The sequence below is a fragment of the Diuraphis noxia genome, unplaced genomic scaffold, assembly GCF_037042655.1.
Source record: "Diuraphis noxia isolate RWA-SAM2 unplaced genomic scaffold, SU_Dnox_SAM2 contig0001, whole genome shotgun sequence".
In the NCBI taxonomy this organism is placed as follows: domain Eukaryota; kingdom Metazoa; phylum Arthropoda; class Insecta; order Hemiptera; family Aphididae; genus Diuraphis; species Diuraphis noxia.
Window position 1 is genome coordinate 101,692,267 of NW_028301711.1, and position 142,751 is coordinate 101,835,017.

Sequence of the window (142,751 nt, forward strand, 5' to 3'; positions counted from 1 at the left end):
TTTCATTATTTAATTATATTACCATGATATTTTGTCAATATAATATCCACATAATAGGTTTATTTTTTTCAAAACATGGAAAATTCCCAGATAAATGAAAATTGAACGTGAGTTGAAAATATTTTAAATTGATTACAAGTGTAGTTCAAATTTGAAAAACATATTACATCCCTTGAAGTTAGATATAAAAATGTATTTTACTTACAGCTGGTATCATCTATCTGCAAATTATATATACAGTAATCCTTCGTTATCCGCGGAGGTTAGGTTCGAGGAAAGTTGCGCGGATATCGAAACCGCGGATAACGAGACCATAAAGCAATGTAAAACGGGCAGTTAGGTTTTATTTACATACAATTTTTAATTTTTATTAGACATTTTTATTTATTTTTTTAATATAATTTATTAATTATTTATACATACATTAGGAAGGATGAAAAAAATTTGTAATTGATGTTTGTTTCCTTTTGTTTTCTATGTCTTTGCGAACTTCTTCGTAAGGCACCAGCAATTCTTGGATTCCTCTTTTGAACTTTAATGCTCTTTCAGTGAGTGGATCCGTTAGTTGTTTTGCTAATGAAAAAATCTCTTTGATTTATTTAGTGGAGAAATCCGGCTTCACAGGTTCTTCTTCCTCTTCATCATCCTCGGATTGTTTTGGTTCGTTTGGGGTTCGGTAATTTCTTCTAGATCCTCCAATGTAAGTTCCTGATCATAGTTAAACATCATTTTACACAGCTTTATTATTTGCTCTCCAAAACACTGGCAAGTGATTCATGTCTTTAGATTTGAAGGCTCGTGGTTTAAGTGATTTATAAACGACCATTGACTTCATCATGAAACCACAAGCATTAGCACAAAGCAAAAAGGTGAGTCTGTCTTTAGCTGCTTTGAATCCCGGTGCTGTTTTTTCATTTTTTGGTAAAAAAGTTCTTGATGGCATTCTTTTCCAAAAAAGGCCTGTTTCGTCTGCATTGAATACCTGTTCGGGGGTGTAACCACCCTGTTCAATGACATTTTTTAACTCTATAGGAAAATTTTTAGCTGCTAAATGGTCTGCCGAGGCAGACTCGCCAACTAGTTTGACGTTGTGAAGGTTACACCGATTTTTGAATTTTTCAAACCAGCCTTTGCTTGCGAGGAACGACGAATTTTCGCTATCCCCCTTTGATGAACTTGTAAAATGTTGATGAAGTTGTTTAGCCTTTTCTCGTATAATTATAGAACTGAGAGGAACTTTTTTTTGGGTCTGGTCTTCAATCCAAATATTTAAGGCTTTTTCGGTCTTCTCTACCATAACATCACGCGTGATAAAACACGTTTTACTGGAATTGTACTATACGCAATCATATCTTCAATATTGTTCAATTATTAAGATTAATTTTAATCCTTTTAACTATTTATTTATACCGTAAACGTATTCATACACACTGTTCTATTGTAAGGTGGTATTGGTTTAAATCTAAAAGTTCATAATAATAATATAGGGAGGGACGTATTTATACTAGGGCTAACCAAGGCTATAACCCTGGGCGGCAAATTTTGAACGGTGGAAAATTTTGAAGGACGCCAAAATGTGTTATTTAGTGATATTAAAAAAATGAATTTGATTTGATTTATATTTTTTTATATACCATATAATATATAATACACATTAGGTACACATAGATCGCTTTTATTTTTATATGAAATTATTTTTGTACTTAATATGTATACAAAATAAATGTAAAATAAAATTATAGCTGTATAAAAACAATTTATAATAAAGCTATAGGTAGTACAGAGGCAAAAATAGATATAGAGGAAGAAATGTTTTTGATTCGTGACTCTTGTTTATCTATTTTTAACAAAACATTGATATTTTTTCTTCGAGTTCAGTTTAGCGACAATCATCGACCATTGATTATTATGATAATCATTTATTATTAAAAAATTATACACGTCTCGTTTAAAATAAAATTATTATTATTAGTGTTGTAAACAAAATGTGTCATCGTTCATAGACCATTTTTTGTTGTGTCTTGTACTGTTGTGTAGTTTTGTACTAACGTTCATCGATTACGAGTTACTTAACGCGTGTTTATGTTTTTTGGTGCGTTATTTTTATATTAAATTTATTTAAATAAGTAAATTAAAATGAGTGACGGCAGAAAACGTTTAAGTGGTTCTGCTAATAAAAAAGCGTCTAAATTAAAATTAGAAAAAGAAAAAAAATAATTTCTCAAACCGCAAAATTAACAACTTTTTTTGGTAATTCACTTCCATCAACTTCCAATTTACAAAGCGAAACATTCAAGACTGAACTGTTTTCAAGTGAACCGAGTAATAAAAAGTAATCAAAGCAACAATCTTATATACCTATAGGTACGTAAATAAATTCAGTTTTTGATGTATTAACAACTTTTTATACTGCTGTAGCGTCCCAGCATACAGGAGGACAAACGACTGGTGTTGAGGTAGATGGATTGGGTGTAATAAGTATAACAACTTAATTTGTGATTAATTTATTAGATATTTATTTGATTACTATGTAAATAAAACACTTTTACTGCACAAAATGATTTGGTTGTAAAATATTCTAAGTCCGAATAATTAAATTGGACTGGTGTCTGGCGTGAAGGTGCTTGTTCTGACTCTGGTGGCTCACGTCTGAATTGGGTCTAATCGGGGCTCTCCTATATAGTCCAGATAGTCCTACTCTCTGCATTTCCTCTCCTATCGATAAGATACGTGTGTGTCCATGGCCGAGTCGTGCAAAAGCGTGTACGCGTGTATTATTTTAATATCGCAGCTTCCCACGCCCATGCGACCGGTCGGTCCACATCCTGGTTATTCGCGATACGTAATCTCCATAACCCGACGACATTAATCATATCTCTAGATACGCCTGTCAAGACTATGATTTCACATTTAATATTTCGTATATCTAATTACTATAGTAATATTTTGGAAAGGCTAGAAGGTTGGTCTTCGATATAACTATTGAGGTCCTATACAATAGAATTGGTTGGCGAATTCATACGCCCCAGGGTCACTTATACATATCTACGTGTATATGCGTGTTTAGATGTCTCAGCGGGACGTCAGTACATAGCACCTCCCCCCTAAAAAAAGGTTTCTGTCCTCAAGACAGAAATCTTTAAATAGTATCTGTAACAGTTACTTTACATTTTTACATTTACAAGCTTTAGCTTGTGTACAAATTCAAATGTTATATGTTTTACAAGTTCTTACAATTTCATAGTTTTACATGCAATGATTAGAATGTATAAATATATCTATATGCTTATCGCATTTACAATAATTAGATTACAATAACATTAATGTTTTATATAATATGATATATTTTTGGTTAATAGTTATATTAATAATATATTTATTTTTTTCGTACTTATATAATAATAAAGATTGTGTTAGTAGTACATTTATATTCCATTAATTGTTTATTTATTTGATTAACATAATTGTCCTATAATACTAATAATAATATTTTCCCATAACCATAGTTTACATTATATTTTTTTTTTTTTATAACAATATTAATAAAGTTCCTCTAACTAACTTATCCCTTTAATTTAATTCCCTTAACCATACATTCTATACGTTCTAAGTGTATATATATATATTCTAGTTTATAGGTACTATCCGGTTTTTCCGGTGTTTTTTATCTATTCCAACCTATGGACATATCCGTTACGACTCTTTTGCATAGGTCTCCAGTCGTCGCGGTCCATCCATAGTTTTCTATTCTCTACCTATAGTTATCTAAAATGTTTAATTAAATTATCATACCCCATTTTTCTTATTACGTGGTCAAATATACATTTTGTAAATTGTACATCCGTCCGAGGATCGTGGGCATGTGTTATATTATGTGTCTTTTTACAAACTGCATCATGCGTTTCTTGGAGGTTCAGCAATCTCCCTATTTTATCGAACTTTCCGATATCGGTTTCGAATATTATCTCTTTATTTGCTAGTTTTTCTAACCTTATGCTGAAATTTTGGTCGAACCTCGTGTCGTAACAAGTAATGTTAAGAACCGGAACCTGGTCTATTTTTAATTTATGTAATACTCTTACATCCGAATGTCCGTTCCATAGTACGATTATATTAATTTTATCTCCATGTGCTAAATATTCCTCTATATATTCCTTATCTAAATTATTTAATTCTGTGTTTAAACTTAACTCTAACTGTCCTAAACAAGTATCTCTCAACACTTCTTTACATCTAAAAATACGTTTAATTTCTTTTCTTACTACCACAACCTCTCGGTCCAATATAGGTCTGACCTCCGTGTTGGTTGGTAGTACTAACGGTCTTCCCTCCAATTTCCTTATTTTGTATCTGTCCAAACTATTGGATATGGCCCCGGATATCAGAACCATATCAGTCTTATTTATCATCGAAAATTCAAAATCCATGATGACAAACTTGTGTGTTTCTTTTCTGTTGATTAATTTAATAGGTCATTATTTTTAATATGTATAGTTTTAAATCTATTTTTACCCCCTATTTTATACTATACTTTATTATATTATACTTATATCTTATTTACGAATTATACTTAATTATTATTTTTTATATTTTTTTTATAATTTTATTACTTTCTAATATTAATTATTTTACATTTCCCTTACAGTAATTTAATCTTTTATTCTTGGTGGAGATAAGGACAATCTGTCCGGTGTATCCCCCAGTAGTGGACTTTTAGGTTTTTCTTCCGCAATTATCGGTGTATCAACATAAAATGTACTTCGACTTGTTGGTATAGGGTGTGGAGTTATATTATATCGTGGTTTAATCGGTTCCCAAGTGTTTAATCTACACTTATACGTTATATATATAAATAACAATAGTATTGTCGCAAAGGTCATCAATCCTATTATTATATATATCAAGTAATTATTATTTTCATTATCGGTCACATGTCCCGATTGCCTAAATATTTCGTCATCAATCATACTTTGTACGTCGTCTAAAGAATGTGTTAAATCGTTTACGTTATCTAATTTATGTGAATCATGTCTGGTCTTTATATTAGGTAGATTCAAGTTTTTAATTTGCCTAGGAAGCGTTGCTACCAACTTCCCTTCCCCTACTCGTGGTATAAAGTTAACGTAGTATTTAGATTTAATGTCTATAGTTGGATTCAATATGATATCTTCGGCATATGCCCTACAGTCTTGATTTAGTTTGATTAACCCCTGATGTTTTAGCTTTACTATATATGGTTCTCTATTTCCTTGGCATGTTATTGTTAAGGTTTCCCCACTAGTTGTATAAATCCATGCATTTGCATATTTTAATTTATGAAATATATTTTTAGATAATATGATAATACCTGCCTCGCATGAGCTTGGTAGAGTGTACGGATTTTTAAATAACGTTATTTCACATGGTTGGTTTTCCGACTCATGTTGGATAGGTTGAAATTCTGGACAAATTGTAAAAACTTCGGTTTCCTTACATTGAAGTAATTGCGTTTCCGTAAACGTGGTGTATTGCCTACGATTTCTAGTAATACCGATGTATTGGAATTCTGGTTTTAGAATGATACTGTGTTTATAATCTATATTTCCGTTTAATTGTGTTTCTATCGGGTGTGGTATAGGTAAAATCCTATATAATGTTAATTCTATTTCCGTGATCAAAGGTATTCTAATTAGAAAAACTATTTGATTACCGCTATAAAAAACTGCCATTTTAGTAATTTTACTTAGTTCATATATCTCGCTCGGTTTTGTACCCATTGGTAAATTAAAATTGAGTGGTAACATTAACTTAATTTCAGTTAGATGTTTTGCAAGCTCCCGTGGCGTTATAAGCGACGGATGAAGTACCCCCGTTCTAGCTGCGTTTATAATCGCACTGATCGTGGTGGTTTCGTATGCGTATTGTGTTAGTAATGCCGTGAAAATACTATGTATTCTATTCGTGAGAATCAGAGTTTCTAGCGTGTGTGTATTGTTTGCTAACTCGTTAATCTTTTTATATAACATCCCTTGTTTTTCTTCCAACTCCCCATATAATTTATTTATTTCGACGGCAGCCGTACTTACACCTATTATGGCTGATTTTACTACTGTCGTTTGATTTTTAAGTATATGGATCATATTCTCATTACTATGTTCTATCTGATCTATGTGTTCGGTTGTTTCCTTCGTACAGTCGTCATCGCATACTCCGAATAACATTTTCATAGCCGATCCTATAAAGTTTACTAAACCTCGCTTAGTCCTATGACCTTTCGTAGTCGACTCCCTCTTGCTATCGGACACGTATCTGCCTATAGATTCATACATTTGTTCTCGTTGTATAGAAATTTCTTTGAACATCGTTTTCAATACGTTATCAAACCGTGAACAGATATCATATTCCATCAGCTTATCCTTGCAATAGCTGGTCATTGACATAATTTCATTATATAGTTTATCATGCCTATCATCGTAATTTTTTAATGGTACATATGTTACAAACTCCCACATAGCCCCTTCGATTCTAACTACCCTTCGATTTTTGCAAAACATTGTCGTTTGGTTTTTAAATTCTTCGATGGTATACGGAAGTTGTCCTTGACTCATTGTCACTAGTGTTAACCTACGTAATAATAAACTTATTAGTACATGTTAGTATACATATACCTTATATTTAGTAACTTAATTAATTCCTATATTCCCGCCATTATTATTATTATTTTTTTTTTTCTACTTAATCAATTACTTTCTACAGCGTACCTATTGTACTTCTCTATCAATATTTACTAATTCTACTTCCAATATTAATTTATTTATCTACGTGATTAATTTATAGTTTATTTCTTATATTATATTATCTTTCGTGTTACTTTCATATTTTATTCAGCATTCTGTTTGTCTCATTTCCTGACCTTCACTTAGCGTTTGTACCATATATCTGCACCTACTTTTATGTACACATCTATAATTACATTTAATAAAAAGTGCTAATAATATAGTTGTCGTTAACAATGATCCTGTTAAAACATAGACCATGTAGTTTAAAAGATTTATGTTCCCATTAGTTTTTGCCTTTTTATCGCCCTTTTCTTTCTCTGTATACACAGTTTCGAATATACTATTCGTGTTATTGATACCGTTGTCGTCCGTATTCAATTTATTAATTATTTCATCATCAGATGCGTCGTAAAATTTGGTATGTTTGTGACTGTTCTGTCCAGCGTCCGTGGTTCTTTGTGGTACCTTGATCATAAAACTTGGCATATATTGCGTAGTCCCCCTCTTTACTCTAGTTGTGGGTGGATTATCGGTCGTAAGTTTAGTGGCATTATCCGTTCGTGTCGTCATAGTGATGGTTGTCGCGTTGTCTTGCTTAACCATACTTGTTCCATTAACTGATTTCGTCGCCTCAGCTATTGATAATGTCGAATTGATGATTGATTCCGTCCTTGTTGTTTCAATCATGTTATTCTTAACGGTGGTAGAGTTCAAACTATCAGGTAGGGATCTTTTCATCACTTCAGTTCCCCCTTGTGCAACTACTGTTGCTTCTGTAGTCTGTATTTCCATTACCGGTTCCAAATCCAATATGTGGTGCATTAAGTAAAGGTTATTAGCAATAACGGTTGTATCCTCTTTACCATCTAAACGCATTATAACCAATACATTTTTCCTTTCTAGCACCATCATTATTGGGTTATCTCTTACTCCTACTTCCATGTCGTCGCCACTTGACGTAGTACACTTAATTCGCTACTTGTTTAAGTTACACCTCCGTCCATACATATAAGGTATTAATATATCATTATGTTGAGTTTCCGTCACATTTTTGATAACTACGTTACCCGCCGTGTATTTATAATATATTTTAGTTTGCACACTTGACTCGTCCGGAATGTCTGAGTCCCCGTGGGCTGCCATTACGATCATTAATCTATAATAGTACATTTTCTTATTACTATTTTGGGTTTATACCTATTTATTTATGCAAATATCTTCTTCTTATGATTATTCCATTTCTTCACTTATTTACTACTTATATCTATATCTAATTTCGCTAATTGCGTACTACTCTATTATTACTTACGTCTATTACTTTTTCTTTATACAATATTTAATTATCTATTATTTTTTTTTTATTTACTTTATACCATGGTCTCATAATATTTCTTTACATCGTTCTTATGCACGGTGACCCGCTGTCTACCTCGCGCTATTACCACGTTTTCACTATCTAGGACTTCTAGAATTTCATATGGTCCTTTCCATAACGCGCTTAGTTTATTCTTTTGGGTTTTATCTTTAAGTAATATTAAATCTTTTATCCTTAAGTCCTCACTGTGAACCTTTTTATCATAATGATTTTTAGATTTTATTTTCTTTTGTATTAACCTTTCTCTCGCGATTTTATGCGACTCTTGCATTTTCTGTTTTAGATCGAATACATAATCGTCATAATTATACCTAGGTTCTGGATTACATTTTAATTTTACTGGTATATCTAAATCTCTTCCATATAACAACGCATACGGTTGGTAATTAGTTGCGGTGTGTTCTGTCGAGTTATATACGAATAGTGCGTAAGGTATTAACTGATCCCAATTATTTAAATCTTTATCTACGTAATGTCTTAGATATTCGGCTAAAGTTCTATGTGACCTTTCTAAACTACCGTTGGTTTGTGGATGATAAGGACTTGTATTTATTTTGTTAATCTTTAGTAATTTACATACTTCGGAAAAGATTTTGCTAAGAAAATCAGTGCCCTGATCTGTTAAAATCGTTTGAGGTATTCCATGCACGCATACGAACTTAGTAACAAATTCTTTCGCTACCGTATTCGCCGTGTGGTCATGTAACGGGACTCCCAACGAATATTTTGTCAAATCGTCTTGAAAAGTAAGTATGTACTTGAAACCTGACTCAGTTTCTAGCAATGGTCCTACAATGTCCATAAATAATTTTTCGAATGGTTTAGAACTTGTCGTAGTGATTACCATGGGACTTCTATGATGTTTGTTAGTAGTTTTATTCGCCTGACATGAAGCACAACCTTTTATGTAATCTTTTACCTCCTGTTTTAAATTTGGCCAGTTAAATTGCCGTTTAATTTTTTTATATGTTCTATGTATTCCTGCGTGACCTCCTAGTAAAGAATCGTGAAATTGTTTAAAAATAACTAATTTTTCCTCCTTACTGTATTCTAATTTAGTACAGATTATTATCTCGATGTTTGTGTTACGAAATACATATCGTATCATAGATCGAACTTTTACCCAATCTAAACCGTCTTTCCGCCCTAACTGGTTCAGAGCTAACTTGGTTAATGAATGTTTTTCGCAGAAATATTTTAAATTCAATAATGCCAGATACATATTTTCATACGTCGCTAATTGCTTTTGTTTACTTTTCGTTATCAAAAATATTATATATCTATCGTCCGTTTTAAATTTTACAACGCCCCCGATATCCTTATTCGATTTTAGTGTTTTATCCCTTCCGAATCTTTGTTTTAGTTCGTAATTTATTCCTGACCTAAAATTATAATACCTTTCTATTTCTGACACTATATTGTATTCATTTGGTGACTCTATTAGTTCACCGTGTACCTCTTTCACGTTTCTATTGGTTATTATCATAGTTTCCGATTTTTCAAGAAAGTTTGCGTAACTTTCATCTTTTATTTCCTTAATATTATACATCCGACTTAACGCGTCTACATTCGCGTTTTGTACACCTGGTTTATACCTAATTTCATATGTATATTGTTCCAATTCGATTCTCCACCTTGCTAATTTAGATAAAGGATCTTTTAAGTTAAACAACCAAGATAATGGTCGATGATCTGTAAGAATCGTGAACTTTCTACCGTAGAGATATGGTCTGAAATGTTTAACCCCAAATATAATTGCTAAACATTCTAATTCCGTTGTTGAATAATTCGCTTCCGACTGACTCAACGTCCTAGACGCGTATGATATAGGTAGATCGCTACCTATCTTTCCTTGTGATAATATTGCCCCTAGCGCTTTCCCACTCGCGTCGGTCGTAAGTATAAATTCTTTCGTAAAATCTGGGTATTGCAAAATTGGTTCTGAACAAAGTAATGTTTTTAATTTATCAAACGCTTGTTGACAATCATCGTCCCAATCGAACTTTACATCTTTCTTTAACAACCTAGTCATCGGTCTAGCTATTGAACTATAATTTTCTATAAACTTCCGGTAATATCCACTAAGTCCTAGAAAACTTTTTATTTGTTTTACACTCTTTGGTATTGGAAAATCTAGAACTGCAGTAACTTTCTTTGGGTCTGGTTTAATTCCATGTTCCGAAATTATATGCCCTAGGAACAGGCATTCTCGTTTTAGAAATTCACATTTGTCTGGTTCTATTTTTAGATTATGTATACGTAATCTTTCGAATACGCTAATTAATTTATTGTTATGGTCACTTAAGTTTTTCGCGTATATTATTATGTCATCTAAATAAACTAAACACTTTACTCCAATTAGTCCCGATAAAACGTTTGCCATCATACGTGCGAACGTACTGGGTGCTGACGCCAATCCCATCACTAATCGCTTAAAATGGTAATGACCTTGACCTGTTGAAAAGGCCGTAAGCTCTCTAGAATCTTTTGCTAAAGGTACCTGATGGTATCCCGCTCGAAGGTCGAGTAGAGTGAAAAGCTGACATTGACCTAGTTGGTCTAGAATCTCTGTGATATTCGGTAAAGGGTGGAATTCGTTTAAGGTAACATTATTTAATGCCCTGAAATCTATAACTACTCGAAACTTTTCCTTCCCTGACGCGTCTGCCTTCTTTTTCACTAATAAGAGTGGTGCGTTAAACGGACTCATACTCCGTTCTATGATATCGTTTTCTTCCATTTTCGCAAGTTCTGCCTCAATTATAGGTAACTGCGCATGCGGTAGCCTATATGGTTTTCGATGAACTGGGGCTTGGTCAACAGGTAATTTAATTACGTGTTCTGCCGCTGTTGTCATAGTTAAATAATCGTTCTCTAAATAAAATATGTCGGCATATTGCTCACAAATTTTTATTATCGTTTCGCGTTCTTCTGTATTTAAATGGTCACTCCTAATAAGACTTTTTATTTTATCTACGCGTGCATTATCATGAACTATATTTTTTATTTCGTGATTATCTGTATCCACGTCATATTCATATGATATTTTATTAATCTGCGCTAATTTCACTTCCTGTGCTACTTCTGATATGTTTAATACACTAACTGTAATCTTGCCATTTTTAACCGTATTATATATATTTGCGCAATACACATCCTCTGATAATTGTTGTTTATTTATTAAAATATTTTTATTTTCCATATCGGGATCTGCAATCGGTATGCAAACCACCGTTTCCGTTCGCGGTTTTAATGTGAAACATATTTTATTTTCGTTAAAGTCATTTTTATCTTTTATTGTTAATGTACTATTTGCGATATCGATTATAGCGTTATTTTCTATCAGAAATTTCTGTCCTAGTATTCCGTCCTTATCGACCGGAAACTGTTTATCTACTACAAAAAAGTCAGTTTTAAATTCGTTTTTATCTATTATTAATGTAATTATTGTACGTCCAATTGTAGGAACTATTTTTTCGTTTATGCCTTTTAGATAAATTTTTCATTTTCATTTATTATCGTGTTATTAGCTAATTTATTTATTTTTATTAAATTTAAATCACTACCCGTGTCTAATAGTAATTGAACGTTTTCTGTATTAAAACTAGGTGATTGTAACATTATATGATTTTGAATTATAGCTGTTGAAATGCGTAAGCATCGCTCTGTGAGGGTTCTGAATCGATTATTTGATGTACCAATCTCACCCCACTCGAGGTTGGCATCTAAGCGTTTCCCGACGAATTTGCGTTATTCCTATCATTTCGCTGTTTTGTGTAACAACTCGAAATTTCGTGTCCTCTTTTATTGCAATAGGTGCAACTCAGTGGTTCCACTACGTTATTATTACTATTGTTGTTTCTACGTGGATTGAAATTTGGAATTTGTTGTCTATTCATATTAATGTTTTGTCTCAAATTTTGACCTGCCTGCCTACAGTCTCGTGCGAAATGATTTGTGCCGCCACAGATATAACATCCTGCGTTATTTGGCGATATCCTGTTTTGATTATTATTACGCTGATTAAAATTGCTCTGGTTTTGTCTTCCGTTATTATATCCGTTCCGATTAAAATTTTTATCGAATGTATTATTATATACGTTATTATTAGTTCGCCTATTAGAATCGTTATACCCGTTGTTATAATTATTATATCTATTATTTCCGCGATTAAAATTTTGTTTGTTACTATTATTATCATTTCCTTGTTTCCTAAACTTATTTTCAAGTACATTTCCCCCGTTTAAATCTTGTCTTTCCAAGTTTTTCCGTAATTTTTCTACATCTAAATTAGCGTTATATTCGGTTTCTTCGTCTTTCGCTACCTGCATAGCATCCTCTAAAGTTTTTGGATCCCTAGCTTTTAGTGCAAGATTTAAATGTTTCGGTAACCCGTTAACAAAAATTATTAATGCCTGATTTTTAAGTTGACTTTTATAGATTTTGGCTTCGGCTTCATTTAATTTCTCTGTTGCAATTGTACATAATTTATAATAGATTTCTTCGATTCGACTCGCGTACTCCGCGACGCACTCGTTTTCTTTCATACGCGCAAAGTGTAACCCTAAAGTCAGTGTCCTCTCAGATGACTTATGTTCAAAAGCTCCCTTTAAAATTGACTTTATACTATTCCATGTACTAGTCTCGCGGTATTTACATGCTTCTAAAGCATTTCCGGCTAACTTCGAATTTATTACTTTAACTAACAAGTCTAATTTATCCTTATCTACTGCTTTTACAACAATATCACACGTATTAATAAATTCCGCGACATTATTCGCGCCCGTACATATCGGTATAAGGGACGTAGCTTTATCGAATTCCATTTCTAGTGTAGCGTTACTAACTTTTCTGGTTCGTTTTTCTGCGACTAATTCCGTGTGTACTACCCCCGGATCAGATCGAGTTCCTCCTCTTCTAGGTAAACTACTCGGTGTTTCAATTAAATCTACCCAAGCTATTCCCTTAGCTGTTATTAAATACCTATCTTGGTCAGAATATTGTGGACTCGGGTATTCAATTGTTTTATTCAAATCGATTAACTCTTCGATTTTTACTATATTTGTTTCGGCAGCTACTACGCTAGCACCGCTTGCCTCTCCTACCTGTACGCCTATGTCCGCAGTACTATCGTTATTTATTTCCGTTAAATTCCCTGTCGGATTCTCTGACGTATCTCCCAAATTTTTATTCATCAATGTATATTTTATTCATTTAGTAAAATTATTTAAATAAAATTATTTATTTATTGTATGTACCTAAAATTTAAATACCTAAATTGTATTCTAATGTCGCTAACTATTCTATCACTATTTATTTAATATCCACTATTTATTATTAATTCTATAACTGTTCAAAATATTTATTTTGAAATTCTTAATTTAATTACCTACTAAAAGTAACTATAATATTTATTACCCAATACTCCAATATTCACTACGATTTATTTCTCACTAATTTATTTAATATAATGCTTATTCTAGGGCCCCTAAGCTACTCTATTATATATCTTTTCTCAATTACACTTTATTCAATTTTACTCTTTAGTGTTTCTCTTTTAATTCAACTTATATATGTGTATGTGCGCACATTTATTTCAAATATTTATTCACTTATTTATTTCTTCTTTTTAAAACTCAATTATCCATTTATATCAATATTTCTCAAAATCACAAAAATTATGGTTTAACTACCATTTAATAAACTCTCAATTATTTTTTTAACTCAATATCTCTTTATTTCAATTCAATCTATTATATGACATTGCATTATATGACATTACGCGCGTAATTCCAATTATATACATATATACTCTTTATTATTTTCTCAATTATATTATATTCACTTTTATATCTCAAAATTATTCTCATTTATTTTCACTTATATTCATTTCATATTAATTTATACCACAAAATTATTCTCATATAACATTTATTTAAATTCACTTTATACTCATTTATTCTCTTTATAACACTTTTATCGGTACATATACCCTTTATATACTCAAAATTATCCTACACTTTTATACATTACCCACCATATTATTTCTTTAAGTAGATAACATATATATATTTCTCAAAATTTTCCTACACTTTTATACATTACCTACCATATTATTTCTTTAAGTAGATAATATATATATATACACCTTCACAATAAATTTTATACGATGGTCCTAACAGATCCAAAGGAGACGTGACAGAGCCTTATAATTAAAATTCCTACATAAATAAGTACCCCAAAACTTAAATTACAACTCACAATACTGTCACTGCTTGAGTTGCTTCCATTGTTGCTCTTGTTGTTGTCCTGACTGCTCTAGCTGCTTGCTACGTAGATTCTCTTTTTCCCGGAGTTGCTGGAAGGTGATCAGTCCTCCAAACGTGACTCTTGGGTGAGTTGCCTCCGTGAAGTTGAAAACAAAAAATTTTCAGCTTCCCGTTGATGGAAAATCCTACCGACTGCGCCAAATTTGTAGCGTCCCAGCATACAGGAGGACAAACGACTGGTGTTGAGGTAGATGGATTGGGTGTAATAAGTATAACAACTTAATTTGTGATTAATTTATTAGATATTTATTTGATTACTATGTAAATAAAACACTTTTACTGCACAAAATGATTTGGTTGTAAAATATTCTAAGTCCGAATAATTAAATTGGACTGGTGTCTGGCGTGAAGGTGCTTGTTCTGACTCTGGTGGCTCACGTCTGAATTGGGTCTAATCGGGGCTCTCCTATATAGTCCAGATAGTCCTACTCTCTGCATTTCCTCTCCTATCGATAAGATACGTGTGTGTCCATGGCCGAGTCGTGCAAAAGCGTGTACGCGTGTATTATTTTAATATCGCAGCTTCCCACGCCCATGCGACCGGTCGGTCCACATCCTGGTTATTCGCGATACGTAATCTCCATAACCCGACGACATTAATCATATCTCTAGATACGCCTGTCAAGACTACGATTTCACATTTAATATTTCGTATATCTAATTACTATAGTAATATTTTGGAAAGGCTAGAAGGTTGGCCTTCGATATAACTATTGAGGTCCTATACAATAGAATTGGTTGGCGAATTCATACGCCCCAGGGTCACTTATACATATCTACGTGTATATGCGTGTTTAGATGTCTCAGCGGGACGTCAGTACATAGCACTGCTTAGTGAACAAGATCCTCTTAAAATCTCTGTGGTCGAGAATAGATTAGTTGATAATGCGGTAAGACAATTACATACTTTCTTTTTCCAATATACCAAGGTAAGACGTATTAACAAAATAGATTACTTACAGTTTTAAATTATATATATATATATATATATATATATATATATATATATATATATATTAACCTATAAAAAAAGTATAGCTAGTATAGAATAATATTATAGTTTGATGATAATATTCATCTACATAAGTCGGATTTTACAATTATTTATTTGTTATTACCTAATTTTAATTTTTTGGGGGGACTTACGGCATTTTTTCTTAGCACGTATAGTCCAAAATATGTAGGTATTTTACATATTATTAAAATACATGAATATTACTTATATTGTCTGTGATGAATATTAATTTAATAATATTATTAATATATATTATATTTTAACAACAAAAACGTCAAAAACCTTTCGTAAACTACGTGTAAAAATGGCAAAGTAAAAAAAAAAAAATATTAGATCTTTAAACACTATAAACTATAAAGATATTGATAATAACATGAATAAATACTAAGTATATTGAATTGAAGTAAACTTATTTTGTTTCAATCATTTATTTATTTGGCGAGGAATTATTTAGAATAGTATATAAATATTAATAAGTACTATTTTAATAGTTCTTCGTCATTTAATTATTTTGTTCATCACACTTTGTTTCTTTTGAGAAATAATTCTTATCCAACTCCAAGTAAATAAATTATTGAAAAAAAAAGTTTACTTATATTCAATATACTTAGCATTTATTCGATATCATATCTTTATAGTGCATAATAGTGTATATAATATGTATGTATTATATTTATTTATTTATTTATTTATAATATATAAACGCCAAACGGCAATTTTTAATTAACAGATTAAGTTTAAATTAATAGATATAACAAAAATATAATAATACAAATACACACAAAATTAGAACATATGGAAAAAAAAAACACAACATAATATAAACTAAATGGTAATACCTTAATTTAGTAATATAAAACTATAATACAACATATTTATAACAATTATATTATTTAATTACTTATTAAAATCAAAATTAAGATTGTTCAGAGTACGAAGCATTCTGTGCAAGGGGTGATTATGTCCATATAATGTATTGTGAGTTGGAATTTGGAAGAGTGCGTGATTTCTGGAGAAGAAGGAAGGGATACGAAGACATATTTTAGAGAGGAGATCGGGTGCATCTAAGGTGCCACCTAGGAGCGAGGTTATAAAGTGCTCATCAGCATCTTGTCGACGAGTTGACAGCATTGGTATTCCCAATGAACTACGAATTAAGGAATAGTCATGCGTAGGGTGAGGTATCTTCATTATGTAGGAAAGAAATCTATTTTGTACACGCTCGAGTCTTAGCTCGTCTTTAGCTAGGTAGGGATGCCACACCACCACACCGTATTCTAATATAGAACGTACTAATGTGAAGTACAATGTGCAGAGACAACGAGCCGAAGAAAACTGATTAGTATTGCGTTTAATAAAACCCAGTACTTTTAAAGCTTTACCTACAGTGACATTTATATGGTGCTCAAAATTTAATGCTGGTGAGTAATGAATACCAAGATCTTTATAGAGGAAGACACGGTTAAGAGAAGTGCCATTTAGAGAATAGTTGTGGTGGATAGGAGATCGCTGCCTAGAAAACGACATAACATGACATTTGCTTATATTAAGGCTGAGACCTATGGAGTACGCCCAACTTGCAAAAATATCTAGTTCTGACTGTAGGATATGACATTGATTAAGATTGTCTATTTTAAGGAATATTTTTATGTCATCAGCAAAAAGAAGGAGTTTAGCCTTAGTGATCCATTTGGTTATCGAGTTTACAAACAGAATAAATAAAAGAGGACTAAGGTGGCCTCCTTGAGGGACTCCAGATGGTATCACAGCTAACTTCGAAACAGCATTTTTGATTTTTATGAATTGTTTTCTATCTGTGATGTAAGAGTGCAACCAAGATAGAAGGGGATTCCCAATGCCTAAAGACTTAAGCACCATTATTAGGCAATCGTGGTCCACTGTGTCAAATGCTTTATTAAAGTCTGTAAAGATTACTTCTACCTGACCTCTGTGTTCGATAACTTCTGATAAATAGGAAGAGAAGGCAACACCACTTGTTACGGTTGATTTATGCGATCTAAAACCATGCTGCTCACTTAAAATAAGATGATTGAGACTACGCTTTATTCTGGAGTATACAATTGATTCAAATAATTTACCAATATGTGGTATAATAGAAATAGTTTTGGATATCAGAAGCGTCACCAGATTTCAGAACAGGTGCTATAGAAGATATTTTCCAAACCTTAGGAAAAATACCTAAATCTAATGAACACCTGAATAGTAAATAAATTGGATAAGCAATAGAAAAACGACAATTGTACAAGCATTGAGCGGATATGTCATCTGGACCATTAGAGTAAGTATTTTTTAACGATTTAAGAGCGGAAAAAACATCGTCGACAGTAAATTATTATAATATTATTTATAGAATATTATGGTAATAGACTATAGTAATTACATTTTAAAAATGTTATTAAATCAATCTTAAATTTAAAATTAATAATTTCTTATGAACTGCTAACAAAAAAAAATATTTCAGATTCTGAATGAAACAAGGAATGCATTCGTTTTACAATGATGTGTGTTTTATTATTTGTTTATAAATGTACACCCGATCTATATATCAAATATATGTTATTACTTTTATAATGATATAATAAATCGCACCCGACCAAGAAGTCTCACTTATTTTTAAAATTAAAATATGTATAATTCTAGCAGAGATCCTGCACTATGGGAAATAAATGAAACTACTCGGGACTATTTAGCGATTAACGGCGCATGCCAAAATTTGGAGGACTCAACATTTTTACGCTCAAAAAGAAATTATTCTGATCAAAGTAGACGATTATCTATTAACTTATTTCAACATAAGCTTTTGAATGGAGAAAAAAGTATGAGAAATTATTTAATTTATTCAGAAAGCACAGGTTCTGTGTATTGTGGCCCATGTCGTTTGTTTTCCTACAAAAGTACAGGTGCATTAATTACGGAAGGCTTTTCTGATTGGAAGCACCCGGAGTATGTTGGTGTACATGAAAACTCAAAATCGCATATAAGTTCTGTTTTAGCAATGAATGAAAGAGGTTGTAATTTGGGCCGAATCGATAAGAAATTAACTGATATGGTTGAGACTGAAATTAAATACTGGAGAAATGTGTTAATACGTGTTGTAGCTACAGTTAAAACATTATCTTCGCGTGGCCTTCCATTTCGCGGTTCATCAGATAAGTTTGGTTCCCCTCATAATGATAATTACATGATGGCGTTTGACCCATTTTTGTCAAGCCACATCGAAAAATTTGGAAATGTTGGGAAAGGGTATACATCATATCTCTCATTCCAAACGTGTCAAGAATTTATAACTATGATGGCTCACAAAGTTCAAAACCAAATTATTGATGAAGTAAAAAATGCGAAATATTATGCTATTATTATTGATTCTACGCCGGACATTTCCCATAATGATCAGCTTTCTATTATTCTTAGATATACATTAGATAGTGGAAAACCAGTAGAGCGTTTTATTGAATTTATCCCTAATACTGGCCACAAAGCACAAGATATGATTGATGCACTTATAAAAACATTTGATAAGCATGATATAGACATTAACAATTACAGGGGTCAGTCATATGATAATGCTTCAAATATGTCCGGTGTTTACAATGGATTACAAGCAAAGATAAAACAACTAAATTCACTTGCATATATGTTCCCTGTTCAGCACATTCTCTAAATTTAGTTGGGGAATGTGCTGCAGTTTGCTGTAAAGAGGGAAGTAATTTTTTTTATTTCTTCAAAAACTGTATACATTTTTCTCTGCCTCAACGATACGTTGGAAATTACTCCAGGATGTATTTTTTCAATCAGATAATGTAAGTGTTAAACGACTATCTGACACTAGATGGTCTGCTCGCGCGGAAGCTTGTTCCAGCCTAATTAAAAATTGGAATGAAATTAAATTGGCTTTATCAAACATTCTAAAAAATGATATAGAAAAAGAAGTCACAAAGAGCGAAGCTAGAGGACTTCTTAATCAAATGGATAGAATAGAAACTGCTTTTATGGTCGTGTTTTGGAACAAAGTCTTGGAACGTTTTAACGCTACAAATAAAGAACTTCAAACAGTGGAAATTGATATTGAATCTGTAGTTTGTTTGTATAATTCATTACACCAATATGTTAAAGAGATGAGAAATATGATTGATATATATGAAAAATTAGGTATAGAGAAGTCGGGCTTAACTTATTTGACTAATATACGAAGAAAAAAAAGGAAATTACAATATGACGAAAGTCCTGGAGAAGAAGTACATTTTGATAGTCGCGAATCATTAAAAGTGAACACTTACTTCGTAATTTTGGATAAACTTGATGCCGAATTGGAAAAAAGGAAAACCTCTGAATTGGATTTGAGTGCAAACGAACTTTGTAAAATATATAATAATGATTTAGGTGAACGTTTTTCTAATGAATGTCAACATTTCCATAACTATCTTTTAAGTATAGAACAAATTCCACGTATAGTATTGGAAATAAGTATGTTATTAAAGGAAAAGAATATAAGTGATCTATTTCCTTACATAGACATAGTTTAAAGAATTTTTTTATGCCTTCCAGCCTCAAACTGTTCTGCTGAAAGGTCCTTCTCGACACTAAAAAGAATTAAAAATTACTTGCGATCGAGACTAACAGAGGATCATTTAAACAGTTTTGCTATTCTCAACATCGAAAATGAAATCTGCAGAAAAATTGATTATGAAGATATAATTAATGAATTTGCTTGTGAAAAATCCCACCGTAAAATTTTTTAAGTACCTACATACTTCATTTTGTTGTACACATTTTGTAAATTTATCAATCAAATATTTCGGATATTTTTATTTTGAGTAATTGTTTTTTTATCTAATAAAGGATATTGTTGATGTCAAATGTATTATGTAACTGTATTTTTTGTTATAAATTGTACCTATACCTATATTTTAATAATTAATGCTGCAATATACTGATATTGCAGATGGGGGGTGGCAAAAATTATTAGCCCTGGGCTGGAAAAACTTGAAATACATCTCTGAATATAGGTACTTTTCGGTTATCGTACCCCCAACGGTCGACCGGCCAACTGTGGCGGCCGGTCGGGATATATACAGATTCCACCATCGTACCCCATTATATTTATCTCAATGCTTCCATCATAAAAATATTTTTTGTATATTTATTTAATAATTTATCATTTTATCAATAGTTTTTCGTCGATGTCTAAAATAACGTTGAATTAAAAATTATTTTAAATTTTGATCATTATATCAATATGTTTTTTTTTATTTTTTATTCTTCTAGAAAATAATGGGCCCTACTAAAATTAAACATAAAAACTAAAATAATATAACTTAATATAAATAAATAATGTAATAATTGTATAAATTTGTTATGAGATAGTCGATATTGTGTTCATGTAGTAGCCAATGTGTAATTTTTTTTTTTAAATCTTTATAGAATTGCTTTGTTTAATTTCTAAGGGTCATAAATTGCAAATTTTTAGACGAATTAATAAGTATAATATGGATTGTGTTAATTTTTTGTGCAGCATCAAGTTGGTACTTTGATATTCGATATTTTTCTAGTACTATATCAATGTTCAGTTTTAAAAGTAAGGTTATTTTTAATTATATTAAGTACCGATGCTTTGTACAATATTTTTTTACTGGTAGTACATTAATGTCATTGTATAAGTATTTTGTGTGGCTTGTTGACATTTTCCTAGAAACATGTCTTGAGTTGCTTATTAGATTAATTGTCGGGTTATTAGAGTATAGTTATAGTTATTTTTCCCTTTTTTATGTTATTTCTTTAAGCATATATTAGTTTCGGTTTATAATTCTTTACTTTTTTTTTAGATTGTTTTCAGACAAACATTGTGTTGTGGTCAGTTGAAATAGTTTGTCTTTAACCTAGCAACATCACATTTGTGCTTAGTAATTAACAAGTAATTAACTTTATTTACTTGTATGCTGTAGCAAAACCTGACCGAAAACTGTTTATATTATACTCTCATCTAGTTAAACTAAAAAAAGGATGTGTACAGTGCTTGAATTAGAAACAATAAAAAGGGGATGCAGAAATATTGAAAAATGTGTTTACTTGAATATCACAGTTGCTTAAATATTAGGATATAATTAGGAAATGGATTGGTATGCTAAAATACTTTTGAGAATGAGTTCTCTGTCCACCTTCCCACAATTCAAGCACTGCATGTTTAAGAAAAATACCAAATGATTTAAATTTTTTTTTTAAAACAGCCGTGCCACCGCCACCGCCACTACGGTTGTCACCACCACCACCTCTGCGCCACAGCTCGCGTTGATACCGACCAGGACGTGGTTTTCTTCGCCGAATTAATTGCATGTCTTCGATGAGCTGTAACAATTTTATTGAAGAAAAGAATTACTGGCCAAGCCAGGGTTAAGTTTTGAGAAAAAAAAAGACCCGTGATGATCTCTTGTTAATATAACAATAAATAAATAAATACCTTAAATCTTACCAAGACCATATTTGGGTTTTGCCCATCAAAAGCATGGCCCCGGCCACGTCCACGTCCTAGACGATTGCTGCGGCTTCCACCTCGGCCACCACCGCAGCCACCCCTTGGTGGCTCTGAATCAGACCATCTACTGCTGATGGTGGAGGCAGTTTCAGACCACCCGTCAATTGGGGTCTGAGACCGCTGCCTGTGGCTGTGGGACCGACTTTCCTGAGGCGGCGACCGTGACCGACTAGGCGGCTCTTGTGTCATCGTTGGTGTCTCTGGCATTGTTTTGCTCATGATTATTTAATTTTAAAAAGTGCATATTATATTATATCCAAATCAATAGAGTAGGGCTATTATTTAGATAGGTATTTTGAATAATTATAGGTATACATTAGTCTTTAAGTATAGTTTTAGCATTTTATATTTATGTTCTTTGCTGATTTTTAAAATGTTTATGTTAAATAAGTATATTTAAATATTTAAGTCTGGTTACACTACTGAGTGCTTTTCCAATCTGCCAGTCTTACTATGTATATTGTAAATTGAAATATTACCTATTTTATATTCTTAATTTTATTCTATTTCTTATTCTCAAACACAAGACTTTGGCTCGGAAATAAGCTCACTGACACTTGGAAAAGGATGATGTTTGGAAGGTGACTCTTGAGTTAATTACACAACGTAGAATTCTTCTTAATTAGATTAATTGTTTATTTATTGTGGTAAAACATATATTTATTTATAACATGAAAGCTGAATGTAAGTTAAGTATTCTGAATGATTAGAATAAATTTGGTTTGACTCGAATATTTTCTAAGTTCAAAATATTGTTTATAAGAAATTTTCTAAGTCCAGTGAATTAAATTAAACAACAGACTGGCGTGAAGGTGTTCTGGCTAGTCTGGTCAAGTCGCGTCTGAATACAGGTCGTTTCGGGGTCACTTATATAGTGCTACCCTCTACTCCTCATAGTCTACTTGCTCTTGTCGCTGTTCTCACGGATGTGGTATAATCATCTAAACTGACGGAAATGCCACCCGCCCACATATGAGATCAGTACACATCCCGTGCAGTTGCATGCTTGATAATACTGTATCTATTATTATGACAGTATATTCCTAATTTGGGTATCGTTTCTTGGAATTCTTATCCCATAGTCGTGTCTAACGTCCTGAGGACATGGAACGCCTATCGATCTGTTTCCCTAAATGTTCAGTTAATCCCCCATTGTTATATAATGTTATTTGGTGTCCACGCCCAACTTTTACCTTTAGTAGTCTTTTATTATTTTAATAATCCATGGCCACTCCCTTGGAATTGTTACCCTCTCAGGTGGTGTCTACATAATTATTACCTAGTTGACCGTGAACTAAGCAATGCGGGACGCTAGTCCATAGCAATAAGTTAATCGTCGAAGTTGTCTCAAATCCATTTCTTGATGGTCATAAAGTAAATCGTATACCAAATATTTGGTACCGCCTCCACCGAATCATCATCTTGGAAATGAACTACTATATACATGCTTTCTGAAAATAAATTATTCTAAGTATAAATAACAACTAAATAAAGAAATATTAATTGATGAGAAATATTGACAATATTATTTACTTATTAATAGCATATATATTAAATAGGTACGATTACTATTACTTTATATTTTATGCTGCTATCATAATATAAAATTAAGAAAGTGAAACATACACAATCATATTTATTATAATATTCAATATAGTTACCTATTATCTTAAACTATAATATAAACTATAATTCATTTGAATGAATTACAGGCATTGCAATGTTATTGTTCTTGTGTTTAAATAAAATCATTTTTTTCTTGACATCTTTAAGATACCAAAATTTATAAATATCATCCAATTCACTTACAATATATATATGGAACATTGTTGAATCAATAGGTTGTTCAAAAAATGGTTGTTTAACTTTAAACATTTTTCCTATCAGTACCGTGTCATTAGTATTTCGTTCAGTTGCAATGTTGTTTACTTGTACAACATTATCTTCTTTTGTCAATATATAAGAATCTGATGCTCTTTTTGTTTTTATTACAAATCTTTTTAGATAAATTGTCCGGTATTGTGGATCAGTAAGGTCATTTAACAATGGCCCATTTGAATGCTGATGTTTTACATTTATTTCAATATATATTTTTTTAATTTGTTTATTAACTGCTTCTTCGTGGTATCGCTTAACAACCTGTTGTAATGGCTTTTCATGTTTCCTTACTTTTTTTTTTAAATATTTCATAAAGTTTTCAAATGGAAAACAACTTATGTTATCTTATGGGCCAAAATTTTTGTAATCGTCTACTAAATGTAAAAGCCCGTGTACATTGTACGATATTAAGTATGGTTCATAAATGGTTCCAAAGTATTGCACAAAATGATTCAAAAGTTGTTCTGCATACTCAATAAAATCCCCTTTGTCTGGACTCAGTAGTATTAGCATTGCAATATTAAAAGACATGAAATGCTTATAGCAATCTTCATTTAAAATTGTTTTCAGAACTATTGGCCCTGTATACAATAAAAATTGTCTGAGTTCTGTAGCCTTCCATCTATGAATTTCATTTATGCCTCTTGGTTTTCGAGAAAATTCAGATGTCAAACATGGCGCAAGTAATAAAAGGGAAGTTGATAATATTTTAGTTTTTGAACTAGGAATTCTAACTTTTAATGGTCCATTGTCAATCCATAACAGTATCATTTTCCTAAATCACTTGTGTGATGTTCATCATGTTTTCTTGTTAGGTAATCATTATGGGTACGAGTAATAGATCCATTTGGAACATAGGGAAAACATGATCGGTTATTTAAATATTCACCTTCATGTAAACAACGGCTACATGAATGATATCCCGTATGGCCTTTAGTCTTTAACACAAACGACCTAGCTGGTGCATCTAGACAAAAAGCATTGATTGTAATTGACTTATGTATATTATTAATTGTTATACCACTTTCTATAAGTTCTTTTGCTTCTATAACAAACTTTTCCAAATATAAATTACTATCTTGTGGCTTTTTATTGCCCCAATATAAGCCAATAAGAAATACAAAATTATTATAAGGTCGAATGTATCCAAGTATTGGCCAAAATTGACTGTTACTGCTTTTGGTTAAAGGCAAGCCATCTATGCCAATAACAATTTCAATAGTGTCTGTTTCATTATTTGATGAACAATTTTTAAAATGTAATTGAATACCTGTGCCTAAACCAAAATGGTAATATTCACCAGGTTCAACACTATAAACTTGTAGTGCAGTTTGGATAGTTAATGTACTCATAACAGTTCGGCTATCTTTTGGCAAATTTATCAGGTTAAAAGGATCACTCCGTAAAACCTTAAGTAAACCATTTAAAGTAGTTTGATTAACATTAAAATCAGCAGACCATTCTGAAATTTTCTGTTGCATTAATATAGTTGTATTACAAAGAGTATTATCATTATCATCTTCACTAATTGAATTTGGTATGGAAATATTGGCAGAAGCTGATTTATTAGTCGAAATTAATGGTTTTGGAAATTGAGGAATTGTAATATCATCAGATGTACATGTATTATGATCAGTGTTTACAGAATTTGGACATGTGTCACAGTTACCTAGATCTTCGACAAGATTGGTAAATTCTGCAGTTGTTGACTGAACATTATTTGAACTATTAATTTCACTACAATTATTACTAAGATGTTCGACATTATTGATAAATTCCGAAGTTGTTAAACGAACATTATTTGAATTATTAATATCATTATACATAAAACTGTCATTAAATTGTAATTCTTCGTTTAGCTTTCTACGTTTGGAACGACTACTTTTAATCATTTTACAACCTACTGAAACAAAATAACCAGTTAAGTTTGAAGTTACATAAAAACACATTTTAATAACATACAAATTCACGAGTCAACAAATAATGTATCGTCTTGGGTTGTGGGCAGCTAAAAAGCTACATATTATAGTTCATATACTACACTTGTATCGTAACAGCAATGTAATAAAAATAATAATTACCTGGGGTTTGGAACGTAGAACTTGATGAAATGTATGAATCAGCTTCTATATGACACAGCTAGCAATATAGTACACAAATTACAAAAGTACAAAACACACTGCATAAACGACAAACGACAAACGTGTTCACTCGCCGCCAAATGCCAATAAGTTATATTATAACAGAGACTATATTATTGACTATAATAATATGTCTATATAATAACAACTGTAAACCTATAAGTGACAATTCACAATGCCACAGCTGCAGTACAAAAACAAAGGTTGCGTCGCGATAAGCCGTCGTCGACGGTTCGTGGTATTAACTGGAAACACAGTTTATTTATATAAATAAATAAGAATAGCATGGCCATTGGCCGTGATAGACTTGACCGGGTAACGATCTTGTAGTGCAGAGGGGGTGTGAGCTGGCCGGTCGCTAATGGACAATGGTAATGCTTGTGCGCGGAGGGGGGATATTGTGAGTATATCAGGTAGGTTTTCTTCGTATATTATGTATATTCGTATATTTCGTATATTATGTACAATGATATTATTATCATTTATCATATAGAATTAAAATTTAATACCAAATTACCAACAATATTAGACACACTTGTAACTATTATTATTGTTCTGTGCTATTATACAGCAGAGTGACATCGTCCACTTGCCCACCTTTTTAGTAGATACCCACACAGCACATTAATATTTTCTATATGTCTTAAAAATATTTTGCTTTAAATAACATACATCTTATAAATGTTTTGAGATCATCAAATTATATTTCACCAATATCATAAAAATATTTTTTGGCCACCTTTTAAGTCCTACAAAATATTTACAAGTTATTTTTAAAATATCTTGGTATATCTTATAAATATCTTTTTTAAATATCTGAAATATATCTACTAAAATATATTTTTATGATATTTTGATAATTTCAAAAATATATTTTATATATATATTTAATATATCTTACAAATATTATGATATATTATAATGACGTGATTTAGAGGAATATTATATATATATATATATATATATATATAGCGGTTGAAAATATTCTATATTCTATATAATATACCAAATTACCAACATTAATACAGTAAATATATTGGCATAAAGTATTGTCTAAACTATTAGTAAGCCCTATAGATATAATAAAATAATAACACCTGATATTTATTATATATTTTATTTAATAGCAATATTCTTTTATGATCATCACTGTATATTTTAATAAAAAATTGCATACATTCATATATATAACACCAATGTGACTACTGTATATATTATATAATATAATCTTTTGACATTATAAATGCACAAAGAGGAGGGATAATAATATAATAATTAATAGAATGATGTAATAATATTTACATAATATAACACTTTAAAAACTTAATAGTTAAATAGCAAAGTTAAACATTTAAAAAAACCCTTAATATATAGGTAGCATTATTAATCTTTTCTTTTTTGTTTTCCACGGGCAGTAGCATTAGCCAAGTAAGGCTTTAATGGCTTTATTATGTCAATGTCAGTACAATTTTTATAATTTTTAACACTTCTAACAGCAGCTAAATAAACATAAAATAATACATAATATTTAATATAATCTTGTAACTCAATATATTTTAATGCTTACCAAATAATATGGAACATGTGTTCAATACTGAAAATACTTTTTTTCCTTTTTGACCAACATAAGAAAATTGTGCCAATAATTCGTTGTGAAATAATTTTGCTAAAATCTCCCTAGTCATCGCTCCAACTGTTGGTTTCTCCAATCTTCTCAAATAACTGATCTAAATTAATTTTGAACACTTGTATTTAAAAATTTATTTATGCTTACAATAAAGTGAGACATCATCAAATGTCAATTTACACACACACACACAGTCATATATATATATTCAATATTGACATAACATCATATTTCAATAAATTCTTTAATAATAAATAAATATCTTTTATTTTTACCAATTTAAGTTTATAGCCATCATCCAACAACTTTTGCTCAAAGTCATTCAACTCATCAAAAGAAGTAAGAGGGAAATTCCAAGTTTCTTCAATACTATTAGAATGTAAAATATTACCACTACTATTAGATTGATAATCATTACTGCAGAGCATCATATTAGTTTGTCTTTCCTCAATCCTATCAATTTTTGCTGTCATATCTTTTAGTTCATACTTGATATTGGTAACAGTACGTATAAGAGATTTCAGCATTTCTAAAAATGAACAAAACAGTTAATTATGAATACAAATATATACATATTACATATATGTATATACAATCAAAAATGTATCCACCCTATTTTAGTTCCACCCATTATTACTACTCATTAATTATAAACAAATAAATTAATAATAAAGCCAAATATTTTTGATTACCATTAGTGGAACTATCACTGGTAACATTATTATCTTTAAAATTTGAGTTGGTTAACTTCTCTTTTTTTTGTAGACTGGATTCTTCAAAGTAATCTGTAACAATAAATATTAAAAATAACAAAAACAATTTCTAACGTTAGTATAAGACATCTATTATATTTAAATAATATTATAGTGTTGTTATTAATTATAATTACATTCAGGTGTTTCATTGTCACTGCTTATACTACATTTGAATAAGTCATCATGTCTTTTCCTGCCTGCAGGAGTAGATGTTTTATCAATATTTTGATGTGCTGCATTGGAATTCTTTTTGTAGTTAAAATCTGGATCATTATCAACTGGGCCTACAATTTAAAAATTTTGTTCAATTGAATTTTAATCAAAATAAGATTATATGTGGGTATTCACTTAAATATATCTAATTTGCTTAAGTAATTTCTGATATAAAGAATAAATGTTAATTATACCTACATTACAAAAATGAATGTTATACATTTAGGTATAATTATTTATATTATTTATATAATTATTAAACTAGACTATAACATTAAGACAAACTAAATATAAAAAGTTTATATAATTATACATACTCAACAATAAATCTGGAGAATGTTTTCTTAAAAACGGCTCATAAGTTATATCAGCATCTGAATCATCATTATTGTCATCACTACTGCTACTATTGATTTCTACAATATAAATTGTCCAACATTATTAAATTTATAAAATTAATATTCAACTAGGTATCAAAATTAATTATCTTTATCAATCTTTTCACCATCATGTTTATTTTCAGTTTGTTCAATACTTTCGATATGATTAACAATAATTTCTGGAATATAAAATAAACCATAACAGATATAATTTATCAAACAGCAATGTTAAATATTAAATCACGTGCCTTTCTTAAATACATTATACATATTATGTTAAAATGTACAATCTAAAATATACATTTCAATATATTATTTACCTTTGCTATTACATTCTTTAATTTGTGTAGTGTTGTTTTTGTTTGATTCTGAAAAGATGTTCTTTGCGCTTAGGTTACCATTATCATTGTTAATATCATTATTTCCTATCAAAAATTTCAATAATTTGTAGTATTATAATAAATTAATAAAATAATTTTAAATAAACAGATATTACTTTTTTTTTTATAATCATCATATTTAGGCGGAGAATTAATAAGGGTTGACTGGTCATTATTATATTTTCCAAATACAGATTTACAATTTTCGACTCGCTTTTTAATAAGTTTTTTATTACAACTTTGATTTTCAGATTTCAATCTTTTTATACGTTTTTTTTTTACTAGAACTTTCTACATTTGACAGCTCAGAAGTGTCTTCTGCCCGTTTCAATTTCTTATATGCTTCATTTAAATTAGCTAAAACATATTTTAAAATAAAAAATAAATAATTTAAATTGTAATGAATTCATAACGATACTCACTTATATCTCTTGCTAATAGTCGTGCTTCATAATAATCAAACTCAATGGAGTTAGGTGCTAAACGGCGCTCTACAGCTAATCGAGATTTAATTTTACAATGTTTATTTGGCCATGCACATAATGAATTTTTAAACCAAAAGTTTGGTATGCATTCAATAGTATTTTCATTTGTGAAACAAACTATTGACCACATGATTGAAATATCTAAATCAAATAAACAAATTTAATTTCAACAGATTATTTAAATATACTTTAGTATATATACATAAAACACAAATATAATATTCAAATTATTAATTAAGTGTTTAATATCAGTCCAAATAATGTACCCATCCAAACACAATTATGTCATAAACAATTTTACAAATAATAACACCCTATGAATATTACATAAGATAGGTAAGAATGAGTTGAGTTATCTATAACCCATGTATTATTATTATAGCACTATTAGATAAAACATTTAACTAAACTGGTAGGTATTCTTTAATAATTTTTATATTAGTTTATACCTGCATTTGTTGTTTGGATTATAAAGATGATGTGTTTTAATATTTTGCAATGTGCATTATAGGAATAGCTACTATTTGTTTGTCCAATGTTTCAAGCAGCATCATTTTGTTTTTAATATCTTTTATAAAAACAGTATATAAAGTATTAGATAAATGTTCAACTTTGTATATATTTAATATTGTCGAACAAATAGGCTGTTCATAGTAAGGGCTTTTTGTTAAAAATTTTTTCCCCACTAAAACTGTTGTGTTTGTATTTTTGGTATGTGCAATATTTACAACTTCTATAATGTCGTTGCTATTAGTTAACACAAAACAATCTGCAAAATTGGTTATTTTAATAGTTATATTTAATTTTCTTAAATAAATAGTACTATATTGAGGTCCAATTAAATCATCTAGTAGTGGTCCATTCAAGTGCACTTTTTTTAAATGTATTTCTTCAGGAGAATTAATTATTTTATTAACTTCACTAAGATTAAATTCTTCATGGAATCTTTTAATTAATTGTTGAAGTGGCATTTCGTGTTTTCTAAGTTTTTTTTTCAAAGTTTTCATACAATTTTCAAATGGGAATGCACTAATGTTATCTAAAGGACCGAACCGTTCATAATCATCTGCAATGTGAATAAGCCCATGAACATTATGAGAAACAAGATGTTTTCCATAAATTATTTCGAATTGTTTGACAAAATAAATCATAAGTTCACGAGCATAGTCTATGTAATCATTCATATTCATACTCAATAAAATAACCATCGCTATATTGAAGATCATAAAATGGTTGAAACAGTGCTTTTTCAAAAATGGTTTAAATACAATTTGGCCTGTGTAAACCATTATTTGGCGAAGCTCAGTCGCCTTAAATCTAGGCAATTCGCTTAAGGCTCGTGGCTTACGAGCGAATTCACATGGTATATGAGGACGTAATGACAATAATAATGATGATATTTGTTTTGTTGCCAAACTTGGTAAGCGAACATTAACAGATCCTTTCTCAATCCCTAATTGCATTAACTTTTTCATTACACCTAAACAGGTTAAATGCATATAATCTAGTCCAATAGAATATACAAGGTCTAATTGAGGTATTTCTGATAAGATAGAAATAGCATTCCCAACATGATGTTCTTCATGTTTTTTCTTTATATAATCGTCATGGGATCTTTTCACTGATGAGTTGGATGTTAAAGGAAAACAGGTCCGATTTTTTAAGTATTCACCTTCTTCGAGGCATCTAGTACATGAATCAAAACCAGCATGACCTTTTACTTTCAAAATAAAAGACTTAGCAGGGGAATCCATAGAAAATCCATCTATTTCGACTTTTACTGTAATTCCTTTGGTATCAGTTATACCATTAATTATTAAATGTTTTGCTTCTAAAACAAACTGTTCAAGGTATTTATTTGAGTCACAAGGTTTTTCATGGCCCCAATATATTCCAATTGGAAAAACAGAATCATAATATGGACGAATGTAACCTAAAATTGGCCACAATTGGCTGGAGCTACTTTTCGAAATAGGCAATGCATCAATTCCAACAACTATCTTTAGTACATCAACATTACAAATAGAATATTTCAAAAAATGTTTCTGAATGGCTGAAGTCAATCCAAAATGAAAATATAAACCAGGATCTATAGTGACCAAGTTATTAGTTTCTTTAAATTTTCTAGTATTCAGTATTTTTCTGGAATCTTTTGGAAGTGTTTCTAAACCAGGTACTTGTCTTAAAATAGGTAGCAAGCCATTTAATGCACTATGTGGAATATTGAATGTTATAGCCCAATTAGCAAGATTAGTTTTTACATTATCACATAAAAAAATGTTGTTTATATCATCTTGTGTTTCATCGACTATGTTCTCAGTTTGTGAAGACTAAAAAGTATATGTAAAGTATTTATATAAGTTTACCTTAATGTTAAATCAATTATTTATTTTTTAATTTTGCTCACTTCTAAAGAATTTTTGGAAGTTCCATTGTTAAAATGGTCATTACAAAATAAATCTGAATATGGAATAGAATCATTTAAATTGGGACTTAAATCAGTATTGGAACCTTCTTTTTCAATAGGAATATTGGTATCATTTGAATTACAGTCAAGTAAAAAATCAATTTCTTCTTTTACCCTTCGGCGCTTTGTTCTTTTGCTTATCATAGCTATACATTTATAAATACATACAATATTATGAAGTACCTATGTAACTATAATTACTAGATATTATAATAAGAGTCTAGGTATGTAAATAATAAGTATTTTACTTATTTAATATAATTGAAAATTAGAGTAAAACTAGTGATATGATAGAGGTACTAATGCCAAATTACCTAAATGCCTAATACTATTCATAGCACATTTATTATATAGCTAATATGGAATTATATAATAACCATACCTACCTACTTATAATTTAAAATTGTTATATCTTATCAATAATTCAAAATTTTTATACCTAATCAATAATTCAAAATTTATTTTTATATTGTTAATAATTTACCTCTTCTCATAATAATATAATAATGATATAGGAACTCAACAAATATTATATTGCAGCATTATAGGTAAGTACTTAAAAGATAGTATTAAGACTTAACACCTAATTAATAACATAGATAGGTCACATCACATGTGTATTAGTACAAACTACTAAAACTTTTAGTTGTAAATAATAATAGCAGGAAGGTACCACCATCTACACCATCTTTTTAAGCTAACAAATTATACATATTTGATGCTAAAGAAAGATATTTAAACATTTAAAACATAGAATAATATTATTGTAACTTATTGTAAGCAAGTAAGTGCTATTAAATTACTATAATTATATTATATTAATGTTAATAAGTGAACAATACTATAGTTATATATGAAAAATATAAAATATGTATGTAGGTATGATAATTAATTATAACTATTGTAATATAAATTATAATATTACCTACCTTTTCGTGGTTGATGATGCGAATAAAATATAATATATTATTCAAGTATGCGACTATTATGTCTGAATGTCAAGTCACTCAGTCGTCTGGCGACAGGGCACAGGAATGAACTGAATGAAGTCTGCAGAGTATATCAAAAAATACAGTGAAAACAAAATCTTCGTGCTTACTTGACTACTATATTGAGCACATGGAAAATTTAAAATGCTTGACGCTAAGTCGCAAATCACGTAAATCGTTCATTGACGAAAGTCAAAACAAATATGAAATAATAAGTAATGATTAAGGTTATGTGAATAAATAATATTATATTATATCGGTAAAAATGCGCGCAATAGTATAACCATGATAGAAATAACTATATTTATATTATTTCTATCATGAGTATAACAATAGCGAATAGCAAATAGCGATTATAGCTATGATAAAAACAACAACAATAACATGCTGGCGCGTGGTCGATACCGCTCAACGCGTCACGTGTGGGAATTTTCGTATTGCCGTTAACGAATCATTATTATTTATTTCATAGTATCAGTTAATATAATGTATATATATAGTATTATATTATTATTGTGTACCAACTGTACCATACTCGCCATTGATATTAAACTAATGGATGCGGCACAACACAAAAATCTGTAAGCTAACATAATAATAATATCTTATCAATTATCTGTACAAATTATGTTTTTTCCTCTTATGAGAGTTTTACTTTTCTTGTCACACAGAAGATGTGTGCAAGTGAGAACCATCGTTTTTCTCTCCGTTATGTTGGCCTAAACAGTGTATGTAGAATGTATAAAGGAATGCCGTATCCATATGTTTAATATCAATGCATACTCGCATTGTAGTAACTATATACGTATACCTATAATAAATACCATCCTGTATCTAAATACCTACATTTTATTAAAGAGTCATAATATTATATTATATTTATTATACCATAATATATAGTTGGGATGGAATCATCAAAATAAAAATCAAGAATTGCAGCAGTTTATATACGCCTAAACTCCATCTAATATAATAATAACTGTATAGTTTCGAATTTTCTTATGTGATTATTGCGGTACAAAATATGTCCTGATTCAATATAATAATAACGGCCAGTAACCAAAAAATATAATATATAGTGACGGCAAACATTTTATATATTTATTATAATATAGATTAATTAAGTACTTACCTATATAAAATATATTTGTTAAGATAATAACTAAACGATTTAAATATATTTCACAAACTATATATTTGTTAAGATGATAACTAAACGTTTTAAATATGTTTCACAAAATATATATTTGTTAAGATGATAACTAAACGTTTCAAAAATATTTCACAAAATATATATTTTTCAAGATGATAACTAAACGTTTCAAAAATATTTCAAATAATATATATTTTTAAAGATACTTAGAGAATATACTAAAGACATTTACTTCAAAATATTTTTGATAATACAATCATAAAATGTTTTTAAAATATAATCATCTTACAAATGCTGTGTGGGTAATTAGTTGTTGTTTGATGTATTAGATTCTGAGCGGAGCTAGGAAGCTAGTGGTTTTAAAATGATGTTTATTTTTTGTTATTAATTTTTTATCCTGTAAACAAAATTTCTACATGAAGGAGTTCTTTGATTGCAATATGTAGTATCTTATATTTTAGTAAATAGGATATAGATGGTATACTCTAGACAGGTCTCAATAGTTATTTAACACCACGGGAAAAACCACCGACAAATTTATGAAAAACCGCTAAAAACGGAATTTTAATTTCTAACACTTTATTTATCGCAGTAGAAACGAATAAAATTTAAAAATTACATAATTCCAACTAGATATAAGATAATACACAATTAATAATGGTTAATTATTAACACATATTTATGATTCATAGTTTTTTTTTGGCCGCTCAGAATCATTTTTTATTGAATGCAATCATTGCAAAAATTCACTATCCTCTCCGAGGACCGATTGACAAACTTCCACCACCGCACTACTCCACCCCACTTTTTTAAAATTTTATTTTTACGTAGGTAGGTATATTAGTACCTAACATCTTAATTCTTAATAAACGACACTACACCCGCTACCCGCATGTATTGTGTACAACCATCAAAATATGTACAACATTAACATTGCAAAAAGTAAAAACTGTTTTTCGCGGAACAATTCTATATATACTTATAGTCGAATTACCAAAATTCTATATTATTTTAGTAGTTTTATTTCAACCTTAATTTTTTACAGAACTAAATTACAATTTATTTTTTTTAAGTGGATAACACACTAGGCAATTCGAACGCGCTTCGAAACCTCGCCTATATACAAGTATATTATGTTTAATTTTGGGCGATTAATCGCGACGTTCAAAACGCGCGAAGACGCGCGTTCGAATCGCCTAGTGTGTTATTCACTTAGAGCCTAGAGGTTATATATATATATATATAAAGGTATTCAAGGCCGTAACTGGGGGAGGATCCAGGGGTCCAGACCCCCCCTCCCCGAAATTTTTAAAAGTAGAAAAAGTTTAGCGGTGAATATAGTTTAATAACTATAATTATTTTTAAAAAATAATTGTATATTTTCGTTAAAGCAGTATTTTAAAATAAGATAAAATTTATCATACATTTGATAATAATAGTCAAATTTTATATTTTTAACGTAAAAATGGCAAGTGTTTAGTATCTATAATTAAAAAATGTTAGACCCCCCTAAATTGTTTTCCAGTTACGGCCTTGAAGGTATTATAAAATATTTTTGAAAAATATCTATTCGAGGTTCTAATACTATTGTCCAAAAAAATTTTGTTTGCGACTATTACAGAACATTAAAAAAATATATTTTAATATAATAGATAAAATATTTACCAAATAATAATTATAAAAAGTTGTATTATAATTATCCTGAAAATATTTTGTTCTCAACCATTGGAATATATTTAAAAAATATATTTTGACATAATTGATAAAATATTTACGAATTAATAATTATAAAAAGTTGTATTATGATTGTTTCAACAATATTTTCTTGGAAACTTTTCTTAAATATCAAAAAAATATTTTTATAAAAATATTCATGATTCAACCATTTTAAGATATTTACAAAATATTATCATTACCCAAATGCTGTGTGGGATTGTAACATTTTCCAATTATTTGACTCTTAGTGCCCTTTTCCACGAGCATTTTTAAACGCGCGAATGCGCGTGAGTTTAGACGTGCGTTTATGAAATGTATTAGAAGAAATACAAGCATACCCATTTAAACCCGCATCTTACGCGCGTGAACGCGAGGTCTTGCCTCTACACGCGTTTTTCTTTAAACGCGCGTTAGATAGCAATTAATCCCAGAAGATTAGGACGTTTCCACGGGGAGAAAAACGCGCGTCTCGGTTTACCAATTATACTATAATTTATGCGAAAAGTGTGAAAAGTGCAGGGGTTGGTATAATTGGAAAAAGATCGAGGAAATCATGACTGTCAAATTTCCATTAATGCGAATTGTTTTATCACGAAAATTGTTTATAGAAAACCGTTTTTTCGTTTTATAATTTTTTTAATTTTCTACTTACTATGGACTCGAGAAACGAATGTATTGATACTGAACTATTTATAAGTGCAATTGAAAATGAAAATGCGATATGGAACACTCAAACTGCTGAATATAGTTTGAGAAATGCCAAATGAAAGGCCTGGGAAAATATATGTAAAATATTTTACGATACGTTTGACGATAAACCAGCAGCAGAAAAAAATAACATCGGTAAGTACACTGTACATAAACTATACCGATTACTCATATTTTTTTATATAATACCATAATTTTTATAATTTTATCTATGTAGTTTGAAACTGACGCTTACAATTTCAAAATCAAATTTAATTACCATTATAACCAGTTAGGTACCTATGTCTCATGAATTAAAATTATACCTATCTAACAAATGTTTTAATAAACCATGTAAATAACTATCGTAAAAAGATTATAATTTTAATTTGTATTTTTTATATATTATATATTATATTATATTAATAAATAAGACTAAATTAATCGAAAGTTAATAGTGAAATCACTCTCACAAAAAAAAGTATAATATATATTATAGATATATAGGTAAATTTACTATATATGTATAATACACATGATAAAAATAATTACTAAATATAAATTTATAATAATATGTAATATAGTTCATTAAATTTTCGAATCTTGCCATGGTACAGCTCCGATATCACTTTCGAAATACGTAGAAAAAGTAGTGTTTGCTACTACGCCACCTTGCACATTTTCCTGCTGTTGTAAACTATTTAATTCGTCAGTAAAGGTATGTTCAAAGTTGTAGCCGTCTCGTTCTCTTACAAAATTATGTAATATACAACAAGCTTTTATTATATCTTCGGCAAAATCCGTGTTTACATTAATTGGTCTATGAAAAATTCTCCATTTGTTTGCAAGTATCCCAAAAGCACATTCAATATAACGTCTCGCTCGAGATAGTCGGTAATTAAAAATACGTTTTTTCTTCGTCAGATTTTTTCCTTTATAAGGTCTTAAAACATGACGAGACAACCCAAATGCTTCATCTCCAACAATCATATGAGGGCATTTAAGTGTCTCTGTGCCCGGTAAAAACTTTTGTTTATTGTTCGTTTATTACGGAAATAAATTCCAATTACATTTTAAATAAATATGTAAGAGTTAAAATATATAAGTTACATTAGTAGCTACTTTGAGGAAAAAGAAGCGAGAAAAAAAAAATACATAAATAATAAATAATAATAATTTTGTGCTGGAATATTCAAAGTTTGATTTTCAAGTCGTTTCCATAAATCAGAATTTTTAAAAACTGACGAATCTGAACTTTTACCGTATGCGCCAATATCAACGAATATAAATCGATAATTTGATTACAGGTAAACTTGCAGGTAAACTTATAGAAAAAAAATGTTTATAATTATAATATAATGAACCGCTATCTACAGGTTTTATTATTCTAATATGTTTTCCGTCAATAGCACCTATACAATTGGGAAAATTAGCATTTTTTTCAAACCCATGTGCTATTTCCACCTACTGATCTTTTGTTGGCAAGGGCATACATACATATTTCCTTTAAGTTCCAAATAGCTCGACACACTCTTCTAATCAATCTGGACAATGTTGTTATTCCACATCTAAATGCCATATGTAAATCAGTCAATGAAGATCCCGCACCTAAATATCTGAAATTAATATATTTATTAAGCATATTATATACTTTTAACATATTATTGTATTAATTTCTTTTTACTTAATTTCTTTATTACTAGGGAAACAGTTGCAAAGTAAATGGAAAAGCTTAAGGGATTGTTTTGTAAGGCACGCAAATGCTAAAAAGTATACTAAGTCAGGATCTGGTGCTACAAGAACAAAAGAATACATTTATTTTAACCAATTAAGTTTTTTAAGGGACGTCACAAACAATAAAACTAATACAACAAATAATTTTTCTGACGAGAATTCACTTCAGCATCAAAACTCATTTTTTTATATAATTTTACTGCATTTTAATTGACAAATAAACATAAATTCCAAAATATTTTCCTCAAAAAATAAAAACAATATATTTATATATTATATTAAAAATTAATTACTCATCTTCTTATAACTTATAATATTTTTTCATAATCATTAATTTATAATATAAATAATAATAAGTTTAAAATTGTGTTTTTGAGATATTAAAATATATTAAATCTTTTTTATTTGAATTTGTTTATAAGTTTAAAAAAATATTTAATAAAAAAAAATTGTACTTAAGTTTGTTTTATTAATTTAAAATAAAAATATATAATGTATGAACTTACCGTAATGTAACAGCTAGTCTCTCAATGGCTGGAATACATCGTCGCATATTTGTATCCTCACCACTTATATCATTTGTAATTAGATTCAATAATTCATTAAAAGATTGTCGAGACATACGAAAATAACTAAAACATTTGTTTTCATCCTGCATCAAGTCATTGTATAGTGTATAAAACTGACCAGTCTGAAGCCTTGGTTGAAGTAGTGGATATACCCAAAATCGATGTTTTCTTTTTTGTTTATTTCTTTTTCTTTTTATTAAAACAAGAGCCAAGAGCAACGGCATCTTCTTCCTCGGAGTTCATGATGTCGTTTGGAAAATAAATATAAAATGGTGAATGGAATGATAACGTGCGTTTGACGCGCGAGTGTTAAATTTAAAAACGTTCGTGAAAAAGGACCCTTATTGAGTTAGGTATTTATAACGATGAAAAATTTTCGTTTTTTTTAAAAATTAATGTCGATTTTTTCAATTAGTAAAAAATTTCAAAAATTTCTATTTGATACTTGAAAAAATCAAAATAGCCATTTTGTATATATGATTTTTAAAATAAGTTCGAAAAAAAAAATGCAAAATGTTCAGCCGATTATTTTCTACGATTTTTTGAAGTTTGCACAATTTCATACTATTCCGATTTTTTGGTTCCAACTTAGGTATCAACCATAGACATATTAACTATGGACCGCGCATAGAGAGAGAAGCTTAAGTGAACATCAAACAAAAGAGATAGAAATATAAGTTGGAAGTACATGGAAAAAGAAACGAAACAATTTTATTTTTCCAAATGTTATTTAATACCTATGATTACTAGTCTTATCACTTTTTATTAACATTTTACATTTATTTTATTTATTATATTTATTAGTTATTACATTAATAAATTAATTATGATTTACAAAATTACAAAATACAAATTACAAATTACAGAAATATGTTGAAAGTTCCTTATTGATTTTTGAAAGTTATGATTTTTGTTAATTTTGATCGAATCCTCATTTTTGATCCAACCAATTCTTTGTTATAGTGATGCAATCTTATAGTATTATAATATTTTAATATTAATTTAATTATTTGTAATAAATGGTTATTAATTGGCGATTGGGAATAAATGTGTTTGTTTAAATTTACAAAGTATAGTTTAATATTTATACTAGACATACATTTTATGATTAAATATTGAATAACATTATTATTTTTTTGATTTTTAATAGCCTGCATTATCCATAAAATAAAATTTTTTCTGCTATTTCACATAAAGTAACAACGTCAATTGATGGCTTAGTTACGCCACCACGATTTTTGATATCAATTAATTTGTTTCTGCTATTTGTATCTATTAATTCTGCTGCATATACATTATTAAAATATTTTAATACACATAATATTTTTTTCACTATAAAACTGGATATATGCTCAATAGCAAAGGTTTTATATTGAGGTATTTCTTGTAAATTTTCATCACCTATTAAGTTTGGCATTTCTTCTACACATAAAATATCTAAAAAAATTTCGTTTGGTTTTTTTTTTGTACTAGTGACACTTAAAATATTAGTTGCGTCCTGTGGTGAACAATTTGCTCCATTTGAGACAGTCAAATTTGTGTGTATAAGTAACCTTTTGTATACGGCTTCAAACTGCGCAGCTGAAGGATTATTATTAAACCCTCTGGACCTTATTGCAGAGAAGAGCATTTCAATATGATCCTGAGATAATTTGTAAGTTAAAATGAAATCTAACTGTTCAGACTTAACTACATCTAAAAATAATTGTTTTACACTAATTAAACATGTAATTAATCCAATAAAGCCGGTTTTTCTTTGAGATTCTAAAATTGGTATATTATTTTGCCCTTTTAAGCTTTCTAAATACAAAATTGAATCTTTAACAAATTTATGTATTTGGCCTTCAAGATTTGCATAAAATGGTCGTTTACATTGTAACTGCTCCAAAAAATTACGTGTATTCAGAAAATCAAAAATAGCATTAATTTTCTTACAAAATTCAATTGTCGAATCACTATTTTGAAAACCTCCAAAACTTTCATTTTTACACAAAGTTAAAGCATCTGCTACACTGGCATTGAATGTTTGTGCTGCTAAACTAACCTTCATTTTTTCTTTAAAGTACCAAATATGTCGTCGTCTAAGTTTAGTTGCCAAATGTAATCCACCCTTTTCTTGCAAATCTACTAATTTTTAGAAATAATCCCATTCGATTGATTTCCCATTTTGGTCGTATAGTGTTCCCCAATCACCAAGGCTGTTCCTAACCAATTTTAACATATGAGCAGCATCTAAATATATGTGTCCGTCTTCTTGGGTATTTGGATGTTTAAATGAAGGTTTGGTTGGTAAATTGTAACCTAATATTTTTACCATAGATATATTTGAAGCAGCCCCATCAAATGTTAACGATTTTGTTTTTCTTGATTAATTGGTATACCTTTGTATGTTTTATTATATCTAAAAGGTACAATTGTTTGATATATATCATTTTTTTGATGACGAATAGATTTCAAATGAGCAGCCCAATTTTTGCTATCAACTGTTAAGTTACATTTATCACAATTTTTGATATTCATTTTATTATTGTTATCAATTTCTTTAACTATGGGTTCAGTAATATTTAATCCATCCATACTTTATTATATTCCATATTATTTTTTTTTTTTTACAATCAATTTTTTAATAGAATAATTTCTACTAAAAATATTATTTAAAATTTTGTTTTTTGCATTTCTTCGTTATAAAAACTCCCTTACACCTCTTCATTATTTAAATCTATAATTTTATAGGTTATAGGATTTGTGTTTAAAATTTCATTAACTATAAATATTTCTCTTGTCCAATTATTACTATATTTATTACCAAATGTTTTTTTAAAAGCTTTTATTCTTACTCTATCACCTACACTAAATTTAATTTTTGATTTAGTTTTGTTTTTTGTAGAAAATAATTTGTGTAGAACATTGTTTTCGTTAGATTTATTTACTTCACAAGGTTTCATACCAATAGCTCTATGTATATCATTGAAATTATATTCATCTAATAATGTTTGTAAAATTTTAATCCATTTTTTAGAATTTTGAACTTCAAAATATATTCTCATTTTTCCGTTTAATGTTCTATTAAAACGCTCAATAATTGCAGATTTGTCTTCGTTTTGTGTATGATACATATGAATATTATATTTTTCCAAAGTTTGTTTAAAATGTTTATTCACAAACTCCAAGCCTTTATCAACATGTAGTAATTTTGGTGGTTGATGTTTTTGTGATTTAGCTTGTTTTATTATTTTTTCAAATGCTTTTGAAACACTAATACCATCTTTATTTTTGAGTGGAAATACCCATGCAAATTTTGAAAAAGTATCTATAACAGTAATTATATAACAATAACCTTCATTTTCATTTGAATAATTTCTCATTATAACTAAATCAGCCCATAGATCATCAATACCTTTAGTGATAATCCTTCTTTTAGGAAATCTTAATCTGGCTGGTTTATGAAGTTCTTTAGCTAATAAAAATTTGTCTGTATTATTTGAAATATTTTGATTTATAGATTTATTGGTGACGGGTTGTTCAATTTCAGATGATGTTGTAAATTTACTTTTATTTGTTTTACAATCCAAACATTTTGTTGAAATTCTCCATCGACCATTAACTGTTTGAATTTTAATAGGATTAAAATTGTTTGTTCTTTTTTTACATTTAAGGCAATGTATAGTTTGTAATAATTCATCGCTCATTTTATATTATAGAAATTTTTTCAATAATCTTTGGAAATGGTTTTAGACTATCAGACTTTGAGGGGGACTTAAAGAGAATTAAAATTAAAAATGTTTAATCAAAACATGAACATTCTAACATAAATAGCATCGGTGTTATATTTAAATCAAAAACATGAAGTGGAGGGTAAACTTTTAATATGTAGTGTAGATAAGTATATAAAACATGTATGTTAATGAACTTGATAATATCAAATATTAAATGAATTATCAGACTTTAAAATATTTAATGATAATAATAAGTATAATAATAATAACAAATATTTTCAATTGAAAAAAAATCTGAAAAAAAAAATGCAAAAAATCGGTAAAATCATTCCCAGCTTTACAGATACCCGTTATGAAAAAAGGAGGCCGGAACTCTTTTACAGATATCTGTAAAGCTATCGTGGGAGGGAGAAATTATCCAAGTGTTGTTGATCGTCAACTACAGTTTTTCAGTAGAACTAGATAGGTGCGCGCCTACACCTATCCAAATTACTGTGAACGTCTTCAAAGCATGATTATATTAGCAGGAGAATATGCGGCGCCACACATTCCCCACTAATTACGATGTTACTAAGAACACATTTAAAACAAACGCATTAACTGACCAGGCTACAACACTTGGATATGTATAAATGATATTTAAGCACTATTTAAATAATTCGATAAATAAAAACCTCATAATATATTAATAATATATATATGTAATGTATATATGATAAGATATTCAATACCGAATGTTAAAAAACTAATCAGTCTAGCTACACAAACGTTGATATATTATATATTATTATTATACGTAATTATTCAGCTTATACTTATACAGTTATACGTAATTATTCAACGTAGTTATATTGTTATGCTTTGATATATGTTTTAACGTTTCGATGTTTAAAAATTTTTATTTTTATTATAATAAATAATAGAAATGGGAAATGAAAAAGTTAAAAGTTATAGTGATAGTTCTACTAATTTGATCATCGAATGTAAACATGAAAATCAACAATGTCTACGTGAAAATGGTAAATATGATACCTAGTGATAGTGATAGTAATAGTGATTATAATGAATATAATGTATTTGACCTGATATTATCTCAAATCGAACTATGTAAAAAACAGTGTGAAGAATATGAACAAGAAATCAAGAAACTTAAGAATATGCTTATAAATTTCCGCAATGTGACAAAAAAGATAATATAACAACGTGAATGTGAACGTGAAAATCAACAACGACAACGTAAAAACACTAAACGTCGACGTGAACATAATTAATTATATAAAAAGTCGACGTGCAGATCTGCACGGCAACTTTTTATATGAAAATCAACAATGCCTACGTGAACGTGAAAATCAACAACGACAACGTAAAAACACTAAACGTCGACGTGAACATAATTAATTGATTTACGTAGTTATGTTGTTATGCTTAAATGTATGTTTTAATGTTTCGATGTTTAAAAATGTTTATTTTTATTATAATAAATAATAGAAATGGAAAATTTTAAAGCATCTTTAAATAAATGCGGCAACACTCAATATGATTTTGTAAAATTAGATACATTAGAACAAGGAAAATAAATATGAGGTGACTTTTTTCGAATATTTTGATACAGAGCATGGTAAAACAATAACTGTTGTATTAGGATAATAAAATTAGAGTATTTTTACCAAATAGATATTTAGATAATGATGAAATGACAGATGAAAATATATCGTTATATAAAAATTCGAAAACAAAATTTAATCTTATTTATAAAGGAATGAAAAAATTAAACAAAGGAAAATCAATGCATTTGATTGATTTTGAATAAATTAGAAAAAAAAAAATTTAAACTTTTATAAATGGTATTTATAAAAGTAAAAAAAAATGGTTATACTCATTTACCACAACCAGAATTCAATGATAATAATAAATTTAAAATAGGTCTCGAATCAATGTATTTAAAAAGTTTAAATTTGATTAATATTGAATCAGATTGTAAAATAGAAATTGAACATGGAGAAATATATATAAAAAAAGGTATATATAGCATTTCATATTTAAATAAATTTATTGAACCGGTATTTTTATCTTATAATAATAAAAAAATTCAAATTGAATCTCCTTGTTATTATAAATTAGATGAAAAATTTAAAAAAAATTTAGGATTTGAAAATACAGAATTTGATTTTTCATTAGTTGGTAATACTTTAATGTATTGTCCTACTTCTGAAGAAAAATATATAAATATAGATCAAGAATGTATAATTAGATTAGGTAGAAATGGTGAAATACCGAAGATTGAAATTCCAATAGGAATATACACAATAAATGAAATTGAAAATTTAATGAATTGTTATGATTTTCCTAAAATAAGTCTTGAACTCTTGAATTAATTGATGATTTTTTAAATATTACAGCCTCAATCGGTCTAAGTTTTGATGAATATTTATCAAATTGTTTAGGTTTTGATTATATGGGATATTTAATCCCTATAAATAGGGTATGGCCTGATTCATGGAAACTAGGTCCTGATATTGAATATAAAATAACAGGATCAAACAAACCAATTTTTTATACACAATGTTTTTAAAAAAATATAAACGGTGTTATATTTAGCCAAACAAAAAATCTGATAAAATATATAAAACTGAAATTGAAGGTAACTATTCAATTGATCAATTGAATAGTTTATTACCAGGGCTCATAAGTTATAGCTCTAAAAAAGGTTGTTATTAGCGCAATAATATGCTATAAAAAATATTCATATAAGCGCTTAAATATGCACTAAAAATACTAAAATATGCAAAAAAAACATTTATATAAAAAATTATATTTTATTAAAAAAAAAATAATAATAATATTAAAAATACTAAAATGTGCAAAAAAAATTATTTGTATGAAAACATTTTTAAGGTTTCATTAATTATTTAAAAAAAAAAATATGAATTAATATAACTGAATTATTGTTTATTGTATCATGGACGACTTGTGGTATTCATTTATTCTGCTATTGTTCTGTTAAAAAAAAATTATTTTAATATTTAATATAAATTAATAAAAAAACATATATTTACCTTGAAAGTTACATTGAATAATGAGATGTTTGTACAAGTTTTCAAAGTGAAATGATCTTCGATTGTTACTGAGTAGAGTCTTGTACATTGAAAAAGATCGTTCGATGTCTACTGACGTAGTTGGTGCAAACTTAAAGTATACGAGATCATCTGTTGAGAAGTCTTCGGGAAGTCCAGGTTCAAATTCTGTGTTCATATTAATACCAGATAATACATTTGAAATATTTTTTAAAATTTTAAGACCGACATTTTTGAGGGTGACGTTATTGAGTTTATTAAAAACAGCTTTTCCAATTGGTCCTTGGAGAGTTTCAGATAAATTATTACCTTCAGATATCAAATTACTAAATGATAATAATTTTATTAAATTAACTTCAAAAAATACTTGTTTGATAGACGAAAATTTAAAATTAAGTTTAGGGATTGATAATAATTTTTTATATAAACATGTAGGAGATTCTGAAAAATTAGATAATAATATAAATAAACAATTATTAGAAGTACATTGCAACATAATTGAAAAGTCTGTTTCATCTATTGATGAAAAAGTTATCGAAGAGGAACTTTTGTTTGTTTTTTATTATGATTCAAATAATCTTTTTATAAGATGTAATCCAATAATGTACAGACAAGTAAATGTAAGAACAATTCAAAAGATAAATATATATATTTTTGATCAAAATGGTGATATTGTTAATTTTGGTGATGATTTTATTGTTTATCTTGATCTAATTGAAGAAAAACAAAATAAATATTAAAATTATTTTTCAATAGAAATATTGCTATTGAAAACATGAAAATAAAAACATTATTTAATTAGTAAATTGTTCATTAATTGTACCTCTTTCAATATCAAATAAAAATTCATCTTGTGCGATGAAAAAAATATAACAAATTGTATTACTAGGTAAATTTTCACTAAAATCAACATGTAAAATAATATTTTTTCTAGTTGCAGAAATATTTGGTGGTTGTCTACTCATGTTAACAAGAAATATTGATCTAAAAAGTTTAAAATCAACTGGATTATTATACATCAATGGTTGTTCTCTATGATTTTTTTGAAATAATCTCTTATACTCCATCAAATTGTCATAAGCTTCACAGTAATTATTATTCTTAAAATCTAAATCTTGAAGTTCTTCAGGATAACGTTTTCCGTTTATTTCAAACCAATAATTTTTAACATTACAATGATCAAATTCAGTAGGATCATGATCTTGAGTATTTAATTTTTTTGTTTGTAATCCAAAACCTGCAAAAGTTGGTGTATTAGAACTTCTTTTTAGATTTGTTAAATCAATATGTAAAGTCTTTCCTGTTATATTTCTTTCTTCAATACATTGAAACGAATTAAATTTAATAGTATACTGTTTTTCTTGAGAAAATTTAGTTAACTCATTTAATAATAAAAATTTTGATTCATTGTATTTTACAATTGGAATTCTAATTGTAAATTCATCAATAATAATTTTTCCATCTTGTACTCCTGTAACAACTTTTCCATCTCCTTTAATAACTTTCCCATTTATTGATCTTGTAATAATTCTTTTTAACAAAGCATCATCATCTGTATTTCTCGTAAAACTTATTTCCATATTAACATTGAAAACAGGATATGGATGGTCTTTAAAGATTCCTAAAGCTAGTTGTGATAAGTAACCATAAGCCTCAAAATAACCACCACCATGAAAATTGGTTACAAATCCTGAGTTTATAGTTGGTCCGTTTTCATCAACAGAATAACTTATAACACCTTTAATTGTACTAATTCTTCCCATATTTTCAATTTCATCTATTCTGACACTCTTTATTTTAACTTCACCTCCCGTAAAAAGATTTGCAACAAAATTATCATTTAGTTGTATATTTGAATTTTCGGGATATTCTTTTCCATCTTTTTGCAAATATCTACCACGAATATGAAACTTTGAATTACTAAATTACTAAATTACTTAACTTTGAATAATTTAACCTAACCTAACCTAACCTTGAAAATCATTCATATTATCAATTCTATAAGTTGTATTTTTATTAGGCATATTAAGTTGATCTTTAGTCACAGGTCCAAAAGTTTTATATTGAACACTTTCAATATCATTATCGTATTTTTTAAAAATAGTACTCAACATTATTTATAATAGGAAAAAAAATTTTTTTTTACTATAAAATGGATTATCTTAAAATAAAACCAACTAAAATAGGTAAAGAGAAAATAAAAACTTTATTTCATTTGCCTTTGCGTGGGGCATGTTGTGGTCCATCAGGAAGAAGTGGTAAATCTGAATTGATTAAGTGTATCGTTCTAGCCCACTGGACTAATTATGAAGTTTTATATGTTTTTACAAAAAGTCTTGACCAACCATGTTATAAAGAACTAATAGAAGTATTTAAAGGTGATATTGATATTGACATTGAAGCTCATTTCTCTGATACAGATATAATATCTATAGATGAATGTAAACGTAATAGTACAATTATTATTGATGATTGGCCACTTAAAGATCTAATTGAAGTTTATGAGATGTTTAGAAGATCAAGACCAAAAAATATTTCAGTTATTTATTTAACACAATGTTATACTACTGCAAATTTACAAAATATAAGAAATAATTTATCTATTTTATTTCTTTTTAAATCAACTCATTATACTAAAAAAATTTGGGAGGATTTTTTAAGTAATACTATTTCTTTTAATGATTTTAAATCTTTATGTGCAAGTTGTTGGAAAAATAAATATGGTTTTATAACAATCGATCTAATCAATAATCGTTTCTACTATAAACTTGAAAAATTAATAAATTTGGAAAATTAATATTTTTTTATATAATAAATGAATGTTAATCAATCAAGAAAGCATTTAAATGATATTATAAAAAAAAAAAAATTATAAAAGTCGTATTTGCAGAACCACCAACAGAACTATCAGAAACACAAAACATTTTTAAGAAAGAAACCCATTTAGAAAACAAAACAGAAAAAATAAAGCAATTAATTCGTGTTAAACAAAATTTAGAAAATAGATTTACAAAAATCAGAATTAGAACATTCTGAAAAAAGTTAAATGTTATAGAAAAAGATGAAGATGAAGATGAAATTAAGATAAAAAAATAAATAAAAAACAACAAGCAGAGGTACATAAAGTAATTAATCTTAAAAAAAATTTACAAAATAACTATAGAAAAACAGTTTTAAACGATAAATATAAATCAGAAGAAAAAGTAAAACATTATGAACCAATATTAAAAGCCTTATCAAATGTTGAATCATCTGTTAATGATGTTAAAGAGGTTGCTATTAAAACTGATAATGATATTAAAAAAATGATAATACCTACTCCTTATAAACCTCGTAATCCAGAATTATTACGACTAACAGAAGATCAAGATATTATGAAAACACCTAAAAGTTCTCCACGAATAACAACAAATGAATCTCCTATGCCTAAAAATATAATAATATTAGGTGAAAATGCGCAAAAATATTTACCAACTTTACCAAATGAAGCTAAACGTGTTAATCCATTTGGAATATATCATATTAGTAAAACTGATGAATTCATGATCGGAAAATACCCTATAATATTTGATTTTGATGATATAATTTTAAATGGAAAAAAACATATACTAACCCCAGGTATGTGGAGATTATTAACTCATACAGATGTTACAAAACCAGAATATTATACAAAAGAAGATTTTGAAAATTATGAAAAAATATTAATTGAAACAGATTCAATATATTGTAACGAGCTGTGACTTTATCTATATTTACTTATGAGTCCCTGGTAGTAATATCATAATAATAATGCTGGAGAGCAGCGGCGTAGTGCTAATAATAGTCATAATACATCTGACACTATATATCTCACTACTCATATAAATATTCTATAATATATTATATATAAATAGGCCACGCAGGAATTGTGTGTTTTATGGAGATCGTGTTACAATGTTTTATATAAGGAACATCCGGTTAACTGTAACCACAAGTCACACGCACCATATATGGCCATGAGAGTTACGTAACATAGATATGACCACTGGAGTAGGGCCTAGGGATTTCTCTACGAGAGGAGCTCGTAGACCGTACGATAGTCAGACGAACTTACCAACAACTAGCGACTGGAAGCTGAACACACTAGAAGTCACATCTCGTTATTACCATTAAATAAATTAATTGAACTTAGTCATTTTTTCAATATTATTAATTATTGGACTTGTAATAAATAAAATATTATTCAAAAAACATCAAGTGTTGATTATTCCATTCAACTTCTTGACAATCCTAGAAGGGCTCGTTACAATTTGGCGCTGTGGACAGGGTTGTTTCAAGAGGGAAAAAGAAGAATACTTAGAATATTTTTGAAATTATTTTCGAAAATTTTTCTTCTTTCTACTTCTAACGGAGGTAATTCATATCCGATCACTGTGAGAAGACAGGCCATCTTCCCACGACTCCGTGAAAACGAAAACCCAGCAGTAGCAGTCAAGGAAAATCAAGAAATAAGAATGGCATCATCATCATCATCCGTCAATTCAATCGCTTTGGTGTGAGTATTAGAATAAAGTTGTGAAAATTAGTTTGTTCGTCTCCTATGGTATTATTGACCATAGTATAGTTTTAATTAAGGAATAAGATTGGGGAATAAATAATAATATTAGTTAAAAAATATTATAACAGGAAAACAATTATAATAATAATTTATTAAATTAAAATTTTTTTTTTTAAACGTTTTATTGAAAATAAATAAAATTCTAAATTACGCAAATTTAATTTAAACTTCTACGCTAAATTTTTTTAAAATACTTTTAAGTATACTTTTAATACTTTAAAATAATTTAAATATTTTAATAATTAAATTTAATTTAACATAATATAAAGAAGTAAATAAATAATAAAATAAAAAAAAAAGAAAAGTCAAAAGTCAAATTAAAATAAATATAGTAATTAAATTAAATTAATTATTTAAAACAAGTTTAAATAAAACGAAATAATTAATGAAATAATTTTAAAATATAGTTCAACAAATTGTAAAATTTATAAATATAAGAATTTATAAAGAATATAAAGAATAATATAAATAATATAAAGAATTTTAATTCGTTCGCGTATTTATTTTATTTTAAAAAAAAATATAATAATAAAATTTTTTATAGTGTACACTGTACACTAAAACATAAAATAAAAATAAAAATAATTTTTATTTATTTCCCTAGTTAACAATTGTTGTAACATCGAATTGAGAATTTATAATTGAGAGAATTTAATAATAAAGAATATTGTGAAATTGAGAATTATTGTGAAGAATTTATATTTTTTTTTAAAGGCAGAGAAGTCCTTATATTTTATTTTGAGTAAAAGAGAATTATTATTGAGAATTTATTGAGAATTAATTAATTATTGTTTTAAAGGCCGTGAAGTAAGTCCTTATATTTTGTGAATTTATTTGAAGACAGTTGAAGTCTGTATTTTTGATTTTTATAGGCCGAGTAGTAAGTCCTAATATTTTGTGAATTTATATATTGAAGTTATATAGGCCGTGAAGTAAGTCCTGATATTTGAGAATTTTTTTTAGACAATTGAAGTCTGTGTTTGAATTTATTATTGTAGGCCGTGAAGTAAGTCCTGTTATTTTGTGATTTTTTTTTTTGAAGATAAATGAAGTATATTGTGAATTGTTTAATTGGAAATAATTTTATAAGGCCGGAATAAGTCCTTTTTGTAGAAATTTTGTGTATTATTGAGATTTAAATGAATTAAAGAGAATAATAATAATAAGGCCGTAATAAGTCCTTAAGTAAAAAAAAATTATAATTGTGAGAGATAATAAAAAAATTTTATATAAAATAAATAATAACGAATATTGTTATGTGTAGGAATTTATGAGTTTAATAATTTTGAGTTGAATAAAAAATTATATTTAATTAAATATTATTTAATATAATTAGTAAAAATAAATAAATAGGAAATAGAATTAATAATTAATTTGAAGCGAATAAATAATAAATTATAATTGATAGTAAGTTGAAAAAATTGAGTAATTAAATTATTTACGTATTAGAAGTATTAATTGAATATGATAAGACAGATTAATGAATAAAGAAAATAATACATTAGAAGTTAAGGAAACAGATAGTAAAAATTTATTAACGGAAGAATTACAGGAAATTAAGGAACTTGTAAAAACTGAACCCACTAACGTTACAATTGATAATAAAAACGTAGTAGATATTAAAGATAATAAAAATAACGATAAAGTAAAAATAGTTGAAAGTGAAATATTAATTGATTTAAGTACAGAAGAAGGTTATCAATATTCAGTAGATTTAGATAGGGAAAAATATTTGAAGTCATTAAGGGAAAAAGATTTATTAAATACAAGTATAAGACCAATTTTAGTTAACGAGATAGAGTTACGACAAATAGGAACACGTACCAAGAAAGGGTTAATACATACTCAATTAGAACCAACTAAACGTAATACAAGGAAGGTGAATAAAATGGCTACAGTTACTAAAGTTTCTTTAGACAAAGTTACAGGTATGATACCCACATGTACAGGTGAGCGTGATGTACATCAATTTATAAGAGCTTGCGATTTAGCATGTTCAATGGTAGACAAGGAGGAATTATCGATACTTACTAAATTTATAAATACGAAATTATTTGATAAGGCATTAGAAGTGTGTAGATATAGGGACGTATCAGAGTGGGAAGGAATAAAATTAATTTTGTTAGACGCTTTTGAACCACAGAGAACAGCATCATCTTTACAAGTAGCGTTAAATTCGGTAAGAATGAGAAATAATGAGGACGTTAGTTCTTATGCACATAGGGTAGAACAATTATATTTTAATTTATGTGTAGTTAGTACAAAAGACAAAACGCCTGAGCAATCTACCGTAATAACTGACCAATTAAAGGAACAAACATTAGTAGTATTTTTAAAAGGTCTAATTCCAAGTTTAAGAACGATAGTAAAATCACGTAATCCTCCTACACTTGAATCTGCTATGCAGTTAGCTAAAGAAGAAGAATCCGAACTTACATCCGATTATGACGCGTATCAGTATTATGGGAACAATAACGCGCGAAATGGAAATGATAATGGTGGAAATAATAGGCGAAATAACAATAATTTTGAAACATTTAATAATAGGTACGGACATAATAATAACAGAAATTTAAATAATAGTAATAGACATTTTAACACTAATAATTATCCGCGACAATCTTATAATCAAAGACCGAACAACAATTTTATTAGACCACAATTTAATCAAAACCAAAATTTTAATAGACTAAACAATAATCAGAATCGAAATAATTTTAATAATAATAATAGATTCCCACCACGTAATAATAACTATAATCGAAATAATAATAATTATCCAAATAATAACGTATTGAGTAATATAAGCTGTTACCAATGCGGAGGAAACCATTACGCACGGGATTGTATGCGAGCGCGAGGTATAAATAATACGCGTAATCCGAATGCACATAATAATTTTACGCGACCAGCAATAAATCATAATACTGGAGTTGTAAAATGTACATATTGTAATATAGTAGGTCATGATATATCGAGCTGTTATAAGAAACTAAATTCGGAACAAACTAATAATTTTTCGGGAAACTTAAATCGATCGAACGAGGCAAGTGGCGCTCGCCCGATAAATTTAATAGCCGCTGTCGAGGAACAAGATGCTTATACTTTGTAACTGTTATAAATGATAATCATGTGTCATGCCAAAGTGTTAATATAAAGAAAGAATTTATAGAGTTACTTTTAGATACTGGAAGTGATGTTAATTTAATAAAATTTAGTACTTTGATACCAGATACACTAGTACATGAAAATAAAAAAATATATTTAAAAGGAATTAATGACAAAATTGTACCAACAGTAGGTTTAGTAAAAATAATTTTAAGATTTGATGATATTAATATAGAAACTGAGTTTCAAGTAGTTTATGATTCGTTTCCAATACCTAAGGATGGTATTTTAGGACAAAAATTTTTAATAGAGAATAAAGCAATTATAGATATAGCTAAAAATTCGTTAGTTATAGATAATGATAGTAATGATAGTTTAATTAATGAAATAAATAAAAATGAAATGAAATTTGTATTAAAACCACGAACGGAAACCGTTGTGGCAGTGCCTATTGCAGACCCAGCTATGGAAAATAAAAATATTATAATACACAAACAGGAACTGATAAAAGATGTATATTGTGCGAATATAATAGGGACCGTGGAAACAGGAAGGGTCATGGTTAGTTTATTAAATGTGTCCGAACTTTCACAAGAAATAGATACGAATATTATGAATAAAATATTGTATGAAACCGCAAACAATTATAACATACACGCGATAAAAACCGAAATTAATAATGATAATCGTGTAAATAAAATTTTAAATCTAATACGAAGCGATCATATGAGTGATGAGGAAAGGCAAACGATATTTAAAATATGTGAACGATACGCAGAAATATTCTATTTAGAAGGAGATCGATTAACTTTTAAAGATGCAGCCGAGCATGTTATTAATTTAAATATTAACCAACAACCAATTTATCAAAGACCTTATAGGTTACCTTACTCACAACAGACAGAAATAAGAAATCAATTAGATAAAATGGAGCAAGATGATATTATAGAACCTTCTAGTTCACCGTGGAACGCACCACTCTTGTTAGTAAAGAAAAAGGCAGACGCCAGTGGAAAAGAAAAGTTTCGTATTGTAATAGACTTTAGAGCTCTGAATCAGGTCACTTTAAATGAATTTCATCCTTTACCGAACATTACGGAAATATTAGATCATTTAGGACAATGTCAATTATTCAGTGTCATTGACCTTGCTTCTGGATTCTATCAAATTCCTTTATCTAAAGCTTCACGTGAATTAACAGCCTTTTCAGCTAATAACGCGCATTATCAGTTTAAACGAATGGCAATGGGAATGAAAACTAGCCCTGCTACTTTTCAAAGGTTAATGGATAACGTATTGTCTGGAATAATTGGAATAAAATGTTTAGTATATCTTGACGACATAATAATATATGGGAAAAATTTAATAGATCATAATAAAAAATTAATCGATGTGTTCGAACGATTACGATTGCACAATTTGAAAATACAACCTGATAAGTGTGAATTTGTAAAGCGAGAGTGTTTATATTTAGGTCATGTTATATCGGAAACAGGAATAAGACCGGACCCTAAGAAAATTCAAGCTGTTTTAGACTTTCCTGAACCTAAGAATGTTAAACAAATTAAATCTTTCCTAGGATTATCAGGATATTATAGGAAATTTATTGAGAATTATAGTAAAATTGCTAAACCAATAACGAATTTATTAAAGAAAGATGTAAAGTTTGAATGGAATGAGGAGTGTGATAAAGCTTTCGGTAAATTAAAACATGCATTATGCACTGAGCCTGTATTACAATATCCCGATTTTACTAAAGAATTTATTTTAACGACCGATGCCAGTGGAAAAGCATTAGGTGCAATATTATCACAAGGAGAAATAGGAAAGGATTTACCTATAGCATATGCTTCTAGAACCTTAAATAAAAGTGAACTTAATTATTCTACAACAGAACTTGAATGTTTAGCTATAGTATTCGGAATAAAACAATTTAGACCATATCTTTATGGGCGAAAATTTACAATTTTGAGTGATCATAGACCGTTAGCTTGGTTATTTAATTTGAAAGATCCGTTATCAAAGTTAGCTAGATGGCGAATACAGTTAGAACAATATAATTATGTAATAAAATATAAACCGGGAGTACAAAATGGAAATGTAGATGCTTTATCGAGAATGTACACCATAAATGAGATAAAAGAAGAGAGCTATAATAATTTCTTAGAAAAATTCGAAACAACGTTGATAACAAATAGTAATGTTAAGGAAGTAAATGGAGAACTATTAGAGTCACCAAACGAATATCATATAGTAACTGAAATCGAAAAATATTATAATTTTAGAACAGGAATTAATTACGAAATAAAACAGAAGTATGGGGATCATATAATTTTAAAATCTAATAAAGACGTAGGTGAATTAACAAAGGTGAAATATAACGATAGATTTATAATATTTTTAATAACCAAAAGTAAAACTAAACAATTAACTACATATGAAAATCTATATACTACACTATTAAATTTAAAATATTTCAGTGAAAAACATTCTTTAAATAAACTTATAATGAACCAGTTAGGAAGAAAAGATGGATTAGAATGGACGAAGGTTAGAGCTATGATCCGATATATATTTAGAAACACAAAAATAGAAGTATTAATATGTTCAAAATTAGAATATACTGAGGAAGAAAAATTAACTATATTTAAGCAATTTCATGACTCTATTTTGGGAGGACATGCAGGAATAGGCAAAACCATTAAAAAAATACGACGGCAATTTAATTGGCCAGGACTCAAAGTTGATGTTAAAAATTATATTAAAAAATGTGAATCTTGCCAGAAAAATAAAGTAACAAATAGAAAAATTAAGCAGCCTATGGTGATAACTTCCACAAGTTCAAAACCTTTTGAAAAAATATTTTTAGACATAGTAGGACCTTTAGTCACAACAGCATCAGGGAATAATTATATTTTAACTATGCAGGATGATTTAACAAAATATTCTTTAGGTGTACCATTACCTAATCATACAGCAAATACAGTTGCTGAAGCTTTCGTAATAAATTTCGTTTGTATTCATGGAATACCAGAAACTATACTAACAGATCAAGGAACTGATTTTCTTAGCAAAACATTTACAGAAGTATGTAAATTATTAAAAATTAATAAAATAAAAACTAGCCCGTATCACCCACAGACCAATGGAAGTTTAGAAAGATCGCACAGAACTTTAGCAGAATATTTAAGACATTATGTAGATAAAGATTTAAATACATGGGATCAGTTAATACCTTATGCTTTATTCGTATATAATTCAACAGAACATACATCTACAGGTTATCAACCCTATACATTACTATATGGAAAAGAATTGAATATTCCAGTAAATTTGAAAAATAACCCAGAACCCAGATATAATTACGATGATTATATATATGATCTGAAACAAAAGATGCAAGAATCGCATAAAATTGCTAAGGAAAGATTAATTAAAAAGAAATTAAAATCTAAAACAAAATATGATACTAACGCACATAGTGAAGAATTACATGTTAAGGATTCTATATTATTAAGAGATAATACGCAGAGAAATAAATTGAATTCTTTATGGAAGGGACCATATGAAATTTTAGAGATATTAGATACAGAGAATATAATAATAAAAAGGGGAAGAAATAAGGTTACTGTGCATAGAAATGATGTTAAAAAATATTATGAAATTATAAAATAAAATTAACTAAGTTGGTAAAGAAATAATATTAAGAGTATAGAATATAAATATAAGAATATATTATAAGTAACATAATGAAGTAAGATAAAGATAGGTATTACAAAAAAAAAAAAAAAAAAAAAAAAAAAAAAAATTGATATTTAAAAATTAATGGGAAATAAATTATTATTTTAGGGAAAAACAAAGAAAATTCTTATTGGAATTGGAATTGGCTATTGGAGGAGAACCTCACTGTATTAATATTTTAGGTCCGGATGAGTTACCAAAATGTTTATTGAGGCATATAAGTACAGCAAATCATAATTTACTCGAACCATTTTCTAGAACCAAGATGAGAGAGTATACTAGAAATATTGCACGATTTTTACATGATATGACAGAAAACAGGGGTTGGTTAGATTATTCATGTTGTGAAACTTTAATGGATTTTATGGAATTCGTACAAGAACCTAATTATATACTAGAGTATGAGAGAAATGATTAATTTAAAAATTGATATATTATTATAGATTATTGGTTGTAATGGCAGTCAGAGGACAGGAAATAATCAATGAAGTTATGTTGGGAACAACTGTATATTATAAGTATGATGGGTATGTCACGATTAAGAATGTATCGGGTGAATCAGACGATGAAATTGTATTATCTAATGTAAGCAATTGTAACATAGACTCATTACGTATAAAATGTACTCTGATAAGAGATCCGCCGGTGTTTTTAGCAACACTAGTAGATATACCATTAACATATTATATGCAAAAATCTTGCGTAATATACATAAAGAGTAAAAATGATACCAAATATGAACCTATTAAAATGCCAATAACATATAACTTTCTAAAATTCAGAGAAGCAGATAATGCATTAAATGAAACAATAACTAAACTTGATAATCAAACTACCAATAATGATACAAATAACAATAACAATGTTCAAACAGAATCCAATTTCGCTACTACTAATTTAATTAAAATTAATAAAACCAAGGTTTATACATCAAGTACAATATCTGTAGTTACGCATGAAATAATGGAGTCGCAAGAAATTGAAGGTATTACTAGCGAAAGAGCAAAGAATAATGAATTAACAAGTGTTGAATGTAGCACGGAAATAGTAAAAAATAATATTGTATATGATACTACTATAAACATAAATGATAATGAAATGAATACAATGGATTTAACTGTAGAGAATAAAACTGAAAATAAAACTAAAAACAATTATGAGGTAAATTATGTAGTATACGTTGTGTTTGGGATGTTTATGATGACAGTTATAGTTGTGACAGTAGTTACAATATGTGAATATAAGCGTATAACCAGAAATAGGCAATTGACGCATCAATCATATGTGTTATCAGATATGGAGGATATAGAGTTGTAAAATTACTGTAACTAGTCATTTAAAATATAATAAAATATAGTAAATATAATTAATATGAGTATAAGAGTAGTATAATAAGAAATCAAATATTAATGTGAAATAAGTTTTAATGTAATTTAATATGATTAAGTGATTGAGAACATAGATACCATTAAAGGTGTATGGATAAAATGAGTTGGAGAATTAGTATATTTAAATATTGGGGACATGTATAGATGACCTATAGTAAACATTATACATGTTACCATAAAGATTTATATTTAATTGTGAATGTCATGTTAAGGGATTGTATTTAATAATAATTATTACAATTATTTGTTGACATTATTTATGTAGGTTATTCTGTTTGACAATCATACAAGGACCTATAGTGCAAAGTAAATCGTGTGGAGAAGGTGAAGTAAAAATTGAAAAAGAAACATCAGTAGAACAAATAACTGATACTCCTGATAGGTTATCTATTACTAATAGTTTTCCACCAATACTAACTAAATAAAAAAAATGAATTGCAACAATTTGTTAATACTAGAATTAAGATTAGAATATGGTTTTAATGATATATATAAATAAATAAGAATAAACAGATAACATTTAAATAAAATAGTAAGAATCAGTAAATAAATCATAATGGATAGGAACAATCAATTATTGCAAGAAATAAATATAAATTTAGCTATACAAACACACATTAATCCAAACCAAGGAGAATGGTATAATTTTACAACTTGTTTTGATTATCATATAATAACTGCAAATGAATCTATATTAGTACCGTATGAAGATAAAGAAATTTTAGAAATAATAAATTCTATAAAACGATTTTTAGTAGATATGATGATAAATAGAAATTTAAATAATCCTATATGTATGGAATTAGCCAGATTTATAGAAAGGGTGCCAACCGCCACTGATATGTTATTCTATGAAAATAAATCATTTTAGACAAATAATTATGAATGGTCAATAATATTAAGAAAAAAATTTATAATTTACTAATAAATTTATTATTGTAATTAAAGGAAAATATTATATGTATTAACTAACAAAACTATTAATCAACTATTATTGTATAACAAAAACTTATATACCATTGTAAAAATATATATGATATTATATAATTATTATACTAACAAAATATTTATTGTAATTAATCAACAAAATTATATATATATATATAAAAATATGTAATATGTAATATGTAATATGTATAAACATATGTAATCTGTAATTTTATAATATTATCAACAATAATTGTAAACTTTGTAAACTGGATAGTTTGATATCTAGTCATATTATTGAAATTGTAACAATGAATTTTAAGTTTTTTGTAGTTCTATGATGTTATAGCCCTACAAAAACCTTTTTTTTAGCGGTGAGGTGTAACGAGCTGTGACTTTATCTATATTTACTTATGAGTCCCTGGTAGTAATATCATAATAATAATGCTGGAGAGCAGCGGCGTAGTGCTAATAATAGTCATAATACATCTGACACTATATATCTCACTACTCATATAAATATTCTATAATATATTATATATAAATAGGCCACGCAGGAATTGTGTGTTTTATGGAGATCATGTTACAATGTTTTATATAAGGAACATCCGGTTAACTGTCCGTGTAACCACAAGCCACAGTCACACGCACCATATATGGCCATGAGAGTTACGTAACATAGATATGACCACTGGAGTAGGGACTAGGGATTTCTCTACGAGAGGAGCTCGTAGACCGTACGATAGTCAGACGAACTTACCAACAACTAGCGACTGGAAGCTGAACACACTAGAAGTCACATCTCGTTATTACCATTAAATAAATTAATTGAACTTAGTCATTTTTTCAATATTATTAATTATTGGACTTGTAATAAATAAAATATTATTCAAAAAACATCAAGTGTTGATTATTCCATTCAACTTCTTGACAATCCTAGAAGGGCTCGTTACACTATTATGAAAAAAGCTCTTTGACATAAATGTAATATAATAAAACACTGAGTTTAGTTTATATGTGAAATTAAATGTTATTAATTTTCAAATTTCAAATACTCTATAGGTATTTACTTATTTATCTTTCTGTCGCAGGCAATGAACTCTACGAATTTATTTTAGCGATCGTAACAAATAATAGAATATAGTACAGTCAATCATAACGAACAATAGAATACATCACATATAAATAACAGCCTTAGCCTCACAAAACGTATATTTGTATAAAGTGTCGGAATTGTAACAAGTAACTGTTGACCAGGTCACGAATTAGCATAAAAATTAGATATTAGTATTCAAAAAGGAAATCCGCAGCATACGCAACCCGTACAAATCAGAGGAAGTGACATGATTTATAAGGAAGCTCAGAGGACAACAAAGACAGAGTGTACCATAGCAATTAACACCATTATATGCCACTCATATCAAAACTTATTGTACATTTTGTGTAATTTACTAGAAATAAACTATCACTAAATAATTTTTTAACTGTTAAAAGTTGTCTTTCAACCATTATTTAAAAAAATTTCCAACATCTGGATCGCTGGCAGCTCGCATGCAATATTTCATAGGTTTTAGATTAGTGCTAGTAATTCCGGTGGCCAACAAAGGTAACCGACCACCAGTACCGGGTCAATAGAATAAAACCATCTTGCGAGTTATTATTATACTTAATATAAAACCTATATAGATTTGACTACCTATAAAATATTATTATTTTTATTATTTACAACTTATTTATTACTGTGGTTCAGGATATTACATGGAATGCCCGAACAGCCGAAAAGCTTCGCGAACCGCCGGGACCCCCGAGTTTCCAAGACGAGTGAGTCTTTTAACGCGATTTCTAGGTACAAAGCGAACGAAATCCGGCACACCCAAGCCCCCCGCCGATTTTGGCGAGTGAATGTACGCGCCTGGGCACGAAACGGGTAAGTCTCGTAAGAGAGAGACCGTTGCTTATGCACTGAGGTTACTGCATACGTCAGCCCATGAATGAACTTCTGTATCAAGTAATCCCTCGCGATTGTTAATCGCATTTGCGCCTTCATCGGCTCCGAAGAGATCCGATTCAACGCTGCTACATTCGCCGCGCTATTGAAAACGTCGATTCGACTGCCTGCGAACGTTACACCCAGGTACTTCCATAGAGAGGACACGGAAAGTGTCGGGAGAGCTGTCCCCGCAAGCGAGTAGACTTCCCTGACGGTCTTTACCTTGCCATCCCGTCCGGAAAGCACAAGGGTAAGCGTTGCACATTTCGCTGGATTTACCCTAAGACCGGTTACCTCCAACCTACGAGTGAAAGCGTCGCATGGCCATCGCAAACTCAACAGGTTGAACCGACTTGCCGCAACCCGAATCTCAGGACATCTGGCGATTAGATTGACCTTCAATCCCATCGTATTTTTGCGTGTGTGCTAGAGTGACCACGGTATTGACCCATATTTTAACGAGGACATTTTATTCTTTTTTTTTTTTTATGACGGTGTCCGATTCACGAGGACACCACTTTTGGGTACAATATTTTTAAAAATTTTTTTCTAAACATAAAATTCACGGGGCGAGACTGGCTACCTGCTTAGGTGATGTAAGTTGAAAAAATTAAATTTAAAGTCCTCTTCACGAGGACAAAATCTGCGAGTTCGCAGGATTGAGGTCCAACTCGTAGTTCACCGTCCTTGTCCCCATGAGTTTTCGAAGGCAATTAAAAAGTTACGCGGGTACCGAGGCAGGACGGTCGACGAAAAAATTCTAAGTCCGAGACCGACTCACGGGGACAAAAATCTGCGAATTCGCAGGATTGAGGTCCACCTGTTGATCCGAAAAAATTATTATCGGTTAGCAGTGGTCAATCGGGGACCGCCTGACGGGCTTCGAGGAAAAATTCTATAACCGAGACCGACTCACGGGGACAATATCTGCGAATTCGCGGATTGAAGTCGAGTTTTGGTTTTTTTTCGACGCCGTCATCGGGGTTGACTTCGGGCGGTGTCTGCGCACAAGATTCCGCTATCAGACGTTTTCGGGCAAAATTCCGAAAAAAATCTTCAAGCCAACTGATTCGTGGATCGTGTTAATCGTCTCCTTATCGCTTACCAATTCGAATGTTATCCCTAAAAACGTTTTCACAGGATAGCCGAGTACTAACTTTACCTTACCTAGCCGAGTAGTTACTATTTTCATGGATCACCGTGGAGTCAATACATGAGACGGCGTTGAAAAAAACCAAAACCTACCTTCAATGTGAGTCTGTCATTTTCGATCGCGGTTGAGGCGGCCGAGCGTGTCTCAGCGTTGGTGCTACCATCGTTGTTTTAAAAATGTTGAAAGTGGTTTCCCCAAGAGGCCTAATCCACTGACGTTCTCACGTCAAATTTTTTTTTTTTTTTTTTAATTTTTTAATTTGGTGTCCCCGAAGGCCTAATCCACGGCTAGAGACTTAACTCTAAGAATTTTTTTTTCGAGTTTAATGTAGAACTCTTTGCAGTTTATATACGTGAAGAAGCCCAGCCCCGCCGTCTTCAACGCTGTCGTCACCTCTTCTTTGGAACTGCATTTTTCATTAAGCAGCCCGATGGCCCGATCGACACGTTCGTCCATTATGTATTGTGTGAACCACTGTTGATATCGCATTATGAGGTGGTCAGACACGCTGGCCGACGGGTTGTTTTGGAACGCTTTTGTTTTTTCTAGGTTCTTTCGCACATTGTCCCCGTTGCTGACGTCAACGTACGGTGACGGGTCAAATAATGTCGGGAATCTGAAACAAAACCATTAGTTGCGAGTAATTTGTGTGTTAAAATAAAAAAACCTTGGGTTACCTACTCGTCCTCAACCAGCCTCTCAAACACGGCTGTCGCTTCAACCTTGTCAATAGTCGTTTATCGCCTGAGTGCCTCGGCGGAATCTGGCAACTGGTAGTACCTCAACGCCGTGTTTTCCGAGTGTTGGAGTGCCGTCGCTATGCCACTCATGGTCTCCTTGCCGTGGGCCCTGGATTGAGTTTCGACCATTCGTCGGAAGATGTTCGCCGACAGTTGACATTTATAGACCCTGTTAATTTCCTCGTACAATTTCGTAATTTTTTTCCCGCGGCTCGTGACGAACAACTCTTTGGCGGGCGTACTGATCCGCGTGCGCAGCTTATAGTATCATTAAAAAATAAAACGGTTAGTTGTTGAGTTTATCGAGTAATAGATTTTGGTAAATATTTACCTCTCCAGTTGGGCCGCTGTGTCATCTTTGTCGAAGACCATCATTGCTGGCTCCTTGTCCCCGGTCTTGTGTTTCGCCACTGTCACGATGACCTTCGACCCTTCCTCCTTACGGCTCTCAAACTCGCCTACGGTGCAGTTTGTGATGACGCCGGACCGGTGTTTCGATTTCCATAAGCACGTCAGAGCCAAGCCGCACGAGACGCTTCTCCACAAAGTGCTCAGCTGTGAAATCGAATGATGAAATTACATTTGACGTCGAGTCCAAATTCTTAGTATACTCACGTGTTTCTGTATCGGCGCAGAGACTTTGATGTCACTGATCCGGGAAGGGCAAGGTGTCGAGTCGAACGACTGCGGGAAGGTGGGATCTTCTAGACAGTAGCACGACAGGACCAGGTCGTACAAAGCGTTGAGGTTTTTCAGATAGTTTATGGACGTAGCGATGGTTTGTCCCAGTTCTTCTCTCCTGTAAATATTTTAACAAAAATATAAATATAAGATTGTAATTGATACGATGGAGTCTGAACTCACTTGCTGAGGTATATGCGGAAGGGCTCCTCGCTCGTGCCCAACAACTGCGACCAGTGCTTGGCCGGCGTCTTTCGGTCCTTCAACCACGCATCGACGAAACATAACATTTTTGAAACGTTTGCGGTATAGTTCTTATCCGCCGAAGACTCTTTCCCATGGCTCAGGCATAAGGATCGCCGATACAATTTTAGCAGTGGATGGTCGATGGGCAGCTGCTCCTGGTAGCCGCTCTTCTGTAGGGCCTTCCTAAACTTCTGATTCGACCTAAAGCACGACGATTAATAAAACCGTCGGGCAGAGTTTTTTTTTTTTTTTTGAACGTATATACTCACGGAGACGAGGAAATAACATTGGTAATGTCTGGGATAAGGGTCGCCTCCTCGTGATGGACCATACTAGGAGTGACGACGGACGGTCTCGCAACTTGTTCCTGTTCGATATATTCACCGAACGGACTCGGTATGGCGTCGGGTGCTTCGGGGAGGTTCCACGACCCTCCGTATACGAGAAGTCTGCCCATCGTGGCGATTCTAAAATTTCAAACACAAACGATATCAATGACATACAAACGTGACATGTTTTATAGTTGTATAGCTACTTGAAGGCTATTCGCCTTAACGGGACATCATCCCAATATGGGCCGATAATCGTCTTCATGACGACCATTGGAACCAACGATATAGATCGTCGGGACTGCGATCCATAGATCCGTCCAATGGCCGCCAGGCTTTGCTGTACCGGAGTTTTTAACTGTGCAGAGTGTTTCAATCTAATGTGCCTCGTCATCTTATTGTCCTGCGTCTTATATTTGCCACCTGGGCAGTACTTTATAAGCTAATGGAAACGAACATTTGTTAATTAAGGTTCTTCTAATTGGATTTTTTCTTTTTGTACAAATTACTTACGCGATCAGTTATCAAGGTGTCCATTCGGTGGTCAAAATTCATATCAATTTTTCGCGGACGCCACGTATAATTTTCAATGTTCAACGGGCTAGGGGCTAGGGGAATTTAAAATTATAATTAAAAAAATAAAATATTAATACGTCATACACGAGGTCTTAAGAATACTCACTGTCGACGATCGACGACTCTCCGTCGGAAGCAACCATCAGAGCTGAAACGAGAAGTAGAAATAATGATAGAATTTAAACTATAAAATTAAATATACCTTCTTCGGAACCGCATTGAACCCTCATCACGGTTATCACCGGGGACCGGGTGGTCTTTCGACTTGCCCGAACTATGCCCGAAGGGCCGGCAATCTGTTTTTTCGGAGTCTCGTGTAGGAGAATTCCCGATACTGCGAAAAAAAAATTATGTCTTAGACATTATTCCGATGAAATATTTGAAAACTTACGTTCTTCCTCGGACGGGGACCGGGTGGTCTTTCGACTTTCGGCCGGATACCAACTGACACCCGAAGGTCCGGCTTTCGGTTTCTTCGGCGTGTATTGAAGAGGTTGCGATGCTGCAAAAAAAAAATAATGTCTTAATTTCATTCCGTTGAAATATTTGAAAACTTACGTTCTTCCTCGACATAACGGTAAACGTGTGACGGCGACGGTGATGGCGTATAAATATTATGCCTGTTAAGAACAGCGGTATCAAGACCTGGGAAAAATAAAGTATGTTTCAAATTAATAAGACATTATTTTAACTATATAAACTAGTAAACTTACCTCCAACGTCAGGAACTGGAGTGTCTAATGCTGGAATAGAACAAAAATTTTCGTGAAAATCGGGTAAACGATCGGTTTATTTAATACATACGTTTAACGTCAGAGGATGTGATAGCCACGGTGGAGCCATCCTCGGCGAAACGCACATGGGTGTTGCACTGCACGACAACAACTGTGTCTTCCTGGACATCGTGCACAGGACTATCTTCGATCACGTCCTCTGAATACTTCACATCATCTGTAGAATAATTGAAATTTATTAAGGTTATATAAGATTATGTACACGGGTCAGTCATAAAAATGAAATCAGAAAACTATTTTACATTTGACTGGCTTCGGATAATACGCCGTACGGCTGTGGACCTCTATCACTTTTTGGACTTCCTTGGTATTTTTCCCTTTGAACTTAACAATGCCTAGATCACAATGAAAATTGAAATAATAAATATTCATTAATTTTATACAGTTTATGACTTAACGTTTTATAGCTGTCAGTCGTCCATCCGGCACAATCTGAGGAATCGCGGGCGCCTGATCCTTAATCTCGGGCGCCTGATCCTTAATCTCGGTCGCTTGCCCCACCAGCAATGGCGCTTGCCCTACATCAGTCTCCCGCATTTTTTTAAGCGCCACGCGGAGCGTGGTTCTTGGCACGCTTTTAATGCGGCTGGCCAAATTTGTTGACATGCCATCATTAACCAGGGAAATGGCTTCCTGCAGCGCCACGTTTTGGGACGTCTTATTGTAAGACCGTTTTGCCTACGTGAATTCAAGAAAAAAATATCATAAAGCATTCAAACAAAGTATAAATTTTATAAGCCTACAATTTTGACATCAACGTTGAGCCTCTTTGCGTACTCTCGGAGTGTGGTCTCCGGGACCTTATAGTGACGGGCAGCCTGGCCGATGGACAAAGTGCCATACTTCAATTCCTGAAGGGCGTTCTCCATTATGCTAATTAAAAAAAAACATATGTATAAACCTAAAAAAAAATGCGCTCTCGCGGCGGACCGGAAAATCGATGTTACGAGGAGATCGACGACGAGCAAGGGAGAGTTGCCGGGTACTCGTCGGGCCGACCGCGGGACGAAAAAAAAACGCGCTCTCGCGGCGGACCAAAAAATCGATGTTACAGGGAGATCGACGACGAGCAAGGGAGACTTCTCGGGTAATTGGTCGATGCGTCCGGAGGAGAAAAAAAAATTCCAAATAAATATAACTAACTAATTGAAAGCGATAAAAAAAAAATGTGCAATCACGCTGAGTGAAGACTTCCGACCGAAACAAATCAACTTTCGATGTATCGATTTCATCCACGCGATCATGGATACCTCATTTATTATAATGTCAAAAATTAAAATAATAAAAAATTTTTTTTGTTGAATTTAAAAAAAAACTGAAAGAAGGATTTGACAAAACGCACATAGCCAAAATTACTCCAACTATTACATTGAGACAATATAATGAGATATCCACTACATGCGAACATCATACTCGTTGAGGTCCTTCGGTTGGCAAAAAATAATACTCACGTTAAATAATAACTGGAATTCTGTTGATCGAATTGTTGATCGCAGAAAAAAATTGTCACAATGCTACACTGAAAAACACAACACGTCTTAATAGGTGAGCGAACAATAGACAAATGACGCGGACCAACGTTGCGCACTTGTATTTATAACCTACGGGTTGAACGAAACGCAATCTACAGGAGATTATCATCCGCACCCGAAAAAACGCGCCCTAGCGTCGGATCGAAAAATCGACGTTACGGGGAGATCGGCGGCGAGCAAAGGAGACTTCCCTGGTACTCGGCCGTGCCGACCGCGGGCGAAAAAAAATACGCGCTCTCGCAGCGGACCGAAAAATCGATGTTACGGGGAGATCGACGACGAGCAAGTGAGAGTTGCCGGGTACTCGTCGGGCCGACCCCGGGACGAAAAAAAACCAAAACTCGACTTCAATCCGCGAATTCGCAGATATTGTCCCCGTGAGTCGGTCTCGGTTATAGAATTTTTCCTCGAAGCCCGTCAGGCGGTCCCCGATTAACCACTGCTAACCGATAATAATTTTTTCGGATCAACAGGTGGACCTCAATCCTGCGAATTCGCAGAATTTTGTCCCCGTGAGTCGGTCTTGGCTGATAAGAAATAGTTTCGAATCAACAGGTGGACCTCAATCCTGCGAATTCGCAAGATTTTGTCCCCGTTAGTCGGTCTCGGACTTAGAAATTTTCCTGGCTCGCCCTTTCAGACGGGCAACGACCGTTGGTAATTCTTCGGCTCAACAGGTGGTCGTCAATCCCGTGAACATCCTCCCGAGACCTTCTCACGGGGACATTGTATTGGGAAAAAGGAGGATGGACTGGTGCACGTCGAAATCCGAATCGTCGGGGTGGTCGACGGACCGCTGCCGTGGTACTCGAGATCTACTCGACGACACTTCCCAACTATTTATCACCACAATATCTAGTTAAATATTAGTCCTAGCAACTTCCGACCTCAGTACTTTTAGTTTTCTTTTTCTATTTACTGTCAGGATTAGACGTAGCGAATCGATCGGACGAAAACCCGCAGAGTTAGTTTTTCGAAGCTTCCGAAAACTCACGGGGACAAAATCGGGGAAACGCGTGATTGAACGGTTTACAAGCGTAGTTTCCCGTCGTCGTCTCCGGGCTTGACTTTGGGCGGTCTCCGCGCACAAGATTCCGCCGTCAGAATCGTTCTGGCGAATAGTCGGAAAAAATTCACGAGAGGCAGTGCACCGCTACGCGTCCCCGCGACCTGGGATGGGAACGGTAAAAGACGAGGTGGACCGCTACGCGCCGGACTTGTAATTTTTTCGACTTTTTTCAATCCCGCGAATTCGCAGATTTTGTCCCTGTGAGTCGGTCTCGGACTTTGAAGTTTTTTCGTCGACCTCCATGCACCAGGTACCAGCGTTACTTTTTTCTTGCCTCCGAAAACTCATGGGGACAAAATCGGGGAAACGTGGGATTGAACGCACCCCGTACTAAGTCATGACTATGGGTACGGAGCGGCACTCGAGTTCAATTCGGGGAATCTCGAGGCAAAAAAAAATTCTCAGGATTGGTCGTACCAGGAGCAGATTGGCAAATGTCTCTCTCAAGGGTCCACCTGGCCCCGTCAGAAGGTGGCTCATGAAGAAGTTTTTGGGGCTTTGCTATTTATTAAATGTGGATCGAGCTTCGGGAATTTAGGGTTGTAGTTCGTATTGACCCTGCGAATCTAGGGTAGAAAGTAAGTAAACGTCAAATACAATCCGGGAAAGTTTTGAAAAAAAATGGAAGACCCAAGGGGACAGATGACCTCACTCACGGGGACAAGTTCAACCCTGCCCGCGTTTCCGCCACAAGGATTACGTCGTCCGCAAAGGCTATCGCATTCACCCTGGTTTGACCCAGAGAGTAACCTACGGCATCTGGTATTGCTCGTAGACCGGTGTCTACTACCAGATTGAACAAAAGTGCAGACAAAGGGTCTCCCTGCCTAACGCCGCTTCGTGGACAAATGCCCCGCGAACACTGCCCGCTCACCTGGATTATTGTCTCCGAACTTTGGTACGTACTGCGAATGTATTCGACAAAGCGTGGGTCTTGGGCATCGCAGACGTTATGGACGAATGAGACACTGTATCAAACGCCTTCGATAAATCGAGGGACGCTAAACACAGGCCTTTCCGGGACGAGCGAGAATCCTTCAGCACCGTTTCGAGGAGGAAAAGATTTTCCGCCACGCCGTCGGCGCGTCTGAAAGTCCGCTGCCTGGAGTCCACCAGAGACAGTTTTTCTAGGCGCTTCGCAAGTGTTCGGTGGTAATGCCGGATGGCTATCGACGCGATCGAGATCGGCCTATAGTTGCCCGGACAATCGAGGTTGCCTTTCTTTGCCACGAAGATTGTACGGGATCTCGCCTGTGAACGTTACACCCAGGTACTTCCACAGAGAAGACACAGAAAGTGTCGGAAGAGCTGTACCCGCAAGCGAGTAGACTTCCCCGACGGTTTTTACCTTGCCATCCAGACCGGAGGGCACATGAGTGAGCGTCGCACATTTCGTTGGATACACCATAAGACCGGCTACCTTTAACCTACGAGTGAACGCGTCGCATGCCTGACGCAAACCTGCTGGCGTTTCCGACACAAGGATTACGTCGTCCGCAAAGGCTATCGCATTCACCCTGATCTGACCCAGAGAGTAACCTACGGCATCTGGTATTGCTCGTAGACCGGTGACTACTACCAGATTGAACAAAAGTGGAGACAAAGGGTCTCCCTGCCTAACGCCGCTTCGTGGACAAATGCCCCGCGAACACTGCCCGCTCACCTGGATCATTGTCTCCGAACGTTGGTACGTGCTGCGGATGTACTGGACAAAGCGTGGGTCGAGACTCGCGCCTTGCATCGCAGACGTTATGGACGTATGAGATACTGTATCGAACGCCTTCGACAAGTCGAGGCACGCTAGACACAGGCTTTCCGGGACTTTTATAACTCTTTCGTAGTGTGTAGCTCTAGAATTACCACAGTTATCCAAGTAACTTGGGTAAGATCTAAGGAACTGATTTAATGAGCCTTTCGCGGTTTCACCTTAATGCGCTTGCACTGAGATATGGCTTAATCTTTGAGACAAGCATATTACTACTAGCAGGATCAACAGGGGATCTTGGGTTTACATGGATGGGCGGAGAGTGGGTGTGTGATTAGTCTAACAACTGGCAAATTGCTGACATACCTATTTACCTATTTAATTTATCATGGTGAAAAGTGCATAAAGAATGTGGAGACAGATTCGTTCAAATTATTAAAGTCATGGCCGTAATCGTCGCACAGTGGTCCAAAATGAAAGTTTGGCGCGTCAAAATTAATAGGTAATGGATAATACAAGTTTAAACTTTTTCAAATAAGTGTGTATAGTAATATATATCTATCAATTTAATATACTATACATATATAGTATTTATATATACAGGGTTACCCAAAAATCAACTGATATGTAAATGTAAAAAAAGAAGTTTATTTTAATCTTAGTAGGTATACAAATTATTTTTAATTTATAAATCTTCATCTGTTTCATGTGTTTCACCCTCAGTTTCACTAAATTCTTTATGAATCTCCAAATCGTCATGATCCATATCATCAGAATTACATAAATTTAAAATAAGTAATGATTTTACTTCATCCGACAATTGGGTTATAGTTTTTGTCGGTAATTTTCTCATTGTCGACAAATATGGATCAGAAGACACACTAACATATGGAGGATGTCTTCATTAGTATTTAACCTCGAACATTTTCTAGAGTGATGCTCTCTGTATTTACGCAAATCCTTATTTTTAGCTTCAGCTGCTTCTTCAGAAAGTTGTCCTGTACATTTTTATAATTCTATTTAAATTATATAATCTTTTTTTTTTAATTAAACAGTAAAACTTACCCATTGGCAATAATGCATACTGTACAATATCTGCATCATGTATTAGTATTTTATGGACACTACTGGGCATGTAATACCAAGGATAAAGGCTAACATAAAGTTTAGCTGTTTCCAAAGTGTACGATTTAAATGTTTTTGAATTAATTTCATGATGACTTGATATAGCATATAATATATTAGCGAAACGTTGAATTAATCGGACGTCTAATCCTGTGATAATAGCACTAGTTTCAGCATTTTAAAAAAATTTACGGGCTGTGTTTCCATCGTTAGTTGTTCCAGCTCCTAAAAGAAAAATATATATATATATATATATATTTAAAAAATTAGCAAGAACTATGAATTATTAAACACTTACCTTGTAACACAACATCGACTAATAAACCCAATTGTAAACGAAATTGATCTTGTATATACTTTTTTCGTTTTTTAAATATTTCTTTGTGTTCCAACGATCTTACCTTAATTACGATCTGTATTAATTAATTTGTACATTTGTATATTATGCTTATGTATAGAATAATATTTACCTGCCACGTTTTAATATCTAAACGATATGATATACGTAATAAACATTCAAACAATCGAATATGAGTATGAAGCACCGATAGACCAAATCTGTATGTTTCACAATCAGCTTTATAATTTATTAAACTATCGATTTTGTTTATTTCTTTTGGACTACATTTACATATATAACATTTCTGACTAGAGGTTTCGGTTATTGAGTTGCAAATCTAAAAAAAAATAACACTTTAAACAATTAATACATTTTTTTTATAAATTATCAATGATTATATTTATGTATTCGTATAAAAACATTACCTTGCCATCGATCATTGAAAATATTAGAGTATGTTCTATTTGTATTTCGGCTGAATTATTGATAGTAATTGTGGTAGGAATTAATGTTTTTTTTTGATTTTCAATATGATCAACTAATCGTCTCGTAATTTCTTTAGTCTCTTTTATATTGGTCTACAGAATCTTGTTGAGGAATATCGAGAATTTTCCCAGATAGTAAAGTAGCTTTCATTTCTTTTACATCTTAATTGAAGCGGAACTAAAGATGCCATAACTATATCTGCATCTGTTTTATCAGGTTGCGTTTTAAAAATTTGCTTATACCTTGAATGGCCCCCACTGCCATCACAACCCCACTTATAAATCATTTCAAAATTATAAGATTGTGAAATAATTTGAATATTAGGTATTTGAAATATTCGTTGAACAGTATGATCAAGTAAATTTTGCAAAGGTATATTAGAAGAACTTTCTGATACAAAACATTTATCTGGATAGCATCTTTGTTTGGCTTGAAGAATACTATTATATGATGGATATACAGGGTGATTTTTTTATCATGAACCAGTTAATATCTCGGTAAGTATTAGGAATTTTAAAATAATTTTTTTTTTAAACTTTCTAGGTTTTACTATTTTACACTGTGTTACAATTTTCATAATTTTAACTACCTCCCTTATTAGATAAAACACTATCAACTTTAGATTTTCAAATGGTAATACCTATTTTTAATAACGAAAATCTATAAACATACTGAAAAAAATAATTTTAACGTTTACAGAATTTTATTTGAGTAATTAGTTTGCGACTTATTAATGCTTAAATATTCGTTCAATTTGCTGCTACTGGGCAATTTTACAAACCCAACAGTAAAAACCAGAAGTCAAAATGAAATTTTATCTCAATTTAACAATACCCATAACGGTCATTATCGATAATAACAAGATAGATAAACAATACCAATAAAAAAAAAAAAAAAAAAAAAAAAAGGTGTCTTATCATCACTCCCATCCGAACGCCAAGTGTCGGTGAACGACTAGCCAGCAGAAGCGCAGCTGTATCAGCTATAAAGTATAAAAATAACATTTTAACATTTTACACTTTACCATCATGGTTACAAAATATATCACTGGTTACTGATTCCTGGTATACGATCTTATCACGTATTAGTAGATAGACGATAATAAATGTCGGTAAACCGTTTCTGAAAACATGTGGTTAATCGTTATTCGTTAATGTTAGTTTTCCATTATCAAGTATGGAATATTAATTATAAATTAATTACTATTCTTTGACTGTTTAACCAAAGAAAACGTTTTAAGTAAATACTATGTTATGTCGTTATGTGTATTATTTAAAATATAAATTTAAAGGTTAAGCCAATTATTCAAATGCATACCATACCACGAATAATAATACGTATCTTAATTCGTGATGCATACCTGTTATATTTTTTGATCGTGTTTTAATGTTGTATTTTGGTTAACAAATTTGAATTTAATTAAAAATATACCTCTTTCCAATCAGTAATATTATAAGGTAGGTATTTATATTTATAGGTATAAGATAGGTACCTTTATCTTTTTTATGTGTGTGAAACATGTCATATTCATCATTAAATCAATTATGTTTTATATTGATATGTAGGTATACATATAGGTATGTAACTTAGATAACTAAAATTAAATAAATTTGGAAAACCCAATGCTTTATGTTAAGAAGATATTATGTTGTATATTTTGTTAATTTATTTAAGTTTATTATTTGTTAATTATACATAATACATATGTGTTTATTTAATATAATTTATATTTCTATATCAGATTGACGAGTAAATTACAAAATAAATATTTTTTAAAAACAGTATGGTGTATCTTAATTTCTATAGTAAATGATTATACTAAACAGATAACATATATTCATTTAAAAACAAAGTAAATCAACAATTTCTATGTATTTAGAAAAATAATTTATAAATATGCAGATAAAAATGTATTATTTATGTACTTGGATTCAAGATTTAGAGCCAAGACTAAAGTAGTTAAAGGTCTATTCACACATTCCTTTTTTTTTTTTTTTTAAGTTATATAATATGTTTACAAAGCTCCTGTCATTTAAGGTTTTCATTTCATTAAAAATAAATAATTACAAATCAATCTGTGTATACTAAAAAAAAAAAAAATAGAATAGGTAAGTCATTTTGATTACATGTTTTGTGCATTGAGGAAGTGAGTCAATCTGATGCGAGGCTATAGGCCCAGGGCCTGTTGTTCATAGTGCCTACCCGACTTTCCATTTATAAATATTAAATATTCAGGGATATTTTTTTTATATAGTGTATAATTTGCATTTCATATTAAAAATAACTTGTGTAGTTGTGTGTGAATAGACAAATAATGGACATTAATTCATTACTAAATTATCTAAGGAAATAAACACATTAGTTATCAATAATTTTACTAGAGTATGAACAAATTTCCGTAGTGCAAGTTATTGCAGGATTTGGGTAAGGTCATAACTAATAAAAAATATTAACACTTAACATGTCCACTACCCTAGATAAATTAATAAAAATTAAATGAACATTAAACATACTTTATATGTATTATCTACTCTAGATTGCAACATATTTTTAGGGCTATGGATGTTTTAAAAAATTATTCAATTTTACACTTATTTTTGAAATTATGTTAATTTTTAATTAATATTTTATGATATAAAAATCTTTTAATATTACGTAAAACTGGCACTACCGTATTCAAAAAAAATTTTCAATTTACCAATTTAGGTTAATAAAAACTCCATAGCCCTAATTATAGAAAATAGTAAATCAATAACTTAACTTAACTTAATTATTTAAACATAAAATTAACAATTAATGTGACAATCAACAAATGTTACAAATATAGAAGTAGTTGCGGTCTTGATGCTGCGCTGTTTTCTTTTTTCATCTGAATGAAACTGAAAAAAAAACATTAAGTTATTTATAGAAATGATTTATTGTATAAAAAAATTGTTTATCCATACTTATTAAGTTATCAGTTGAGATGTACTATGCTGTGACTAACCACAATAACAAATTGTATTTGTTCATCCAATCTTGTTATAAATATTTGAATTAAAAGTTAGTACTACAAATTGCAATTGAAATTTGAAAGAAAACAAAATTAATTTTCTAAAATATAAGCAAAAATTATGATAAATATCAAATTATTTATTTTATAAAAAAAATTCATACTTACATAATAATTTGTTTAGATTGTTTAAAGATTAAAATATAATATGTAAAGAAATATGGATATTTTATTCTTTTATTCCATATTAATTTATAGTCATCGGATACCAGTAGCAAGCAATGTAAATTTGCATTAATTGCTGGTAAAATTAAGCTTTCTAGTCATATAGTTCATTGTATTTTTTGATTAATCATATAAACTCTACTAATTGCCACTGAAATAAAATTAAAATATTTGAACCATGGTTATTATTTGTCAATAATATGTATAAATCATTTAATAAAAAAATAAATAAAATTCTAATATATTAAATTTGGATTGAACTTACCAATAAATTATACAAATAAGGTGTCGGCAAAGTACGAAATCTGATTCCCAAATACCTACCTTATAATATTACTGATTGGAAAGAGGTATATTTTTAATTAAATTCAAATTTGTTAACCAAAATACAACATTAAAACACGATCAAAAAATATAACAGGTATGCATCACGAATTAAGATACGTATTATTATTCGTGGTATGGTATGCATTTGAATAATTGGCTTAACCTTTAAATTTATATTTTAAATAATACACATAACGACATAACATAGTATTTACTTAAAACGTTTTCTTTGGTTAAACAGTCAAAGAATAGTAATTAATTTATAATTAATATTCCATACTTGATAATGGAAAACTAACATTAACGAATAACGATTAACCACATGTTTTCAGAAACGGTTTACCGACATTTATTATCGTCTATCTACTAATACGTGATAAGATCGTATACCAGGAATCAGTAACCAGTGATATATTTTGTAACCATGATGGTAAAGTGTAAAATGTTAAAATGTTATTTTTATACTTTATAGCTGATACAGCTGCGCTTCTGCTGGCTAGTCGTTCACCGACACTTGGCGTTCGGATGGGAGTGATGACAAGACACCTTTTTTTTTTTTTTTTTTTTTTTTTATTGGTATTGTTTATCTATCTTGTTATTATCGATAATGACCGTTATGGGTATTGTTAAATTGAGATAAAATTTCATTTTGACTTCTGGTTTTTACTGTTGGGTTTGTAAAATTGCCCAGTAGCAGCAAATTGAACGAATATTTAAGCATTAATAAGTCGCAAACTAATTACTCAAATAAAATTCTGTAAACGTTAAAATTATTTTTTTCAGTATGTTTATAGATTTTCGTTATTAAAAATAGGTATTACCATTTGAAAATCTAAAGTTGATAGTGTTTTATCTAATAAGGGAGGTAGTTAAAATTATGAAAATTGTAACACAGTGTAAAATAGTAAAACCTAGAAAGTTTAAAAAAAAAATTATTTTAAAATTCCTAATACTTACCGAGATATTAACTGGTTCATGATAAAAAAATCACCCTGTATATTAGCATTACGCTGTTTTGCTTCCAATCGCAATCCAATATATTGATTTTTCGTAAGTCGTTTATCAATTAAACAACAAAGCGCTTCATCATCAGAATATGGTATTGGTTTATTATGGTTTTTAATATTTGTTTTTATTTTAGAAGCTCTGGTTGGAGTTATAGTTGCCTCTTTTAATAATTCTGCACAATCTCGTTTTCCAGCTTTATATAATTTTGTTTGAGTTGCAAAAATTAATTCCGGTGTAGTTAGGCCATCAACGATGGCTTTAACTCTTTTACTCTTCGTTCTATTTTTTAAGTCAGAAAAATCTTTTGATGGCCTTCCTACAGTTTTTAAAGTTTGATAATTTTCTGTATCAGGGAATTTAAATTCTGTTTCTAACCATTCTTTATATTTATTCATAAATATGTTAAAAGTTCGATTACAAACTGACCATTTTTTTGTTAGAGAACGCGAAAAATTCAAGATTTCTGTTTCTATTTTTTTAATATAACTTGTATCCCAATTTTTAGAACCGTAATTTTGTATGATAAAATCCAATAAATAATTTCTAGAATCAATGTTTTAAGGTGACAAAGGGCCATTATTTCTTAATTGCAAAAACAGTGTCTTAAACGTCAATTTTTTTTCACAAACATTGTCTGAAATAATACATTATATTAAATTTGTAGAATTTAAGTTCAGAAATGTATTATTTATATAATTAAAGCTATTTTTATTCTTAAACACACATACACACACGTTTATATTAACTTGTTGAACATACAATTTTAATGTAATACTTAATATTTTAATTTTCAAGGTACCTATCTGATAAAGTAATAATATATTTTCTATGGTAATAAAATGTCTAGAATTGTAAAGGCAGATAAATTATACATGATTAGAAAGCTGAGAACTTATACTATAATCTACAATAGTTTATTAAAAAGCAAAATTGGGCAATTTCAATTCAGAGCTCTTTAAATTCACGAAATCATGAATTATTCAATAATTTTAATACTGTAATACAATTAAATAAATAAAACAGTAGCAATTTTCAAACTTGAACAACTTACCTTCAATTTCCATGTCCATATTAATTTTTCAAAATATAACAAAAAAAAATTACACAACAATTTATGAAAAATATAATAGGTATTTTCTTTTCGGCGTTTACTCGTTTACTTCTAATGAAAAACGTTCACATGTTTATTCGCGATAATGCATTTCTTATCTGCAGTTATTTTTGTGATCAGTATTAGATTCATCATTAGAAAAATATTTATAAGGCAACTTTTTTTTTATTAATTTTGACTCGCCAAACTTTCATTTTGGACCACTGTGCGTCGTAACGATTTCTGATAAAGCATGGTAGTATCGTTCCCATTGCGGAAACATTGGAAATTTGAGTTCCATGGTCTCTCGTGTCCCTACACAAAACAACGGCGAGAATCTATACACGCTCCATTCTTTTCCTGTTATGCAAGTTGAATCGCAAACCGTAAAGCCGAATTTGAACTTCTAGCATGTCAGTCACGTCAAGTGAAAATCCAATTAAGTTGTACTTGTGTATATTATGTAGGCTATATAACTTCACCGCATATCGGACACGGACAATACGTAACATATTATCAGGTAGGCAATGATGATGAGCGATCGTAAGTTCAACTCTCTCCTCCCCCCCCCATCTTATTAGACCCGTTACTCGGTGTAACTCGTTCCGTCAGTAAATAAGTAAAGGAATTAGGTCTAGCTAGCGTTTGACGGGAATGTTTTAAAACTGTGTTCGAGCGTGTAAAAATTAATTTGAGTGTCAGTCGTCAAAATTCATCCTGTGGTAGGTCCCATTTGAAAATATAAATATATTACTAATTAATTAATCAATCAGCAACACTGTTATTGATGACGTCGAATAACACAAGCGCACCTGGCTTCTGGTATCTGGTTTCGTTAAAGTTGTTCCCTGCACGGCTGCTCTCCACCGTCTTGCCAGGGTATAATATACAATAATGGTCATACCGTGTATTGCAGATTTAAATAATGAGAATTCCACACATACCTAATCACTGCCTAGATAAGATGTTACATAATACAATCTAATATATAAAAATCTCGTGTCACAATGTTTGTTACCAAACTCCTCCGAAACGACTGGACCGATTTTCATGAAATTTGTTGTGTATATTAAGTAGGTCTCAGAGAGTGATTTAAACTATTTTTCTTGAATTCTTGGGAGAAAAAATAGAATCATTACAATCTGATATATATTTATCTGTAAGTTAATAAATATCTACATTAAAATTGTAATATAAATTACCTATTAAAAATTCAAATTATTCATAAGTTTTGGTTTAAAAATAAAACTTGTGATGCTTTTCCAGATTTTATACGACTACTTTGGTCAGTTATGACGTGACCAGCCTTACTGAAAAGGTGTTCGCATGGTACGAAAGGTGCAGTGATGCAAAGACGTTTTTTTGCTAGGATGAAGAGACGAGGAAACATAGTCTTACGGTCATTCCACCAAGCTAATGGATCTTCATGTTGTACTATTTGTGGTTCATTAAAATATTTGTCCATCTCTGTAATTCCAGCTGCTTGTGGATGTTGAACTGCCCAACGTCTATTAAATTCTTGATCAAACGACTTCCACAACAATGACTGACTGGGAGGAGGAGACTCTTGTGCAACTGTAATATCTGTACTGAATATTGTATTCGGTAAAGATAATGAATATACTTTAGTTCTCAGTGAAGGCATAGCATTGGTTAATTTTCTCCCACAGGCCACAGGTATTACAAAATGTTACAGTACGTTATATTTCGATACTTAACAATGTAATAATGTAGTTCTGTAGAGCTCGTGCCGCTGATTGGGATTCAGCTTTTAAATTTTCGCGGAAATGAATGTATTGGAAGTTTTCGGGCGGGGAAGTTATGTGTGCGGGGGGTCGTGATTATTACGTAAATTCGCGAGACGTCTACAATTTAGCCTCCAATGACCCATCGATTTTGTCGACAAATCCTATGCCTTTGCATAAGGACCATTACTTAAGTGATCGCACTTAAACTTGCAAAGTCGATTTTGAGAACTTGGTTACTGCATCACTTTTAAAAACTACCGCTGTCAGCTCGGTGCCTACAGGGTTTTTCGTATTTTTACACCAAACTCACAGGGATGGTAGCTGGGTACTTGGGTAATTTAATGGTATACGATTCGAGTCGGTCGTACTATTATTCGATTTTTAATTAATTTATTATAGTACCATTTGCATGAAGTCCGGGTGATTGCAGGGGCGATCGGCCAGACTCCTAATATTCGATTTTTAATTTATTTTTATATAAAACAGAAACCGTTAATATCGGCAATACCGGAGTGATGTACACTCCGTTGACATAGTCTTCGAATTTAATAAATATCAATTTGTGAACATAATTACACCCTCATATCTCGCTAAATATTGATCTTACGGGTTTTGTACCTATGTAAAATTGTGTTTTATTTAAAATGTTTAGTCCGATTTCCAAGTTTCTAAGTGATCACACTTAAACTTGCAAAGTCGATTTTAAAAACTTGGTTACTGCATCACCTTTAAAAACTACCGCCATCAGCTCGGTGCCTACAGGGTTTTTCGTATTTTTACACGAAACTCACAGGAATGGTAGCCAGGAACATTTGCAATCTAACAGTGAAGGTTTCAAGTCGGTAGTCCTAATATTCGATTTTTAATTAATTTTTGAAATCAAAATTTGCACAACCACCCGGGTGATTGCAGGGAGATCGGCCAGACTCCAGTCGTCAGCTCAGTGACTAGGGTTTTTAGTATTTTTACACGAAACTAGCAGTGATGGTAGCCAGGTACATTTGTCCATCTTTGTGATTCCAGCTGCTTGTGGATGTTGAACTGCCCAACGTCTTTTAAATTCTTGATCAAACGACTTCCACAACAATGACTGACTGGGAGTAGGAGACTCTTGTGTAACTGTAATATCTGTACTGAATATTGTATTCGGTAAAGATAATGAATATACTTTAGTTCTCAGTGAAGGCTTAGTATTGGTTAATTTTCTCCCACAGGCCACAGGTATTAGAAAATGCTAGTTTTTTGAACCTTGGGTCAAGTAATACACTTTGAGTGGCCAACTCGTTTTCTTCGTACCGTATTTTGGGGATACTTTGCACCATACATGGTAACATTGCACCAAAAAAAAAAAAAGTAATTTTACAAAATATCTAGTTAACAATTAATGATAGAAAAATATAAATGTTATCATTTTGTTCCTGTTACGGTTAAATGTCTTTTGAAATGGTTCTAACTTCAATATGTCGATTTCCCTCCAAAATGTGTGCTCTTGATAACAGCTTATCACAAATACACAAAAACGACGCTCGGGAAAATTGTGCCTGTTCGTTAACTCAAACTTCAATTTCACAGGTAAATCTTTTTTTATTCTATCAGAAATATTATAAGCATTAAGAATATGTATGATATTAAGTTCAATTCAACTTTTTTTCAATGCTATAAAAAATTTTGTAAAAAAAAAATCAAAATTGTCTAATTTCTGCTCAACTTTGCACCACAATACGATTGGTGCAAAGTAACACAATTATAATGTAATATACAGAACAATAATAGATATTTGTTTTTTAGGATGCCCAAGATATACAAAAGAGCAGTTGGCTCACGACGTTATCATGACTACACAGAGGAGACACTAAATAAATGTCTCAGTGATGTTAAAAATAAGGTAATGACACAAAGAAATGCAGCAATAGCATACAATATTCCTCGTCGCACAATAAATTATAAATTGAAAGAAGGACACACTAAATCAATTGGCCGACCAAATGCTTTTAGTGAAGCAGAGGAAAAAAGTTTTGTAGAGCACATTATAAAAATGAGTGAGTTTGGGTTTCCAGTGAACAAAACAGATTTAAGACAGATACTAAAATCTTACCTAGATAGAATAGGAAGAAAAATTAAAGTGTTTAAAAACAATTTGCCTGGGCTAACATGGGTTTCACTTTTTTTAAAAAGAAATCCGACTTTAAGTGTACGTCTAGCTACAAATATAAAGAGGTCTAGAGCTGCTGTAAATAAAGAAATGTTAGAAGACTATATAAACAATTTAAAGAAGGTTGTTGCTGATGTACCTCCACATAATATTTATAACTATGACGAGACTAACCTTACTGATAATCCTGGACAGAAAAAAATACTAACAAAAAGAGGAAGTAAATATCCAGAAAAAATTTGTAACTCATCAAAAGTGACTGTAAGTATTATGATGTGTGGAAATGCAGCAGGGGACTTAATACCTCCATATGTAGTATATAAAGCAAAGAATTTGTGGCAACCGTGGACAGAAAATGGCCCTAAAGGTTGTAGATACAATGCCACTCCATCTGGATGGTTTGATTCGAATACGTTTACAGATTGGTTCGACAAATCACTTGTACGCCACTTAAGAAAAACTCCAGGCAAAAAAGTAGTCATAGGTGACAATCTGTCGTCACATTTGTCTCCATATGTTATAGACAAATGTAAAGAGGAAAATATTTATTTTGTATGTCTACCACCAAACAGCACCCACATAACCCAACCTTTAGATGTCGCATTTTTTCATCCGATGAAAGTGGCCTGGAGAAAAATTTTGACTGAATGGAAAAACACTCCAGAAGGATTACGCAATACCACTCTTCAAAAACAATCTTTTCCCAAGCTGTTGAAACAATTATTAGATACCATGCAACCTAGTGTTAAAACAACCATGATAAATGGATTCAGGAAGTGTGGTATCTATCCATGTGATGCAACTGAGCTGCTCGAGAGACTACCAAGATCTGAAGATGTTAATTCGAGTGTTGAAAAGTCGTTTATTGAACATTTAAACATTAAAAGATCTGAAGTTACCCAAAATATTCAAAAAACCAGGAAAAAGTTAATAGTTGCACCTGGTACCAGTTATGCTCATCCTAGAGATTCTAGTGATGAAAATTCTGATTTTGAAGGAAATGAAGACCAAGAAAAAGTAAATAATATAGATGATAACGGTTCAACATCTGGAATTGATGAACCCATTCAGTGTCCAGTGAGTAAAACCTATTCAGTTAATGACTTTGTTATTTTTAAATACATAGAAACATTATACCCTGGGCTCATTATTAGTACAACTGAAGAAGGTGCTATTATACAATCCATGGAAAAAGCTAAAACATTTTACAGATGGCCGGTGAAACCAGATGAGTTGTTCTACAACTGGAAAGATGTAGTTATGAAAATAAATACTCCAAAATTAATCAGAAGGGGCTATTTTAAGGTAAAAGAGTTGGAAACCTATTCTGAATAAAAGCCACGATTGGCATTTATTTAAAATACTACCTATTAAAATTAATGTAAAATGATAGGTATGTTAACCTATTTCATTTACCTATATTAAGACTGTTAAATTAAAAAAAATCTATACAAGCTGTGATAGAAACATGAAAGTACCTACCTAATTAATTAAAAGTAAAAGTTTAAGTTTTTTTTTTATTGTTAAGTTTTATGAAAAAAAAGTGATGTTTGTTTTGTTTAATTCCTTTATTGTTTTTATTATTTAAAATACTTTTAAAATAAATGTATATTATATTGAAAAATGATAGGTAAGTTAACCTATTTCATTTACCTATATTAAAACTGTTAAATTAAAAAAAGTCTATACAAGCTGTGATAGAAACATTAAAGTACCTACCTAATTAATTAAAAGTAAAAGTTTAAGTTTTTTTTTATTGTTAAGTTTTATGAAAAAAAAAGTGATGTTTGTTTTGTTTCATTCCTTTATTGTTTTTATTATTTAAAATACTATTAAAATAAATGTATATTGTATTAAAAAATGATAGGTAAGTCAACCTATTTCATTTATATTAAGACTGTTAAATTAAAAAAAAAATCTATACAAGCTGTGATCAGTGGCGGCGTGAACTATTTTATTTCATGAGGCAAATATATATGCTCGACCACCACCACCTAAATATTATCACACAGACGCTTCATAACTTATATTTTATAATATATTAATAAAATAATAACGATACAACTTTATAGTGTTTCCGGTTTCGTTCAGTTACCACGATACCACGTTATTGTACACACTACACATAGTGTATTTCCACTTTCCAGTAACCATGAGGTACAAATTATCCTAATTATTGTATAATTAGTATAAATAGTATTAGTTGACCACTTGACAATATGTGTATTTTAATATCCATTCAAGGAGGTACCACCACCTAATCGGTCGTGAGGCAATTGCCTCATGAAACACCCTATCACGCCGCCACTGGCTGTGATAGAAACATGACATTTATGTTAATTAATAAAAAAAATGTTATGAAAATATGAATGTTTTGTTATTTAAATGATGCCTTGAGCGTTTTTTTTCTTAATTATGTTCATTTTGGTCTTTTACACAATATAAATTAGGAACTGTGTATCTAACATTGCACCAGTTTTGTTTATAACTAAATTTAGGTGAGTTTTTGATATTGGTGCAAAGTTACACAACACCACATATAACTTTGCACCAAATAAAAAAAAATAAATAAAAAATAAATTTATATGTTGATCAAATTTTATTTACACAGAATCATTCTTAGCATATGTAACTACAGGACCATGAAACAAGTAAAATTCTATCATAATTATTAAAGTGACAGTGTATGTTTTAAGTTGAGAAAACGAGATATTTGGTGCAAAGTATCCCCAAAACACGGTATGTCCGTAAACGTGTCATTATTTCCTCCTTAAGTGAATCAAATAAGTTTTATAAGTTTTATAGTTTTATTTTTATTCTATAGCCCGGCTCTTTTGAATCATAACAAATCGTGTTATTTATTATTTTTGATACGATTCTACCAAACACCCATCCTAATTGATTTAAACCCAATTCAGTCCACTTTACCCTTGAAGTACCGAACATGCATAACGTTTTATTGTACCGTTAACGAATAGTTAACAATGTTTAAAAAACCACAAAACCAACATTTTTGCCTATTGATAAAAATATTTAATTTTTTATCATTTCCAAAGAAAATAATGGATTTAGAAGAAATTGTATAAAAAAAGTTATTTGTAGGAAATTGAATGTTCTTGAATAAAGCTTATTTGTGTTTTTATTGTACTTGCTACTGTTTTCAAGTAAAACACAATAAACCTTAAAAAACCATAAAAACCTTTTTTTTTTTTAAATTTTCAACCCTCTTAAGGCACGTGAAGGGAGTGAGTTATTATCACCAAATTTAACGTACATTTTTTTTTTTAATATCAAATATATTGAGGGGTCCTGGCGTGAAATTTTTACAATTAAAATTTAAGGACCACCCTAATGTTTATATTTCGTTATGTATGTAGTAAATAGTTATATTTTTTTCAAGTTTTTGTACAATTGCATGTTTTCAAAACTTAATGTGAATAATCATTACTTTACAAGTGATTATATGAAACCAAAGATTTAGCAGATTTTTCTTAATTCTAATTTTTAGTCGAATGTTCATTAAATATTTGATGTTTTTTTTTTTTTATATAATACATTTGTTAAAAATTTTAAAAATAAAAATTTGCATCTCACATATTGTTTTGTTTATTATTTTACATAACCTCATTATGACTATCCTATAATATCCTTTTATGAATATTATTCATACATATGATTAATGAGTTAACTCTTAATTCTCAAAGGTGATGGTCTGGTTTTTAAAAAACTTTTCTGATTTGTTTGGTATTTTGTTTAGTATATTATTACTAAAAATCAAGAAATGCCATACTATAGAGGTAAGACATTCGGAAACATTTTGTGATTTTAGAAATGACAAAGCCAAATGTGGCTATTGTCCAGCGAAATTAAGTTATGCTGGTGGAAATACATACAATCTGAAAAGACATTTAGTGGCAAAACACCCATTTGTGTCATTAGTGGAGGTGATTTATTAGGAAATCAAAGACAAGGAAAAATACTAATCACAAATGTTCCTACTATAAAGTACCAACTTTTTAATACCTACAATTACAAAATTAAATATATACAAGTATTAATAAAATTAAAATTATACAGTATAAATGAATCATATAAACTAAAACTAAAAACAATATTTTATTATAGCTAAATTAAAAATGCATTAACTATATAAATAAATTTAAATTACTACTATATATTTTTTAAAAACCATAACAAGTATGGCATAGACAATATACATATATAATGCTTAGAGCGCAGACCAATCGATGATCCAGCCGAAAGACAGCCTACTCAGCAAGTTCCTGAACAGCCTGAACAACAGATTGATGCATCACAACTTGGTCCGTGTAGTGAAATTCTACCATTATTAAATAGCTTTAGGTCACCAATTCGTGGTTTGAATTCACGGACATCAATGAATGATTTTGTCAGATAAGGAAACCTCTTACTGATCCTAAAAAAAAAATTATTAATGAAAAATTATTGAAATTGATTGTCAAAAAGTAATTATAAAGTATACTTAATTTTCATGTATTATATTTAATATAAACGTATAATATTGTACATGGAAATTATGTTATTAAGCATTACCAATTTTCTATTGTTGAGGATTATGAGTTCAAAACATTTGTTCAAATGCTCAACCCTGGGTATTGCCAAGTAGGAACACAGTATCCAATAGTTTGATACCTAGGTTGTACGAGTTAACTAAAGATGTTGTGGAGCAAATAAAAAAAACAGGAGTTGTGTTCTACTATTGATTGTTGGAAATCTAATAACGACACCAGTTTCATGGCAGTAACAGCCCACTTATTAAATGAAAATATGGAATTCAAATCGTATTGTCTTGATTGCACTGAATTTAATGATCACCATACTGCTCAAAACATTAGTGGCAGACTTAAAGAAATAACCAGTACCTGAAGTATTAATTATAAAGTGACAGCTGTAGTAAGCGACAATGCTTCTAATGTCATAGCTGATGTAAGACTGACTGGGTAATGAGTATAGACATTATTTATCATATTTTACCTACTCATTGAATTTGGTTGTTCAAAAATCACTTAAGCACATCGAACCTGTAACACTTAAGGTTTTTACAGTAAAACAATTAATTAAATTCCATCATAATATTAATATTTTATTTCATACCTAATATCAAGTCCATTAAGTATTTTAAACGTAGTCATCACGCATTATCAAAGTTAAAAGCAACACAGGAACATAAGGGATTGCCAATGCTTAAATTGAAGCAAGATGTTGTAACCAGGTGGAATTCCGCCTATGATATGTTAAGAAGAAAAATCAGAGTCAAGGATGCTGTTGTATCAACAATAGCTGTGCTTCAAGTACCTACTTAGGTTGGTTTTAATTGAAATTTGCATGCAGTAATTTTTCTTTACAATTAAATTTTTAGTAGATATACCTGTATTAACACTAATGGAATGGACAATTGTGGAAAAAGTGGAGATAAATATTTAACTTTATCTACTGCAATAATTTTTATTGGTGTTATGACTCAATCAATGATACAATATGAAAGTAATTCAAGTTTACCATTAGAGGTATAAAACTTAGTTGATTCACTTCTCTCGCTTGCATCAGTTTGTAGACAAAACGGTTTACTATAATCAGGTGGCGATAATTTCGGAGATGTGACTAGCGCGTTCTTAATTGACATGAACGCGCGTTGTTCTACATCGGTCCACTTCCACCTTACTCCCTGTTCCAATAAATTTGTTAGGAGTGCTATGGTGTCCGCGTAATTATCCACGAACTGGTTGTACCAGTTGCACACTCCCAAAAATTTTCTTACGTCCTTAACCTTTTTTGGAACCGGAAAATTGTCTATGCAGACCAATTTTTCCGGTTGTTTTTGTATCCCTTCCGAGTCTACAATGTGCCCCAAAAATGAAATTTCGCGAAGACCGATTTTACATTTTTTTGTGTTGCACGTTAGTCCGAACCGTTTGAGACGCTCGAGAACCTTGTCTAAGTGGGCCTGGTGTTCGTACTCGTTCCTTGAAAATACAACTATATCATCTAGGTATACTTGTACGAACTCGTCCTGGTACCCTCTCATGACTTCATTCATGAGCCTCACGAACGTCATTGGACTATTTTTTAGACCGAAAGGGAGGACTCTAAATTGGAACAGACCTCTACGTGTCTGAAAAGCCGTGTATTTTCGTGCCTTTTCGTGGAGCGGTACCTGCCAGTATCCGCTCCGCAAGTCAAGTACACTGAAAATTTTTGCACCCCGCATTTGCCTAATCATTTTATTTAAATCAAGCATTGGATATGCATCGGATTCCGTCACGTCGTTGAGCCGCCTGTAGTCGACACAGAGACGGTATGAACCGTCTTTTTTCTTTGCCAAAACTACTGGCGCGGCCCACGGCGAGGTGCTTGGTTCCACGAGCCCTTGAAGTTCCATATCGCGCACCATATTGTCGACAGCATTTTGTTTCTGTTGTGGGTATGGATATGGTTTTAACGCGATCGGTGTCGGGTCTTTAAGCAAAATTTCGTGTTCAATTAATTTGGTACGTCCTACTTTTTCACTTAATACTACCGCGTATTTGTTTAGTACTTCGGTAAGTATCGCGCGAGTTTCGTTGTCGTTTCCAAATTCTAATTGAGAAAAGTCAGGACTAGTGGTGGGTGGTTGTGACTTCCCTTTCCAGCATGTCGACGTACGAATTTGCCTACCCATGTGTATTGTACACGCGGCGTAATCCCAAGAGACTTCGTTATTTACGAGAAAGTCATGTCCTAGTAACGCGTCGCAATACAAGTTGTCTAAAATAGTTGTTTCGAATTTGATATTGAGCGCCCCTATTCTAGCTTCGAATGTGGAGGTGCCACTGGTTGACGCCGTGTGACCATCTGCCATTCGGACTGTGTCTGTTTGCCCGTAAATGTGTGATGCACCGTATTTACGGGCTACGGCTGGGCTTACATACGATTTTTGCGCCTGCGAATCTAATAAAGCAGTTACGAAGCCTGACGGAAATTCGAGTTCGACCGCAGGGGTCGGAATTTTGTCCGGGCGTGTTCGCGTGCCGTTATTATTTGTATTGCCATCGGTTGTGCGGGACCACTGGTTCTGAACCGCGACAGACTGTTTGGTAGTCGGTGTTAACCGCCATTACCATACTGTCCCTATCGGTTGTCACTGTGCCTATCCGATGGTCTACTTGCGCAGACTGACCTAATGCGGGGGTGTGTGAAGCGTGTGCGCTTGTGTCCCCGCCACCCGTGTGGGTGGACACCCGTGTCTCTGTTGCCTTTGTCCCTACACCTGTAGCTCCCCCAAGAGCCGGTTGTGGTTGAACACGCGTGTCACCGGTGAGGTGAGCGTGTTCGGTGGTGGGTTGTGTAGGTTGGGGGTCTGTGACTGGGTGTCTATAGGTGTTGTGACGGAATAAATTTTCGTAGTTGGCTGTTCGTTTTGACGAACTACCAAACTACGTGGCTGTCGAATGCCTAATTTTTTTTCGTCCGTAATGCCTATTTTTGGTGATGGTGCGTGGGTCCTCGGTAGTATAGTGGTAAGTATCCCCGCCTGTCACGCGGGTGACCGGGTTTCGATTCCCCGCCGGGGAGCCAATTTGACACGGCTTCGGCGATGACGATGTTGGTGATGGTCCGCGGAAGGCCGGTCGCTGATTTAATATGGTGTTGGTGTGGTGGTGAAAAAAAAGTATGAAATACACTCACTATTTCGTGGTATCGTCTTAACCAGACGTTTTATTGAGTTTAATCACAAAACAAATATTAATAACGCGCGTACGGGTCGAGTGTAAGTTAAGATCGATACAATCGCGTGGTCTAGTATCGTTCGGTCGTGGTGGTAGGTGAAACGTCTAGATTAGTGATGGGCGATTTAAATCGATGTTTTAAAAAATCGATTTTTTGTAGTCGATTTTTCGATTTTTTGAATCGATTCACTAGGGTGATTTTATTACTGAATCGATTTTTTTTGTCCGATTTTTTTATTTTCCAGGGAATTTTTCCCTCTTGGGGTAAACACTGTTGGACACATGTTCCCCCCGACCAACACCTACCAATTATCCTATCAATTTTCTGTTTTGTTTACTTGCATGTTGCATCACATCACATCACACTATCACAGACGACACAGACTCACAGTTCTAACCGCCTTTGCGTTTGCGTCGTTTGTGATCTTAGTATTTCGTTAATTTTATTGTGTATCGCGTTTTTACTCCGTGACGGCGTGACTCCGTCCGTAACCGTAAGTGTGAAAACCTCGTGGTCACCGACTCACCGTGTTTAAATTGTTTAAAATCTTTATTTTATCTCTACAATTACAATGTCTGTAATGTGGAAGTTTTTTGATAAATTAGAAAACGGTGCTTCGGGTTCATGTAAATTGTGTAATGCTGTAGTAAAAACATGTGGCAATACTACAAACCTTAAACAGCATCTCAAACGAAAACACCCAAGTGTCCCAAGTTTTAATTTGCCAGCAAAATCTGGGAAATCTTCAAAGTCGTTAAACACTCATGGTCGTGAGTTGGAAGTGGAAGAAAATGAAGATGATCCTCAAATTAGTCAAATTGTTCATCAATCCATGGTAATTTTTATAATTTAATTATTGACATGTCAATATTTAAATAAACGTATACACATGTTTATGATTTAATTTTTTATTATAGACTCAGTTTGGCACACAATCAACGTTGGATGATACAATAATCACATCACGAACACGACCATCGTCTCAAATGTCTCACTCTCAATGTTCAGAATCTGACTCTGTGATATCGAAGAGCAGTGAATCCGTTTCCTCGATATCAAATTTCACTTCGATTAGTGGAGCATCCTCAAGTACAAGATTTACACAACCTACAATTGATCAAGCAATCAACGAATTCAGATCTTTTGGAAGTTAGTAATATTTAAATATTTAAAAAATAAATAAAACAATTTTTTAGCTAGGTACCTATATGATTTATTTTATTAGGTTAATATTTTTTTTTACAAATGTTGAAAAAGCTTAAAATAATTTTACAAAAATTAATTTAAAATTTAAAAACTCTTTATTATCAAAATATAGACTTTCATTTGCTAGTGTTGATGTTAACCATTTTAAAAAACATAATTATTTTTCATTCATTCTAATTATTAAAATATTAAAAAAATTTAATTTTTAGGAGGTGGTGTCAAGTCAATGTCAGTTACAAATGCATTAGTCTATATGTTAGTTAAGGACAACATGCCATTGTCATCTACAGAAAAGGATGGTTTCAAACATTTTATGAAGAAGGTAATGCCTTTGTATAAAGTACCATCAAGGAAAACAATTACCCAGCTTATAAATTCCAAGTATGACATATTATCTACTCAAATCAAAAATAAATTATCTCTCATTGAAAGTGTTACATTAACAACAGACATATGGACTGATACTTTAAATACAAAAAGTTTTCTTGGTATGACAGCTCACTATTTAAGTATGTCCAAATTAGAATTAGAAAGTGCAACACTTGGCGTTCTAGAGCTTGATGAGCGCCATACATCGGATAACATTGTTGGGTGGATTAAAGATTTGTTAAATAGATGGGGGATTGAAAAAGATCAAGTTTTTTTAGTAGTAACCGACAGTGGTTGTAATATTAAAAGTGCTGTATACAATTACTTTGGTAAGGAAAAGCACTTGCCTTGTTTTGCGCACACTTTAAATCTCGTAGTTCAAAATGCTTTAGATGACACAAAAAATATTGCCAATATAATAACTAAAGTAAAATATTTAGTTACATTTTTTAAACAGTCGGTATCAGCATCAGATGAACTACATAAAATATGTAAATACAAATTAAAACAATCTGTCCCAACCCGGTGGAATTCTGTATTTTATATGTTGGATAGATTTTAAAGCTGTTCGGATAGCATAGCATTTACCATCGTTAAGTTTCCTAATGGTCCACCAATGTTATCTGGTTCCGAGTTATTTAGTGTAAATAAAATGATAAGTTTACTTAAACCGTTTGAAGCTGCTACAAAGGAATTATGTGGCCAAAATTACATCACTGGCAGTAAAATAATTCCCTTAATGCGTTGTCTTTTAAAAAAAATCGAGGTGGTAGAAGTTGGTAGTGATCTTTCTTCCGAGTTAAAAAATAATTTATTACAAAATTTAAAATCACGGTTTGGTAGAGTCGAATTTTTAGAAATACTCTCTATAGCTACCATTCTTGACCCACGATTTAAAACCCTCCATTGTAATGATGCTATCGCTTGTTCTAAAGCCATTAATACCATTAAAAATAAAATTGTAGATCTTAGAATTGATTGTAATGAATCCAGTTCTAATACAGGCAATTCTTCTAATGATGAAGACACTGATAATTTATGGTCTATCCATAAAGAGCTCGTTAATAAAAAAACATTAAACGAAACAAGTATAAGAAATAACATGCCAACTGATTTAAGGCATTATTTAAATCAGCCGACTCTGCCATTAGGTGAAAATGTTTTAAAATTTTGGGACACTCATGGGCCTATTTACCCTTATTTAAAAAAAATTGTTAACCCCTATTTATCAATGGTAGCGACATCAGTTCCTTCGGAACGCTTATTTTCAAAAGCTGGGCAGGTAATGACTGATAGTCGTAATCGTTTGACGGGTGAACATCTAAACAAGCTTCTGTTCCTAGGATCTCTTTCAGAAAGTGATTGGAATTTAGATTAGTATAATGTAATTATCTGTACAGCTTTTTGTAAATGTTTATAATGTAATTATCTGTACAGCCTTTTGTTAATATGTATAATGTAATTATCTGTACAGCTTTTTGTAAATGTTTATAATGTAATTATCTGTTTATTATTTGTAAATATGTATAATGTAATTAATAATTATCTGTATATTATTTGTAAATAATTTGTTATTAATTTAAATTAGCATTTTAAAAATTGTATATTTTCAAATGTATCAATAATAATTATGTATTGTTAATAACAATGAATTCTTAAAAATATTTATATAAAAAATGTATGTATATTTTATATTAATAAATAAAATAGTATTTGATAATATGAATTTGAAAGGAATAAAGGATACGCCTTAATTCTTTTTACCCAGTTTCATTGAAAACATTTAAGAAAAAACATCGATTTAAATCGAAAAATCGATTCACCGACGTGAATCGCCCATCACTAGTCTAGATCGGTACGACGGTCGGTGAACGAGTTGACGATCGGCGGCGGCCGGTACTCGTCCGGCGTGACTTGTCTTCCCGTCCCGCCTAGCCTTTGCGGCGTGGAGGGAGAGTTGACGGTGCCGCGTCATTGTCACCCGTGGTGGTGGTTGATTAAGTCGTAGACCGGTCGCAACGGTGCCTGTACTTTGTACTGGCTGCCGCTGCGTACCGTGTCAAGGTCTTTAATAATAGCTAATATGCACTATGCAGCTATATTATAGAAAAAAAGTGATGACAGAAAAATATAAATTATTTTTATTTTTAATTATAGTTAGTTATTATAATTATTGTGTATATATTTTGGATTCAGAGGAAGGCATTTATTAAATTAGGGTGAGCTGCATTAGATATTTTGGGTACTTCAAATTTTTGATGCCACTATCAACTTGCTAATACCCAATTTTGTATGTTTTGTTGCCTTTATACTTTATAAATTTGTTAATTGGTATCTTCTATTGTATTATCTTAATGATGTGTTACTTGTTATGCACTATGTAGTTATTATAAGTGTAAAAAATCGGCTAAATATGTGTGTCATGGTTCAATTAAAAAGAAAGAAGGAAATGAGATGCAAGTCATTCAACGCCATAACCATGAACCCAATAAAAATGAAGTTGCAAAAATAAACTTCAAAAATATTTTAAAATGAAGAAGTGAAAATGAAATTGTTTCATTAAATCAAATTTATGAAGAATAAACAAGATTGTAAGTCTGACACGGTCCGCAACGGCAACCAGTACAAAGTACAGGTGCCGCAGCGACCTGTCTACGCTCTTGTCAACCGCCACCACGGGATACGACCGCGCGACAGTCGACTCTCCCGCCGCGCCGCAACGGCATAAGGCGGGACGGGAATCAATTAATCAAAGTCGTGCCGGACGCGTACCGGTGATACGCACGTATCAGTGTCATTTTCGTGATTACACTCAATAAAAACGTCTTCTTAAGACTATACCACAAATTAGTGACTGTATTTTGTTTTTCTTTCACCACCACATTTAACCAGCGACCGGTCTTCCGCGGACCATCACCGCCGAAGCAGTGACAAGTCTTATTCAAAATAATTATTTTTAATTTTAGTTTTTTTTAGTACCTAATAATAAATTGTTGATTTGTATTAATTAGTCATCAGAACGCCGCTGCTCATCATTCATGGAAAACTGCCGAAAGTTTAATGAGAAGTTGTCGAAAACGCTCATTGCCATCATTGCCCAATACACTACGTGAACTCGCTGACCAATTTGAGTTAAATCTTTTAAATAGATATCAGGCTGGTGGTGAACTAATTTTTAAAGGTAAGTACCTAATATCAATATTATAAATGCTTAGGTTAATTTAACTACATCATTAAATTGTATAATTTTTAGAAAAATCTAGTAAAATCTTCAGTAAAACTTAATATAAAAATATTATAATTAGGTTAAATAATTTGATATTACTTTACATTACTTACTTTTATCTTATGAATAATTTTAGATTTTGATCAAGAAACAGAAGAAACAGTTAATCCTGTTATTTAAGTGCCAGATAATAATCAAGTCATGGGTATGTAGTGAAATATAAAATTCATAATGTATATCTTATTCTAAATTATTACTAATAAAATATAATATTTTTCGACATTGTATTATTAATTAATAGATTTACAACTTCAAGAGCTGCCTAACAGAGCAATGGATGATATCCCTGGGCCAATAGAACATGATTGTAAGATAAATGGAAACAATTATACTGTCTTGTTATACTCTTATATACTATTTATACTCTATAACAGGGGATGAAAGGGATTTTTTTGTTCCTGAAGACTTGACGTTGGCTATGTGGCAGGAAACTTATGGAAGTGATGAACATTTGGATATTCCATATGTCCAAGTCACGGTTTAAGATATACAGGTTAGCTATCGCCGGCCCGCTATACGGTCTGATTGTGTAACGGTTCAGTTGTTCATATTTTCACCACACGCGTAAAGCGCTAGTAGTAAGTAGGGCTATATTTTACTTATAATAGGTAGTGTACTAGTGTATCCTACATGATAGAATTTAATGAATTAATGATCATACATTTAATATCTAAATAAATATAATATAAATTAAAAAATAAATTTAAATATATTTATTCAGATATCTATTATGTAGATATAATATTATATATTATTAAAAGATGGTTTAAAAACATATCCAATCATCTTCAAAACTTTTTAAATAACCTTCAGCCCAGCCAATTACCTACCTACATTAAGATATTGTAATTTTTTATGTACCAAATAACGATCACAAATTCATAAATAATGATTAAAACAATTATTATTAAGTGTTATTATTAAACTTTACCTACCTTAATGTCCTTAATATACTATTTAATTATTATAATGGTTCATAATTTATAACTTACAAGTAGAGGTAAACAGTGATTCATTTATACTTATTTATTACTGGATGGACTATACTACAACAGATTAAATTACAATTAATAATATACCTATAATATTATATTGTCTTACATTCACTCCATTTGTCATTGTCTTCATTGTTTTGTAATTAAATACAAATAATTTTCAATATTTTCATTATTGAATATAAATATTTTCCTTATACTTACTATTATTATTGTAACTGAAAACATTACAGTAATTCAGCCTCTTCATAACGGTAACAACATATTTCAAATAAGTTTATTCTAGTGTTTCACAATTTAATTTAACCTTAAATTGCAACAGCAACTAGACAATATTACCAAAACAAATTAAAGAAAAACAACTGAAAGATTAAATTTATTAAATAATGCAACTAAACTACTAAAAAAACAAAAAGCCATGCTATTAATAATATATAAAAAAAAATTAGGGAAAAGCTTTAGAGTTTCTCTTAGGTTGAGATCAATTTAGCAATTTTTTTTTTTTGTCTGCTTTTTTTTATATCAAAACGATTTTCTTGAACAGCAAAGTGGCGCATTCGCATTACAATGAAATTAGTCAGAATAGATGTGACAATTTCATTTTTATGTTCAAAGCAGGGAAATGAAAAAGGAAAACTTAAAGCATCTTCAACTGTAAGATCAAAAACATTCTTTTGATTACAGTGTTTAGCAAAACATTCTTCTACTTTGTATAGGAATTGAAACAAGCGTATATTGGGATGTGTCAATCCTCCTTTTGATTTTAAGTTAATTAACTCAGCTTCCGGCAAATCAACAAACTTATCAGTAGTCTTCAATGCGCTCAAGCAAATTTGACATGATGTACTTTTAGCAATCTTCTTTGATACATACCCAGTAGTATAGTATATTATACAACTTAATGCAGAAGCATTGTTATAGTTGTGATCTGCAAATATTTCATCTGCTTCCCATGAACCTTGATCAATAAGCATGTCTACTTTAGACTTTAAACTTTTTATCTTTTCCTGTCTTGGTGTTGATTCACAGTTAAATATTTCTTTTAATTCGGATAAAGAAATGGTAGGTGCCTGTGAATCAAGTATAGTGCAATTTCCAGATTTTGGGGGACGTAGTACAGAATAAATTGATAAAATGCGATAAAGGTGTAAGAAAGTGGGACCTGTAGGATGGTCATTAGGACCAGCTGCTTGTCGAATCATTCCAAAAAATTTCTGAAATTCAAACACAAAATGTAATAATTTATATTTTATACAGACATAGATTAAATTTTTTAAATAAATACTTCTAAAGGATCTTGATTCATTTTCCCTGTTAGTACATATTTAAAATTATAGTCATGCAATAGATATTGACAAAGTTCTATTGTTGAGCGTAAAGTTACACGTAATCCTTCTGCAGTTGAGCGTGTAAGAAATTCATTATGATTTATTTTAAATTCATTCATATTTTTTTCCCAACTATCGAGCCAAATCTCTGCATTTTCTAAAATCTATGGAAATAAAAATTAAGATTAAAATAAATTAAATCATTAGTGTAAGTGAAAACTAGGTAGGTACTTTAAGAGATCATAAAATGAAAATTGTTATTAAATACCTTGAAGTCTTCACTGGATTTAAAAATACCTTCAGCAGTATAACGACGATTCAAGGCGTCAAACAGATTATTTAAAAATAAAGTGAACTCCTGGGTCTCTTCGCTACCATTTAAACCAATCACTCCATTGCGCCTGTAAAATTCTATCCCACATGCCATCGAGTGACTAAATACCTAAAAAAAAATACAAGTTACACTAATAAATTATAGCAATTTATATTTTGAATAGAATTTATTTAAATGCTTTTAGTACTTTAATATTTTACCTGTGTCATTAAACGTACACGCATTTTCATCAAATTTGATAAATAAAGATGATCTTTAGTGATTTTTGGGATAGCACGAGCATTTCCTGGATGAATAGTATCTGCATTAAATGTGTCTATATAATGCCACCAACTAATACACTTTCCATCAGGATTTACCTTTATTAAAAGTTAACAAATAATTAAATAAAATAATACAAAATTCACAATAACAACCTTGAGATATTTTTTGTCATGTAAACGGTTTCTAATGTTTTTGAAAAGATGAGGGACGTCAGAGAATACATAAATTTTTCTGTTTTCTTGAGAAGGGTGGGTGAAGTAATTTTTTACTGCTCCTAATTCACCACTTATTCCTAACTCCGTCCACATCTTACGATTTGTAGTTGCGCCATCACTAACAATACCATCTATTAAGCACCCAGATGATTCCAAAAGTATGATGGCTCGCAGTACAAGCTGAGCTAACACAGTTCCTGAAACAAAAAAAGTTTTAAGTCTACTACAAAAATTTTATAAATAATATAATATATACCAAATAAATAATAATAACATATAAATAACCTTTAACTGAATTAGAAGAAGCAAACACTGCAATAGGTTGTGAAAATTTATCAGCAAGGCTTTGGAAGAAGAATACTAAACCATGGTCAGCTTTATTTCCGCAGACTTCCACTTCTTCTCCCATATCTTCTAAACCTGAATATGTCAAATCCCGCGTGTTTACGTATAAACCTTTTCTTAATTGTATTTCATCGAATAAGAGAACCCCGTGCCTTTGATTAGGATTTTTGGTAGACATTCGTCTTTTAAGTAGATCAAAAAATTTTAAATCAAATCCACAGTTAGTTTTAACAATTGACAAATGCTTGCGAATGGTTGAAGTACATGGCAAAGGCATTAGCTCTTGTTCTCGTAAAAAACGGTATGCTCCTGGTGAACGGATGTTAAACAATAAACAAAGTAACATCCAGTTTTCTGAATAGTGGCGGTTTTTGGGATTTTTATACCGACTAGCCATAATTATTTCTCTAATCAATGTCGACTGAGAATCGTTTAATTTATTTTTATTAATCAAATCTTCAACTGAACTGTCTGTTAATTTATTTAGTTTTTCTTTGGCATCATTTAATTGATTTTGTATACTTTTGATTCTATGTTTTGCTCTTAAAATCTTTTTTTGTATTTTATGCTGTTTATTTCGAAGCTGATCCAATTGTTTTTTCTTTATAGGTGGTAAGACTAATCTTGCAGATTTTCCAGCAGACAGCCTTGATTTGTTTACACGGAAGGTAATTCTCAATCTTTTACAAAATATACATTTGTTTTTAGAAGATGATCTATCAATAAGATATTCACATTTTTTATGTCGCCAACGATTTTGGAAGTCTACTTCTGCACAATTAACAGTTATTCCTTCAAACTCTTCAACTAAAGGCCCTCCTGAACATATATTTTTAGTATTTAAAGTCCTCAAAACTGAAATCAAGTCATCTAATGAAATAATTTTTGAATTCACTGATAAATCTTGAATGTCAAAATTAATATTATATAATTTACATTTGATAATCATATTTGTTTCAAGAATTATCTGTTTTTCAATATAAATGCCAACATCATTCTTATTCAAATTTATAGTATACAATGTTATATTCTTATTTTGGAATATTTCATACTTCCAATTACCTGGGAGGGTAATAGATTTAATACCACTGCAAATGTTTTCAAAGTTTTGATTTGTGGGCATGATAGGATCTTGAAGAAGTTCAATCGATTCTGGATTGAGTTCATTACCGGAAGTATTTTGTTCGAATATATTAAAATCAACCTGTAAATGAAAATATCAATAGTTTAAAACAAGGTTTGAATATACACTAACTATCAGATGTAGAAATAATATTTATTCACTACTACTGAAAAAAATTACTTCTAATGGTTTCATTTTTTTAGAATCAGTGGGTGAACACATCAGGTTAACTCGCTTTGTAGGAGATTTTCTTTTTTTAATTGGTTTTGAAAGATATTTTGGGCCGGGAAATAAACACGGAATTGCATCTTCTTTCAATTTTGGATATTTTAAATTTATCTGAAAAAAGTGATAAATAAATTGTATACAATATTATTTATAAAATGTCCTTAAATTTCTATAGAATTTCCAGGCAAAGTACCTATAAGAAGTTTATTGTTTCAATAATTTGTTAGAAATGTTAAATCAAAATATATTTATTCATTAATAAGTATATTATTTTAAAATAATAAAGCACCTACCTATAATACAAATAAAAAAAAAAAATTTTTTGTCTATTAATTATTTGCTAATAAATAAACAAACAATTATACATTTATAAATATTTTTTTATTATTATTATTTATTATTATACCACATTTTTTAAATTAATTAATCGAATAGTACTTTTTGAATTTGTAAAATAAATACTTACACACACTTTATTGTCACCAACCCCTGAAGTCCATTTTGTAATAATTTGATCTTCAGTAAAGTGGTTAGCACATACTGCTGAATTTTTGGTAATAATAAGATCCTTTCGGGGTATCACATTTATCCATTTTTGCCTCAAACTTTCATTTTTTGGAAAAGAGAAAGTAGATACAATTTTATTAGAGTTGGACTTATATCCAGTTTGGCATTCAACAACGCAGCACGAACGTGGCATTATTCACTATGATAAAATATTGGACCACAAAAATTAAAAGAAATACATTATCAATATAGTTAGGATGTAGATGACCTAAAAAAAAAACTTAAAAATACCTAAAAAAACATAATAAGTGAAAAAAATGTATTTATAAATAATAATTTTTATTAGAGATATGGGTATAATAGTATTTTAAAATATGAATTATAATATTAATAAACAATAGTACCTATACATTTACATTTTATGCATTATTTAAAATTATTGAAAATAAATTAAAAAGTAAAATATAATTATTAAAAATAAATTAAAAAGTAAAATATAAATAAAGAATGTATAACACCAAAAACCCCCACAATAATAATATTAAAATTATTTTTTTTTTAATGTTATACAAATTTTCTTTAAAACCTAAAATTTGAGAAAAATGCCCCCACATTGTACATAAACTACAAAAAATGACATAAAATATAAAAAAAATGACTTAAAAATGTTGAAAAATGACCTAAATAAATTAAAAGTTGTATCTACAGCTAAAAATGCAAAATAGAATTAGAATATTCTGCATCAAGGGAGCATAATAATTACTTAAAGGCAATCGCAATAATTCGCAAATCTCAATCAGAAAATATTAGAAAAGAAATAGAAAATCACAATCACAATATTGAATTATCGAATAATAATATAGGTAGTTCCGAGCATGAACATATAATATTTATAGTTCCGAGTTCCCTAACATGCTATATGACCCTACTTACTACTAGCGCTCTACAGATGTGGTGAAATTATGCGCTAAACCCGTGACGAGTTCTGACCGCAGCTATCAATACAATTTAGATAGCCGATAGCTAACCTGTATATCTTAAACCGTGGTCCAAGTTAACACTAACCACATCATTGACATAAATGCCAATGAACAAACAATTTGTATTGTCTGTAAAGACAATACTAGAACTCATGCAGTTGTACCTTGTGGCCACAAAGTGCTTTGTGAAGATTGTGTTAACATTTTAATTGATAAGCGTTGTCCTCTCTGTAATACAGAGTACAACTTATCAATTAGAATTTGGGATTAGTCTTTTAGACTAATATGGATTTAGACTAAATTCTGAACGAAGTGATGAATGTATTGATTTTACAATGATGTGTGTGTATTTTTTTTTTGTGTCTGTGTAAAGCATAACTAGTCGAAATAATGCTTCGATTTCAAACTTTGGGGGTGGTTTCCGATGTAAAATTGAAGATCCTTGGTGCATTATAGAGGTCAAAAGTAAACATTATCCAACAGTTTTCAAAAAAATCGAGAAAAACAAAAAAAAAATGACAGATAAACGGGAATATTTAAGCAAAACCAGTTTTCGACCAAATCGATATTTTTATATGGTTGTAATTCAAAAACTAATCACTGTAAATACTTGAAATTTTCACCAAATGTTAATGTTAGTGATATAGATATACAGTTTAATTTTCGACTTTTTTTGAGTTATTATAGACCACTGAAATTTTCGATTTTTTTGAGAATTTTTTTTTTGAAGTGTCAGTAAAAAAATGTTGGATGACCAAAAAAACTTTAAAATGTAATGCACGGTTCCTTATGAGTTGTTCTTATTGTAGCTAAAAAAAATTAAAAATCGTAGTCGCTATTTTTTTTTAATAAGCGTTTATAGTTCAACATTTTACGAAATCTGTCGAAAACGCGAAAATTTGCAAGTAATTTTGAAGTTGAAAAATCATAAAATTTTTTGCGTTTATAACTAAGGATTGAAAATACAACACTAAGTTTTCCATAAGTTTTTCTTCAAGTAGCTATAGAGAAAACTCAAAGCATCATTATAAGAAAAAATTTTAAGTGCGTTTGAATTTAAAATTTTTACGAAATAGCGTAACGATAACGATTTGTCCTCAAACGATTTTAAATATTTGTTATTATTCAAAAAGTATAGGTCGTAGATACTTGAAAATTTTATCAGTTATTTAGGTTGGCGTTTTCTTTACATGATTTAATTTTCAAAATATTTTGACTTTTTTTGAGATATTTATAGACAACTGAAATTTTCAATTTGTTTGAAAATTTTTTTTTGAAGTGTCGATAAAATGTTTTTGGCCTTATCAAAATATTTGAAAATTTAATACAAAGTTTCTCATAAGTTATTCATATAGTGATTAAAAAAATATAAGAATACATATGAACAATTGTTTTTTATTAGTATTTGAAGTTCAAATATTGACTTAATACGTAAAAATTACGGCAATTTTCATATTATCTTAGATCGAAATTCATTTAAGTTTTTCTTTTTAATTCTAAGATTTGAGAATTTAATACAAGGCTCACAATATATTTTTACAATAGCAGTTGAAAAATTAAATAAATGTATAGCCATAATTTTTTTTTTTACATGTATTCAAATTTTAATTTTGACAACATACGTAAAAATCGCGAAAATTCGCAAATTATTATAAGCTATAAATTCATAAAAAATTTTCTTTTTAAATCTAAGATTTGAAAATTTAATACAAGATTCCTTACAAATTTGTCAATCTTTAACACAAAAAAAATGTCAACCAGAAATTCAAATTAAATTTTTATTAGCATTTGAATTTCAAATATTGACAGAAATTCGTCAAAACCATGAATATTTGCAAATTATTTTGTAGTTCAAAATTCATAATATTGTTTGTATTTATATCTAAGGTTATAAAATTTAACACCAAGTTTTCCATAAGTTTTGCTTCAAATAGCTATAGAGAAAATTTGAAGTGTCATTATAGGAAAAATGTTTTGAGCGTTTGAGTTTTAAATTTTTATGAAATCGCGTAATGATAACGATTTATCCTCAAAACAGGTATTCGTATATCTATGATAATATAAGGTATTATGAATTATGATAATAGGATATTTTGGGCGGTTCTAAAACCACATCCCCACATCCCGCCGCCACCACCACCACATTCCACATCGGCCACATCACGCCGACGACACCACATCCCACTATTCGCCGCTGCCACCACATCCTACATCACACCGCCGCCACCACACCCCACTACTCGCCGCCCAGCCATAGATCATACCGCCGTATACATATATTAAACACATAAATACACATATTAATATTAGTAGCAACCCACCACTATATCTTTGTTTCATAGTTATCCCTACCACTAGACTGTTAAATACTCCCTCCATCACAAACCGATTTAACAATTAATAGTACTTGGTGTTTGAATATTCAGTCACAGTTTTATTTTAACAGTGTCAAGTCTAAGTTTTGCCGTGTTAATATGGCTGGATCAATCAGTGAAATGAATCGGTTTTACAAATATGTTGCGCCTACATCTCCAGCTGAACTTGTCGATTGCACTAATTTTACAATCGATTTTGAAAATCGAAAATTTTTAAACGTTGATATCGATTCAAAAGATCAGTTCAATGTCGTCGTACAAATAATTACACCGTCGTCGCGCTATGTAAATATTTCACCGGACTTCTTGAAACGTATTTACTCAGTGATGGGCCATGTTAAAACACGTTTAAAAAAATTATTTTTTTGAAAGATAAATTTGTTTTGCTCACAATTATGGTATATAAGGGTCGTAGAGTCTAAAAAAATAGACGGATGTAGAACTATATTGAATCGAAGAGATCTTATGACAGTTCAAGATTTAGAGAGGACAATTCTTGAAACCATAACAATAAAAATCACTATCTCACGGCCTATTATTTTAAATCAAATCGATCAAATATCGGAATATTTGAATACTGATTTTAAAGTTGATAAATCAGCGAAACTCGAAGATGTAGTTTCAATAATCAAAGGAATTCATACCGAATTAATCGTAAATCATATACCAAAGAGCAAACAAAGTTTTATACATCAGATAAAATTACTCGCAGTTGAACAGCTGGCAATCAGATGGATGGAAAAACTGAATAACTCTATAAATGTATGAAAATCTATTTTTATTTAAATATTACGCTAGTTAAAATTTTTTATTATGATTACTTATTTTTTTTTTTTTTTTTTATTATTGAATTAAACGGAAACTTTTAACGTTGACATATCGCCTCGTTTATTATTTTCATTAATGGTTTTATAGAGGTATTTATATTTTAAACAACAATATAACGTATAATGTGGTTTTTCCTATATATAGCATTAAGGAGCCTAATTTATTAATTGCCCCAGGGCCCATTCCCATCTTGTCACGCCACTGCATAATGGCTAGTCAACTTATCGACTGTTCGACTTTTTTCGTGAACGATAATATTTTTATAAATATAGGTCTAGATCCGGATTTTTTGTTAATTTATTGTGTTGTATGTATTACAAGTAACATGCAATGCGTAAAAATGAGTGTGGACATAGATGTATCGCACGTACGTGTCCCCAGCCCCCCCACATCGGATATTTCAAATTTTTTTTTGGCAAAAAATTAGCATGTAATTAGCATGTATTTGCATGCTAACTTTTGTAATTTGCACGCGCTTTAATTAGGCGTGGGATCAAAAAATAGGTGGGGGGGCTGTAGACACGTGTCTCCGACCCCCCCACCCATCAAAATCACTTATTTTCAAATTTTTTTCTAGGCCAATATTTAGCATGTAATTAGCATGTATTTGCACGCTTGGTCCCGAAACTCTACCGTCATTCGTTGGTTCGCAAAATCCGTTTTTCTAATTTGCACGTGTCCCCAGCCCCCCCACAACTCGAAATAACTGGAACTGCATAATCGCTTATACGCCAATATTTAGCATGTAATTAGCATGTATTTGCACGCTTGGTCCCGAAACTCTACCGTCATTCGTTGTTTTGCAAAATCCGTTTTTCTAATTTGCACGTGTCCCCAGCCCCCCCACAACTCGAAATAACTGGAACTGCATAATCGTTTATACGCCAATATTTAGCATGTAATTAGCATGTATTTGCACGCTTGGTCCCGAAACTCTACCGTCATTCGTTGTTTTGCAAAATCCGTTTTTCTAATTTGCACGTGTCCCCAGCCCCCCCACAACTCGAAATAACTGGAACTGCATAATCGTTTATACGCCAATATTTAGCATGTAATTAGCATGTATTTGCACGCTTGGTCCCGAAACTCTACCGTCATTCGTTGTTTTGCAAAATCCGTTTTTCTAATTTGCACGTGTCCCCAGCCCCCCCACAACTCGAAATAACTGGAACTGCATAATCGTTTATACGCCAATATTTAGCATGTAATTAGCATGTATTTGCACGCTTGGTCCCGAAACTCTACCGTCATTCGTTGTTTTGCAAAATCCGTTTTTCTAATTTGCACGTGTCCCCAGCCCCCCCACAACTCGAAATAACTGGAACTGCATAATCGCTTATACGCCAATATTTAGCAATTCAGCTATTTTCTCGGATATCGATTTGTTTATTATAACTATTTTCCTAAAACTACGAATTTGATAATTTAGTTTATAAATTCAATTAGTTGTTTAAATTGGTTAATTTTTAATTATCATTGTAGAAATAATTTTTCAATTTGATTAAATTATTAAAATTGTTTGCATTTTAATATTGTAGCGATTATATTATAAAAATTGAAATAACTTTTTATACATTAGTTTATACTTTTTAAAATTAATTTTATACATAGGTAGGAATGACTTTTTCTTACATGTTAATAAAATCTAAATAACAAAAAAATATTGACATTAAATTGTATACAATAAAAATTCACAACTGACTTTTGTCGTGCTTTTTATGGGAATCGGTTTTTTTTTGAGATCATCAAATATTTCCCAATTATTTGATGCCCCTCTCTTAACGTATGCTTTGTAGTGTCCAACTGAGTTCCTTAGTTTACTTTTTCCAGGCAAAAAACTTATGACACCTCTTAGTTCAAATGTGCGATTTGCATTGCACAATATTTGTGGAATGTCACATAGTCTGATCTGTGCAATTTTTGCTGCTTCAGTACTATGTTGAAGACTCATATCTAAATCGCCCTCTAAAAAAAAGTTATTGTTAATAACTAATTAATTAATATAAAAAGATAACACATTGAATTCAATTTTTTCAAATAGTTTGCATTTTTGCAATCGTATAAAACTTTATATACAAGGTGTAACGGAATGGCTCGAAAAATGAAATCAAATATTTTTATCAATATTAAAATTTAAAAATGTTTTAATATAATTTTTAGACGCATGCACTACAAGTGCAGTATACAATTTTTATTTTCGAATCCTTTATTTTTAATTCATGGAGTATATTTTTTGATATTTTTCTAAAATGACATTATTTATTTGGATTAATAGTTATTTAAAACCTTAAAATCGTTTTTCGAAATATTATTTTAGAAATATGCAGACATAAGTAAATCTTAAATTATTTATGATCCTTACAATTTTAATAATTTTATTAAAAATTATATTAAAACATTTTTTAAATTTTAATATTGATAAAAATATTTGATTTCATTTTTCGAGCCATTCCGTTACACCTTGTATATAAAGTTTTATACGATTGCAAAAATGCAAACTATTTGAAAAAATTGAATTCAATGTGTTATCTTTTTATATTAATTAATTAGTTATTAACAATAACTTTTTTTTAGAGGGCGATTTAGATATGAGTCTTCAACATAGTACTGAAGCAGCAAAAATTGCACAGATCAGACTATGTGACATTCCACAAATATTGTGCAATGCAAATCGCACATTTGAACTAAGAGGTGTCATAAGTTTTTTGCCTGGAAAAAGTAAACTAAGGAACTCAGTTGGACACTACAAAGCATACGTTAAGAGAGGGGCATCAAATAATTGGGAAATATTTGATGATCTCAAAAAAAAACCGATTCCCGTAAAAAGCACGACAAAAGTCAGTTGTGAATTTTTATTGTATACAATTTAATGTCAATATTTTTTTGTTATTTAGATTTTATTAACATGTAAGAAAAAGTCATTCCTACCTATGTATAAAATTAATTTTAAAAAGTATAAACTAATGTATAAAAAGTTATTTCAATTTTTATAATATAATCGCTACAATATTAAAATGCAAACAATTTTAATAATTTAATCAAATTGAAAAATTATTTCTACAATGATAATTAAAAATTAACCAATTTAAACAACTAATTGAATTTATAAACTAAATTATCAAATTCGTAGTTTTAGGAAAATAGTTATAATAAACAAATCGATATCCGAGAAAATAGCTGAATTGCTAAATATTGGCGTATAAGCGATTATGCAGTTCCAGTTATTTCGAGTTGTGGGGGGGCTGGGGACACGTGCAAATTAGAAAAACGGATTTTGCAAAACAACGAATGACGGTAGAGTTTCGGGACCAAGCGTGCAAATACATGCTAATTACATGCTAAATATTGGCGTATAAGCGATTATGCAGTTCCAGTTATTTCGAGTTGTGGGGGGGCTGGGGACACTTGCAAATTAGAAAAACGGATTTTGCAAAACAACGAATGACGGTAGAGTTTCGGGACCAAGCGTGCAAATACATGCTAATTACATGCTAAATATTGGCGTATAAGCGATTATGCAGTTCCAGTTATTTCGAGTTGTGGGGGGGCTGGGGACACGTGCAAATTAGAAAAACGGATTTTGCGAACCAACGAATGACGGTAGAGTTTCGGGACCAAGCGTGCAAATACATGCTAATTACATGCTAAATATTGGCCTAGAAAAAAATTTGAAAATAAGTGATTTTGATGGGTGGGGGGGTCGGAGACACGTGTCTACAGCCCCCCCACCTATTTTTGATCCCACGCCTAATTAAAGCGCGTGCAAATTACAAAAGTTAGCATGCAAATACATGCTAATTACATGCTAATTTTTTGCCAAAAAAAAATTTGAAATATCCGATGTGGGGGGGCTGGGGACACGTACGTACGAGGTGTGATCAAAAAATACCGGGATTTTTTTTTTTTCATTTATTTAAATGTACAAATAATATTTCAAATATTAGTCTCCTTCAAAGTATTCACCGCCCGATGTTATACACTTGTCCCATCTCTCCTGCCACTTTTTGAAGCAGTGTTGGAAGTCTTCAACTTTAAGTTGTTTGAGTTGATCCACCGCATTCTTTTTTATTGTTTCAATATCATCAAATCTTTGTCCTTTGAGGTCAGTTTTAATTTTTGGAAATAAAAAAAAATCACAAGGGGCGAGGTCTGGCGAGTAAGGGGGATGAGGTACAACTGGAATTTGTTTATCAGCTAGAAACTCACGGATTGATAAGGCAGAATGAGCAGGCGCGTTGTCGTGGTGTAACAACCACGATCGATTTTGGAATTGATCTGGACGTTTCTTACGGATTTTTTCTCGTAATTTAATTAAAACTTCTTTGTAGTAAGTCTGATTAACCGTTTGACCAGTTGGAACAAATTCGTAATAAATAAGGCCTTTAATATCGAAAAAAGTAATCAACATGGTCTTCACGTTAGAACGAACTTGTCGAGCTTTTTTGGGTCTTGGTGAAGTTACTGATTTCCATTGTGATGACTGTCGTTTAGTTTCTATGTCATAACCATAGACCCAAGTTTCATCACCAGTTATTACATTTTTAATGAACCCTGGGTCATTTCGTGTTCGTTCTTTCAAATTTTGACAAACTTCAATTCGATGATTTTTTTGATCTTGAGACAACAATTTTGGGACCATTTTTGCACAGACTCGTCTCATGCCTAAATCTTCAGTCAAAATAGTTTGACATGATCCAAAAGAAATGTTACACTCAGTAGAAAGTTCTCTTATCGTCATTCGTCGATCTGATCGAATAATTTTTCGTACTTTTGCCACCATTTCCACATTTCTTGATGTTGAAGGTCGTCCAGCACGAGAGTCATCATTAATGTCTTCACGACCCTCAATAAACCTTTTATGCCATTCAAATGTTTTAGACCTGCTCATCGCTTCATCTTCAAATGCTTTTTTAATCATTTCAAAAGTTTCAGTCGCTGATTTATCGAGTTTAACGCAAAATTTAATGCAAACACGCTGCTCGAGTTTATTCGACATGACAAAAACGGCACACACAATAAAAGTATCTGATTTCAATGAATTTTCGTTCATTACTAACAGTTAATATTAACTCACGGCTTGAATAACGTAATTGAGTGTTATCTCTATTTTTATTTGATGTGTGTATATTCCCCATTCGATTATTTTTAGCGCAGATATAATTTTAGTCCCGGTATTTTTTGATCACACCTCGTATGAATCGCTTAATGTATTACTTAAAAACATCAATTTTTTACTACCATCACACTTACTGTTAGAGGAGTTTAAATTGATGTCAATCGGAGAATGCAACGGCAACAACATACTCTCAATCAAATGTCTACAGCAAGACCAAAAGGTGCAACTGACTAAGGAGAATGTCGCGAGAATCTTGGAATTAAGTGATGTCATGGAAGAAGTTATCGAGATGAAAAATATGTATACACGGTCCACTGCATTGCATCAAGCATGCGAGATTTCAATGTTTCTAGGAAAGGACATGCCATTGCCTAAAGATACAGACATTAGTGATGTTGAAGATTATTTAAAGCGCATCCAGGTCAAAAAATTAAAAGAGTGTATTCCAGTCGCCGGCACATGCTTGATAGCAGATTTGAAGAGTAAAGCATTGAAACAGTTGGCAAGGGGTTGGTTATCATCGTCGTCCGAAACTGAGGTAATACGAACATATTTTTACATATTATTTTATACTAAAAGAAACCTAATGTTTTTAGCCTGTAGTCAAGAGACCTAGTACAAGGGCATTCGCAGCACGTGAAAGGGCAAAGGCAAGACGTAGATTAAGTTACTCTTATTTTCCTGCCAATAATATATAAAATTTTATAATATATTAAAAAACCTAGCCGTGGATAAGATTATCCTATATTTGAATTGTAATTGGATAAAAAATTTGTTTATTATATGGTTTTCATATTGTGGTTAAAAAAATTAAAAAAAAAATTAAAAAAATAACGTGATATTTAAAAAAGTATTTTTATTTACAAACTATTTACAATTTCCTTACATCACCATTAAAAGGGTTATAAGTTATAATTTGATCGTGTAAGATGAGACAATAAGCTGCAGTCTTCGCTGGAATGGCTTTGCCTGTTTCGAACTCGATGCGTAAATCAACAGTCGACGATTTTACGTTGTCGTTTTGTCGTGATAAATCTACGACTATGATTGGTACGTATTGTTCAAAAATGGTTTTTGACAGTAGAGGCTCACCATATTCTCTGTCATAGTATGATTTTTTGGAAATCTGCATAATATGCTTTGTATAAAATAGCCGTAACGTTGTTTGTGAAATCTGAACGGAAATATTCGTATGGATACACTTCAGAGTTTAGGTGTATTTTAAGGTTTTTCAGGTAACAGTGGTCGAATCGTCCAGACGGATTAAATAAATTATTTTTTCGATCTGTTTGAAATCCAATTAATGCAAATCTGGGTTTCTCGAGCAAACTGCTCGATTTAACCGTCCATGAATGAGAAGTGTTCTAAGGGAGAACGGGGTATTCGCACAAGTCCCAATTTCTGAACGCACACGAAAGTGGTTTACGAGAGTCTAATACTTTAAGTAATTTTATTTTTTCTTTGTCGCTCACCCTGATAACCGGCATCTTCCAAATAATTTTACTTAACTCAATCACTACTTTTTTAAGTTTTTCTTTATTGTCATTCGCAGTGGTCTCCGAAACGTACAATGCATAAAAATCCGTAGACGATCTGTATAAAATGATTTGTTGGTTGGAGTTGAGTAGTATTTTTTTATAATCTTCACAAAATCCAAACAAGTGTTTGAGTGGGATACAACCGGAAAATTTGTTATTTAACGAGAAATGTCTATTTTCACTGGCATCCATATCCACGTTCCAAGCGGCATTTTTTAGATTGTTCAATTCATTCGGCGTGTGTGAGCAAAACCCTTTAAGACTCGATGATATTCCAGGAGATTTCAGCTTTTGTATTTTCACACCGTTAATTTCATACCGGATTTCAGAAAGCAAAAACGCTTGACCATTATTTGTAAAATTGATTTCGTTCGCATATGCTACAACATCTGCCGGTATATTTAATTTACCTTCAATATAGAGATAGCTTTCGCAGGGGAGAGTGTACGCGTCCATATTTTGAATGGATATTCTAATTTCATCGTTATTGGATAAAGCTGTTGAAGAATACGGGAGGAAAGAGTGGTACTGCATTTGAGTTATTTTGCATTCATCTTCATATCCACCGGCCACATCCAAATACATATCATCCATGATTATAGAACTTTTAAATACCGTAAAAATGATAGATTGTTCTCTGTTAGTTTCTTTACAATTGGCATACGTCTCGACGTATTAATATTGTTGGTAGAACTATAGGTTTTCTTGATTGCGCTTCTTTTTATATAGCTGTTGAACTTAATAGCCATCTTTAAGTTTAATTTGTAAACGAACTGTAATTGGCTCCCATCTTAAATTGATTAAATTATTATCTTGATCTCTTACTACTATATTTACTTTGCTTATAGACGAGGAATTAAGCCGGTAGAAGACTAAATGTTTTGGGACTTCTATGATTTTATGTCCAGGCGGTGAAGAAGGGAAAAACTCGTGTATAGTCTGGCTCGGTATACCATTACTGAATGAACCAGAAATAAGATTGCAATCTATTTTTATACAGTTAACTATTCGTTCAGATTCGTGCATTGTTTTGGCAGGATAAACTTTATTCTCAAAACCTAATATTTTCGATGTATTATGTTCAATAGTGAAATCAACATCATGACTACACGTCATCGAACATTTCAATGTGCTACCGTCAGCCTTGAGTTGAAACATGGTGACATGACTTGGTAATAGTTTTTGAATTGTCGACTCCAAATTAATTATTTCGTACGACCACGTTGGTATAGTCACAGTTTTACATTTTCCAAGCGCATCGCGAAATCCTATTGTATTGCAATCCAGTTCTACGTTTGGTATAGAATTATGTGTTTGCAGGCTTAAAAGACACAGCTGAGAGGTATTTTGTACTTTCAACGGCGGGAAAATATCACACGACATTTCACTAGAATTACCATTTAATGTTATCATGTACATAATAAAAATTTCAAACACAAATACCCGCAATTATATGTGTTATAACGTTGATGCCTAGTGTAATTATATTGTATGTTACATCCGCTGAGGTACGATTGTAGTTCCAGTGGCGGTGGTAGATTTCCAAAACTGTCGTAATATTCAACTTGTTTTCCGATTTTCTTATACGCTACCCAATGAGTTCCAGTACTTTTTTCAACGTCCAAATTGATTACAGCTGATTCTATAGGTTTAAGACGTGCAGGTAACCTATCTCTGGAAAACACTCCGATGAAATGAGGTATTTTCGTTATGCGTGCATGTTTTATAATTTCATAATCGTACAATGCTTTTTTGGGTAACGTAGTAATTAGTTTTTTTTCTTTTTTACGGTTTTCTTCACAGATTTATGGACTCCCTTTCTTTTATACGAACTACCTCCTTGTGAAGAGAGATATAGTCCTTTACCTTTTTCGATCTTATACGAGCCACCTTTATTAGGGGCGAGGTATAAATAAACCTCTGCCCAAATGTGTAGATTAATTTCTATTGAATTCGCTAACGGTCTTTACAACGTTAGCAATACCACCCGTCAGCGCTCCGAGTGCGGATAAACCGGCAAAAATTGGTATCAACGGTAACATCCCACCAGTTTTCGGTATAGGTATGACACGAGGTACCCGAGCTTTCTTGCCGTTTTTAAGAAATATTTTTTTAGCCGCCACAAAACATTTTTTTGTTAATTTCATCAGGTTTTTTTCTTTCATATTTTTTTTAAATACATTTTTAGCTGCCTTGACTGCTGCTTTGAATCCACATCCAGCACCCATTTTTCGTTTTGCCTTCATGCCAGTAGTGACTAACCACGCTGCTGCCTTTTCTTTTAAATTAGTCTTTTGACTTGGATCTATTCCAAGCCTGGTTTTCCAATATATAATCTGCTTTTTGACGATCCGTCAAAGAGTTGCTGTGATCATAAGCGATATCGTGTTTTTACACAACGAATCTAGGGGGTTGATACCTTTATCACCGCGATCTAATCGTTTTTTCAATTTTGTACCTGGGCCGCAGTACTGATAACCTAAAATTATGAGTTGATTATATTGAATGTTATGTGTTGTATGGTTTATAATTTACCTGGTAAATGAAGTTCAAATGGTAATTTGTTTATAAGGGTGTTAACGATACCTCCACCTTTATTCTTGTTTTTTCTTCGAACGGGTGACATCGTGTAATGATTAGATTACAGAGATTACACAAGTATTTATAATGAAGTTTGTCGACCAAGAAATAAAACTCACAGTGGAAAATGTTGACCCATCTACGACTCGCGAATCGAGGCATGGAAGGCTTTTACCGAATACCTGCCGTGCTTTAGTTGTAGGCCCTTCCGGATGCGGCAAGACAAATTTGATTTATGCTTTATCGACTAACATCAACGGTATACGTTTTCATAACGTTTATATATACTCAAAAACACTCGATCAACCTAAATATAAAATGCTTTGTGAAATTTTAAAAGATGTATAGGTCGTGCAGTTATTCACTTTTCATGAAAACGATGAGGTTATCCCACCAGAAAAAGCATTACCAGATTCTGTTTTTGTATTTGACGATATTTTATGTGAAAATCAAAATATCGTACGTTCTTACTACACACGTTGTAGACATAACAATATCGATGTGTTCTATCTAGCACAATCATTTGCCCGGATATTCAAATAACTTATTCGAGATATTAGCAACATGCTAATATTATTCAAGCAAGACGAAACTAATTTAAAACACGTTTACATGGAACACTGTTCGGGTGATATGAATTATTCAGAGTTTAAAGAGTTTTGTACTTTGTGTTGGAGTAGGGGGAGATTTAATTTCGTCGTGATAAGTAAAGACTGTGAACGTACGGTTTAGACACATTTGTCGTTATATAAGACAGTATAGTTCATTCTCAATCATGGAAGACAGTAGTGCAGTGTTGAACGAATTAGTTATTACCAAGAAAAATATTAAACGTAAATTTGAAGCATTGAAAAGAGGTGAAGCTGATATTCAATCTTATGTATCGCAAACATTTAAGCCAATAATCGAACCGTTGAACAAATTACAAAATTCCGAAGCCGGTAATAATGAAATTATAGCTGAAGGTACCAAATATATAGCATCCGATAGCCAGACTGAAATTTTTCGTACATTAGAAGAATAGGAAAAAGATAAAATATATGGTCCAAAAAAATATTCTAATGGAAATTGCAAGTTAGGTCAAGAAGAAGTAAAATTCAAAAACAACGCATTAATTATCAAAGATACGACATTATCAGCTAACGCCTGGACTTGTTGAGTTATTATGTTTCAGATATCCAATGCAATATACTGATAATGATTTAAATACATATAAAGAAATACTAATACAAACTTCAGCACATTTGACACAGGACGATACAAAAATTAAGAAAGTTGGTACAAAATATACACAAATTATTCGCAAGCTATTTCCCTCGGAGTTGGGTGTGAAATTACAAACACATAATTTAGTATATTGGAATGACCCAAATGAGCTGGTTGATAGATTGCGACTTCTTTTAGCCTCTCAATCTGCGGTAAACACTGGGCTTTCAAACGAAATATTATCTATTTTTGAAGAACTGTATGAATCTGGCATAACGAGGAAAATACCAGAAGATGTCAAAACGTGACATAGCAATCGAACTTCACGAACCAGCAAGAAACAATTATAAAAGGCGTAGATTTAATGTTTATGGCAAAAACGATCTATGGCAAGCTGACTTGGTTGAGATGATTCCACTTTCAAAGAAAAACAACGGATATAATTATATCCTCTGTGTGATTGATTGTTTTACGAAAACAAAAACAGGCGGTGAGGTGACCAAAGACATGTCTACAATACTCGTTGATAGATCGCCAAAATTGTTGCAGGTAGATAACGGAAATGAATTTTATAATTTAAAATTTGATACGTTAATGACAAAGTATAATATAAAAAAGTATAGCACATATTCTACGACGAAAGCCTGTTTTGTCGAAAGGTTTAATCGAACTTATCTCACGGTTTAGCGTTGGATTACGGTAATGTGGAGTATGAAAAAATATACAACATATTCCAATCGTTAAAGTTCAACAGGATTTACGTTAAAGGTCTACAGAAACAACAGATTATCAACGAGTTTATGCCTAACGCCACAGTATTCAACTTGGAAAACTTTGATTGTCCTCGGCTTTGTCAATTGAGTGATGAAACACTACCATGCTGTATTTTTCATATGGATTTTAATCCACAACATTGTAAATTGTATAAAGTATTTGCATTAAAAAAATGGTATGTTAATAATGTTTAAGATTATTACTTTTTTTTCTAACACGTATACATTATATTTTACATTCTATATACAGTTTAAATTATTTTTTTTTACATTATATACAGTTTATATATAGTTTAAATTATTTTTAACCTAACGAAGACTTCATATTTGTGTGTTTCACTCCTCTTCTTGTCTGCAACATAGATACAATTAGATTATTATTTAATGATATACAGGGTGTAACAGAAAGAACTGACTTTTGGAATAACTTTTGTTCCATTCAATTTTTTTTTATTTTTTTTTTATTTACCATTTATAGACCCTAGCGCTACATATATAATTTATTTTTTATTTTGTTTATTTTTTAGTACTGAAAATAAAAAAATTTAAATTTGATTTAATTTTTTTTTTAAATTTTCAAAATAGCCATTTTGTAAAACTAATTATTAGAAAAATTTCGATGTTGAAATTTTTATTATTGAATAATCCATAAACGAGATATAAGTCCTCAAAGTTATATTAGTTTTTGGAGGTGCTATATTTTTTGTTTGTAAAGACCAGTAGTTCAAAACTCTGTACATTTGACTTGGTGTAACGATAACGATGTACCATAGTAGCCACAATTATTAGTGACAGGTAGGTTATTTATTATCAATATTATCACACTCATAATAATTGTAAGTGATAACTTATTACTAATAAGCACGGTCTTAGACCGTGCTAATAAGTAAAAATACGCCGTAATGCCGTATCGCCCGTATCTTAATTTGATATCATAAAATCACAGTATGCCACAGAAGAAAATGTCATATTATAATAATAAATTTATAATTTTATTATTGTAGTGTATGCACACTGTTGAACTATCAAGTTAACCTTAAACTTAAAATATGTTATAATCATCGTTATTCGTTAATCTTATTTTGAATTTTGATGATATGATTATTGATTATTGATTAATATTAATGTTGTTTTCTGTTGACTTACTACTTACTACTTTACTAGTATAATGCCATAATGGTAAACAAAATAAATTATGAATATTAATTAAAATAAGTAGGTACCTACTCAGGTACTTCAATTTTAAATAATAATACTTCACAATGTGCTTTTTATAATACTTTAATTTGCAATGTAAAAATAATTCAATTCCAAATAGGTGTTATAGTTACCTAAAACTAATATAATGCATGGTAATTGGATACCAATTTGGAAACTTAATTTTCAAATTGTTTGGTAAGTTTTTCTTGTAATTTAACAGTTAAAAATCAATAGAAGTTTTTTAATTTTATGTAAGAAATGATTTTTTAATGTTTTTACTTTTTTTTATTTTAGCCCAAACCTGTTATTCTGCATAGTTTACAATTTTTATTTAAACAGTGTATACAAATGGACCACTTACATCGTCTTACTCTCATAGTCTCATAGGATGTCATATTATAATAAAACAATTCAATAATATACAAACACCAAAGCAAAATTTTAAAATTCATCTGTAAATTCTTTATTTGGCGACAATTAATTTATATAGTACATTGGTAAGTTCTCCTAACATTTTTTTTTTTTTTTTTTACTGAATAATACTTATTTATAAATATGTGTAAAAAATTTGATTTTGATTTCAGAAAAAAATTAGTAATTCATTATAAATTACACTGAACTATGAGCAGCTATATCTATGACTAGACAATACAATTTGACAAGCAAATGTTTCATATCTGTACCAGTACATTGATATTTGATAGTTTAGTAAATTATTACGGAATCAAATATATTTATGTAATATAACATAGTATCTGAACAAACTACACAATTAATTGTGTATGTATGAATATTTTGAATTATTAAATAAATACATTTTTTAAATTATTTTATTTTATTTCCAGATTGTAAACTTAATTTTGACGAAGAAGGAAATATTAAGTTGGCTTACTTAAAGGTTATGTTATTTAATATAATACAATTCCTCATAAGTAGTGTTATGAGGTTGTTAAAATAGAAAATTTAACATTTAAAAAAAAAATGAATTAGACATTTCCAATTTTTAATTAACTTATTTTCCAAAAATGTAAGATGAAAAATTAATTATGTTTGTACTAATTGTATTTGTTGTATTTGAAGTCCGTAGCCCTTAAATAAGTTTAAGTATAGAGTAGTTAATATATGTACATTTAATTTTTGTAATTTTATCAATTGTAGTGTGTGTGTCAAGTGTTAATATTTTTTGTTGGTTTATGATCTTACCCAAATTCTGCAAAAACTTGCATTACGGAAATTAGGCCATACTCCAGTAGAGTTATTGATAACTAATGCGCTTATTATTTTTGATAATTTAATATTAAATTAATGTCCATATTATGTGGCTTTTCACACACAAGATAGTTTTTATATTAAATATTTGAATGTATATTATGTGTATTATTAGGTATACAAATAATACAATAGCAATTATTCATTACAAGCATACATTTCTTAAAAAATTATTTTATATTTTTAGTATTAATTATTATCACATTCTGTTTTGGAATATAAAATTAAAACTTAATGTTGTCATTGAAAAAAGTGAAAAATTAAAAAAAAAAATATTTTAAAACATTGTTTTATAGACGACTTGAAATAAATTTATGACTGCTCTATTCTAAATACTGTTATGTAAAAAAAATGTTTTTAATTTCTAGCCTCTCCCCTACAAACGGCCTTGTGTGTGATTTGACCTATAACTACTCTTAAAATTATGTTGGGTTATGGAATTTTTGACAAACGAATACAATTATTTTATAACTTTTATTAAAAATTTTTAATGTAAACATGTATTTATAATTTTCAAAATGTCCTCCATTTCTTGCTACACATTTCTCATACCTCGTCATAATGGAATTAGTTGTCAACTTCAACATCTCTGATGTAACTTTATTACAAGCTGATGTTATCCGTTGTTTCAAATCTGCCAAGGATGTTGACTGTTCAGTATAAACAATATCTTTGACGTGACCCCACAAGAAAAAATCCAATGGAGTCAAATCTGGAGATCGTGGAGGCCATTTCAGCGGACCTTGAGTGCCCATCCATTTTGATTTGAACTGCTCATTTAAAAATATTTTTATTATATTAGCATTGTGTGCTGGAGCACCATCTTGTTGGAACCACATATTGGCTCGAGTTTCAAGAGGTATGTTTTCCATCAACTCCGGCAAAGTATTAAGAAGAAAATCTAAATATCGCTGTCCAGTCAATGTACCATCATAGAAATAAGGTCCTACTATCTGATTATTTATAATTCCACACCATACATTAGTAGACCATCTTACTTGTGCATTATTTTCACGTGTCCAATAAGGATTATCAGCATTCCAAAAATGCGAATTGTGATGGTTAACAATTCCATTATTATTAAATGAACTTTCATCAGTCCGTAATATGTTTGAAATAATATTTGGGTTATTTTCATACAGCACTACCATATTTGCTATAAACTCTAATCGCCTCTCTGGGTCAGAAGGTTTTAAACCTTGTACATAGTGTATTTTATACGGGTGATACAAATTGGTTTTTAAAACACGGTGTACAGAGGTATGGCTTATGTTTGTTTGCCTGGATATTGTGGAAGCATTGTGGAAGCATGCGGATCAACACTAAACGCAGCCAAGATACTAACCGAGTGTCGCTCATCAGATGTGACATTATTTTTTGTTTTATGAAGAGCATTCGGAAAGCTACCTAGAGTTAAAAATAAGACTAGAATAATATTTTTTTTTTTTAATGTTTATTTTGTATGTGCTATTGACTTATAATTTTGACAAATATTTTTTTTTAATTCTAAGTGTTATACCTTATATTTGTATATATATTTTTTTTTCAATTCAATAAAACATATTTTATGTTGAAAATGTATACGAATAAATAACTTATTTTTTATTTTATACTTATTTGTAAATACCTGTCTGCTTCAGTGTTTTCTCAACATTGATAAATGTATTTTTTGAAGGTTGTCTTCTATTAGGATATTTTTCTAAGTACATACGAGAAGCATTTAACGCATTTTTATGGCATGCATAAAAAGTTTCTAATATATCAGAATACTCAATAAAACTGAAAGTAGGAGGCATCATCAAAACAAATTTTAAATAAACTTTAATAAATAAAACTTGAAAAGAGAGGTTACAATATTGTTTTTAGCAATAGGTGAAAAATAAAAAAACCTAATAAAATCTTAAAATAAGTCTATACATTGGGTTGGGTTTAAGATAAGATTTAAGATAAGCTTGTAATACATTGTTACTCCATCACGAACACTACGACAGTGAACACAGTATTAAAAATGACTACCTTTGAAGATGTTGGAGAGTTATATGTACAGTATCGAAATGATAATGGTACACAAACAGAAGTTGATTTTTATAAAAACCAACTTCAAAAAAGCTTTGAGGAAATGGATAACTTGCGTCAAGTAAGTGTATATTATAGTAGTTTTCAAACTGGGTACTGCGAGTATCCACTAGGTGTGTTGTGTATAATAAAAGTTTGAAAACCGCTGGTTATAATATGTAATAATATTAACACTTTAAATATAATAATTAAAAACTTTTGCATACTTTACTTTATACTTTAAAAATACATTCAGAATAGATACATATTTGACATAATTATTTACAGCAATATCACACATTGCAAAACATTTTGTGACAAAAAAAAATGAAAGCAATAATTATGCAGAGGAGGTGGTTCAACTGGACACAGAAAATAAGTCCCTCGCAGACGAAGTTGTAAGTGATTAAAAAACAATATTCTCTACTAAGATTTAAATTAAAGACAAAAGTCTAAACATAAAATATACAAAATATTGATAATAAATGAGTAATTTATTATTATAAAATTAGACTAATAATAATAATTATTATAAAAGCAAATAACTTAAAATTACATAATGACATTCCTTATTTAGGTTACATTGAAAGTTAAGGAAAAAAGACTGACCGAAAAAGTTGTAAGTTATTAAAAGTATATTGAAAAAAAAACAGCAAAAATCTTTGAAATTATTAAACACAATATTTTTTTTATAGACAGTACTACAAACAAAAAATGTAATTTTGGAAGAAGAAATTGTAAGTTTTAATTTTACAAATACACATGTTTAAATTATAAAATATACTTAGGGCCAGTTGTACCGTCTACGATTAAATTTCGATTAGGCTTAATCAGCTGATAACTGATATTCCGGGCTAATTCGACCAATTAAACTCTGATTAACTTTAATCAGAGACGGTACAACTGGCCCTTGCTGTTTTATTAATTTTTTTAGGAAAATTTAAAACAGAATGTTGTAGACACGGAAAAAAAATCCGACACAGATGAAGTTGTAAGTTACTAAAAATCAATATTCTCTACTAAAGTTTAAATTAAAGACTAAAGTATAAACATAAAATATACAAAATATTGATAGTAAATGAGTAATTATAATACAATTTGACAAATAATAATAATAATTACAAAAGCAAATAACATAAAATATTTACATTACTTATTTAGGTTTTATTGAAAGTTAGGGAAAAAAGGCTGACCGAAAAAGTTGTAAGTTATTAAACTGTATATTAAAAAAAAAAAAAAAAAAAAAAAAACAGAAACAAATTTGTAATTATTAAACACATTTCTTTACAGAAAGTACTACAAACAAAAAATTTAAGTTTGGAAGAAGAAATTGTAAGTTTTAATCTTACATAATTATACACACGTTTAAATTAAAAAATATACTGTCATTATTTTTTTTACGAAAATTTAAAACAGAAATTTGCAGTGAGCCAATGTGAATTCAATGTAAGCAATATTAAATCACAACAATTGAAAAAAACTAAAGTTAAATTTAAAATAATATTTCAACCATTACAGGCTCTTACGCAAACTAGTAGCTCAAATATAGATAATATATTATGTGAAAAAGTAGAAGGTTTGGCAATAGATACTGCTACACATTCTGATCCAGACATTAGCCATATTAGTTATTCTGAAGTAATTACTACATAATATGAATTGTCTACTGGGTGATTTTTTTTTATCATTGAACATTAATATTTTCAATGTGTTTACAAGTGTAAATGTTTTTGAAAATATATTTTTACATAGTTTCAAGTCGTTTACAAAACGTTTTTATTAAAACATTATAATTTATCCATATAATTAGTAAAATATAAGAATAATAAGTTTTTTACATTGTTGAATGACATGGAGTTTTAATTTAATATTCCAAAACAGAATATTTTTCTAAATATTTCGATACCTAGAAAATTAAAAGGATGAAAAATATTTTAAAAATATAACGTTTTAATAATAACATTGTTTACTAAACAACTTGAAACTATGTAAAAATATATTTTAAAAAACACTTAAACTTTTTGAAATAATGAGTGTTCAATAATAAAAAATCACTCTGTCTATAAGTTTTATTTATTATTAAAGTAATATTTTTTTGTTTAGAAATGTGATGAATGGTGGTGCCCAAAGCACAGTGACTTCACTGAGATCTTAAAAAAAGATCTCACTCAAAGAACAGACCTTGGAAGATCGGTATTTAGTACGAAAGGCTAAGGCCAGACATACTTACTGGCAAGGCGAAAAAAATAAAGTACCTAATAATTGAACTATTAACTTAATTTAACTTGACATGAATTTTTTTTTTATGTTATAGAATACTCCAAGGTGCCCAATGCAGGACAATAAAAAAGGCACACCTAACCGCTACCAAGCACCAACTTTTTGGCCTAGTCCGCTTCAACAATAATAATTTCTAAAAAAATAATAAAAAATTTAATTACATAATATGCATACAAATAAATCATAAATAAATCGATGAAGTGTTTTTTTGCATCATACTTACATCATTTTAAATATTTTGATATTAAGCTGAAGTTGTATTATTTTACTGCGTTAATGATTAAATTCCCAAAAGTAACTATAAACAAATTATACATACATTATAAGTTATAATTATTTAATTGGGTTGTATAATATTGTGAAAAATTTACTTACCATCGCTTTTTTGCGATTTTTCAATTTCCACAAACTTTTATAATTATTAGGTACATTCTGATTTCTGGTTCGAACATTTACGTTATTTAGCATACAACAACCACAGAAATAACTAAATATTAAATAAGTTATTTCTATCGTGTACAGAATATTATGTAAAATTTTCAATATTTCTATGATAACTGGTAATCGATTATCAGTTTATCACTTAAAAATTAAAATTAAGTTAAATTATCAGAATCTAAGATACAAATATTATACAATATCTTGTTGCACTTATAACCAGTAACCACAATAAACCCATGAAATGTCTAAAACTATATCAATTAAGTCGTTCATAGATTGGCGCGAACAGTTTTTATTAACCTGATGCAGAAGCGATAATATTAAGCACGGTCTTGGAATAAGATGCAGCTATAAATAGATTTGTACTATACACAGAATCTGTGGTACTATAATTATTGATAAATGAAAAATATTGTTTTTATCTGACGAGTAAAATTATCATTTGCATAGGAATATAATTTCTACGTATGACGTATTATTAAAAATGTAAATGATTTTTGTAGACTGTATTTTCCTGTAATACTTTTATACACGGTCTTAGAAGGTCCGACAACTCTGACTTATCAGTGTTCCGCTTAATTTTGCAAATTCATTTAAAATGTTACCGCTGTAAAGTTGGGCGCTGCTAGTTAAACGTTTTTAAGGTTAGGTTATAAGTTCCTGATATTTTTTACCATCACTATAAACATAGATTAAATATACACTAGATAGCCCACTGCTATATAAAATATATAATATGCTATAAATAAGTGCAAGTGTACAAATACACAAAAAGCGCCTCGTATAATTCAGTTTTTAATTGGTTATATCGGATCAACGACCGAATGAAAATAAAAAATTTAAACGCTGCAATCCTTAAAAATAATATTCTTAAAAAATGGCTATTTTGAATATGTTATAAAATGATTTAATTTAATTTAATTTTTTTTATTTTCAGTACTAAAAAATAAACAAAAGTAAAAATAAATTATACATGTAGCGCTAGGGTCTATAAATGATAAATAAAAAAAAAATTTTAAAAAACTGATTAGAACAAAAGTTATTCCAAAAGTCAGTTCTGTCTGTTACACCCTGTATATTTATTGTAACTCACTCTAAACTGTAATGTCCATGAGCCAAGGTATTAATTTGGTTTTCAAGTACTATCCTTTTATCATCCGATCGGTTTAAAGCTAATTTTATTGTTGAAATTGATTTCATCTGATGTTTAAAAGATCTTAGTGATATATTTACTCAAAACGGTGTATACTGTTTTGTTGAAGATGATTGGCCAGTAGATTTAAACAACTCAAATTGTTTTAAAGCTGTGGCTCTACCAGTGTCACTATCAACCGTTGTGCCGTCCTAAAACAAACATTGTTTATAATCTGCTAAACTCATATGATTTTTAACGACATGACCTTTGACGCCTTTCGCTTTGATTTTTTCCACACCCGATAGATTATATGCATATGATTAAGCCCGTAGGGCAACAAACTCTATAATAGCTTGTCCTCCCGATTCGTCAGTAAAAGTCCCAGGTAATTTTTTCCGTTGTAAAAGATCTGGGTTATTCAACAAATCGGCGTAGAAATCAGATGTCTTTATATAATATATCAATGAATCTGAAAAATTATATTCATAAGTAAATAAACATTTATGCAATATATAATATGTACCTGTATCCGTATACATCAGTTGAATTTTTGAACCATAGAGTTATAATGGAAATCGTAAATTAATGTCTTTGATATGTCCAAAATCGCAAATCCTACGTATATTGGTTTATCAAATTTCAATTCATCTATATCCAAATGTATTACAGCTAGGTTTTCGTTATAAATTGTAATGTCTTTAAACGTATTTCGATTGATTAACTTTGAACATGTTTTTTCATCAGAAACGAGTTTCATTTATAATCTATTTCTTACATTTTCCATGGTTTTCCCCGAACAATAAAAAAAATTAAAAAAAGGTAAGATAATAAAAAAAAAAATACACATACCAAATACTGCATTGTTCATTAATTTAAAAAAGTCTCTCTCAAAATCGTTTAATGCATTCTTTCTCATATTAGTATTCAATCCTATATATTTTGCAAGCCATGGTGATTGATTAAATTTTAAAACTCGATGGACCTAAACAAAAATGAATTTAACACATTTTAATAATAAATTACTAAAATTATTACCTTTTCTAATATTAATCCCGCTTTCAGAGCTTGTTTCAATGCCATATAATGAACACGAGGTTGTGGTGGTGGTGGTGGTGGCGGCGGCGGGATGTGGGATGTGGAATGTGGGGATGTGGTTTTAGAACCGCCCAAAATATCCTACTTATGATAACTACATGATAACTACACTAATTGATTAACCATGCCTTATGCAAAATGCGACTTAATTGAAAAATAAAATATTTATTTCAAAATAGAATATATGACAATATTAAAATATAATATATCCTAGACTGACAAATCATCTCCGTTCAGAATCGTTTTTCGTATACAATGATACCTATCATTGCATTCAAATTTAATCCCATCCATTACAGTAACCTACTGTACAGCAGAGCGACATCCACGACTTACCCGATTTTTTTTTGATTTATTATTATATAATTATTTGTTATTTTTAAAATAATTAAAAAGTTTTAAAATTCAATTAAAGATAACTTATTATAAAAAATTGCTTGTATATCCAAATTGAAAAAAGAAAATTTGGTGTATTATTATGTTTATCTTTAAAGCTTTGGTTCTCAACATTTTAATTAGATACTGAATTTCTAAATACAACAATCTTCAATTAAATACACATTGATGAGTGGATTTGATTAGTCATCGAAGATAGAAATTTATAATAAAAAACATTTGTAAGTATAATATTATGATAATATTGGCTGCGTTTGCATACACAAAATTAGCTTTTACTACTAATAAGTACTAGTTACGGCTATAATAGGTAAGTACTAGTATTGATTGTAGAATATACTTTAATATATTCTAAAAATCCAAAATCAATGGTACTAACTACTAGGTAGGTACCTATAATCTCAATCCTTTCAATCCCTTTGAAAATTGCATGTACATATATATATATATATATATATATACTAAAAATGGATAAGCAATGACTATATTAATAAAATAGAGGGAAATGTGTCGGAATGGGGAAGAGAGAAATACTGTTTTTATCATTACCACTCATTCTGCCAGAGGTCTCTTCATAAATTATGTACAAATTTCTGTGGTGATTTTGTAAATCTATTTGACAATATGTTGTCCTATGTGTTGTGAAAATGTCACTAACTTGCTTAGAATTTAGTAAAAATATAAATACTTTGTTCACAAAAACTAATGTGTAGATACCTACTTATGAATAATTATAATATAATTAAAAACTACACATGTACTTTATGTCTTTATATAATACCTGTTAAACTTATTAAATTATTAAATTATTAATATATTTATATATATTATATAGAGTAATGCTATGTGGTTAATCCGGTGGGTAAATATTTACATATATATACAATATACATATAATTATATTTATATACTCCTAAGTCATATTATTAATTTATATTCAAACAAAGTAAATGTATTAGATAATAAATTATAAAAAAAGTTCCATTATAACACGTTGCTATTATTGGATTAAGTTGATGAGAGATTATGTTTAAAATACAAAACAAGTGATGTATTGTTATAAAAAGTTTACACTACAAGTTCTAGAAAACATTCTGGTAGACAATTCCTTTTTGTTGGAGTGTCAATTACAGTTATATGCAGAGTGTTCTCATACATATTTTTAAAATTTTACTAAATTACTAAGCCGTCAAATACTAAAATACTTACCTACTACATACCATATAGTATCTACCGCATATAGGTACCATACCTATAATTTTGTAAAAATATTTTGTGATTGTATGATGTATATATGTAGGTAGTATAACCTATGTGAACACCCATGGTTAAAGTATAAGAATTTAATTAATTAATTGAAAATTTTTGTAATTAATAATTCATAACAATTAAAGTGCCTACATTATTATTTATTATAGCTTGTAAATATTTTAATATTCACATAGAATTTTCTCTTAGGTATTAATTATATAATGTATAATTATTGGTATTTTAAATAACAGATAAAAATAAAAAATAACACATTTTTCATTTGACAGTAATAACTTGAATGTATAATTCAAACTAAATTTAAAAAATTATATATAACTATACATTATGATAATTAGTATTTTTCAAACCACATTATTTGAAGATGTACAAATTAACAAAATAGAATGAACATGGTTAATTGTGAATATGTAGTAAAATCCAATGCCTAAAATGTATATAATTTGCTACTGCATAATTTATTAAACTTACCTGCCAAAAAAATAAAATACCCTAATTGCAAATTAATGTATTAATTATTAATTAGCGAAGTAACTATGTCACAAATAATTGTACATAATATTGTAGTACTTAATTATTACTTTTATCTAAATTAATTAATACGTACTCTACAGAATTTTTGAATAATTTTTAAAAAATTCTTCAAAAATACAAAAATTTTAGTTAAATGGATACCGTAAAATAAATTATTGTGAACCAAGTGAGCTCATTGTAAATGTAGCCAAGTAGGCTTTACTTAAGTAAAGTGCTTTACCCATCACCGTTAATAATTGTTATATATCATGTATACAATATGTTTTAATAGTTTTATCATGAATAAGACAAGTAGTAGTTACTATATTTGTCATAAATAACAGCAGAACTTAAAAAAAAAAATTTAAATATAAAACAATTATCTAAATACATTTTTGAGGATCGATGAAAATTAAATTAAAGAGTGCTGGTATCTCCTAAAACTCACTGCTTGTATATACCCTACCAATAGGTTCATCAATGCAGCAATGTATTCTGACCTCCCGAATATTCCAATAAAATTTAGACATGTCAAATAAGACATCGAAGTTGAAAATTAAAGCACTATTTCGACTATTTATTAAATTTAATTTGTACACAGACACAAAAAAAACACATATCATTGTAAAATCAATACATCATAAGTGTAGGCTCTGATCAGATATATTAGAGAGAGTTGGGGAGGGGCACTAACAATTTTCAATTTAAACTTTCGATGGTTACACTGATTAATGTTAATGACATTTATTTAAAAATATGCATGTCTATATATCTTTATTCTTTAATATGTTCAAATTATTATAAAAACAACTTATCAGGAACTTTTGTTTCAAACTTTTTGATTCACGAAAAAAGTTTTATAGTGAAGTATGTGTTTTGTTTATGTTTAAACATTTTTATAATTTTTGATAAGTATAATTATCTATTGCTTATAATTCATTTAGGAGTGTCGTAAGGCAGTTTAAGAAGCATTAAAGGGGGAAGGTCGCGGAAATATAATACAGAATAAATAAATAAATATATAGAAATAGCATTATAATAATATTTATGGCCTACTCCTACCCCTTAAAATAAAGAATAAACGCGCGTCCAGATTTGTACCGTCCAGTATTGTACTGTCCAGGATTTAACGGTCTGGTTTTGTATGGTACAGCTAAACTTCTAGCTAAATATAATATAATATAATAAATATATTATATAGATATAATTGAAGTACTAGTTGTTTTATTTTTGTCATCTAATATCTTGACACGGCGATGCTGGTGAGAGGTGTTGCAGCGTCGGCCGGTCAGGTGTGGTGCGGGAACACCCAAGAACTTACACTACGGTACGGTGAAATGTGGCTAGGCCACGTTTATTCACTAATCACTTGTATGAACAAAAAGAAAAACGGTATAACACTAAATGTCGTCGTCAAGCGCACACAAGTCGGTGTTTCGTGTTGTTTGTCCGTGCTTCGGTTGTCGGTACGACGGTCGGTGAACGAGAGTGCGATCGGCGGCGGCCGGTACTCGTCCGGCGCGACTTGTCTTCCCATCCCGCCTAGCCTTTGCGGCGTGGAGGGAGAGTTGACGGTGCCGCGTCGTTGTCACCCGTGGTGGTGGTTGATTAAGTCGTAGACCGGTCGCAACGGTGCCTGTACTTTGTACTGGCTGCCGCTGCGTACCGTGTCAATCTTGTGGCATAAAACGGATTAAATATTATCTGTTTCGTTTAATTCATGGATATATTCAGAACTTTAATAGTTCCCAAATAATAATCTTTCATTATCAGAGATCTCTACATTTTGAGTAATATTTGTTTCAGAGTTTTCTACATAAAATGGTTGGTAAAAATCATTTTTTAGAGATTTATATCCTGATGCTAACATAGCAATTTCGTGTCCATTTTGAGGAGTAACAGGTGGGAAATTTTTTGACATTTAATCATTGTGTATATATACTGAACATTAATGTTAGCACAATTTACCATACTTCCCAATTGAACATGAACAACAACTAGCTTCTAAATTAACATTATAAGTAATTAAAGGATCGTTTTCACTTGGCACGATATAGTTATTTTGTGAGGTATGAATTTATTATTTGATTTTTTTTCATATGATTTGCTTTCTTAATTAATTCATCAAAGAAAATTCTTAATTCTCTATTTTTGGATTTCTACAATTTGCAAATGTCATTATAGTTTCCTACAGTAATGCTCTTCCAACACAGTACAAATAAAATCTAATAATGCTATAACATTATAGGTTTTAACTCTTGAGAGTACTGCTTCCTTAAATATACATACTGTAATCTCAGAATAATTATTTGTATGATGACCTCTAGAAGACTCATCCCTCCAAGCAAAATACATTTTTGTCGACCATGCCATTGGTCTGTAATATATTTAATCCACTTTGAAGATTCTGAACTGTTTATTACACTATTAAAATAATATACAGCAAGTTTACTGTATCTACATTCTGCATACCTATAAAATATTTTTCATTAGTATTGGTCGTTTATTCTGGGGAATATTATTTTTTAAATCCCAAAGCCAGCACCAAACTGCCTGACAAACATGAAATATATATAATTAGTGATCACTTTAAGACCAAGTATTTTTAATTGCATTTATTTTTACTTGAGCATTATCAGTAACAAAAATCTTAAGTCAGCCTATGCCACCAAAACATTTTAAACCACACTGTATTCTCTAAGCAAACTAAATCCTGTGCTATATGCTAAAAAAGATTGACTTGTATAAATAATTTGATTACACAATTTATTAAAAAATATTATATAATACACTGTATATATTTAAAAAAAAAAAATGAATATAATTTATTTACCTTTTGTTATTATAATATTGCTGATGGTACTGCTCCTGCTACGCAGACTATGAGAATGAGATGGTTTAGTTATTTAAAAAATCAAGATGTTAAAATAAAATGTGAACAAAAGTAAAAAAAAGTTTCTAAGTTGGCTTTTACATAAATATATAGGTACCAAATAAATCATCATAATATACTTTTATTTGAATACATTGAACCTATTTTGTATAAATATTAATATTTAATGCAGTCTAATTACTATTAAATTGTATATAGGTGTTTAATAATTAATAATACCTAGTTGTTTTATCAAACACATAATATTAATAATTACCTACCTACCTATTAACTATTATTACTAATCACAAAATCAATAACTTTGTAATCTCAGTGTCCTGCTATAAGTCATATTATGTACTGTGTAATTTATGTAAGCACCCAGCACACTGCACAGAGCCAGTCAGTTGCAATTTGCATTAGAGCCATTAGATGTGTGTGAATCATGGACTATTTGATTCAAAGAGTTGAATCTCAAAGATGAGTTTAATCAGTTTAATCAGTGTGAACCAAATCGGCAACAAAATAAATGTATAATATGTAATATGTGTTCACAGTGTAAAGAAATAATACTTAGGTTTAGGTACATAGGATAATAATATAATAATATTATGAGATCTAATTGTTTACTTATTTGTATTATAATTAATTAATAGTAATTTAATACTGTTGTACTGAAACAGTCTTTAATTAAAAAAAAATTTTGAAATTAATTTATAAATATCATTATAACTAACATTTTTTATTAGTTTAATTTAGATACATAGGTTTATACATTTTCAACTTATATTGATGATTAAAATGTACAAGTTTTTACTTATTGTACTTAAACACTTCTATAAAGTATTATTATTATTTATTTTCATAAAATGTGTGTACAGACATAGGTTTAAACCATAAACATACGCTGAAAAGTTAAATTTTCACAGCGACACATAGGGCAACTCGCTCTTGTTTGAATTTGCAATTGTTCGACACAAACTCCACAAATCCAAGCGTGCCCACATGGAAGAACTATATATTTGTCCGGTGTTTCATCTATAGTCCTTGTTAGACAAGTCATGCAGATAAGTGGATTTGGGTCATGTGGTGGCGGCTGAACATTAATTTCTTCTGGTTCATTGTTTTGAATGTCTTCTGGTTCATTATTCAGAATTTCTTCGTCTGGATTTTCTGCATTGTCTGGTTCGTCATCCCTACCTACACCAAGAGCCCAGTTTCTCTGCCTCAGCTCGTAAGAAGCTGATAAATAAGAACACTTTCTTAAGTATTCCCATATTGTTATTCATCCCAAGTTGTACTGCTCAGTAGCATGTTTAATATTTCTAGAGTTTCTTAAGAAATTGGTTCTTAAATTCCATGTTGGTTGTAAGTTGTTCCCTAATTGACTAACTATTGTATGATATTTTTTGCTTAAATCACTTAAATGACCTGAAATAAAACAAAATTCACATAGGTACTTAATACATTTTAAATAACTTAAATAATGTAGACAAACTTAAGGCCAGTATAGGTAGGCAACAAAGTTGTATATTCAGATATTCTATATTTTTGTGTAATACTTATTATTTTAAGAATATATTTAAAAGATAGTCACTTGTTTTCACTTTTTTACAACTTTACCAAACAAATAAGCAATGTATGAGAATAAATGTGTTACAAATGATAATACATTTAATATAAAATGTATTACTTACCAAGAAAGATCCACAGATTGGGATGTGCAACTGAAAATTTCAACCGCAACGCATTGTGGAAACTTTCCAGGTTATTGTTGGTTCATCGCGGTAGACTATGTACAGACACAATGTCTGGTCCTACCCTTTGCAACCAATATCTACATAATATAATAAATTATTTTAAAAAAACAATACTAGTAAACAATCGTTTTTTAATCAAATTATATTTATATTTATATTATTTTACGTTAAATTATAATTTATATTGCTTAACACCTGTTGTAGTAGGTACCTCTTGCCTACATTGTAGATACCCACATTATGATTGTAAAAATATAAACATTAAAATTATATTACCACACAGATAATAATATGCCCAAAATATAATTTAATACTTTGTATATAATTAATATTAAGTAATTGATTAACAATGGTATACTATGTTCATAGTTCACACTCACCGGTGATATAGTAATCAAAAAGATTGTCCATATGCACACTATGATTTGTTTCAAAAGCTTTTATCAAAGCAAAAACTCTTTCCATTTCTCTTGCTGGTAATAGAGGCAAAGCGAATAAAATTTTTAAGGAGTCCAATGCAAATTGATTGGAATTTACATGTCGTAGGTAACCTCTTGATCTCATGTTTTTCCATACAGCCTTAAGTTTATAACAGTAATTTAGTAAAATACATACTAAGAAACAAATTATTTTTAAACCTTTGATTTAATTATACATTGAACCATCAATTACCTGGTTATGATGAAACCAACATCCATGTGCATGGGCTCCAGGAAATTGAGACACCAAAGCATCCCTTAGTGTGGGTTCATAGTCAGTGATGATTGTGCTTGGTGTTAAATTAGGTATTAAATTATTAAAAAGCCATAACACAATCATATGAGCCTCGACATTTGGACTCCATCAATACATATATGATTGGTATGGACTGAATAATATTAAATACCAATGTATATACCTAATATTTATATTACCATACTGTCAAAAATAATCTTCACTAAAATTTATACTAAGTAGCTTTAAAATTTCAATGCACTTTGTATACATAGCAAACATAACAATCTACTTTCTTATACAATAAGTTCAATCAGGGGCGCCATTTGGGGGGAGCAGGATGTGCACTTGAACACCCTGAATTTATTATTTGCTATTGGCCTAGGCGTCAATGGTACACGGCCTTGGCCTTCAGTTTTCCTATCTTTAACTTTATGGCTTAGGTCATAAACTGCTTTTAATGATTGATTTGTATTTTGTATTTTTATTGATATTCTAATTTCAAATATAGGTACCTAACTATTAATTAAATTTATGCGTTAAAAAATTTCAAAATAGTAATATAGTTGAATGGTAATAGATATCTAGTACCTAAAATATTAATATTTAATTTATTAATTTGTAATCTTTTATGTATGAAAGCCAAATGTTTTTTTGATAGTAAAAATTGTATAGAAAAAATACGATGAGAAACGTTTTTTTGACAATTAGTCTGGTGGTGGGAAAAAATTGGCCTCTTTAATTGCATGCACACCCTTAAAAAAACTGAAATGGCGCCCCTGAGTTCAATTGTTCAAAAATATATAATATGCTTCCTATAACCGTTTAACATAAAACACTCATTAATTCTAAAACTTATAACATTAATATATATATATACACGCTATCGGTCGGTGTTACTTATGCACAGAAAGGAGTCTCTAGCGAGACTCATTGATTTATATATATATATACAGGGTGATTCTTTCAAGTGGGTACACTAATTATCTCGAAAAGTATTTTCTTTTTTCAAAATATTTTTGAAGTTATACTTCTTTACGTAGGGTAGTGAGGAAAAAAAAGCGAACGGGCGGTGTACGAACGCGAACACGGACATGTCCTTGTGCGCAGCCGTGGATTGTCGTAGCTGTATTTTGTAAACGGCTATGGGTTGTGTCATTAAGGCGACAGTATTTTTGGTTGATGACAAGCTTCCTTCTGTGAAGTCTTCTTCGCAGTTCGATCCTGGTGAGTGGGTGGACACCAAATTATTCAAAACTAAAGTTTTGTATGCAGAAGCAAATGCATGACAATTTGGATTTTTTGAACCAATACCTTCTGATTCTACCAAAGAAGCATTCTAACGGGTCCTGATTGAGATGCCGAGGAAGAAAGGAATGTATACCATTTAGATCTAACACCTTGGACAGTGTTTGAAAAGCTAAAACAAACAATTTTTAATGTTCTAATTAAAAAATTGCTTCTAAAACCATTTTAGGAATGTTGCAGAAAATAATAGAAAGTGATTTACAAGATGTCTTTCCATATATTAGCATTGCTTTAAGATGTTTATATGTTGTCCAGCTTCAAACTGCTCAGCACAGAGAAGTTTTAGTGCTTTGAAGAGAATTAAAACTTACTTGAGATCTAGTACCAAAGATCGTCTGAATGATCTAGCAATACTAAATATAGAGTCAGGATTAACAGTTAATATAAATTATGATGAGATTATAAATATGTTTAGTGAGTTAAAAGCTCGTAGAAAAATGTAATTGTTACTAATATTAATATAATAAAGTTCATAGTTAATCATATAGAATATTATATTATATTCATTATTCTGTGTTAATATTTGTATATTTTAGCATAATAATTTTATTTTTTTCACAATTAACGCTATATTAGTAAAATATTAAAATGTGTCTATAAAAAGAGAGGTATATTAAGTGAGAATAGCATATTATTATGTTTATGTAGTTGGTTTAATTTTCTGTGGACCAAAATTGTATACAAGAAAATAGTTACACCTTAAATTTTAAGAAATAGCATTTTTTTTTTTTTGGGGGGGGGGGGGGGATTGGCGAAAATATGTTGCCCCGGGGCGCAAATTATCCAAATACGGCCCTGAGTAGGTATAATAATCAATAAAAAAATCCAACAAAATCAGCAAATAACAAAACTTAGTACCAAATATCTAATATGAAATTATCATAATAATTCAATTGACAAAAATTTAAAAACACGTTTACTAAAATATAATTTCATAAAATATGACTGATTTTGATTCGAAAACATGTAAAAATGCAAAACGTCCAAAAATTCACTAAAAACTAAAATTTGCAAAATATGCAAAAAAAAAGTAAAATACAATTTTTAATTCGAGTTCACAGTATCATAAAACGATAAAACAAATTTTTAGCTTATTCTCCTGTTTTATAAGCATCTCATGAGAAATATGCAAATGCTATACAATTCAAACCCTGCTCGTAACAAATAATAAATGCACATTGCAATATTGGGTGTACAATATATTTACTTCCAATTAAACATGAAGATAAGATTACAAAAAAAATTCAAAATATTAGTAAGTCATTGATATACCTAGACATTATATAAATATTTTATGTTGTAGTAATTTTAATTGATAATTATTATTATCATGAATCGTTATATTTTTATTAAGTTTAATTGTATGTCGGCATGTATCGATCCGTCGATCCAGGCCACCGCTGCGATAGAGGAAAACGATGTTTTGTATTAGACATTATTAGTTAGTCAGTTGATCGTCACCAGGCTGGTGCAACTCCTTATGGGCAATTTGTTCCGTGCTATAGTTACATTATACAACCACCAGGATCAGTTAATGTCACCAGCTCTCTCCGCCCGCCGCCCCGTCATGTGCCACTGTACCAGACGTCCTTACCTAACCTCTTTATACTTATCTGTGGTCTATACACGTTATTAATTTGTCATCTCGTTTTCCATTAGGCATTTTGCTCATTTTAATATATTATTTTCTATGATTTTGCCACGATACTGCCATAGTTAAATATATCATAGTTGCCGTCATTCTGTTAACTTTGTGTTTTGTGATGTCATCCAAGAACGCGTCCAAGTGTGTTGTGGCATGGTGTAGTTCAAAGGGTATGTATCATTGTATTAACTATTGTAGATTAAAGTAACCAAATATTTTGTTAATATTCAAATGCACATTTACTACAACTAAAGTACCAAAAAAATAAGTCTTTTCTTTGTGTTATCAATATAACTTAAAAACATGTTTCTGGAGTTACACCACAATGTCTAATATAACGGTACCAAATAGGTGTTGTTTGTCATCGTTTTCCTAATCCGAAAACCAACATGACAAGACTATGTGATTGAATGAAAATTGTCGGACTAGAAAAAGAAAATTGTAACGATGTGTATGCCAAGAAAGTGATTTGTGCCGTACACTTTACTGCTGATTGTTCAAGCCCCGGAACCAAAAGACTGAATGCCAACTCATATCCTTCGCTTAACTTGCCATGTAAGTAAATATTAAATAAAATACCCATTATTAATATCAGCAGGCAGGGGCATTATTTAAATGCTTAGTTTCCTAAGTCTGCTTATTGCTTAATATTTCTAACCATATAAATTTTGCCAATTTTATAAGTTTATTCACCTAATATTCTAGGTGTTTAATTACATGTTTTGTTCTTTTACTAGTTCATAATAGTCATAGTAAACCTACATGTACATCAAATGATGTTGATAATACATCAGTTTTTAATGATGGTAAAGACAAATGTATATGCTTATTGATCTAATGTTTCTAAATATAGGTCTAATTTTTTCTTTAGTAGAGTCCGTCCTAGTTCACCTTCAATGAACGATTCCATGATGTCTGGGTTTAATGTTTTAGATATATCTTCAGTTGAACCAGACCAGATTGGTATGAAGTTTTTTTTATTTCAAATTTAGTAAATTAGCATATTGTATTTTTTACATTTGTTGCTTTTTAATATGCCCATTGCTATTACGCTTGATTATTTATTGCTTTTGGTATTAACAGCAGATAATGTAGAAGTAAGCAATTCTGGAAATGCTAAAAAGTTTCATGGTAAGCATGCTAAACCAACTGCAAGAAAACAGAAAACTGGAACTGGTGCTTATGATTTTTATTTATTCTTGTTTTTAGATTTAATAGAAAATATTAAAAAATTGATTTTGATTGGCTTGTAGATTGATTTATCATTTTTACAATTGAACATTTGTGTAAATTTTGGTTTTTATTCTAGATATTTTGAAACAAATTGGGGTTGCCAACTGTAATCGTTTGACACCAAATTGTAGAAAATTTTATAAAATTACAAATCTGCTCCTTAAACAAAATCGACGTAATACGAACCGAAAAAATTTATTTAAAACAAGAATTAGAGATGCTGAAAAGTTCACTGATAAATGTTTAGTTTCACGGCTGTCACAAAAAACTACTGCTGCTGCTTCATTGTTCATGCAACTTCAAGTTAGAGAGACAAAAAAGTGTAGCAGAGGACATAGATTCAATTTGGATGAAAAAATGTTAAGTTTATCTTTGTATAAACGTTCACCAAAATGTTATCGCATGTTGGAAAAATTGTTTACCTTGCCAAGCAAACGGACATTGAATAACATCCTATCTAGTGTTAGAATTTCACCAGGAATATGTCCATTGATGATGAAAGTACTTAAGGATAATGTTCAAAAGCTCAAGCCATCAGAAAGGTAAAAAGCTAAATTGATTATATATTTTAAAATATATTTATTTCACTTACAAATATTTGTTTCAGGTATTGTTCAATTTTGTTTGACGAGGTGTGTTTGTCAAGTGGTTTGACCTATAATTCAGTTACCGATGGAATTGATGGGTTTGTGAATACAGGACATAGTAAAAATAATAATATTGCTGATCACGCGTTAGTCTTCATGTTAGAGGAATAAAAAAGAAATTCAAACAGCCGATTATGTACTCATTTTGCAAAGGAGCCACAAACCAATATGAAATCGTTTGCCAATTGAAAGAAGTAATGTGATATTTATTATTGATTATTAATTATAATAATAATAATTATTATTATTATTATTTTTTTTTTTTGAAAATAGGTAATTGAGGCTGTTCATTTGACAGGCCTTCGTGTTGTAGCAACTATTAGTGACCAGGGAACTGCAAATGTTGGTGCAATAAATATTTTGAACAATGAAACTCGACTTAATCATGTAAAAAACAACTCAGAATATCACGATGAATTTTATGAAGTTGAATTACATGATAAACAAAGGCTGAAATTGGTTCATATATATGATGTCCCGCACTTAATGAAATGTATTAGAAATAATTTACTAACCAAAAATTTATCTTTTATAATTGATAACAAAACAAAATATGCAAAATGGTCACATCTTGAAGATCTATACAACATGTATAGTGCTATTCCTGATTGCAAGATGATGCCACGACTAACAGATCAGCATATAGTTCGAGACAAAATTGCAAAGATGAAAGTCAAATACGCTACACAAGTTTTTTCGCAACGAGTTTCTTCTACTATGAACTTTCTTGCATGTAAGATTTTAAAACACAATGAAATGTGAATTAATGACTAATAACTAAAATGTTTTCAGCTCGTAATATCATTGATACAGATGCTGCTGACACAGCCTTTATTTGCCTTTTTTTTGATAAATTTTTCGACTCACTAAATGGAAGTTTCGACAAAGTAACTGATGGAAAAATATACCGCACTGCTGTCAAAAAAAATTCTATCCGTCAAACTGTTTGGGCCCGAAGTTTAAAAGTGCTTAGTACAATGAGCTTTGTATTTGATAATGGTAGAAAAAAATCAGTTCCAACGATCGAAAACTGGATGACAACTATACAATGTATGACATTTTATCAATACATTTTTTTATAATTTTTATAATACTGTACATTAAAAATTGTTTGTTTTAGCTTTTCAAACACTGTCCAAGGTGTTAGATCTAAATGGTATACATTCCTTTCTTCCTCGGCATCTCAATCAGGACCCGTTAGAATGCTTCTTTGGTGTAATCAGAAGTATTGGTTCAAAAAATCCAAATTGTCATGCATTTGCTTCTGCATACAAAACTTTAGTTTTGAATAATTTGGTGTCCACCCACTCACCAGGATCGAACTGCGAAGAGGACTTCACAGAAGAAAGCTTGTCATCAACCAAAAATTTCTTTGAGAGTGCCATTGCTTCAATGCCTGAACTTGACAACCAAATTGTCTTAAGTGCTGATTTGCCTCCTACACTACATAATTTATCAATGACTACTTATTTCGTCCGCGGACAAGCTCAAAATTACATTACCGGATTTATAGTAAAAAATTAAACAAAACTGTTTTTTTAAATTTTCAAAAATGCTTTGTACAGAAAAGGTATCCGAACATCATTCATTAATAACTGCTCGAGAATATCAATCAAATCCAACTTTAAAATACCCATCATCCACATTATGTTCAATAGTTCAACAAATCATAAGTTTTGTTGGAGAAAAAATGTCAAATGTCTGTCTTCATCCTAATATACATTCAACTCTGACTAATGCCTTAAATCAACAATTAATTTTCCCTTTTGAATTAAATTGTTTGGAACACAAAGATCTTTTCCGGCTGAACATAATTAAATTTACAATTAAAATGATGATACAACATTACTGTACTGAAGTAAATAGAATCCTTCTAGGAAAAAGGCAATTGCAAGACAATGAGACTGATCCTATTAAAAAATTGGCCTACACGTGGTATTTAAAGCACTCTAAGACCAGAAAAACTCGGGGAAAGTATAACTTAATTTAAAGTGCATCAATTGATTTTATTTTAGTGTTAAGAGGACGCAATAATTGACAACTTTATAAGTTTTAGTTATATTATTTTATATTTATTTTTCATTTATATTTATTCATGTAATACCTTATTAATTATATTTAATATTATAACTAATCATTTTATAATTTATTTTTTGTGTATTAATTAAACTATATCTACTCAACAGTACATAATTACAATTGGTGATATTAGGATAGTTATTTTTTAATTTTATAATCATATGGAATTGTATTTTACTTTATTGTATTGAAATAGGTTTAGAAACCTTAAATTTATTATTTATTTACTATACAATTTATTATTTACCTTATATTCATTTATTTCATTTATGTAATAAACAGTTGTTTGTTTAATAACAATTTAATAAAAAATGATCTCTTATAAGAAAATAATTTATTATTATTTCTAAGTTCCTTACCTACAATTTTATTTCTAGAGGAAATCATCGATAGTAATGGTAGTTAATTATCGATAAGCTATATAATCGATATAACAAAAATTATCGATGGTAGCGCTGTTTTAGTTTTGTCGTACAACCACCGGGAGCGCTGTTAAACGGTTCATTTTTATAACATGGGAGTTGCCTATCTATTCTATATACTTATCTATGATCGTCACCGCCCGCCAAGTTCGACGTGTGCTGCAGTGTCAGTATAAATAAATATGTTTTTAATTTTTGGCATTAATGTCTTTTTATTTTGTTTTTTTTCCCCTGAATTAACCACTAACGCCATCAATGCTATATAAACAAGTATCTTTATCTAGTATATAATACAAATAGGGAATGTTTCTACTTTACCGGAAACCCTTTTTTTTTGCATTTTTTTAGGTGGACTTAGTCATTTTTTGGCTGAAAAAAACGTTAGTGAAATCAGAATTTGGCGCACGAAGTTAGTTTCGTAGTTATAACCAATTGAAATTTTAACATTATATAATAGCCCTTAAATACCTATAATGCCATGACTAAGTGGTGTTTAATGATGGCGCAATGGTAACAACGCATTTTCATCAGCTCAGTACCGAGAGATCGATCCCGTCTCACCCAAAATATTGTTTACACTTTTTTTTTAAAAAAACGAAAATTTTACAATAATTGTAATATTATTTATCATTAACATATTTTCTTTTTTTAAAACAGAGCTAACAATTAAATAACAAAATTATCAAGTATAGTGGCTCCCTTCGCTTACCGGCTCCAGCCGCCGGTAGGCATTTTTATTATAAATTAAATTAATTTTGGAAATATTTATCAAACCATTTTAGTTATGAGGCCTGAAATTTATATTAAACAACTTGTAAAAGATTACAGTTCCAAGCTTATATTATTCATCATTTTTATTATTTTACACTTTGAGTTATTAATCATGTTGTTGAAAATATTTACAATTCATTCTTTTTAACTATACAATATTAATTGACTGTGATAATTAAATATAAGTAATACAATGATTAAATAATATATATTATTTTATGAATAAATAAATATAATATATGTAGGGTGTCTCTTATTTAAAAACACCACTTGGTTTCACACATATTATCATATAATAGAACTTAGTTTAGTGTTATATTTATTCATTAGATTCTGATTTCACAATATTTAATTGTATAATATTAATAGCATATACATTTTTTCAGAGTTTCTAATTTTCTAACAAGAAGTCCAAAATAAATATGGATTATTGGGATAAATAAATAAACCTACAGTATATTTTACAATTAAAACTCAATTACTTGAACTTAAACATTGTCTTCCAGTTGTAATTTGGATAATTGTATTTCGATTTTTTCTATATATCTCGAAGCATCTTGCTACTTAATAATCTTCAACATAAAAACATATATTTAACAAATTTTATACTAATATGGTACAACTTTATATTATGTAAATTATAAAATAATTACCAATTCCTCATTTAACTTTTCAATACGATTTTTTAACAGCATAAATTCTGATTCTAAAGTTATTGATGCTTGCTGTGATACCTTTAACTTGGTTCCAAATTTTTTTTCATGGGTTTCCTATACATGATTTTTAATTAGTATAGTATTTAAGGTACCTATGTACATTAAATAATTATAGTGGTTAGTGGGTTAAAGTTAATTTTTTAAGTTACTGTTTTGCACTCGGGATTTTGAACCTTCTCTGCCAACTCATTATTATCTATCTCCAAATCCTTAACTTTAAGAATCTTCAAATTTAATTGGCGGTCTAGAGCTGTATTTTTCTAGAAATTAATTAAAAATTATGTGTTTTTATTATTGGGTGTTGTAGCTTTTAAATTTATTAGTATTATTAACTACTAACTAGTAATTAAATGTAACTAAAATAAATATTGTATTTTCAATATAAAGATAATTACTTGTTTCAGTTCTTCGTGTACATTTATCAAATCCTTGCTTTTCTGTTCATATTTCAGGTACTTTTTGAATACAATTTCTTTGTCATCATTTTCAGACACTGACCCGATTTCTGACCGTTAACACCGATGCATTTTATTATAGATTTTAATAAATTTATAAATTTATTTGAACATTTTCTAAGATCAGTTAGAACTCAACTGACTGTTCTATACTGCTTTAAATTATTTTAGTTAAAAATATCAGTAATTATCAAATTAACAACTTTAAAGGTTTCATCAATGGAGATTTAAAAGGTTGTTATATAATAAAAATATCTAATATTATTTTCTTGGGGATCAATAATTTTACAAATTCTTCTTATTTTAATATAATCTTTAATTATGTGTTAAATAGGTAGATTAGATTACTATAATTTGATGTATTTGTGCACATATATGGTATACAAATGTGTAATTGCAATTAAAATAATCTAAACAAAAATATAAATTACGTAAACCATCATTATATTTTTAATATTATTTTTTTCTTTATAACCTACCTAATTAGTTTTTGACATAAATATGATACCAAAGGCTGTGAAAGGTTATACTTTGTCTATTTCTACATCATTATTTTTTTTTTGTAAATATGAATATTCATACTTACATTTAATTGTCTTATTCATTCTTATACATTTGTATATTATTTTCATTATTACACCTTTTTTAAAGATGTCTTATACTAATAAGGAAAAAGCTGATATGTTGACATATTATGACAAATGCTAGGACTGCAGCAAGGTAAACAAAGGTATATTTTTAAAATGTTGTCAAACGATAACGGTACTGACAGAAAAATTATTTTATTTCTTTAGGATGTACAATACTCTATGCAGATCGCCAACAGAATCATTTTATTTATTTCGGAAAACTTTTTAAAAAGATTGAAATATATGGTACATTTATACAAACCTATTTATTTCTTATTTTTTTTTTTAAATTATGGACGATGTGATTTATAGATGATAACTATTTTTTATGTGGAACAGCTTATTTAAATATTTGCATGAGTATTTGACTAAAACACATGTTAACGTATAATGACGTTATTACGTTAATGAAATAACAGTATTACACAGAACAATAATGGTAAAT

General features: G+C 30.3%; 11 protein-coding genes, 1 long non-coding RNA gene, 1 other non-coding gene and 5 pseudogenes across 14 annotated transcripts; 9 read left to right on the forward strand and 9 right to left on the reverse strand.

Annotated features, from left to right (window-relative positions):
* Positions 1–3,734: 3,734 nt before the first annotated feature.
* On the reverse strand, positions 3,735–4,445 carry LOC149062892 (uncharacterized). Its single transcript, XM_089216443.1, has one exon. The coding sequence runs from the start codon at positions 4,425–4,427 to the stop codon at positions 3,762–3,764; it is 666 nt and encodes a 221-aa protein (XP_089072569.1). The 5' UTR covers positions 4,428–4,445; the 3' UTR covers positions 3,735–3,761.
* Positions 4,446–5,625: 1,180 nt separating this feature from the next.
* LOC149062893 (uncharacterized) lies at positions 5,626–6,308 on the reverse strand (annotated as a pseudogene).
* Positions 6,309–18,124: 11,816 nt separating this feature from the next.
* On the forward strand, positions 18,125–20,021 carry LOC107171839 (zinc finger MYM-type protein 1-like). The gene is made up of 3 exons (XM_015522095.2): positions 18,125–19,046; positions 19,148–19,201; positions 19,294–20,021. The coding sequence occupies exons 1-3, from the start codon at positions 18,125–18,127 to the stop codon at positions 20,019–20,021; spliced, it is 1,704 nt and encodes a 567-aa protein (XP_015377581.2).
* A 3,692-nt stretch (positions 20,022–23,713) lies between these two features.
* Positions 23,714–25,670, reverse strand: LOC149062894 (uncharacterized; annotated as a pseudogene).
* Positions 25,671–27,315: 1,645 nt separating this feature from the next.
* On the reverse strand, positions 27,316–29,574 carry LOC149062895 (uncharacterized). The gene is made up of 9 exons (XM_089215439.1): positions 29,568–29,574; positions 29,342–29,446; positions 29,147–29,200; positions 28,959–29,057; positions 28,563–28,712; positions 28,366–28,458; positions 27,949–28,202; positions 27,614–27,773; positions 27,316–27,545 (listed from the first exon to the last, which is right to left on the reverse strand). The coding sequence occupies exons 1-9, from the start codon at positions 29,572–29,574 to the stop codon at positions 27,430–27,432; spliced, it is 1,038 nt and encodes a 345-aa protein (XP_089071565.1). The 3' UTR covers positions 27,316–27,429.
* Positions 29,051–33,506, reverse strand: LOC149062896 (uncharacterized). The gene is made up of 5 exons (XM_089217414.1): positions 33,283–33,506; positions 29,824–30,027; positions 29,518–29,758; positions 29,342–29,446; positions 29,051–29,200 (listed from the first exon to the last, which is right to left on the reverse strand). The coding sequence occupies exons 2-3, from the start codon at positions 30,014–30,016 to the stop codon at positions 29,649–29,651; spliced, it is 303 nt and encodes a 100-aa protein (XP_089073540.1). The 5' UTR covers positions 30,017–30,027; positions 33,283–33,506; the 3' UTR covers positions 29,051–29,200; positions 29,342–29,446; positions 29,518–29,648.
* LOC149062897 (uncharacterized) lies at positions 30,372–32,497 on the reverse strand. Its single transcript, XM_089215440.1, has 2 exons — positions 32,294–32,497; positions 30,372–32,216 (listed from the first exon to the last, which is right to left on the reverse strand). Exons 1-2 carry the CDS (start codon positions 32,495–32,497, stop codon positions 30,372–30,374), a joined length of 2,049 nt encoding a protein of 682 aa, XP_089071566.1.
* Positions 33,507–50,205: 16,699 nt separating the features above from the next.
* On the forward strand, positions 50,206–60,989 carry LOC149062898 (uncharacterized). The gene is made up of 2 exons (XM_089215822.1): positions 50,206–50,525; positions 57,881–60,989. Exons 1-2 carry the CDS (start codon positions 50,485–50,487, stop codon positions 58,752–58,754), a joined length of 915 nt encoding a protein of 304 aa, XP_089071948.1. The 5' UTR covers positions 50,206–50,484; the 3' UTR covers positions 58,755–60,989.
* LOC149062899 (uncharacterized) lies at positions 51,273–53,700 on the forward strand. Its single transcript, XM_089215821.1, has one exon. It carries the CDS (start codon positions 52,069–52,071, stop codon positions 53,698–53,700), a length of 1,632 nt encoding a protein of 543 aa, XP_089071947.1. The 5' UTR covers positions 51,273–52,068.
* A 20,708-nt stretch (positions 60,990–81,697) lies between the features above and the next one.
* On the forward strand, positions 81,698–83,395 carry LOC149062900 (uncharacterized). The gene has a single exon (XM_089215441.1). It carries the CDS (start codon positions 81,698–81,700, stop codon positions 83,393–83,395), a length of 1,698 nt encoding a protein of 565 aa, XP_089071567.1.
* Positions 83,396–89,578: 6,183 nt separating this feature from the next.
* Positions 89,579–89,650, forward strand: TRNAD-GUC (transfer RNA aspartic acid (anticodon GUC)). Its single transcript has one exon. It is a non-coding gene; the product is annotated as a tRNA-Asp (tRNA).
* Positions 89,651–91,997: 2,347 nt separating this feature from the next.
* Positions 91,998–94,787, forward strand: LOC149062902 (E3 SUMO-protein ligase ZBED1-like). The gene is made up of 3 exons (XM_089215442.1): positions 91,998–92,758; positions 94,393–94,562; positions 94,744–94,787. Exons 1-3 carry the CDS (start codon positions 91,998–92,000, stop codon positions 94,785–94,787), a joined length of 975 nt encoding a protein of 324 aa, XP_089071568.1.
* Positions 94,158–99,149, forward strand: LOC149062903 (uncharacterized). Of its 2 annotated transcripts, none has more exons than XR_016189593.1 (5): positions 94,158–94,562; positions 94,744–94,812; positions 94,909–94,974; positions 95,042–95,245; positions 98,758–99,149. It is a non-coding gene; the product is annotated as an uncharacterized LOC149062903 (long non-coding RNA). The 2 variants fall into 2 exon arrangements; XR_016189594.1 differs by having other exon boundaries at positions 95,042–95,160.
* A 10,187-nt stretch (positions 99,150–109,336) lies between these two features.
* Positions 109,337–110,029, forward strand: LOC149062904 (uncharacterized). The gene is made up of 2 exons (XM_089216546.1): positions 109,337–109,843; positions 109,902–110,029. Exons 1-2 carry the CDS (start codon positions 109,460–109,462, stop codon positions 110,001–110,003), a joined length of 486 nt encoding a protein of 161 aa, XP_089072672.1. The 5' UTR covers positions 109,337–109,459; the 3' UTR covers positions 110,004–110,029.
* A 640-nt stretch (positions 110,030–110,669) lies between these two features.
* Positions 110,670–111,437, reverse strand: LOC107170317 (uncharacterized). Its single transcript, XM_015520406.2, has one exon. The coding sequence runs from the start codon at positions 111,435–111,437 to the stop codon at positions 110,670–110,672; it is 768 nt and encodes a 255-aa protein (XP_015375892.2).
* Positions 111,438–119,879: 8,442 nt separating this feature from the next.
* LOC149062905 (uncharacterized) lies at positions 119,880–122,333 on the forward strand (annotated as a pseudogene).
* Positions 122,334–123,736: 1,403 nt separating this feature from the next.
* LOC149062906 (uncharacterized) lies at positions 123,737–124,734 on the reverse strand (annotated as a pseudogene).
* Positions 124,735–130,816: 6,082 nt separating this feature from the next.
* LOC149062907 (uncharacterized) lies at positions 130,817–132,549 on the reverse strand (annotated as a pseudogene).
* Positions 132,550–142,751: the final 10,202 nt, after the last annotated feature.

Bases quoted from the DNA above. Each gene is read 5' to 3' on its own strand.
- LOC149062892 (XM_089216443.1), bottom strand. From the start codon at position 4,427: ATGGATTTTGAATTTTCGATGATAAATAAGACTGATATGGTTCTGATA.
- LOC107171839 (XM_015522095.2), top strand. From the start codon at position 18,125: ATGTATAATTCTAGCAGAGATCCTGCACTATGGGAAATAAATGAAACT. The intron at 19,047-19,147 runs GTCAGTCATATG...TTCCCTGTTCAG, and splicing joins AGACATTAACAATTACAGGG to CACATTCTCTAAATTTAGTT. The intron at 19,202-19,293 runs GTAATTTTTTTT...TTTTTCAATCAG, and splicing joins AGTTTGCTGTAAAGAGGGAA to ATAATGTAAGTGTTAAACGA.
- LOC149062895 (XM_089215439.1), bottom strand. The intron at 28,713-28,958 runs GTATGTATAATT...TTTAAATTGTAG, and splicing joins TTCTCCAGATTTATTGTTGA to GCCCAGTTGATAATGATCCA. The intron at 27,774-27,948 runs GTAAAAATAAAA...AAATTAATTTAG, and splicing joins ATGGCTATAAACTTAAATTG to ATCAGTTATTTGAGAAGATT.
- LOC149062896 (XM_089217414.1), bottom strand. From the start codon at position 30,016: ATGTGGTCAATAGTTTGTTTCACAAATGAAAATACTATTGAATGCATA. The intron at 29,759-29,823 runs GTGAGTATCGTT...AATATGTTTTAG, and splicing joins ACTATTAGCAAGAGATATAA to CTAATTTAAATGAAGCATAT.
- LOC149062897 (XM_089215440.1), bottom strand. From the start codon at position 32,497: ATGATAAGCAAAAGAACAAAGCGCCGAAGGGTAAAAGAAGAAATTGAT. The intron at 32,217-32,293 runs GTGAGCAAAATT...TATACTTTTTAG, and splicing joins CTTCCAAAAATTCTTTAGAA to TCTTCACAAACTGAGAACAT.
- LOC149062898 (XM_089215822.1), top strand. From the start codon at position 50,485: ATGGCATCATCATCATCATCCGTCAATTCAATCGCTTTGGT. The intron at 50,526-57,880 runs GTGAGTATTAGA...ATATTATTATAG, and splicing joins GTCAATTCAATCGCTTTGGT to ATTATTGGTTGTAATGGCAG.
- LOC149062899 (XM_089215821.1), top strand. From the start codon at position 52,069: ATGAATAAAGAAAATAATACATTAGAAGTTAAGGAAACAGATAGTAAA.
- LOC149062900 (XM_089215441.1), top strand. From the start codon at position 81,698: ATGCCCAAGATATACAAAAGAGCAGTTGGCTCACGACGTTATCATGAC.
- LOC149062902 (XM_089215442.1), top strand. From the start codon at position 91,998: ATGTTATCTGGTTCCGAGTTATTTAGTGTAAATAAAATGATAAGTTTA. The intron at 92,759-94,392 runs GTATAATGTAAT...TGTATTAATTAG, and splicing joins AGTGATTGGAATTTAGATTA to TCATCAGAACGCCGCTGCTC. The intron at 94,563-94,743 runs GTAAGTACCTAA...GAATAATTTTAG, and splicing joins TGGTGAACTAATTTTTAAAG to ATTTTGATCAAGAAACAGAA.
- LOC149062904 (XM_089216546.1), top strand. From the start codon at position 109,460: ATGTCAATCGGAGAATGCAACGGCAACAACATACTCTCAATCAAATGT. The intron at 109,844-109,901 runs GTAATACGAACA...TAATGTTTTTAG, and splicing joins CATCGTCGTCCGAAACTGAG to CCTGTAGTCAAGAGACCTAG.
- LOC107170317 (XM_015520406.2), bottom strand. From the start codon at position 111,437: ATGGATGATATGTATTTGGATGTGGCCGGTGGATATGAAGATGAATGC.